Source organism: Coregonus clupeaformis, chromosome 15 (assembly GCF_020615455.1).
Source record: "Coregonus clupeaformis isolate EN_2021a chromosome 15, ASM2061545v1, whole genome shotgun sequence".
Taxonomy (NCBI): Eukaryota; Metazoa; Chordata; class Actinopteri; order Salmoniformes; family Salmonidae; genus Coregonus; species Coregonus clupeaformis.
This window is the reverse complement of record NC_059206.1, coordinates 66,455,279-66,590,782: the sequence shown is the minus strand read 5'-3', so window position 1 is coordinate 66,590,782 and position 135,504 is coordinate 66,455,279. Positions and strand designations below refer to the sequence as shown.

The 135,504-nt window shown below is 42.6% G+C and overlaps 1 protein-coding gene and 1 non-coding gene across 2 annotated transcripts; one reads left to right on the top strand and one right to left on the bottom strand.

The window, feature by feature from the left end:
• Positions 1–12,529: 12,529 nt before the first annotated feature.
• Positions 12,530–12,604, bottom strand: trnaa-ugc. The gene has a single exon. It is a non-coding gene; the product is annotated as a tRNA-Ala (tRNA).
• A 2,936-nt stretch (positions 12,605–15,540) lies between these two features.
• LOC123492616 (leucine zipper protein 2-like) lies at positions 15,541–107,580 on the top strand. The gene is made up of 7 exons (XM_045225337.1): positions 15,541–15,599; positions 35,493–35,555; positions 83,055–83,129; positions 84,240–84,407; positions 89,549–89,656; positions 96,604–96,678; positions 106,743–107,580. The coding sequence occupies exons 3-7, from the start codon at positions 83,067–83,069 to the stop codon at positions 106,845–106,847; spliced, it is 519 nt and encodes a 172-aa protein (XP_045081272.1). The 5' UTR covers positions 15,541–15,599; positions 35,493–35,555; positions 83,055–83,066; the 3' UTR covers positions 106,848–107,580.
• The last annotated feature ends 27,924 nt before the right edge of the window (positions 107,581–135,504 follow it).

Sequence of the window (135,504 nt, the reverse complement as noted above, 5' to 3'; positions counted from 1 at the left end):
TTTTAAATGTTTTATTGAGCCATGCGCGCTCAAGGCCCGAAGAAACGAGTGTGAGTTGAGTTATTTACATCTCCGTAGCTGGGCGAATTTGATGTGAGCATTGGGTAGAAAACATTGTTTGATTGGAGTTGCACTCTGCCCTAGGAGCTCTAGAGTTTGTTTTCTCTAAACCTACTAAGCAGCAAAAGTTGGAAACCAGGGTTAGTAACAAGCACTGTCAAATGAATTTGGTTCGGACGATACTGCACTAAATCACCAGCGTTATTATGAGGCGTGCTAATGTTTTAATGAGCTGTTCTCACTTCAAACATTTCATCATCTTCAGGTTGCCTCATTTGGAATTGATGAAATTAGTGCAACTGATAATCAATTATCAATGCGGTGTTAAAGAGATACATTATTTCAATCAATTAGGAGCTGAATCTTTATCTTCCTTCTCCCTACTGCACTTAAAAACTATAAATTAGTACCCCAGTGGACCACATACAGCGAACAGCTGTGGCACCAGCCATGAAATTACTGCACAATAGGAAATCATTTTGCAATGGGAAACACATACTCATCATAAATGCCTATAACATGTAGAGAATTTGATAATGTAAGCTGTGCTCACTCAAAAAGATCTCAGTAAATTGTAATATTGTGTGGTTCAAAACCTTGTTTGGGTTCACAACCTTGTGTAAATTCATGGCGTAGCGCAGTTTCTCTGGACCCCCCACAAGTTGATTTGCCCTACCCCCTACAATTTTAGGCTATCAGATGATGTGGTGCTAGTATTTGAAGTAGCCTGTAGCTTTGCTTTAATGGGTACAGTGGGGGAAAAAAGTATTTAGTCAGCCACCAATTGTGCAAGTTCTCCACTTAAAAGATGAGAGGCCTGCACTTTTCATCATGTACCACGTCAACTATTTTTTCTCCAGAAGAATCACATTGTAGGATTTTTAATGAATTAATTTTGTAAATTATGGTGGAAAATTAAGTATTTGAGTCACCTACAAACAAGCAAGATTTCTGGCTCTCACAACCTGTAACTTCTTCTTTAAGAGGCTCCTCTGTCCTCCCTCGTTACCTGTATTAATGGCACCTGTTTAACTTGTTATCCCATATAAAACAACCTCAAACAGTCCCTCCCAAACTCCACTATGGCCAAACAAAAGCTGTCAAAGGACACCAAAAATTTAGACCTGCACCAGGCTGGGAACTGAATCTCTGCAATGTAAAGCAGCTTGGTTTGAAAAATCAATGTAGAGCAATTATTAGGAAATGGAAACATACAATACCACTGATAATCTCCCTCGATCTGGGGGCTCCACGCAAGATCTCACCCGTGGGGGTCAAAATGATCACAGAAGGTGAGCAATTCCCAGATCCAACTAGTAATACCTGCAGAGAGCTGACCAAATACAACCTACCATCAGTAACACACTACACGCAAGAGCCAACATGGACGTATCCCCCCTGCTTTAACCCAGTACATGTCGAGGCCCATCTGCAGTTTCTCGAGTGCATTTGGATGATGCAGAGGTTGGGAGAATGTCATATGGTCAATACATTAACTTTTGGCAAAAACTCAGCTTCGTCTGTTTGGAGGACAAAGAATGCTGAGTTGCATCCAACCAAAATATTTTTTGGCAAAAATCACTATGTGTTTGAGCCTAGTTGCATCCAAAAACACCATCCTTTTTAAACATCATGCTTTGGGGCTGTTTTTTTCTGCAAAGGGACCAGGTGACTGATTTAAAAATAATAGCCATGTACCTAGATTTTAGTAAAACCTCCTTCCATCGCAAGGCTTGGTGACGTGGCTGGGTCTTTCCCAGCATACAATATCCCCCCACTCTTATAGAAGCATTTCAAGATCCTGGAGTGGCCCTAGCCAGTCTCCAGATCTCAACCCCATAGAAAATGTTTGGAGAGGATTGAAAGTCTGTGTTGCCCAGCCACAGCCCCAAAACATCACTGCTCTAGAGGAGATCTGCATGAGGAATTTGCCAAAATACCAGCAACAGTGTATAAAACGTTTACCTGTTCATTCCAACAAAATATATAACAAAGTATTTCCACCATAATTTCAAATAAATTCATTAAAATCCTACATGTGATTTTCTGTATTTTTTCTCTCATTTTGTCTGTCGATAGTTACTTACCTATGATAATGGCCTCTCTCATCTTTTTAAGTGGAATTTCTGGTTGTTGGCTACTAAATACTTTTTTTCCCCACTATACACATGTTTATTTGAGTCAGTCATTTTCTCATGTTAAGCCTAACGTTTATGTCTTTTACAAAGCTATAGGCCTACGAAAAGTTTCGCAATGCTGCTATTTAGAATGCAGGGTATCGCGCAATAATGTATTGCTTGTTAAGTAATTAAAGTGGGAATTCAAACATTGCAGATTGTAAAATGATTTTTGGAATGCAAGAGCATACTAATCAGTAACCAATAAAACATGTAAGAATATCAGCTGTCCTGTAGGCCTTTAGCCTACCTTAGCCATCCTCACGCTCTCTCGCAGCTTGGATTGAAAGTTTGTGCTTCGTAAAACCAGTCTATTGATCCCAAATAATACAATCAGTCCACCTTCAAAACAATAGCTTACTAGGGATTGTTTCATTATGCAGACAATGCAGTCTAGCCCAGGGTTTCCCGAACTTCGGTCCTGGAGTCCCCCCTGGGTGCATGTTTTGGTTTTTGCCCTAAGGCCTACACAGCTGATTAAAATAACCAACACATTATCAAGCTTTGATTATTTGAATCAGCTGTGTAGTGCTATGGCAAAAAACCAAAACGTGCACTCAGGACCGAGTTTGGGAAACCCTGGTCTAGCCTACTAGCCTATCTATAGCTATATACAGTATTTAGCTGGTAGTCTATTTATATTACACATTGGAACTCGGACTCCACGCCTGTCGGGCGATCCGTCTCATCACTCGTAGGCTTACCAGTGTTCACAGAACACTCATGAGCACTGCTGGGTCTCTGGCAGTCGTCAGGGGCTTGGTTTTCTGGGAGAGGAGGAGGAGGAGGAGGAGGAGGAGGAGGAAGGCCGGCACCCTCACTAGAGGAACTGTCAATATTCTCAAGGGCAGGAAGATGAGGTGGAGCAAGGCCACTGTGATTTCTGGGCTCGGGCAGTGAGGTCTCTGTCTGGGACTGGGAGGCTGCTAGTGCTGGCTGCGGCATAAGTAGGCCTACTAGCTTCCACCTGCAATGGTGTTTCGTCAGTCGAGGTGGTAGCTTTGCTGATGTGGTTCGAGCTTGATCAGAATTAAAGCTTTTTTTGGTCTTGACTTTTGTTTATCCATCTTAAACAACGACTCCTCTCCCATCCGAGTCTGACCTGATTCACATAACTTTTTTAAAACTTGATAGCCAATTAGGTGAGGAGGGCTGAGGCAGGCTGCTCGGCGCCCGCTGAGAAATAGGCTAACTAGATGCATGAAAACGATATTGTCTTTCTGACTCACCTACTACCATGTAGATTGGACAACACAAACACTTTGCTTGCTACATGTGGAAATTAAAAAGGAGGGTTACTGTCAAAATTATTTATTTACTAAATGAATACAATTTAGACATACAGTGCATTCGAAAGTATTCAGACCCCTTGACTTTTACCAAATGTTGTTACGTTACAGCTTTATTCTAAAATTGATTAAATTCATTTTTTTCCTCATCAATCTACACACAATACCCCATAATGACAAAGCGAAAACAGGTTTCTAGAATTGTTTTGCAGGCGTATAAAAAAAAAATATATATACACCTTATTTACATAAGTATTCAGACCCTTTGCTATGAGACTCGAAATTGAGCTCAGGTGCATCCTGTTTCCATTGATCATCCTTGAGATGTTTCTACAACTTGATTGGACATGTCGATATAAGGTCCCACAGAGCAAAAATCGGAAGCCATGAGGTCGAAGGAATTATCCGTAGAGCTCCGAGACAGGATTGTGTCGAGGCACAGATCTGGGAACGGTACCAAAAAATGTCTGCAGCATTGAAGGTCCACAAGAACACAGTAGCCTCCATCATTCTTCAATGGAAGAAGTTTGGAACCACCAAGACTGGCCACCCGGCCAAACTAAGCAATCGGGGGAGAAGGGCCTTGGTCAGAGTTCCTCTGTGGAGATGGGAGAACCTTCCAGAAGGACAACCATCTCTGCAGCATTCCACCAATCAGGCCTTTATGGTAGAGTTGCCAGACGGAAGCCACTCCTCAGTAAAAGGCACGACAGCCCACTTCGGGAGTTTGCCACAAAAGGCACCTGAAGAACTCTCAGACCATGAGAAACAAGATTCTCTGGTCTGATGAAACCAAGATTGAACTCTTCGGCATGAATGCCAAGCGTCACGTCTGGAGGAAACTTGCCACCATCCCTACAGTGAAGCATGGTGGTGGCAGCATCATGCTGTGAGGATGTTTTTCAGCGGCAGGGACTGGGAGACTAGTCAGGATCGAAGGAAAGATGAAAGGAGTAGAGATCCTAGATGAAGACCTGCTCCAGAGCGCTCAGGACCTCAGACTGGGCGGGTTCACCTTCCAACAGGACAACGACCCTAAGCACACAGCCAAGACAATGCTGGAGTGGCTTCGAGTGGCTTTGGGACAAGTCTCTGAATGTCCTTGAGTGGCCCAGCCAGAGCCCGGACTTGAACCCGATCTAACATCTCTGGAGAGACCTGAAAATAGCTGTGCAGCGACGCTCCCCATCCAACCTGACAGAGCTTGAGAGGATCTGCAGAGAAGAATGAGAGAAACTCCCAAAATACAGGTGTGCCAAGCTTGTAGCGTCATACCCAAGAAGACTTGAGACTGTAATCTCTGCCAAAGGTGCTTCAACAAAGTACTGGATAAAGGGTCTGAATACTTATGTAAATGTGATATTTCCATTTTTATAATTTTAATAAATGTTCAAAAATTTATAAAAACCTGTTTTTGCTTTGTCATTATGGGGTATTGTGTGTAGATTGATGAGGGAATAAAGCAATTTAATCAATTTTAGAAGAAGGCTGTAACATAACAAAATGTGGAAAAAGTCAAGGGGTCTGAATACTTTCCAAATGCACTGTAGATGTGAGATGACGGGCGCATGGTCCCCCAGGATTTCTGCTACTTCAGTGTGTAACTTGCTCTTCATAGTTAAATATTAGGCCCACCTTTCATGAATTCTCAAACAAAATGACAACCAATCATTAATGAATGGTACACTATACAAGACAGTAGCAACAACACTAGACGCCCGAAACCCATAAATGTCTTAGCAAAAAGGTTCTGTGGTGCCTGTCAATAAAACACAGATCCAATTGTATTACCTCTGGATGACTAGTCTACAAAACTGGCATCAGTAAATTTAAATAGTGACGCTGCCTTTAAACTAACTTCAAAAGATAAACAACCTTAGGTAGGTCAAGAAAATAGGTACACAAACTTCAATAGATAAACCACACACAAAAATGGATGATTGAATTTCCCAGTTGGAGGCATGCCATTCCAAAAAGTATTACAACATGATGAAAAAGATTGACCTGGTTATTTCATCGCTATCATAACAAATATGGCATCATACTTGTAACACTAGTTGCAAATGCTGTGCATTGCAATATACAGTTTAATTGTATAATAGCTCTGGAAACACAAAAAGCTCTACAACATTGCTCAGGCTTATTGCTCTGATTTAATCAGTAAGTCGTATGAATGAATTATACTGTAATAACACAATTCAAAATGTCAAATCTTAACAATGTAGCATGCTAAAGTTTTATATTTTATATCCATCATTTCAGTGTGTCGTACCACAACCCAAAGGGAACGTTGTGCTGGGATGTGTTATCGACGTACCCATGGTAGAGGCATGAACTCCAAATGCACCAACATGAACTGTGATGTTATTAGTGTTCAACCGCCTAGCCCTAGTTTACAGTCCCCGGGTGCCTTCAGAGCTGAGGTCATCTGGGCCATGAATTCTCTCCCCCTTCCTCCCTGGGACAATCTCAGACCTCATTGAAGGACAACCTTTCCCTTAGAATCCTTTGTCGCAGAGGTGAACAGAAAGCAGAATCGGAATATCTCCCCCCAACCGCTATCCAGTCTTTTCGATGTAATCCTCTGCCATCTGCATCAGCCGTTTGAGACCCTGACTGCTCGTTAAATACAGGTCACGAGGAATGGCTGCACTACAGAGACATGCCAGCTTGCGATAAAGGGATTGCGATAAACAAAGTTATCACTCTGACACAATGAGCATATGGGCTATTAAATTAATCACACAGTGGAAAATAGGGTCTGTCAACCACCGCGGGCATAAATGCCTCCAATATGAGAAACAGCAACCACACCAACAGTTAACTCACCTATTCTAGATACACACATTTACGATAAATCGTTGTCAAAACCAGCAGTGAATCATAATATTTTACATTGTTTTATATGTGTTTTTGTAAATCTTTAGAAGCGGACTCAAATAGGAGTAATTAATGTGTAATAGAACCATATGGAGGTACTTGTAGCATTAGCAGGAAGTCTGCTTTAAAGGCAGAGAATTGTTTAAAGTTGTTTGACCTTGGGATGTATAGATCTGATTTGAAGATAGAGCAACAACATCAACAACATACAGTAGGATGAAATCCAGTGCAGGCAGGAACAGCTGGCATGGTTGATGATAGTTACTACCTTCATGATAAATGTCACAATTTAGGATGAAATTGACAGTCTGTAAGAAACAGTCTGTAAGAAACAGTCTGTAAGAAATTGACAGTCTGTAAGAAAAACATATGTCCTTAATTTTCTTTCTTTCGCCTACAGATCAAGTTCCTCAAGATGGAGATGGAGAAAAAAGACCAAAATAATCAAGGACCTGCAACAGGGAGGTACTTTTGTTCTCCCCCACCTACTGCCAATGGCTGACTCATTCCTAATTCATGATCACCATGACCTGTAAACGTTATGTTAATGACAATCATATCATATGATATCTATGTTCATCGACATCACATCACTTGAACTAGTAATGGGTTTTGATATCCTTTTTTCTAAATCTATATGATGTTGTCATTTTGGATTGCAAAGGTCACAGGATAGCCATAGGCAACTGAGGGCCTTATACTGTCAGCGTTTAATTATATAAATTGGTGGAGAGGCCTATTATAAGCACTAATACCACTGGATGCGCTGCAGTCAGAGCCTCTGGGCCTTGAACTGGGCTGGTGCCGTGGGACCTTCTAATTGGCTAACCCGGGGGCAGTGGGTAGTTACTGGCTGCAGTGTGGCTGGCACAAAATCCTATAGCTTAAAGGCAAATGCCCCAGGGCAGAGGAGAAGAAAGTAATCAATCACGAATGGAGTCACGACGGTTTGGAAGATGTTCCACCACAGCTGCATAGTAGCTCTGGACCTCTTCATAGGTGCAGCATGATGAGCCCAGGTAAAGAAATGAGAAGCTACCACAATATTCAATAAAACAGTCAGGTGAGAGGTAGAGTTCACACTGCCTGAGGAGGTCAGAGAACATTCTGTGAGATTATTAGCTCTACTCAACCAAAAACGGGAAGTACTGTGCAGGGGTGTGTGAATATAGCCAACGGGTCTGTTCTGACTACACACCAAACTCTCAGAACAAACTCTAGAGGCAAGATAAGCGACCCTTTTAAGTGGCCTTTTATTGTCCCCAGAACAAGGTGCACCTGTGTAATGATCATGCTGTTTAATCAGCTTCTTGATATGCCACACCTGTCAGGTGGATGGATTATCTTGACAAAGGAGAAATGCTCACTAACAGGGATGTAAACAAATGTATGCACACCATTTTGGAGAAATAAGCTTTTTGTGCGTATGGAACATTTCTGGGATCTTTTATTTCAGCTCATGAAACATGGGACCAACACTTTACATGTTGCTTTATATTTTTGTTCAGTATAAATCCTCGATCATGTCTTTATAAATACTTGCAAGGCACAGAATCACACCAATCACTATGCCAACATAAAGTTTCCGGTAGTCTGACCTATGTGGGAGGGAGTCGAATTGTACTTTAATCAGGCTCAGAATAAACATTTGTCTTTGGGAGACTTACCATTGAAAATGTTTTACACGTTCATTGAAGTTGTATTTGGGCAGAACCTCTGAGATTTCTGCTGGCAGTCAGAAGCACTGGAAATGGGCTCTGTGAACACTTTGAAAGTACATTATGCAGGGCCAGCGCTCCCCTATCAGTTGGTGCTGTAGCGTTGACATTTTAAGTCTTGGCTTTTCCTGTGCCAGATCTATCTCTCCAGATTTGAGTGTCTTTGTAGCTTGATACAGAGGGTCATCAGTAGTGGATAGTGGTCCTGAGAACTACTTTGACGGATGTCTTTGACATTTCAAGTCTTGGCTATAATCCTACACCAGATGTATCATGAAAAATATCTCTGGGTGTCTTTTTTCACTAGAATACAGAGGTTTCATCTCTTGCATTCCTACTGAGTAGGTCAGAGAGGTATCCGAGTTATGTTATATCTTATCACACAATATATGTCATTTGTCCAGTCTTATCGCTTTCACTACACTCTCTGCAATGCCACTGAGGTTAGATGGAAGTAGTTTGCTTGGATTTCAGATACATTCTAAATCTCATTGTGACAAACCATTGGCATTGACTTTCTAAAAGGCTTAAATAAATGGATCTCTAAAATAACCGTATAATAACAGAACTTCCTCAGTCTTATTAGGATGTATCTTAACTCTGGGGGAAATTGCTGAAAGACGTTTTTTAAAATCAATTACAGTACAGAGCAGAGATATCCTCCCAGTCTTGTTATAATTAATGAAATGTCATCTGCATAGATAACTGGGTTGTGGCTACTATTTTTTCATTCCCTAATTTTTCGGCAGTACCTAATATACAGTGGGGAAAAAAAGTATTTAGTCAGCCACCAATTGTGCAAGTTCTCCACTTAAAAAGATGAGAGAGGCCTGTAATTTTCATCATAGGTACACGTCAACTATGACAGACAAAATGAGAAAAAGAAATCCAGAAAATCACATTGTAGGATTTTTAATGAATGTATTTGCAAATTATGGTGGAAAAATAAGTATTTGGTCAATAACAAAAGTTTCTCAATACTTTGTTATATACCCTTTGTTGGCAATGACACAGGTCAAATCGTTTTCTGTAAGTCTTCACAAGGTTTTCACACACTGTTGCTGGTATTTTGGCCCATTCCTCCATGCAGATCTCCTCTAGAGCAGTGATGTTTTGGGGCTGTTGCTGGGCAACACAGACTTTCAACTCCCTCCAAAGATTTTCTATGGGGTTGAGATCTCGGAGACTGGCTAGGCCACTCCAGAACTTTGAAATGCTTCTTACGAAGCCACTCCTTCGTTGCCCGGCGGTGTGTTTGGGATCATTGTCATGCTGAAAGACCCAGCCACCGTTTCATCTTCAATGCCTTTGCTGATGGAAGGAGGTTTTCACTCAAAATCTCACGATACATGGCCCCATTCATTCTTTCCTTTACACGGATCAGTCGTCCTGGTCCCTTTGCAGAAAAACAGCCCCCAAAGCATGATGTTTCCACCCCCATGCTTCACAGTAGGTATGGTGTTCTTTGGATGCAACTCAGCATTCTTTGTCCTCCAAACCGACAGTTGAGTTTTACCAAAAAAGTTCTATTTTGGTTTCTATCTGACCATATGACATTCTCCCAATCCTCTTCTGGATAATCCAAATGCACTCTAGCAAACTTCAGACGGGCCTGGACATGTACTGGCTTAAGCAGGAGACACGTCTGGCACTGCGATTTGAGTCCCTGGCGGCGTAGTGTGTTACTGATGGTAGGCTTTGTTACTTTGGTCCCAGCTCTCTGCAGGTCATTCACTAGGGCTCCCCGTGTGGTTCTGGGATTTTTGCTCACCGTTCTTGTGATCATTTTGACCCCCACGGGGTGAGATCTTGCGTGGAGCCCCCAGATCGAGGGAGATTATCAGTGGTCTTGTATGTCTTCCATTTCCTAATAATTGCTCCCACAGTTGATTTCTTCAAACCAAGCTGCTTACCTATTGCAGATTCAGTCTTCCCAGCCTGGTGCAGGTCTACAATTTTGTTTCTGGTGTCCTATGACAGCTCTTTGGTCTTGGCCATAGTGGAGTTTGGAGTGTGACTGTTTGAGGTTGTGGACAGGTGTCTTTTATACTGATAACAAGTTCAAACAGGTGCCATTAATACAGGTAACGAGTGGAGGACAGAGGAGCCTCTTAAAGAAGAAGTTACAGGTCTGTGAGAGCCAGAAATCTTGCTTGTTTGTAGGTGACCAAATACTTATTTTCCACCATAATTTGCAAATAAATTCATAACAAATCCTACAATGTGATTTTCTGGATATTTTTTTCTCAATTTGTCTGTCATAGTTGACGTGTATCTATGATGAAAATTACAGGCCTCTCTCATCTTTTTAAGTGGGAGAACATGCACAATTGGTGGCTGACTAAATACTTTTTTCCCCCACTGTATATATATATATATTTTTTTGAATCAGCAAGGGGCTCAAGATCAATATGCAAATAGGAGAGTAGATAGTGGGCCACCCTGGCTTGCGCTTCTGTCCCTATTACCAGAGGGGGAGCAGGCCTAATTTAACACCTTAGACCTGGAAATGATTGATAGATAACTTGAGTCCATTTGACATTCGAGTTATCCACAAAGCCCAAAGCGGCACTAGGCAATAAGTAAATACTTCCATTCAATGTCATCAGCTGATATAATAAGGCCTCTCCAGTCGAGTCTGGAGTCAATATTAACCTTACACATAGAACATGTAATCAGCATTGAAAGAGAGTACCCTCGCAATGACACACATCTGAATGGGGATGGAATGAACTGTTTACGTCCCCATTCTGTTTGCCAACCATTCTGGATAGAATCTCACTGGGCACATTAATAAGTAATATGGGGCCTTGCAGATGCTGATTCCTATTGAGCCTTGTTTTTCCTCAATATCAGGGACACTTCCTTATTTAAACTCTGTAGGCAGGGCCCCTGTTGATACTGTAGCTAGAAAGGTCTTGGCGTTGAAGGCCATCAGGGCCAGGAGCTTCTCCTCTTATTAATGATTTTTGTGGCAACTATGTATGCCTACACTGTCAGCACACAGAGGTGGTTTCCCAGATGCAGATTACGCATGCACTATAAAGCATCAATAGATTCTCCAATAAATGTGCGTTTTAGTTCAGGATTAGGCTTAATCTGTGTCCGGGAAACCACCCCCTTAGTGTAAAGTGGGACCATTTTATATTTCTCTCAGAGACTGCCTGATTTGTTAAGTGATCTGTTAAGAGTATAATCATGTCTGCCATAAAGACAGGACACTCAGACCTCTGGGTTTCCACTTGATCCGGTGCTCTGATGAGCTCTTTGTAAAGACCTTGACTCCGCCAATTCCCTTACAAGGTTAGAAGCTTTCCTCTCCAATTAGAATCAGACCTTAGCTAAGCTACATGTTTTTCCTTTTTGAATAAAATATTAGCCCATAGAGGTCTTGTTCTTGTTCTTGTTCTTTTTCGACTTTAAAAACGTTTTAAAACTACGACTCGAGTTTGGATCGATTGTTCACTGCAACAGAATTAAAATATGGTGTCGGTGGGTATGATACGGTCATTTGCATTTGCAGATAACTCTTTGTTGCAATAATTTACAAACCATGCTCCTTTCACATCAGTCCTTCCAAGTATCAGTTTCAATCGATCATGTCACCAGAAAATCTTTATGGCTGCATTTCGGTGTAAACTCATCTTCTATAATTTACTTTTAGGGCTAAGGATGTGCATTTTGGGATTAAGGCTAGAGAATGATTGAGCGATCGACACAGACAACATTTCTGCTGTGATATGACAGTCTATAAGAGTGGAGCTTCTGTAGGAGACAGCTGATCCATAAGCTGCTCAAACTCTTTGCAGTGAGTGTGAAGGAGATCACTCTGACTGGTAGAAACAGGTTATGAAAAGTCCTTAGGGTCAATGGAAGTTTAGTATGGTCTGCCAGATGCTTTTATTGGTGACCATTTAGATGAGGGGGTGACACGTGTCTCGTCCAATCATCAGCTAGCGAGCATCTGCACCTGCAACTTTAACAAGTTGGAGAGCGATACCATGAGGCATTTCCGCAGCAATGTTTTGCTGATTAGCCTGGATTCTCTGACCGTCAAACTTTGTCATTGTGCGAATTATAATAAAAGGTCCAAATGAAAGGACCCCAATTGTCAAATCTGATCATAGAATTTGTCATATTGTGTATGAAACCTTAAAGGAATACTTCGGGATTTTGGAAATGAAGCCCTTTATCTACTTCCCCAGAGTCAGAACTCATGGATACAATATTTATGTCTCTGCATCCAGTATGAAGGGTTAGAGATAGTTTTGCGCTCCAGTGCTAACTAGCATTAGTGCACTGACTTGAAGTTTATGGTATCTACTAGCATTGACATTTTAGTCATTTAGCAGACACTCTTATCCAGAGTGACTTACAGTTAAGTGAGTGCATACATTTTTCATACTGGCCCCCGTGGGAATCGAACCCACAACCCTGGCGTTGCAAGCGCCATGCTCTACCAACTGAGCTACACGGGGCCTTTACCATAGACTTCCAGTCATTGCGCTAACACTAGTTAGCAATTGAGCTAACGCTAGTTAGCAACTTCCTTCAAACTACACGCAGAGACATAAAAGTGGTATCCGCGAGTTCATTGCCAAAATCCTGAATTATCCCTTTAATTCACTGAAGAGGTGGTCCTCTATCTACCCCCCATTCACAAAGTTGTCAGAATAGTTTTGACAGACACCCCCCCTAAAGGACTTATTAATGGCATGTCTTAGTTGTGCTTTACAATAGTCATGCTGCATTGCTTGCTTGATGACCAGTACATAACCACACTGAACAGCTTAAAAGGTCAAACAAAAATATGTCTACATTTATTTATACAGGGAAAAAATAATTAAAAATAAACAATAAACTAGCAATTAAAAGAACTTGAGCCCTTCTCAGTAGACATACTGATTTTCAGAGGGTTCCCTGTCCTGGAAAGGGGAGAGAGAGAAATAAAAAGAGAGTAGAAGCCGGGGAAAATACATAGGCATGCCATTCATTCAGTTCTCCCTAAAAAAAATGATTATCATCCCAAGGGACGTCCTTGTTAAATAAACAAAAGGATACATACAAATAAAATAAAATGATATTGCGCCTTAAGTGCAAACAATAAATGTAGACGAAAGCATGATCATAATCAGTAATGTCTCGCACACTTTTTTTAAGTTCTCGCATGGCTCCCAATGTGGCAACACTTGGTGCATAACATATTATGACATTTGCGGTTCACTGGATCTCATTTAGCATAATACACCATGACATATGAGCTCTACTGGATCAACATTTCACTGTGGGTCTGTTCTCGGGCAGGCACACGTCACCTTGTATGACAGCTGCCATTTCTTCCAGCCACAGTGCCCTTTCTTTAGAAAGGAGAGGAGGCGCAAGTGTCTGGACTGGATGCCCGGTCAATTCTAGCTCATTGAATCACATAGTGCTGTCATTCCACCTCATTAACTCTGTGTGTGAGAGAGCGTGTGTGCGTTTCATAGAGAGAAAGAGAAAAGAGGGAGAGAGAGATATAAAAAGAAAAAAAAAAAAAAAGCGATATGCTATTGGTCCTTACCAAATTAAACTTGAGCTGTGCTTGCCTACACTGTAATTACATGCAAATAGGTACCTGCCTATGTAACTACAGTACCATGTACAATCTATATACATAAGTATGTGGACACTCCTTCAAATGAGCGGATTCGGCTATTTCAGCCACACCCGTTGCTGACAGGTGAATAAAATTGAGCACACCACCATGCAATCTCCATAGACAAACATTGGCAGTAGAATGGCCTTACTGAAGAGCTCAGTAATTTTCAACGTCGCACCGTCATAGGATGCCACCTTTCCAACAAGTCAGTTTGTCAAATTTCTGCCCTGCTAGAGCTGCCCCGGTCAACTTTAAGTGCTGTTATTGTGAAGTGGAAATGTCTAGGCGCAACAGCGGCTCAGTCCGAAGAGTTAGGCCACACAAGCTTACAGAACAGGATCGCAGAGTGCTGAAGCGCGTAGCGCGTAAAAATTGTCTGTCCTCGGTTGTAACACTGACTACCGAGTTCCAAACTGCCTCTGGAAGCAACGTCAGCACAAGAACTGTTCGTCAGGCGCTTCATGAAATGGGGCCTAAGATCACCATGTACAATGCCAAGCGTCGGCTGGAGTGGTGTAAAGCTCGCTTCACCATCTGGCAGTCCGACGGACTAATTTGAGTTTGGCAGATGCCAGGAGAATGCTACCTGCCTGAATGCATAGCGGCAACTGTAAAGTTTGGTGGATTAGGAATAATGGTCTGGGACGGTTTTTAATGGTTCGGGCTAGGCCCCTTAGTTCCAGTGAAGGGAAATCTTAATGCTACAGCATACAATAACATTATAGACGATTCTGTGCTTCCAACGTTGTGACAACAGTTTGGGGAAGGCCCTTTCCTGTTTCAGCATGACAATGCCCCTGTGCACGAAGCAAAGTCCATACAGAAATGATTTGTCGAGATCGGTGTGGAAGAACTTGACTGGCCTGCACAGAGCCCTGACCTCAACCCCATCGAACACCTTTGGGATGAATTGGAACGCTGACTGCGAGCCAGGCCTAATCGCCAAACATCAGTGCCCGACCTCACTAATGCTCTTGTGGCTGAATGGAAGCAAATTCACGCAGCAATGTTCCAACATCTAGTAGAAAGCCTTCCCAGAAGAGTGGAGGCTGTTATAACAGCAAAGGGGGACCAACTCCATATTAATGCCCATAATTTTGGAATGAGATGTTCGACGAGCAGGTGTCCACATACTTTTGATAATGTAGTGTACATGCATAGTTATGCATAGGGACAGTTATGATAAAGTGCATGGAACCAAAATTGGAACCATTTTTTTTTTATATTTCTATGACCAACATAGAACGCCTCCAATGTAACAATTCTTAGGAAGAGGGCTATTCCCTGGTACAGAAAACCCTGTGCTTTGTAAGGCCACCTCTCAGATCTTACTGCATGCCAGTCAGTCAGCACCACTGCTCTGTGTTGTGTCCCTGCACATGTTCTAATGCATCTGTGTGAGTGAAGGAACAATTAAGCTACAGATGTACAATAGTGCACCTGTATATGTCTCTCTCATGCTATCAGCAGTTTCTATTGATTCATGTTCATGAGTGATTATTCAATGCTCAGTTGTGTTGCTTGTGTTGAAGAATAGGCTCTGGATTAGCTAATTAAATAATTGATTAACTCATTTACTGTTGTAAATGTGTTCTGGGGTCAATACTTAGGCCTGATTAATCGAAACTGGCTTGTATGATCATCTAATATAATTACATTTGTCACTGCGGATAAAACAGAAAAGCAGTGCAAGCTTCATTACTATATGTTATCAATGATTTTCTCTCATCAACTCTTAACTAATACCACCTTTTTTATTTATTTTTATTTGCAGAACAAGAGCTTGAAAAATAAACTGCTATCTGGCAACAAACTGTGTGATGTCCATGCAGAAGAGGTAAGCCTTTTGAATCACACTGATGAACAGTGGGCATAGGTAAAACATTAATGTCATAATTCATTTGGATTGAATTGGGGCCCAAGTCTTGATTGATTAGACTGGCCCTCACTTTACATGCAGTTGCTCTGCTCATGCATACAGTATATTATTTTTAAAAAACGATCATGAAGGCTGATGAAAACTTTTGGCTTTTAATAATAAAGACAACATTTTTGTTTAATTGTACCAGAAGTGGCTGAATCTCTCCTGCACACAAGCCCCATTAGAACAGCCTACCCAGCAAAAACAACAATCCTGCATAAAGTCGGTGTCTGGATAACTTTGTACCCCGAAACAGTTAACTTTTCAGCAATTGAAAAAACAGTGGTGTAGTCATGTAAGTTTCCAAGATATTATGAAGGACTTTGATTGGTCTTAGAGTCATGAAACTTTGACAGCACATGGAGGGGAATGATTACTTTCAATCTATGTAAAAAGGAAAAAATAGCCAAATATGGACATACAAGGTTTTTCGAAGATACCGACGATAAGCAACACGAGGGTTTATGTTGTGTGCAATTTGGCTTTTCCCTGCTCTAAAGCAGCGCTTTCTTCAGTCATTTGAGGGAGGTGTGTAACACATATATTTTTTTCCTCAGTGACATGTTCACTGAAGACAAACCAAAACCCTTCAGAGCTTGACCGGTACACTTCCTATCATCTTAATCCTGCTGGTCAATGGCCACTTTCAATGGCCACTCAACTGAACGTACACTACATGACCAAAAGTATGTGGACACCTGCTTGATGAACATCTCATTCCAAAATCATGGGCATTAATATGGAGTTGGTCCCCCATTTGCTGCTATAACAACCTCTATTCTTCTGGGAAGGCTTTCCACTGGATGTTGGAACATTGCTGCGGGGACTTGCTTCCATTCAGCCACAAGCGCATTAGTGAGGTCGGGGGCTGATGTTGGGCGATTAGGCCTGGCTTGCAGTCAGCGTTCCAATTCATCCCAAAGGTGTTCGATGGGGCTGAGGTCAGGGCTCTGTGCAGACCAGTCAAATTCTTCCACACTGACCTCGTCAAACCATTTCTGTATGGACCTCGCTTTGTGCACGGGGCATTGTCGTGCTTAAACAGGAAAGGGCCTTCCCCAAACTGTTGCCATAAAGTTGGAAGCACAGAATCGTCTAGAATGTCATTGTATGCTGTAGCGTTAAGATTTCTCTTCACATGTGGCAGGGTTTGAAAACTATTACGGACTACAAAAGGAAACCCAGCCCGAGCTACCCAGTGATGCGACCCTACCAGATGGGCTAAATGCCTTGTATGCTCGCTTCGAGGCAAGCAACACTGAAGCATACATGAGAGCACCATCTGTTCCAGACAACTGTGTGATCATGCTCTCCGTAGCCAATATGAGCAAGACCTTTAAACAGGCCAACATTCAAAAGGCAGATTACCAGGACGTGTACTCAGAGCATGCGCGGACTAACTGGCAAGTGTCTTCACTGACATTTTCAACCTCTCGCTGACCGAGTCTGTAATACCTACATGTTTCAAGCAGACCACCATAGTCCCTGTGCCCAAGAACGCCAAGGTAACCTGCCTAAATGACTACCGCCCGTAGCACTCACGTCTGTATCCATGAAGTGCTTTGAAAAGCTGGTCATGGCTCACATCAACACCATCATCCCGGAAACCCTAGACCCACTCCAATTCGCATACCGCCCCAACAGATCGACAGATGACACATTCGCACTCCACACTGCCCTTTCCCACCTGGACAAAAGGAACACCTATGTGAGAATGCTGTTCATTGACTACAGCTCAACGTTCAACACCATAGCACCCACAAAACATATCACTAAGCTAATTATGCTGGGAATATACACCTCTCTCTGCAACTGGATCCTGGACTTCCTGACGGGCCGCCCCCAGGTGGTAAGGGTAGGCAACAACACATCTGCCACGCTGATCCTCAACACGGGGGCCCCTCAGGGGTGCGTGCTTAGTCCCCTCCTGTACTCCTTGTTCACCCACGACTGCGTGGCCAAGCACGACTCCAACACCATCATTAAGTTTGCTGACGACACAACGGCGGTAGGCCTGATCACCGGCAACTAAGAGACAGCCTATAGGGAGGAAGTCAGAGACCTGGCAGTGTGGTGCCGTTCTACTGCCAATGTTTGGCTATGGAGATTACATGGCTAAGATAAGAATACATAAAGTAAATGGCTCAGTAGAATAGAATAAACATTTTAGCATAAGTATAATACAGGAAGACACAATGAGGGTCTCACCCTCGAGATTGATGGCTCAGCTGTCAACACAGCCAAGTCATTCAAATTCCTGGGGACCATCATCCCCCACAACCTCAAGTCGGAGTACAACATCACAGTAGTGACCAAGAAGGCTCGACACAGGATGTACTGTCTGCGCCAGCTGAGAAAACCCAAACTCTCTCAGACAATTCTGGTTTGGTTCTACACGTCCATCATTGAGTCCATCCTCACCTTTTCTATCACCTTCTTGTTTGGATCGGCGTCTGCCAGCTGCAAGGACAACCTGCAGTGCATCGTCCGGTCTGCGGAGAAGGTTATCGGCTGTCACCTGCCCTCCATCAAGGACCTGCACGCCTACAGGCAGTGATGTAAAGTACTTAAGTAAAAATACTTAAAAGTACTACTTAAGTCGTTTTTGGGTTATCTGTACTATACTTTACTATTTATATTTTTACAACTTCTAGTTTTACTTCACTAAATTCCTAAAGAAAATGTTGAACTTCCTACTCCATACATTTTCCCTGACAAACCACAGTACTCGTTAGCATTTTTTGAATGCTTAGCAGAACAAGAAAATTGTGAAATTCACGCACTTAGCAAGAGAACACGTGGTCATCCCTACTGCCTATGTTCTGGCGGACTCACTAAACACAAATGCATCTTTTGTAAATAATGTCTGAGTGTTGGAGTGTGCCCTGGCTATCCGTACATTTTTTAAACAAGAAAATGGTGCCGTCTGCTTTGCTTAATATAAGGAATTTGAAATGATTTATACTTTTACTTTTTACTTTTGATACTTAAGTATATTTTAGCAATTCAATTTACTTTTGATACTTAAGTATATTTAAAACCAAATACTTTGAGACTTTTACTCAAGTAGTATTTTACTGGATGACTTTCACTTTTACTTGAGTCATTTTCTATTAAGGTATCTATACTTTTACTCAAGTATGACAATTGGGTACTTTTTTCCACCACTGCCTACAGGACAAGGAAGCGTGCAGATAAGATCATCGCTCACCCCGGACACCCCATATTTCAAAGACTCCGATCTGGCAGACGGTTTAGGTCAATCAAGACCAAAACTGCCCGCCACCTGAACAGTTTCTTTCCCCATGCTGTGGCCCTCATCAACCTGCCATCAGGCTCATAGGGATTAACCCTCCCGTTGTCCTAGGGTCAAAATGACCCGCCACTGTGTTGAACCAACTTTCTTTAATTTTTATATTTTTGGGATCATTTGTGAGAAGGAGGCAGTGAGACTTTAAAGAAAGTATCACTGCCTCCTTCTCACAAATGATCCAAAAAATATAAAAATTAAAGAAAGTTGGTTCAACACAGTGGCGGGTCATTTTGACCCTAGGACAACGGGAGGGTTAAGTGATTTTGCATTGGCCCGATTACTGAACCTTGTCATCAATGACCACAAATAGTAATCCGCACTATACTGCATTTGCACTATGTACACCTCCGCACACTGTATATGCACTGTATATATATAGCTTTTATTGACAATTACATTAAGTTTATGCAAAGAGTCAATATTTGCAGTGTTGACCCTTCTTTTTCAAGACCTCTGCAATACGCCCTGGCATGCTGTCAATTAACTTCTGGGCCACATCCTGACTGATGGCAGCCCATTCTTGCATAATCAATGCTTGGAGTTTGTCAGAATTTGTGGGTTTTTGTTTGTCCACCCGCCTCTTGAGGATCGACCACAAGTTCTCAATGGGATAAAGGTCTGGGGAGTTTCCTGGCCATGGACCCAAAATGTCGATGTTTTGTTCCCAGAGCCACTTAGTTATCACTTTTGCCTTATGGCAAGGTGCTCCATCATGCTGGAAAAGGCATGGTTGGGAGAAGTTGCTCTCGGAGTATGTGTTGGTACCATTCTTTATTCATGGCTGTGTTCTTAGGCAAAATTGTGAGTGAGCCCACTCCCTTGGCTGAGAAGCATGAATGGTCTCAGGATGCTTTACTGTTGGCATGACACAGGACTGATGGTAGCGCTCACCTTGTCTTCTCCGGACAAGGTGTTTTCCGGATGCCCCAAACAATCGGAAAGGGGATTCATCAGAGAAAATGACTTTACCCCAGTCCTCAGCAGTCCAATCCCTGTACCTTTTGCAGAATATCAGTCTGTCCCTGATGTTTTTCCTGGAGAGAAGTGGCTTCTTTGCTGCCCTTCTTGACACCAGGCCATCCTCCAAAAGTCTTCGCCTCACTGTGCGTGCAGATGCACTCACACCCGCCTGCTGCCATTCCTGAGCAAGCTCTGCACTGGTGGTGCCCCGATCCCGCAGCTGAATCAACTTTAGGAGACGGTCCTGGCGCTTGCTGGACTTTTTTTGGCGCCTTGACGCCTTCTTCACAACAATTGAACCTCTCTCCTTGAAGTTCTTACTAGCAGCAATATCCTTGCCTGTGAAGCCCTTTTTGTGCAAAGCAATGATGACGGCACGTGTTTCCTTGCAGGTAACCATGGTTAACAGAGGAAGAACAATGATTTCAAGCACCACCCTCCTTTTAAAGCTTCCAGTCTGTTATTCTAACTCAATCAGCATGACAGAGTGATCTCCAGCCTTGTCCTCGTCAACACTCTCACCTGTGTTAACGAGAGAATCACTGACATGATGGCAGCTGGTTCTTTTGTGGCAGGGCTGAAATGCAGTGGAAATGTTTTTTTGGGATTAAGTTCATTTTCATGGCAAAGAGGGACTTTGCAATTAATTGCAATTCATCTGATCACTCTTCATGACATTCTGGAGTATATGCAAATTGCCATCATCAAAACTGAGGCAGCAGACTTTGTGAAAATTTGTATTTGTGTCATTCTCAAAACTTTTGACCACGACTGTACAGTGCACTCGGAAAGTATTCAGACCCCTTGACTTTTCCACATTTTTGTTACGTTATAACCTTATTCTAAAATGGATTAAATGAAACATTTTCCTCATCAATCTACACACAATACCCCATAATGACAAAGCAAAAACTGGTTTTTAGAAAATTTATAAAAATAATAAACAGAAACACCTTATTTACATAAGTATTCAGACACTTTGCTATGATACTCTAAATTGAGCTCAGGTGCATCCTGTTTCCATTGATCATCCTTGAGATGTGTCTACAACTTGATTGGAGTCCACCTGTGGTAAATTCTATTGATTGGACATGATTTGGAAAGGCACACACCTGTCTATATAAGGTCCCACAGTTGACAGTGCATGTCAGAGCAAAAACCAAGCCATGAGGTCGAAGGGAATTGTCCGTAGAACTCAGAGACAGGATTGTGTCGAGGCACAGATCTGGAGAAGGGTACCAAAACATTTTTGCAGCATTAAAGGTCCCCAAGAACACAGTGGCCTCCATCATTATTAAATGGAAGAAGTTTGGAACCACCAAGACTCTTCCTAGAGCTGGCTGCCCGGCCAAACTGAGCTATCGGGGGAGAAGGGCCTTGGTCAGGGAGGTGACCAAGAACCCTATGGTCACTCTGACAGAGCTCCAGAGTTCCTCTGTGGAGATGGGAGAACCTTCCGGAAGGACAACCATCTCTGCAGCACTCCACCAATCAGGCCTTTATGGTAGAGTGGCCAGACGGAAGCCACTCCTCAGTAAAAGGCACATGACAGCCCACTTGGAGTTTGCCAAAAGGCTCCTAAAGATTCTCTGGTCTGATGAAACCAAGATTGAACTCTTTGGCCTGGAATGCCAAGCGTCACGTCTGGAGGAAACCTGGCACCATCCCTCTGGTGAAGCATGGTGGTGGCAGTATCATTCTGTGGGGATGTTTTTCAGCGGCAGGGACTAGTCAGGATCAAGGGAAAGATGAACGGAGCAAAGCACAGAGAGATCCTTGATGAAAACCTACTCCATAGCACTCAGGACCTCAGACTGGGGAGAAGGTTTACCTTCCAACAGGTCAACGACCCTAAGCACTTGAACCCGATCGAACATCTCTGGAGAGACCTGAAAATAGCTGTGCAGCGACGCTCCCCATCCAACCTGACAGAGCTTGAGAGGATCTGCAGAGAAGAATGGGAGAAACTCCCCAAATACAGGTGTGCCAAGCTTGCAGCATCATACCCAAGAAGACTCAAGGCTGTAATCGCTGCCAAAGTTGCTTCAACAAAGTACTGAGTAAAGGGTCTGAATACCTATCCAAATGTGATATTTCCTTTTTTTGTTTTTATAAATTTGCTAAAATTTCTGAAAACCTGTTTTTGCTTTGTAATTATGGGGTATTGTGTGTAGATTGATGAGGGGAAAAATAATGTAATCCATTTTAGAATAAGGCTGTAACGTAACAGAATGTGGAATAAGTCAAGGGGTCTGAATACTTTCCCGAATGCACTGTAGATATATCCCCCTCTGTAAATTGTACATTCCCACTAATCAGCCTTTACTCCAGAGTTTTATTGTTAGTGTTCCGATATTCTATATTTTGTATGATGTCTATTTGGACTTTATTCTGTTTGTATATTGTCTATTGCCGGCAGCACCTTCTCACCATGTGTGAATGTACTTGGCGAATTAAGGTGATTCTGATTCTCTCATTGTTGACCCATAATGGTCAGGATTTCCTCACCTGCATATTGGCATGACCCATTCATAGCTTACTTGTCCCTCTCAAAGCAAGTGAATCCAACCTTGACTTTAGATTTGAATACAGCAGTTAGTGAGCCAAGGCTTGAGTATTTTGTTAGGATAACAAAATGCACCAGTGGATATCGCCTGTGGGTTTTTTTGAATATTAGATTTTCTCCACTTTCTTGATCCAAATTCATTCATTTCAGGCACATTTAACCTTATGATCAGCTCGCACCAAAACAAGCTTAATGAAAATGCAGGTGGGCATTTACTGCCATGAATGTTGCCTTGGAGGCAGCTCTTCATAGTGGTCACTGGCTGGCACAGGCACAGTCATACAATCTGATTTTAAACCTAACCCTAATCTTAACCACACTGCTAACCCTAATGCCTAACCCTAACCTTAAATTAAGACCAACAAGCACATTTTTGTTTTCATAAATCTTTACGATATAGCAAATTTTGACTTTGCAGCTTGCCCATCTAGTAGAAATCTCTCAGTTCTGCCTCCAGGGGAAGATTCATGACAATTTTATTTTATTTTATTTCACCTTTATTTAACCAGGTAAGCCAGTTGAGAACAGGTTCTCATTTACAACTGCGACCTGGCCAAGACAAAGCAAAGTAGTGCAACAAAAACAACACAGAGTTACATATGGGGTAAAAAAAAACATAAAGTCAGAAATACAACAGAAAATATATATACAGTGTGTGCAAATGTAGCAAGTTATGGAGGTAAGGCAATAAATAGGCTATAGTGCAGAATAATTACAATAGTATTAACACTGGAATGCTAGATGTGCAAGAGATTATGTGCAAATAGAGATACTGGGGTGCAAAAGAGCAAATTAAATAACAATATAGGGATGAGGTAGTTGGGTGGGCTAATTTCAGATGGGCTGTGTACAGGTGCAGTGATCGGTAAGGTGCTCTGACAACTGATGCTTAAAGTTATTGAGGGAGATAAGAGTCTCCAGCTTCAGAGATTTTTGCAATTCGTTCCAGTCATTGGCAGCAGAGAACTGGAAGGAATGGCGGCCAAAGGAGGTGTTGGCTTTGGGAATGACCAGTGAGATATACCTGCTGGAGCGCAGACTACGGGTGGGTGCTGCTATGGGACCAATGAGCTAAGATAAGGCGGGATTTGCCTAGCAGTGATTTATAGATGGCCTGGAGCCAGTGGGTTTGACGACGAACATGTAGTGAGGACCAGCCAACAAGAGCGTACAGGTCACAGTGGTGGGTAGTGTATGGGGCTTTGGAGACAAAACGGATGGCACTGTGATAGACTACATCCAATTTGCTGAGTAGAGTGTTGGAGGCTATTTTATAAATGACATCGCCGAAGTCAAGGATCGGTAGGATAGTCAGTTTTACGAGGGCATGTTTGGCAGCATGAGTGAAGGAGGCTTTGTTGCGAAATAGGAAGCCGATTCTAGATTTAACTTTGGATTGGAGATTCTTTATGTGAGTCTGGAAGTTGAGTTTACAGTCTAACCAGACACCTAGATTCTAGATTTAACTTTGGATTGGAGATTCTTTATGTGAGTCTGGAAGTTGAGTTTACAGTCTAACCAGACACCTAGATAACAATAAACGTCAACCTGTGATAGAAAATACAGCTTGCCTTAGTGGATTTGTTCGAAAGTTGCTCAGATATTTATTTAACCTCTATATTTTATGGGAGATCTCAGGGTATATGAGCGTTAAATGGAGGCGGGATGGCTGTCTTGGGATGTCCAACTACTGTGGGAATGGGAATAATAAGATAAAGAATAGTATTGCCAAGGGGTGAGTGAGCTCATGCACTTCGACATGTTACAAAATGGATGAACAACATTGGTTGTTAATAACATCTAAGACCAGTGAAAAGTTAACTGTGCTTGGGTTACCATTTCAGCAGTGCTCAATACAAATGAAACTAATGTTATTTTTCCCTCTAGGAAAATGTGAGAACCCATTTATTTTGATAACAATTCCACTTATTTTTTTGGCACTCACTTGTGACACTCAGTGCCCAGTTTATTCAAGTCGAAACAAACTTGAAGAGCTTAAACAAACTACCAAAACATGAAACGCTAAGGGACAGATCAAAATGTACTGTGGGGGAGGTGCTGGTCCGACTCAAGGTGTCATTAAAAGTGGGCGGTGCACAATTGGCCCAGCGTCGTCCAGGGTAGGGGAGGTAATGGCCGGCAGGGATGTAGCTCAGTTGATAGAGCATGGCGTTTGCAACGCCAGGGTTGTGGGTTTGATTCCCACGGGGGGCCAGTATGAAAAAAAAATATATATATATGTATTCACTAACTGTAAGTCGCTCTGGATAAGAGCGTCTGCTAAATGACGTAAATGTAAATGTAAAAGAATGCACCCCCCCTCACCAGAGCAACAAATATTTTCACACTACCCTCCCCTTGTACAGTAAAATACATTGAACACCCTCTCCCCTCATAGAATTAACTCAAAATAATGTTTACAACCACAAACAGTAGCTGTAGCGACCCTGTGTTTATTACATTTACATTTTACATTTTAGTCATTTAGCAGATGCTCTTATCCAGAGCGACATACAGTTAGTGAGTGCATACATTTTTCATACTGGCCCCCCGTGGGAATCGAACCCACAATTTATAAACATGGATATCGACTTTGCCACTTCAGCATGATTTTGTGGCACAGTTGATGCCACGGAGGGCTACTGGCCAGAAGGTTGAAGGTTCACTGAGCTCGTCTGTGGTGGTCGCTCTTCCTGCCTGTTTCATTACACTATGATCAGAGCCGGCTGCAGACAATGATCAGCTAGGGGGAAATCAGATTTAACATTTTGATGCCATATGTATAATTATATAAAATTATATAAAGTGTATAGGCAACGAATTTTCCACCAACCGGTTTCTGTGCCAATGCACCACACAACCAATAAACAAAGCATACTGACTTTGGGCACTTCAATATCATGGTTTGCGCTTTCAACACCACAATAAACAGACTATGTCATATGTGTAGAGGTGGTCCTCTGTAGCTCAGCTGGTAGAGCACGGCACTTGTAACGCCAAGGTAATGGGTTCGATCCCCGGGACCACCCATACACAAAAAAATAATAATGTATGCACGCATGACTGTAAGTCGCTTTGGATAAAAGCGTCTGCTAAATGGCTTATTATTATTCTCCACAAACAGAAAATACATCGCTCCCTACCTTTTAGGCTTAGCCAGTATTGAAGAGTTGGCTTGACAATCTCCGAATGTCATTCAACTTTATGGTGTTTTGTGTCATGACTTGACCTCATGGGTTGAGGATCAAACATTCCTGCTAGGCAAATGTTTGAACACCCCCTTTCCTGGGGGCCAGTTTTATGACTTAACAGCCGGTCATAAATTGTTTGCAGAAATGTACTCCTTTTGGTCTCTAGTATGGGAAGAAAGAATTTCCCTGTGAGACAAAGGAAGTCTTCCCGCCAAGACTCCAACATCCAAAAGTGGATAGTGAAACAATATTCCTACTTAAAAGAATGTGGGAAATGGTCAGTGGGGATCTAAAGAATAATCATGTCATGTTGTATATTATTTTGTGATGTCATTAAGGATGGTATCAAGTAATAACTTTAACTGTAAAACAAATCAACCTTTAGACCAGCAGACGTGAAGCGTGAGCTAAACGTTACAAAATGGTTGAATTTCTACAAGACCAGAAAGACCAGAAAACGTGAGACGTTAATCCACACGTTTGAAATGGAGAAACTCTGAAACTCTCAACCTCTACACGTGGTGAAGAAGAAGACAATGCACTAGACCTTATCATTTCAGTCTGCAGCTGGCATGTATAGTCGTCTAGAGAACTTTCGCTAAAGACATGAAGTGGGAAGGACAATCCCTCTCCGACAACCGTTGGTACATCTGAAGTAGCCATTCTAACCAGCACTATGACCAGAAACTCTACCAAGGACATTGGGATCTCTGGTGGGCAAACCAGAGTCCTACATCATCAACTCAACTATCGAGGACAGCTACACGTAAATACATGTTGTATTTCTAATCCGAATGAGCGTTATTAGGGTGCATAAGTATTATGATTACTGTGAGCATAGTCTCCAAAGGAACCATGATAGTTTGAATCTCTGTCTCTCCCTTCCACTCTGACCCTCCTTCTACCCAAGCAGTCATGCGATTGTTAGTCCAGTCCACTAGGGACCTATTTTTCATTGTATTACGTTAGTAATCAATAACCTATGTGTGTTTGTATTGTGTTATTATTTAGTTAGTTAGTAAATTAATAATTAAGCCAATTTGTGTATTGCTGATTCATCAATAAGGTTAGGGCTCTTGCAGGTTCAAGGATTATGCGATGTTCAGAATGAGACCGATAAGAGGTAATTATTTGATAAGTGACTGTTATCAATATATAACATATCTTCTAAGAGTATAAATCGGGAGATGGTAACACATTAAACAACTTATTCCGTGATGCCCCAAATTCCTTATGAGTTAATTGTTACATAATTAATTTAATCGAGTGACAATTAAACATAGTTAGGTGATTCGATAAATAACAGTCATACATTAAAGTAAGTCACATCACAACATTTGTAACCAATGTCTTTTTCCATTCATCATCTGGTCGCTGTACAGTTTGGATTGATTGAGTGATTGATTTTATTTGTCAGTTAAAAAAATTCACAAAAGTGACCGGGATTGCACAATAATGTCGGGGACTTATTTCCATTGTGGTCCCTATTTTGTAAATAAATACATATGCAATTACATAGCTACAGACACATTACAGAGATATGCTCAACCTCCAGATGAGTATGAGGGGAGAGTTTAAGTACAATTCTTACAAGCTTGTTTGGCTGGTAGCTTATCTTTGGATGTTTCGGGCTGCTGGTGAACCATGATGTGCAGGCATAATCAAAGTGACACTGGACTAGCGCACTTGCCAGAGTCTTTAGGGTGTCTAAAGCTAGGTTTCCATTCAATTGGCAACAGATTTTCATGTGAATATTCTAAAATCTTCATACAAACAATATGCCATTTCAGAGTTTCCTTTAGGAAAATTTGGCACCGGACAACATGACAGGGAAGATTTTAATTTACTGGACATTTAAGAAATGTAATGGACATCCATATGCATTCAGATGCAACCTGGCGCAGCCAGCGCCATCACTAAACAAGTGATGGCCAAATGAGCCACATTTACGTTTCTGTAAAAACATCCTTTAACAAATTACAAAAACGCAATGTCTTGTGTTTCGATGTGTAGCATATGCAAAACTATAGCCTATTTTTTGGGAGAGGTTTAGGCTACTTTCCTATAACAATAATTGTCCACCTCACAGTTCAGCTGTCAGAGATTTGAGCGCTAAATGTATGAGGGCATTGCATGCAAAGGCCTATAGGCTTAGGTGTTCACTGTATGATATTCATATTTGAATAAATAAATAAATATATATTAGTGCTGTCAAACGATGAGAATAATTAATCGCGCTTAATCACATTAAATTCTGTAGTTAATCGCGATTAATCACAATTGCTCAAATGTTGTGCTAAATAAAGATTGTTCCATTTAAAAAAGCAGTGTATTTTAATGGCATATTCACCATAAACAAGTTAAGCAATACAAAAGTCCTGTAACTTACTAATGCTCCCAGTAGGCCTGCTAATGCTCCCTCATACATTTTCACACACACACACACACACACACACACACACACACACACACACACACACACACACACACACACACACACACACACACACACACACACACACACACACACACACACAGTTAAAGCTTCAGCCATTCTAAATGATTGTTCTCCCAATTACTGATTGGAGGGTTGGCTATAAGAAAAAAATAACTATGGATACAAAGAGCATAAACTTGTCCAACAATGTCATGAATTCCACAGAACATAAACCAGTGGACATACACTTCAGTCGTCCTCCTATTTCTTTTCGCTGAGCCAGTTGCAAAGAATAACAAGCCTGTTGACATTTTCAGATGATAAAGCTGCTCTCTTCTTCTGTACGATATGCCCAGAGAGTGAAAACAACCTCTCACAAGGTACTGATGTGGCAGGCGTTGCCAGGTACCTTCGTGCAATGCAGGCCAGCCTGGTGTGTGCCCCTGCATGCTGTGACCACCACTGTAGTGGACAGTCTTCCATGTTGATGCTGGGCTCTGCTTTGTAACGCTCCACACATTTCTCAATGGACTCCTCCTCTTCATCAGTCAGACTCAGAAGAACTCAACAAAAGGGCAGCTTTCTTCTTTGGTGGCTTTGACTCTGGTGCTTTATCAGGTTGCTGTGCAGGCCTGTCTTCCTTCAGCAAGTTGCTGACCAAAGCCCACACCTCACCCCTCTCAGGTCTGGGAAGGCACTTCAGGTCCTTAAACCTTGGGTCGAGTGCTGTTGTGATCTTCAGCCATGTGAGATTGGTGTTTTCCTTGCGTTTCTTCAGGTATGTTGTAATTGTCAGCTTGAATCTTACCATATAGACAGGGTCATCATCGGAGGTCTCCATCACCCGAAGGAGATGACACAAAGCAGGCAACCCCACTAAGCAGGAAATGTACTTCTCTCTTCCCAGAGGTTCAGTCAAGTACCTGCAGTGAAAGATAATTCAAAATCACTTCAGTCAATTGTGAGAGACTTGTTATACACAGACTCTCTCTCTCTCGCTCTCTCAATTCAATTCAATTCAAGGGGCTTTATTGGCATGGGAAATAAACAATAAAAAGTTAACAGTAAATCTCTCTCTCTCACACACACACACACACACACACACACACACACTTTACACACTCGCTCATGCACACAAAATCGTATTATAACACTAATAGTGAGATAAAAAATATTACCTGCAGGGCTCCAGTAGTGCCTTCAGCTTCTGCAGTTTCTCCAGTTCAGCTGTGGTTGGCATGGTGATGTTCGTTTTTTGTTGGGCCAGAGCATCTCTCAGTGGTTGTTGGTTTCTGTGGACACGTTTGACCATTTCCAGAGTGGAATTCAATCTTGTTGTGACATCTTGTGCGAGTGACTCCTTCTTTAGCGCATTTGCAACTTGCTGTTGTCCGAGCTCTGCAGTTGTCCGAGCTTTCGGCATTTGGCTAGGGCATTGTCGAACCCGCTGTTCTGTAGGGACAAAGTGATGGACCTTTGGAGACTGTGCGCAGTGCAGGGCAGGTGTTCAAAAGGCAGATGTCTTGCAGCTGCAATCATGTTCCGTGCACTGTCTTTGCAAACTGTGGTAACTTTGTTTTCAATGTTCCACTGCTTTGCTAGATCCATGAAATACCCGACACACGTTTCAGCATAGTGCCTCTCTTCTGTCTTCATTACGGTCAGAGTGTGTGAATGCAGTTTTCATCGATGTGGTGCGCAGTAACCCCAAGGTAGTTGTGGTTACTGACCGAAGTCCAGTGGTCTCCTGTGAGAGCATCAGCCATTGCATGTTTCAACTCCTCCGCTTTCGTAGCCCTCTCGCTTTCATACAGCTCGTGTATTCTTTTAACAACGGTGGCGCTCGAGGGTAACTCATACGTTGAGTTGTTCGATGCTCTCCGAATGATCTCTCAAGCCTTCGTCCTCCACAATGTGGACTGGCCTGCAAGCTGTAGCAATCCACTTGGCTATTGCTTGTGTTAGCTTGCTGCTCGTCGACTTGTCCATAGGCCTCCCACGCACACACTCTTCTAGCTTAGCCTGCCGAAGATGTCCTCCATTGCTACTAGTAACATTACTTGAATTCCCGACGTCAACAGTATGTTTCCCTTGTAAATGATAATGAAGACTCAATGTACTTCGGTGCTAAACAAATTCAGTATTGCAATAGATGCAAATTACTTCGGTTTTATCCAGAGAGCCACCTGGGAGTGATTTGAAATGTAATTTGCCATTTAAAAGCCCCTTACTAGCATTCTCCATCATTCAGTCATACAAGTAGCTAGCTAGTAAAGTGGTTGTCAAACTAGCGCATCGTCTGCTAGGGCTTGAATCTGAACTATGGATGGTTCAGGGGGGTCAAACTAAGAAAATGCGTTAATGGCGTCAAAAAATGTACGGCTAAAAAGATGTAAGCATTAACGCGTTATTAACATGTTAACTTTGACAGCCCTAATATCTATCTATATATATATATATATATATATATATATATATATATATATATATATATATATTTTTTTTTTTGTATTTAATTGTATTTATTAGGGATCCCCATTAGCTTCTGCCAAAGCAGCTACTCTTCCTAAAGCACTTACATTACATAAAAAACAAAATATAAAACAGTACATCATTTGACATTATTACACCACTACCTATCTACAATACAAAATGTTTAATACCACCATACAACAATATCACATTGTGTGCGTATGCATGTGTCTATACCCTTGTGTGTGTCTCTTCACAGTCCCCGTTGTTCCATAAGGTGTGTTTTTACCTGTTTTTTAAAATATGATTCTACTGCTTGCATCGGTTACCTGATGTGGAATAGAGTTTCATGTAGTCATGGCTCTATGTAGTACTGTGTGCCTCCCATAGTCTGTTCTGGACTTGGGGACTGTGAAGAGACCTCTGGTGGCATGTCTTGTGGGGTATGCATGGGTGTCCGAGCTGTGTGGCAGTATTCCAAACAGACAGCTCGGTACATTCAGCTTGTCAACACTTCTTACAAAAACAAGCAGTGATGAAGTCAATCTCTCTTCCACTGAGCCAGGAGAGACTGACATACTTGTCATTCATGTTAGCTCTCCGTGTACTTTTAAGGGCCAGCCGTGCTGCCCTGTTCTGAGCCAACTGCAATTTTCCCAAGTCCCTCTTTGTGGCACCTGACCACACTACTGAACAGTAGTCTAGGTGCGACAAAACTTGGGCCTGTAGGACCTGCCTTGTTGATAGTGTTGTTAAGAAGGCAGAACAGCGCTTAATTATGGACATACTTCTCCTCATCTTAGCTACTGTTGTATCAATATGCTTTGACCATTACAGTCTACAATCCAGGGTTACTCCAAGCAGTTTAGTCACCTCAACTTGCTCAATTTCCACATTATTCACTACGAGATGTAGTTGAGGTTTAGGGTTTAGTGAATGATTTGACCCAAATACAATGATTTTAGTTTTGGAAATATTCAGGACTAACTTATTCCCTGCCACCTATTCCCGAAACTAACTGCAACTCTTTGTACCAGTCAAAAGTTTAGACACACCTACTCATTCAAGGGTTTTTCTTAATTTTGACTATTTTCTACATTGTAGAATAATAGTGAAGACATCAAAACTATGAAATAACACATATGGAATCATGTCGTAACCAAAAATCAAAATATATTTTATATTCTTCAAAGTAGCCACCCTTTGTCTTGATGACAACTTTGCACACTCTTGGCATTCTCTCAACCAGCATCATGAGTAGTGCTTTTCCAATAGTCTTGAAGGAGTTCCCACATATGCTGAGCACTTGTTGGCTGCTTTTGGTATTTTGGCATTTTATTAGGATCCCCATTAGCTGCAAAAGCAGCAGCTACTCTTCCTGGGGTCCACACAAAACATGACATAATACATAACATTAATAGACAAGAACAGCTCAAGGACAGAACTACAAACATTTTTTTAAAGGCACATGTAGCCTACATATCAATACATACACACAAACTATCTAGGTCAAATAGGAGAGAGGCATCGTGCTGTGAGGTGTTGCTTTATCTGTTTTTTGAAACCAGGTTTGCTGTTTATTTGAGCAATATGAGATGGAACAGAGTTCCATGCAATAATGGCTCTATATAATACTGTAGGCTTTCTTGAATTTGTTCTGGATTTGGGGACTGTGAAAAGACCCCTGGTGGCATGTCTGGTGGGGTAAGTTTGTGTGTCAGAGCTGTGTGTAAGTTGACTATGCAAACAATTTGGGATTTTCAAAACATGCATTTTTCTTATAAAAATAACTAACCGGTGCCCCTGCACATTGACTCAGTACCGGTACCCCCTGTATACAGCCTCGCTATTGTTATTTTTACTGCTGCTCTTTAATTATTTGTTACTTTTATTTCGTATTTGTTTGTGTGATTTTTTGGGGTATTCTTTCTTAAAACTGCATTGTTGATTAAGGGCTTGTAAGTAAGCATTTCACTGTAATACACCTGTTGTATTCGGCGCATGTGAAAAATAAAATTTGATTTGAAGAAGAAGTGATGCAGTCAGTCTCTCCTCAACTCTTAGCCAAGAGAGACTGGCATGCATAGTATTTATATAAGCCCTCTGATTACAATGAAGAGCAAGACGTGCTGCTCTGTTTTTAGGCCAGCTGCAGCATAACTAGGTCTTTCCTTGCAGCACTGGACCACACGACTGGACAATAATCAAGATTAGACAAAACTAGAGCCTGCAGAACTTGCTTTTTGGAGAGTGGTGTCAAAAAAGCAGAGCATCTCTTTATTACGGACAGACCTCTCCCCATCTTTAGAAACATTGAATCTATATGTTTTGACCATGATAGTTTACAATCTAAGGTAACGCCAAGTAATTTAGTCTCCTCAACTTGTTCTGGGTGGTCCTCTGTAGCTCAATTGGTAGAGCATGGCGCTTGTAACGCCAAGGTAGTGGGTTCGATCCCCGGGGCCACCCATACGTAAAAATGTATGCGCACATGACTGTAAGTCGCTTTGGATAAAAGTGTCTGCTAAATGGCATATTATTATTATTATTATTTGTTCAACAGCCACACCATTCATTACCAGATTCAGCTGAGGTCTAGAACTTAGATTACCTCCTCCTCCATGCTTTACGGTGGGAACTACACATGCAGAGATCATCCGTTCACCCACACCGCGTCTCACATAGACATGGCGGTTGGAACCAAAAATCTCCAATTTGCACTCCAGACCAAAGGACAAATTTCCACCGGTCTAACGTCCATTGCTCGTGTTTCTTGGCCCAAGCAGGTCTCTTCTTCTTATTGGTGTCCTTTAGCAGTGGTTTCTTTGCAGCAATTCGACCATGAAGGCCTGATTCACACAGTCCCCTCTGAACAGTTGATGTTGAGATGTGTCTGTGACTTGAACTCTGTGAAGCATTTATTTGGGCTGCAATTTCTGAGGCTGGTAACTCTAATGAACTTATCCTCTGCAGCAGAAGTAACTCTGGGTCTTCCATTCCTGTGGCAGTCCTCATGAGATCCAGTTTCATCATAGCGCTTGATGGTTTTTGCAACTGTACTTGAAAAAACTTTCAAAGTTCTTGAGATTTTCCGTATTGACTGACCTTCATGTCTTAAAGTAATGATGGACCGTCGTTTCTCTTTGCTTATTTGAGCTGTTCTTGCCATAATATGGACTTAGTCTTTTACGAAATAGGGAAATCTTCTGTATACCCCCCCTACCTTGTCACAACACAACTGATTGGCTCAAATGCATTAAGAAGGAAATAAATCCCACATGAACTTTTAATAAGGCACACCTGTTAAGGAAATCTTTCTGATTGAGAGGGGGTCAAATACTTATTTCCCTAATTAAAATGCAAATCAATTTATAACATTTTTGACATGCATTTTTCTGGATTTTTTTATTTAATCTGTCTCTCACTGTTCAAATAAACCTACCCTTAAAAGTATAGACTGATCATTTCTTTGTCAGTGGGCAAACGTACAAAATCAGCAGGGGATCAAATACTTTTTCCCCCTCACTGTGTATATATATATATATATATATATATATATATATATATATATATATATATACCATATAAAGGAAGAGAAGCTTAGGCCTAACCCCAGAGAGATAGAGAAATGCCAGAGGCATGCTACGACACCGACATGCATTTTTTTTTTATGTCAGATGGCTACTATACAGATATAGACGTACAGAAGGTGGGTAATTTGTAAATATTCTATACAAATATTTTGTATGCAAATAAGCATTATATTGTTAGATTATAGGAGTAACTCTGGTAGGCCTGAAACAGTCTTCCTCACCTCAAGTTCAACTGTCAGAGTCAGTTGGAGCACTGAGGCGCACTGCCTTCATATCATAGGCCTGCAGTAGCTTAAGCTTAATAATAGCCACACCATACCAAACCTTCACAAATGTTTCAAAATGTTATTAGGGTAATATTAAAAGTAAGTCAAGCCATTGTTTATAGGGAAAATACAAGCAGAAGAGCGAAAGTAAACCAGTGAAAAAACGCACTACCCTCCCCTGTGCCCCCCAAAAAACCACAAAACCTTCCCCAAAGCAAAAAAGAAAAGTTTGACAACACTCCCATATTTTGGACCCCCCCTCCCCCCAGTAAATTTCGATCTGTTCCTAACCTAATTTCACTCTCACCTTTGTATGTATTATTTTAAACTTGGGCTTTTTATGTATTCTTTTAAAATTGGGCTTTCTACCTTTCATGTTATCCACCTTTTGTTTAAAGAAGTTACTTCCCCAGGGGGATGAAAACAGCTGTTAAACTCTCATTGGTGCAAAGGCTCCAAGAGGACTGACTGTATCACCAGCATCAGGGAGCCAACCCCCATGTGCTTCCATGAGCTTACTGATGTGCAACCATAGTAATGTCAGGGAGAGCTGGGAACCATGTGTGTTTGTGCATACGTGTGCTGCGGTTAAGATCGGAGACCAGGGAAAGCCATGCATTTTGCAAACTGTCTGAGCTCTGTGTGTGTGTCTGTATGTGTTATTGTGTGTGTGTGTGGCCATCGAGATGAGAGGGGAGGGGAGGGGTGCTACCAGGGAACTGTATGAGTGGGTAGTGGTTGTGTGGAATGGAGTGGAGTGAGAATAGGGCTTTAGACAGTGGGCAAGTAGCCAGTGCATGATTGAATCATTGTGTGGGCTTTGCAGTTCACTGAATGGGAGATTTTACATTTTCTTGCCCTCTGTAGGTCGCTCCTTTGAGCCGGAGCATTGTCCAAGGAACACGCACAAAGGAGTGCTCCGCTGCTGCCGGCAAAATCCTGCTACGTGATCTAAAACCAATTTCACTATTTGAATAAGCTAACATTTATTTTCTTATCTTCTCCTTGCAGTCCAAGAAAATCCAGGCTCAACTGAAAGAGCTGCGGTATGGGAAAAAGGATTTAATTTTCAAGGTAAGCGCAAAGTGAAGGGGGCTGCTTTATTATGGTTCCAGACCAGGAGTAAACAGGTGCTCCAGTCCACCTTAAAAAGATGATCCTATCTGGGGGCACTTGGCTTAATTGAGTCTGCGATTAATAAGTCCCAACTGGAAGGAATAGTCAGTACACAGAGGGCTCACAGGCTTTTGCACCATTGCTTTCCCCTCTTATACTGTAGTCTGTGCAACTGGCATTATTCTATTACCACCCTGGAAGGTTTCCTTTAGTTTCATGATGTGTACAGCGTTGGACAGATAGCTTGCACGTTCCAGATCTGTTTGTGCTGTCTTGTCAATTCCTATGGACATTGACGTGCCACACATTATTTACACTGTTGTCACATGCCAAAGTGAATAAGCCCCTTTCCAAAAAATAAATAGAAATTGTAATGTGTTGCATCTGTTTCCACACTTGCAGCATGAAGGATGTTATAGATACAACAACCAATAAGTACATTATCCAATGCCAAACCTTTTCTGAGATATTGTTTAAATTGAAGTCAGATCTATGCTGCATTGCCACAAATTCCTTGAAGGTAGTATACATAAATCAATATATGGTGTTAAATAAATAATTGAATCCTTATACAATCCATGAAGACCCATTGAGATAAGGGAGACCTGGACAAGACTGCAAGCTCTGGTATGATAAACCAACTACAATAAAATGTAACCCCCAACAAATCTATCACATAAAGTAAACTATATGCTTACACACAACTACACATTATAATCTCATTCTTATTGGAGGAATTGACCTTTTTAAGTGTTGTATTTTTTGTATCTAAGGATTCATGTAATAATCGTTGGCATTTACGGGGACATAGGCTGACCTTTCTGTTCTTGTTTGGAGGGCTGGGTCGAGAAATGTCAGTTGACATTTCTGCCACAGTGCCTCCTAATACCATTTCATAAATGCGAGATTTGATCCCTCAGACCTGTCATTTTTTAAGCTCTGTCAGATGGAATAATGACAGTGGCTAGAAAAGGGCTCAATCCTCCCCACTGAGTTTAATGCTTCCTATAGCAAATTGTCTGAATATATTGTCGAGTTGGTCCTCTCAACCGTTCAATTTCAATCTCAAGGATGCATGGCAGTGATGTGTAAGACCTGACCAAAGGTATTCACTTCAACGGAAAGTAAGAGGTAGACTGACTTGGATGTTTTTTCAGCTTTGCCGGGGTGATGTTGTGGTCAGCTATAGGTCATAATTAATAAAAGTAGTTATTGATGACTTTACCAATAAGTCACTGGATGTGACTGTTATTGAACTGCAGTGATTTTTGTAGTGAACATAACATATAAACCTCTATTTCTTCTCAACAAACATGACCAACCATATGGTCACCTTATAAAATTGAAGATACAAGTGTTGGACATTTTTATGTACAAATATAAAAAATACTTTATTGCTAATACTTCACATGATTCATATATGATAGCATTTTATTCTAACTGATGAGATGACACCATTCCAATTGTGTGGCTCATTTTCATGGTTTGCTTCCAAGAGTAACCCAGCAAACCGCGAACATTCCCAGAACATCAGCTAAGATTTCCATTAAGTTCTAGTTAGGATTTTATCTAACATTAGGATGATAACGTCAGAGAGAAACATTCATCAGGTTTCAAGGTAATGTAATAACACAATGTACCAGTAATGTTTTCCCAGCAAATCAAAATTGGTTCTGTGAAAGTTCCCAGAACATTAAGTTGGTCGCGGCAAATGTTCTCATAATACAAAAACTGTCCATTCGTGGTGATGACTACAGCATGTTTGTATAAAACATTCGCCTGATGTTGCAAGAATGTTTAATCTGCTCTTTAAAGGTTCCCAGAATGTTTCATTAGGTTGTGGGAACAGTCTGGCTAGAACAAAAACTGTCCAGTTGTGCGGATGATTCTACAATGTTTATTTTAGGGTGCAGAAACATTCACCTGATGTTACAAGAACGGGCCACACTTTATTTGGATAGTCTGGATTTTCCATCTGTAGATGCTCTACAGATGGTCATACTATCAACAAACTATCTGTTGATAAGCAACTGCTTGCTAAGGTTACAGTTAGGTTTTTGTTTAAAATAAGTGTTAGGGCAAAGGTTATTAAGGTGAAGGTTAGGGTTAAGTTTAGGGTTAGGATAAGGGTTAAGGTTAGGGCTAGGGATAGTAGATATAGTTAGTTGAAATGTTACTAATAGTCTGTAGAGCATCTCCAGATGGACTATCCAAATAAAGTGTTACCCAAGAAAGTTCCCAGAACACATTTGGTCTGTTCTTTAAAGGTTCCCGGAATGTTTCATTAGGTTGTGGGAACAGTCTGTTGGGAACATTTTGGGGACATCACAAAATATATGTTCCCAAAACATAAAAACTTTCCAGTTGTGCAGATGATTTTACAATGTTTCTTTTAGGGTGCAACAACATTCACCTGCTGTTACAAGGACATTCCCAGAACACATTTCGTCTGTTCTTTAAAGGTTCCCAGAATGTTTCATTAGGTTGTGGGAACAGTCTGGTGGGAACATTGTGGAGACATCACAAAAGATATGTTCCCAAAACACAAAAACCTCCCAGTTGTGCAGGTGATTCTACAATGTTTATTTTAGGGAAGAGAAGCTTTCCAGAACACATTGAAACTGTTCGTAACACTAGAACTGCTAAAGCAGTCATTATGACTGCTCATGAATTACATTTTGTTGCTAATGTTTGGTATACTCAGTGTATAACAACAGATGAAATAAATGAAGTAAAGTATGATGGGGGAAAGGGGGTGAATGGATGAGTTGATGAGTGAGGGGAAGCGAACTATGTATAATTATGTAATCACCAATTGTGAATGAAGAACAGGGTCGGGCCATTCTATTGTATTGATCTGTTCTAATTATAATCTCAAAATGGTATGTACCCTATTTCAGTCCACCGAATACAAACAGTCTTATCAGTCTACTCTAGCCTACTTGGAGTAGGCTAGGCTACAAAGTGAGAGCGTGCGTAATTGTACATGCTGAACGGCTTTCAAAATATGGGGAAATATCCACATCAGGCAGCAGGTGATTGACTGTCGGAGAATGTGGTGATGAAGCTTGTGGAACCTTACATTGGCAAGGGGAGAAATGTCACCATGGACAATTTCTTCACTTCACTGTCATTGGCTGCCACCATGAACAAAGTGAGTTGGGAGCTCCCTCCCTCTGTGCAAAATAAGGCACCTGCACAGCCGTTGTGCAACCGTGCTGAAGAATGACAAGATGACGGGCACACAATAAAGAGAGAACCGGATACTATTACGCACTACAACCAAATAAAGGTACGGTATGTCAAAGTGTGTCAAGCAAGTGAAAGTTACGAAGATTTGTGTAAACTGTTAGGACAAGGGATAACAGCTAAATGAAATCCAACTAATGACATTGCATGAAGACGCACACAATGTTAACACGAGCTGACAATAATGACACTTATATTCATTATAATGCCATTATTGCCTTTGTGATTTTTACTATTTATCAAGGCCACTTGGCCATTATAATGATGTTTAGGCTACTGTTGTTTTCATCATTTGGCCTTCTGAAAGTATTCATACCCCTTGACTAATTCCACATTTTATTGTATTACAGCCTGAATTCAAAATTGATTAAATATATACATTTTTTCACCCATCTACACACAATACCCCATAATGGCAAAGTGAAAACATGTTTTGAGAAATGTTGTCAAATTTATTGAAAATGAAATACAGAAATATCTCATTTACATAAGTATTCACACCCCTTTGCTGAGACACTCAAAATTGAGCTCAGATGCATCCAATTTCCTTTGATCATCCTTGAGACGTTACCACAACTTGTTTGGAGCCAATTCAATTGTTTGGACATGATTTAGAAAGAAACACACCTGTCTATAGAAGGTCCCACAGTTGACAGTGCACGTTAGAGCAGAAACTATACCATGAAGTCCAAGGAACTGTCCGTAGATCTCTGAGATAGAATTGTGATGCGGCATATATCTGGGGAAGGTTCTAAAACCATTTCTAGAGTGTTGAAAGTTTCCAAGAGCACAGTGGGAAATTGAAAAAATATGGAAGTGCCCAGACTCTGCTTAGAGCTGGCCGTCCGACCAAACTGAGCAACCAGGCAAGAAGGACCTTGGTCAGTGAGGTGACCAAGAACCCAATGACCACTCTGACAGAGTTCCTTGGCTGAGATGGGAGAACCTGCCAGAAGGACAACAGTCGCTACAGCACTTCACCAATCTGGGCTTTATGGGAGAGTGGCCAGACGGAAGCCACTCCTGAGAAAAAGGCACATGACAGTTTGCAAAAAGGCACGTGAAAGACCTTGAGAGCATAAGGCAAAATATTCTGTGGTCTGATGAGACAAAAATTGAGCTCTTTGGCCTAAATGCAAAGCACTGTCTGGAGAAAACCAGGCACAGCTCATCACCCGTCTAACACCATCCCTACCGGGAAGCATGGTGGTGGCTAGGGCTGTTGGGGTCATCGTATTACCGCCACACCAGCAGTCATGAGTCATGACCGAAGTAAAATTATACGTGACCGTTGACAATGGTAATCTCCTCTTATGCACTCTGGACATGCTTTGGTAGTACCCAACTCACTAACGATCATCAGGTCACTAATGGCTTGGTACTCGGGGCTCTGTTGTCCCTCTAACCACTCTGACATCAATGCAAATGCAATCGAAAATCACATCAACTCACTTCACTTTGATGAATTTGAAGAAAGAAGTTCAATAACAGGTTGAAACTGAGTGGAAAACATGGTCGTTGGGGATGTTGTTTCAAAGCCTAACACATCGAAATGGACAGCGATTTCTAAGGTGATGATTAATTCAAAACCCTCATGCATATTAGAGCTTATGCATAGCATAGGTTTAAATATAAGCCCAAGCCCGATGATGGTGCCTTTCTACAATATATAGCCTACTTATATTACGCATAGCAGAAAAAAATAATTAAAAAAAAGATTTAAGATGTCTTTGGTACATAATTGGTCTAGCCTAAACTCCAAAATTAAACAAAATCTAGTAATCTCCTTTGAGTGTGGACTGTATTATTAGGCATACTTATGGACTGGTTACCTTATGCTATGCTCCAAACTTTATATCCATGAGTCTGGGTCCTATCCATGAGTAAGGGAGAGAAGGTATAGGCCTAGGCGATGCTGTTGGTTCATTGATTGTGCAGGGCGGCTTACAGAGTTATCCTACAATTATAGTGAATTTGTATTTGATTTTGAATAGCCTAGTAATAGGGCATTTTTTATATTTTCATAATTAATAGGCTGACACATTACCTTTAGCTACAGAATCTCACCACCGTGCATTTCTATCTCCTCCTGTCTCTCCTTCATTCCTTTCCAGAGAGAGGGGTTGTCAACAGTTTCATGAAATATGTTTAGTTGTGAAAACATGTTACTATTGATGTTCCCAAACAGATTTAACTTGGTTTCCCCAATTAAGCACTGGGTAGCTGCAGGAACAGGGTTGGGGAGCCCATGGCATATGTGTGGCTGCATGCTCCTCAAACAGTGGTTGATGTGTGGAGTGAAATAACCTGAGTAGCCTACCCGCATGAATGAAAAACGAACTGGCAGGGAAAGTGGTCTCCATTCGCTATTCGGGTGCATTTTTTCCCTGCCCCTGTTCCTGCCAATTTAATAATGGGCCATTCTAAATTGAACAAATTTGACATATTATTAAAGACAAGATTACATTGAGAATAGTCTGATGGGTGCAAATATGATCACTTGATGAGAGAACAGTGTGTGTGCAGTCTGAGGCAAGGAACAGAGCACAAGCTTTTTTTGTGACTTTCTCAAATCATCAATGGCCTTTAGTCGTATCATGCAGCCCATATATGTTTTGATTTCTACGACATTCTAAGGTTTGTAACATTCACAATTAAAGTTGCCAAATAACTCTAAATCTAGCATATAGGACCCGTTTCAAATTATCACTTTTACGCTCAACATAGCCACTTCATATGCACACTCGCTCCAGGATGGGAAAAATATCCTTTCTATTTTATGCACTTAAGTTCAATTATATTCTTCTTACTATAAAATCATATAATATAAAATAATGGCACGGGACTTCTAAGAAGATCTTGTCTACTAAATTAACAAGCCTCCACCGTGTGGCATGGCGCATAGCCAGATAACATACAGTAGGCCAATTTATATTCTGTGCTTCTGAACTACATTTTCTTCATATCATAATGTTTCTTTAGACCTGCCTAAAATAAATAATGGATTTATTGTGATGGTGTATATTAAATTGATTTATTATACTTTTTTAAATGTAGATGTTCCAAAGGCACGCATCACTGACTTGTATGCAGTTTATATGCATGGAGGAAATACTAAACATGTTTATGTTAATTAACGGTTAATTTACCATGATACTGGCAACTTTTGCATGACTATAACAGGCTGACAAAATGTAATGACAGCCACACCCCTAGTGTTGGCAGCATCATACTATTGGGATGCTTGTCAGCAGCAGGGACTGGGAGACTGGTAAGGACAGAGAGAACAATGAAAGGAGCCAAATACAGGCAAATCCTTGATGAGAACCTGCTTCAGAGTGCAAACCGCATTAGACTGGGGTGAAGATTTACGTTCCAACAGGACAATGACCCCAAGCATACAGCCAAAGCAACGCTGTAATAGCTTCAGAACAAGAATGTGAAAGTCCTTGAGTTGCCCAGCTAAAGCCCAGACTTGAATCCCATTGAAAATCTGTGGAAAAACTTGAAGATTGCTGTTTACCTCCTGAAAAATATGGATTGTTTATGAATTAGAAGGACCAATAAAAAGGGATAACAAACTTAGGTGCTGGATTTTAGGCCGGTAGCAACCACCACTGGGTGTCCGTTCAGAACACGAGGAAGCAGTTGTTCCAGTTCAAGGGTTTAATGAAGATCCACACACACACATACAACACCACTCTCTCTGATCCTAATTGTGGTTCTGTAAAGAAAAGAGGAGAACTTAGGCTATAGCACAGTATGGGAAAAATATGCCTATTTGCATGTCAACAACTAAACAGGCTATGTGTACCCAAACACATGCTAGATGCACAAATAACAATAGAGCAATGTAGAAATATCTACACATTACAAAACATAATAAGCATGAGCGAGCTACAACCGAAAATAGCCTAGCACCACAATCAAACGCTAATAAATGCTAATCGCTAATAAGCATGCTAAGTACTAATGCATTTTGGATGACAATGCTAATGCTAACGCTAGCGGGACTACGCGAGCTAGCTAGCTAGCAAGTTTAACTCGAATGGTACATATTTACAACAGACACTATTTAGCTCCTGTGGTACCTAAATAATGATGCTAATTATGCTGTGAGAACAAGGAATCCGCTGACACTGTCCTCGATTATAATAGTTTATTTACATTGAAGATTTCAGCGCGAATTTACAGACTTCTGCAGACATCTGGAGAACAACCGGCCCAATCTCTAATATGTTGTTACTCCCCTCCTTTTTCCCAACCATGGTATTTATATCCTATGCCCTATGTAACATAATATGCGTGTTTTCCTATAAACCAATCCCAGGAGGCCACCTAACAGACTTCCTCTAACACACCATTTGCAGACATCAACAAAGTCATTAACTGTTTAGACACTACATATTTCCCCCCGTCGAGACTAATTAAGTCTCGAAAACAAAAAGAATAGGATTATGACAAATAACAATTTTTCTTATTGAGTAACTTTAACAATAAACCAAAATGTATGGAGAGTAAACACATTTTCCATTTCCCCCCTTTGATTCATAACAAAATACTAAATATCACAATAATATTTAAAAACGTGAAAAATGATCGGATATTCAAAATGGATATCTATCCATCAATACTCCATCCAGTCCCACTTGTTCATCTCCATCTAGATCAGTAACAGTTAACAACGGCATCTGAGTGTTTTCTCCAGGCATCACAACTCCAACCTATCTCAATATCATAGCCTTCGCAAAAGTCAATAACAAAGTACAAAAGCAAAACATCACACACAGTGCTGTAAGAGCTGCTACTAAAATCTGAACTATCACTGCTCCCACTGGGCCTAACTGATCTTGCAACCAAGCCTTCGCTGACCATCCAGCTCCTTCAGATCTACCAAACGCATCCCTTATATTCTTCAATGCATCTATAACACTAGTGATATTATCGGAACTATCGGGTATCAAAGTATAACAATCATCCCCCGTCAAGTTCATAGCCAAACATAATCCACCTTGTTTTGCTAAAATATAGTCAAGCGCCATGTCATGTTTCAACAGCGTCAGTCTGTGACTTCTTTGAGTATTTGACAGAAGGTTAAACCCTCTTATCGTTTCATTTGCAAAACCCTGCAAAGTATAGGTAATATTATCAATGTGATCTGCCAAAAATGTTACACCATACCATGGGAAAAGTCCAAGTCCCCACTTCTCTCCTAGACTTATCCTCCAATGGTAGGCTTCCACACTATGACATTTCGCCATGTCTCTTTTCACCCTATTTCCAAACCTAGAATCAGATTTATCTGTGTCCGGTGCTTCCCCTCTTTTAATGGTAAAAACCTCATATGGAAGCTTCAACAGACTTTAAATCTTCCATCATAAGCGTCACCTTACGAGTTACAGTAGGGAAAAAAAGTATTTAGTCAGCCACCAATTGTGCAAGTTCTCCCACTTAAAAAGATGAGAGAGGCCTGTAATTTTCATCATAGGTACACGTCAACAATGACAGACAAAATGAGAATTTTTTTCTCCAGAAAATCACATTGTAGGATTTTTTATGAATTTATTTGCAAATTATGGTGGAAAATAAGTATTTGGTCAATAACAAAAGATTCTCAATACTTTGTTATATACCGTTTGTTGGCAATGACACAGGTCAAACGTTTTCTGTAAGTCTTCACAAGGTTTTCACACACTGTTGCTGGTATTTTGGCCCATTCCTCCATGCAGATCTCCTCTAGAGCAGTGATGTTTTGGGGCTGTCGCTGGGCAACATGGACTTTCAACTCCCTCCAAAGATTTTCTATGGGGTTGAGATCTGGAGACTGGCTAGGCCACTCCAGGACCTTGAAATTCTTCTTACGAAGCCACTCCTTCGTTGCCCGGGCGGTGTGTTTGGGATCATTGTCATGCTGAAAGACCCAGCCACGTTTCATCTTCAATGCCCTTGCTGATCGAAGGAGGTTTTTCACTCAAAATCTCACGATACATGGCCCCATTCATTCTTTCCTTTACACGGATCAGTCGTCCTGGTCCCTTTGCAGAAAAACAGCCCCAAAGCATGATGTTTCCACCCCCATGCTTCACAGTAGGTATGGTGTTCTTTGGATGCAACTCAGCATTCTTTGTCCTCCAAACACGACGAGTTGAGTTTTTACCAAAAGTTCTATTTTGGTTTCATCTGACCATATGACATTCTCCCCAATCCTCTTCTGGATCATCCAAATGCACTCTAGCAAACTTCAGACGGGCCTGGACATGTACTGGCTTAAGCAGGGGGACACGTCTGGCACTGCAGGATTTGAGTCCCTGGCGGCGTAGTGTGTTACTGATGGTAGGCTTTGTTACTTTGGTCCCAGCTCTCTGCAGGTCATTCACTAGGTCCCCCCGTGTGGTTCTGGGATTTTTGCTCACCGTTCTTGTGATCATTTTGACCCCACGGGGTGAGATCTTGCGTGAGCCCCAGATCGAGGGAGATTATCAGTGGTCTTGTATGTCTTCCATTTCCTAATAATTGCTCCCACAGTTGATTTCTTCAAACCAAGCTGCTTACCTATTGCAGATTCAGTCTTCCCAGCCTGGTGCAGGTCTACAATTTTGTTTCTGGTGTCCTTTGACAGCTCTTTGGTCTTGGCCATAGTGGAGTTTGGAGTGTGACTGTTTGAGGTTGTGGACAGGTGTCTTTTATACTGATAACAAGTTCAAACAGGTGCCATTAATACAGGTAACGAGTGGAGGACAGAGGAGCCTCTTAAAGAAGTTGTTACAGGTCTGTGAGAGCCAGAAATCTTGCTTGTTTGTAGGTGACTACATACTTATTTTCCACCATAATTTGCAAATAAATTCATAAAAAATCCTACAATGTGATTTTCTGGAGAAAAAAAAATTCTCAATTTGTCTGTCATTGTTGACGTGTACCTATGATGAAAATTACAGGCCTCTCTCATCTTTTTAAGTGGGAGAACTTGCACAATTGGTGGCTGACTAAATACTTTCTTTCCCCACTGTACATAGCCTTTTAACCAATAATTCTTAACCGGAACAAATGTTAATGCTTGCTCTAAATAAGTACACATATATTCTCCCTGATCTTTCCATGTAACATTACGCAAAATAAGTGAGCAATCACTCATAACCCTCTTCCACTTCATATCGTTGTTCAAAATATACTTCCTTTGACTAGGGGGCACAGCTTCTACTTCTGGTCCTGATAACAACACTTCTTCTCCATAATTATCTCTCCACGTGGGAGGAATGTCACCACCCCCACTCCTTCTCTCACATGTACAAGGAAGATGAGCTGTACCACCCATCCTAACCCTAATGACAGTCTTTTCCTCTAAAATTGGTGTTGGAGCGATTGGCTCCATTGTAATCAAATGTGATACATTTATAGCTTTAATAACTGTCAATGTTGAAAGAGTTGAATTGCTTCTCACTGTTGTTGTAATAGGTTGAAGTGTTGATGTCATTGTTGTTGATTCATCTATTTTCCCTAAAGCTTTGAACTCTTTACTTATATTTCCATCTATCACCACTAGTGTCACTACATTAACTCTCAGTCCCAATTCTAATCCCTCACTTTCAAACTGTTGATTATAAAAAATACATTTATAATCACCTTGATCCTCCTGCTGGGAATTGTACACATAGAGACTGCAATCACCCTCAATCTTCGTTCTTCTCTTATCATTCAGCAACGCATACTTTCTCAATGCAACTGCTCCTAACAGATCTAAACTCCTGCCATATCTATCTTTAATTTGCAAAACAGAAGAATCAAATCCATATGCCTTCCATTTAGTTTCTCTCTTCCCTAGCGAGTGGTATTGATCAGATATATCTTCTTGTCTTCCATCAAAATCAAAGAACTCATCCTGTACCTCCATTATAGTATTCTTCACTATTTCAGATGAATCTACATCATTCTCTACTACCATCTGCTCTCCTATTTCAACACTATCCTTTCTACCATTCACAGCACTCTCCATCCTTATCCTAAACTCCTGAGTCACTCTTAGTACATCCTTTAGTTTCAGAAAAGTTGTTGTTGGTGTCTGTGTCACATTACCTAAATTTGTTATTGCTGTCGTAACATTAATCTCTTTCAAAGTTGCTGTTAAAATAGTTGCTTTAGTTGATGTATTAACACTCTTAATTATTTCCAGTGGGAAAGTGACAGATGTCCTCTGTGTATTATTTACTGTTGGAGTGGCTACTGTAATATACTGCTCCTGAACTCTAAATTTCCCTTCACCACTGTTCTCTCTCGTGCACTTACATGGAAGCTGAGCTGACTGTCCTAGAGTTACTTCAACCCTAGTTTTCGTAACGTTTTGGTCTGACTTTTCTCCTAACTGGTCTGGGCCTACTTTGTCTAACCGAATCACCAGCTTCTCCTGTAACAGAGTTGCCCTTGGTGATCTCCGCTGCTTCACATTCCACTGAAATATTCCCTGTTGTCTCTGGGACGTATTGAAAATCAATTTCCCCAAATCTCCTTTCCTTTCCATCCATTGCAGAGTCATCTCTGGCATCATCAGAAGTGTAAACATTATCATCAACGTTGTCCACAACATGGACAATCTCTCCTTCTGGGTTTTCACTCTGGATGTTGTCATGCATCTCTCCTTCTGCCTGTTCTCCCCTATCTCCATCCTGCTCTCTTGAGCCTTCAACATCCTGTCTCTCTGCGCGTGGCACCTCTTCTCCAGGCGCTTTAACACAATGTGACAAATGATACCACGTTGGAGACCGTTTAACCTGGACAGCTGTTCCAGTACTACGAACAACTTCAAATGGTCCTTCACGACGTTCGTTATACCACTTCCTTCTAAATACCTTCATGAACACCTTGTCCCCAGGTTGCACTGTACTCCTTTTTTCACAAATCCCTTGACTTTGTGGGTGATAAACTGCTCCAAGACGTTGCTTAATTTCACTGATTTATCCACAAATTCCTTCCCATTATCTGAGGATATTCGATCGGGTAATCCCCACCTGCTTATGACTTCTTTACACAAGAACTTGGCAACCGATTTAGCATATTTTCGCTTGGTTGGACAGGCCTCCGGCCATCGTGAAAATCTATCTACAACCACCAACATGTATCTTTTCCCATCAACTGGTTTTATCATATCAACAAAGTCGATAACCAACTCACGCATAGGACCTCTCGGTGTAGGAATGTAACCAGGAAGAACAGTCACACCCCTGCAAACATTATTTTTTCAGACAGATTGTGCACCTGCCTATGACATAGTCAACCTGTTCAAGCAAATATGGTGCCCAAAAACCATACTCCTTTATGATCTTTCTCCTAACCTCCCCCCTTGCAACATGAGCTAACCCATGTGCTTCCTGAATCATCAGACCTAATAGGTCTAGAGGCGCTACTATCAACCCCTCATGGTTTCTCCAAAGACCAGTAGCATCTTTGACAGCCCCTCGGTCTAGCCATAACTGTTTTTCGATCATAGAAGCAGCTTCCTGCATCAAAATCACATCCTTAAGCGTAATTTTTTCTTTTAAGTCCACTCCATGAGTGACCAGAAAAACTTTTCCCAATTTTTCCGCTCCTGTGACGGCTTTTGCAGCTTCATCAGCAGCTTTGTTCCCTTGTGTGACTTTTGACACATCTGTTTTATGACCTGCACACTTAGCTATCGCTATCTCTTTAGGCTTCATCATAGCATGCAACAGTTTCATTATTTGCGCATGATGTTGTATCAGAGAACCATCCGTTTTCTTAAACCCTCGACCTTTCCATACTGCCCCAAACAAATGACATACACTATGTGCATATGCTGAATCAGTGTATATCGTCACTCGCTTTCCTTCTGCTAACAAGCACGCTTCTGTTAGCCCCACAAGTTCAGCAAGTTGTGCAGACGCAGGCTGTGGTATTACTTCAGCCTTTTCAACAACAAATCCAGTTCCTTCGGCTTTAACTACTGCATAGCCAGCACACAATTTATCTCCCACACGATAACAAGACCCATCAGTCCAATACTCCAGGTCTGCCTCACGTAATGGAAAGGCTTGCAAATCTGATCTAAGCCTCGAGTATTTCTCTGCTTCTTGGACACAATCATGTGGCTCACCATCCTCTGAAGTTGGCAAATTCTCGGCTGGATTCACCGTATCACATCTCACTAGGGTGACATCTTCCTGCTCTAAGAGCCTATGATAGTCTCTGAGCCTAGGCATAGTCAATGTATATTTCCCATAGTTCAGAAGATTTCTGAGACTATGATGGGTAAGAATCGTTACTGGGTAACCCATCATAACAGATGATGCTTTGTCTCCCGAGTGGCGCAGTGGTCTAAGGCACTGCATCGAAGTGCTAGCTGTGCCACTAGAGATCCAGGTTCGAATCCAGGCTCTGTTGTAGCCGGCCGCGACCGGGAGACCCATGCGACGGCGCACAATTGGCCCAGCGTCGTCCAGGGTAGGGGAGGGAATGGCAGGCAGGGATGTAGCTCAGTTGGTAGAGCATGGTGTTTGCAACGCCAGGGTTGTGGGTTCGATTTCCACGGGGGGCCAGTATTTAAAAAAATAATGAATGCACTCACTAACTGTAAGTCGCTCTGGATAAGAGCGTCTGCTAAATGACTAAAATGTAAATATAATACATTGAATATACTCCCACCATTGCTCTGTAGCACAGTGGTAGCCCTAGTTCTACTTCTGAATAGGCAGTAGAGTAGTAGGAAATAGGCTGAGGATTTGTCCCTGTGCCTGTCGGCTGACAAAGAACTGCACATGCATATCTACCTCCAGTAGAAGTAGACACATATAGCAAAAAGTTCTTAGAGTAGTCTGGTAGTGCAGGTGCCTCCTTTGAAACGTTTGATCGTTTCAAATGCCACATGGCCTTCCTGTGTCCAGGAAAGATTGCTATGGAGTTGACCATTTCCAGTATCCTTAACCATAGCTCTCAAAGGTCCCGTCAAACTAGTATAGTGCTCAACCCAAGCTGAAGAATAACCAGCAATACCAAGAAATGTCATCATCTCTCTGACAGTTCTAGGCTTCGGAGCCTTACGAATAGCTTCCAATTGACTGTCCGAAATGTTTCTATGTCCATGCGTTATTTTCGGACCCAAATAAACTACCTTCTCCTGGCAATATTGCAACTTTTTCTGTGAAACCTTATGCCCCTTTTCTGCCAATACCTGTAGCAATTTAATTGAGTCTCTATGACATGTTTCCTTATCCTGTGAGCAGATAATTATATAATCTACGTACTGAATGACAGTGCTTTGCAATATCTGATCTATCCCTAACAAATCATCCTTCAGTACTTTATTGAAAATATGGGGACTATGCTTGTACCCCTGTGGCAAACGACTGTACTCATAGAATTGTCCCTTATATGTGAACCCAAATAAACCCTGACTTTCTACACTAAGTGGAACACTAAAAAATGCACCACATAAGTCTAACACCGTAAAATGTGTCGCATCAGGAGGAATTTGGGCTAACAAGGTATGCAGGTCTGCACTGCTGGAAAGTCAGTCACTACCTCATTCACTGCTCTCAAATCATGAACCACACGATAAGTTTCATCTAGTTTTTTCACAGGCAACAAAGGCGTGTTACTCTGAGGGTTTTTTGTTGTCCTTAAAACACCTGCTTTCGAAAGTCCTTCAATTTGTGGTTCAATCCCTTGGATTGCTTCATCTTTCAATGGATACTGATCCTTCCAAGGAGGTCTGGCTCCTGATCGAAGTTCAACTTTCACCGGTTGGGCTGATTTCACAAGTCCAATATCGGTACTATGTTGAGACCACAAACATTCTGGAACTTGTTGCAACAGCTCCTCTTTCATAGGGTCTGAATCCATCTTCACACTGCATATAGATTCATGTGTCATCCATACAGCTTGTGGCTCTCCTTGTCCTTGAGCCGAAATCATTATTTTGAGAAATCGCTGATCTTCACTCCTCCAAATCGCCAAATTCTCTTTCATCGGTACGAAAACAGCTTTCTCTGCTTCTGTAATCATTTCTCCTATTTGCTTCTGCTCATAGCCTTCAGAAACCAACAAGGTCACATGTGGCACACTCTTCTCAATCTCCAATTCTTTATCCAGATAATCGTCTGTGTTTATCTTCATAGCTGCTCCTTGTGGTCCTAAAATTATGCAACATGAGCTGAGTTGAACTTTCTTTGGTTGATGACTCAACCATTCCTCTGAGTTCGATTGGGAAGCATTCTTGAAATACTTGAGCGTTCAATGAAATGGATATTCCGGAAGCCTCGCATCTGGCATATTTGCCACAATAAATTTCTCCCATATCTTAGCCTGCTTCAAAAAATCTTCACTGATATTTCCAATCCAGAATACTGTAGAAGAATCCATCTCTGTCATCATCAACAATTGGCAAATCTTTTCCTTTGGCACTTCTACCAGACAGCCGTCTGGTGTACATTTTATTGTACAGTTCAACTTACACAATGCATCTCTTCCCAACAATGCAATAGGTGTATGTTCTGATACCAATTATGGGTATTGTAATTTTCTGATTTTTATAGCAGAGCTCAATTGGTTCCGTAAGAGGAATCAGCTGTTTCACTCCCTCAAATCCGATTGTCCTAATTAGTTGATTGGACATAGGGAGATGTGTAGCATCTTCAGACCGAACACAGGTAAAAGCAGCTCCGCTATCCGCCATCACTTCCAATGGTCGGTTGTTTATTTTCACCTCAATTGTTGGATCTTTTTCCGGTCCTGATGCTACCAGCTGACACCCCCCTTTCGGATCTTCTGGGCACCCCTAGAATCCTCCCTCGGGGCCCCTATAGGGGTTCACCGGTCCTCCAGATGATCTTGACTGGCCCCTGTATCTTCCTCTGAAATTCCATCTGATGTTTCCTCCTGGCCCATTACACTCACGGGCAAAGTGACCAACCTGTCCACAATTATAACACACTTCTGAAGATTGCTGGAAGTATGGCTTAAATCTTCCTCCTCTTCCTCTTCCTAAGTCTTCTCGTCCTCTTCCTCTCCAATTCGGTGTCTGTCCAGAGACTGGCTGTGGATATGAACAACTGGTACCGCTATTGGTGGCTGGTACAATTGCGGTTGGAACTGGTCCGGTTGAAGCTGTGGCAGTGATTGTTGATTTGGTGCACACTGATTCTGCATAACCAAAGCTTGTTTCTTCTCCTTCTTATTCTCCACCAGTTGTATTTGATATAGTTTTCTGAGAGTTTCTTGGTCCTGTTCTTTCTGGTTGCGTTCCTTTTTCCTGTACAGATCCACTTGATGGGCTATATGATCTGTATAGACACCTTTTGTCATGCTTCCACGTCCAACCACCTCTGCCAGTCTGCTCCTTACTGGTGAGGGCAGTCCCATCTGCAGTTTAGCTCTCAAAATTGACTTCTCAATTTGACTCACATCTGGATCATTTCCGGTAATATTTCTCCACACTTGATGAACTCTTGACACATAGGCTCTCGGATTTTCTTGTTGTCCTAGTGGGTCAATCAGAATGTTGTCAGGATGCACATTTGTTGGAAACGTATCTTTCAGTGCTCTCCACAGCCGATTTCTACTTGCAGCCAACAATTCAGGGTCATTCACCGCAGTCCCCACATATCTATCAAGTCCAGCTCTCTGAAAAATGTCTTCCATATCTGGAATCCCAAGGAGATTAGCCAAAAGTCTCTTAATGTCTCCTATGGCAGACTGTGTTCCCACCGTAATTTCTTCCAATTTTGAAATCCAAGGATATGCTCCATCTTGAAGGGTAGGCAGCTTCTCAAATATATCTGACATATCGGTATTCTGCAAAGGCTTATACTCTAGGTTCTGTCCTCGAATTATCACTGGCATCATCTTCTTACTTGTGCTCTCTTTCCTTGGCCTCAATGTATACTTCTTCTCCAATTCTTGGGATCCTTTTCTCAGCAGTTTTTTCTTCTGTATCTTCCGCTTCTTGAGTTGTTCTTCCAGTTCTCTTACTTCTTCTAAATTATTCGCCTTATCCAGGCATGATACGCATCGGTCTATATTTCTTTCTATTTATTTTGTGCCAATCATTGTAGGATAAAATCCTCTTGAATATGAAGCACCTTTAATCTCCAAATCTTTATCGCTGTCTTCATCTTTACTTTCATCAGAACTCGAATATCTTGTATCCTTCTCCTTCAAACATCCATCACCCCTTCTTTCCGCTCTGGCCAACTTCCGTCTGATCACAGGGTCATATCCACCTATGATCTCTTCTGAATCACTCTGATCATCATCATCATCATCATCAAGTTCCATCCTCCTGAACCTCACTCCACCCTTAGTTTCCAGACATCTCGTTTTCTTCTTATTTTTGGAGTTTGTATTAATCTTTATGGTCGTTTCTGCTTGTCCTCTCTCTATTATTCGTTCATCTTCATCTCTGATGCAATAATCACCCTCCTGAATGATAATTGGAAGCTGAGGATAAACGTCCTTAAACTCTACTTCTTTCTCATAAGTTGGGGGTCTTTTTGCCTAATCCGTATGTGAGAAAGGTGTATTGACTTCTGCCACTAGTTTTTCTGTCACCTTCACCTCTTTTACCATTTTTTCTATACCTCTGTTTCTTTTATCGTTGGTATCTTTCATCAGTTTTTGTCCTTCATTTTCAAACAGCTTAAGAACACCCAGCTCTCTTTGTCTCTTTTCTTTACGTTGATCCCTTTTTTCCCTTCTTTTGATCTGCCTTATAAATTGACACAAGGACTTTCATTATGTTGATGACGTCAGGGTTAAGAGTCCCTTCCACTGGCCATGGTTGTTCAATGTCAGGCCAACGTTTATTCAATTTTCCAGATAACCTTGCAATACCATTAACTAGAGGATTACTATTTTCTACTACATCAACAGGAGTAATTACTTTCATAGTTTTGATGTCCTTTTTCCCCATTGTAACAACTCTTTTATATTCCTTTATTGTGAATTATTTTATTATATTAGACTATGTAGCTTATGGTTCCTTCCCCCCCTTTTTAAATTTGTTTTAAAATTTAAATTAATTAATTAATTAATTAATTAATCAATATATTTTGTATTTATTTGTATTTATTTACTTTACCAAATTATTAATTAGTGGCAATCTTACCACATCCGATCAGGAAAAGTAAAGGAAAGTAGTCAACTTCAGAGCAATCCAAAAAAGAAAGACCTGTAATCCAGCAACACTACAGCACTCACAAACCAATTGCTTGATAAGCACCCAATGACCTTAATTTTACAGAATAATGTCAGTGCTGGATTTCCAACACAAGTCTAATCAAACCAACTCATGCACAAAAAACTCCAATATGTAATTCTCAATTACATCAATTTATCAGTCTGTTGCCAAGTCCCTGTCAAATTGTCACAACATGAAATATGCTAGGCACACAAAATATCCTGTATGGGAAGGTAAGTTTTGTAAACAGAACAGTACTGGCCTTAATTTGACTGGATCCGTTGCAGCCCACACTGTCGCATGAGGCACTCGTCAGCACCTTCTCTCTCTCTCTTTCTCCTCCTTATCGTCTCTCATATCACAGAAGAACAAAGGAACAGACAAGAATTTAGTATTTTATACACTCACTTGGTTATTTCAACCATGCAATACTCCTCTAGTCATACTTATTTTCACACTCGCGCTAAGAAATAAGCAAACAGCTTAACTCAGGAATATTATAAATAGCTCAATAACATTTTATTTTATTTATTTTTAATCCGTCAACATATCTCTCATTTATCAATTCAATAGATCTCAATCAAATAGTTTCATCGTTAAGCAACAGCCGATTTAACAAACAGAATACTTTATTTATGTGTAAGTCTCCCCCTTCTTCTCTGTCTGCATGTCACAGCAGCTCAGTGCAGGCAGGAGAGTGGCATATTTGCTCTATGTAACTCTAAACTCATAAAATCCCACACATTTTGGTTCATTCACCAATGCGATTTCAGAGTGAGAAGAGCTCCCAAGCAGCTCTCTCCAAGCTAAACAACAGAAAGTAGACAAACCAGCTGTCCCTCCGTTATTTCCCCAACACAGACAAACAGTAACACGTAACAGAACTCACAAACCAACACAAAACATAGAACACAAATCCTACATTGAAGTTTCTTAACTTCACTTATCCTAATCTGCAGATTTATAGTTATTATCTTATCCATTACAAAACATCTCTATACACTCTTGAAACTCCTCCCTGTAGGCTCATGATCTTCTAACAGTTATTAAACTTTCTCTTTTTATAGAGACTCATAAGATTTTAACCTTAACGTCCTTCCAGGTGGCTCATATATAGTTAACAATTATTAACGTTCTCACCAACGGAGACTCATAAGATTTTAACCTTAACTTACATATTTCTTTACAAAAACAAAACCCCCTGTTCTCAACCAAAACATATATATGTATATATCTCTAACATAAATCTTATCCTAACATGAGTCGACACACAGTTTAAACACAACAGAGACGTCTTTATTTTATTATTATTAATTTTTTCTTCCCACACACACTCAGGCTCTCTTCCACACACACACACACACACACAAACAATTCAAGAGGCTTGTATCCGTTCCTATGGACCTCTAAAGCATGCTACCGTCGTTCCTTATTTCTCATTGTTCCTAAATTTATGCTACCTCGAGTTTGCGGATATCCAATGAGAGGTTACATCGAACATATACCTCGTCAACTATAAATCGAGGGGTAACTTGCAACCGAATGTATCTACCACAAACACCAGTCCCCGGAACTGACCTCAAAAATCAACCTAGTGAGTTTTCAGGATTTTCGGCCCATCCTAATGATCGCCTCATTTTGAGGGCTTGCCATAGATCAACTACGTCCTAATTTGTATACCTTTTTCCTTGGCCTTATTCCTTCATTGTATTCTTTTTTGAATTTTATTCAAGCAAAATATCCCTGTGTCCAGTATTATCAATACCTATAGACACTCCCCCCTGTTTGCGTTGTTACCAGCGCAAACAAATTTAGAAATTTAGAACGGACTCTTATCCCACAGCAAATAACAGCAAAGTGCACACATAAGTCTTTCAAACGGTACATCTCCCCAGCGCACACACCCACATAAGCAAACGAACCGACCAGCGCACAAAATTGTGAGAAATCTCACCTTATGTGCCGGCGTCTTGAGCGGGAGTCACTTCGTAGCTCATGAATGGAACGCTGGAGAGACGCAACACGTCCCAAAGGTCCTCGTCGCCATTCTGTGGTACCTAAATAATTATGCTAATTATGCTGTGAGAACAAGGAATCCTCTGACACTGTCCTCGATTATAATAGTTTATTTACATTGAAGATTTCAGCGCCAATTTACAGACTTCTGCAGACATCTGGAGAACAACCGGCCCAATCTCTAATATATTCTTACTCCCCTCCTTTGTCCCAACCATGGTATTTATATCCTATGCCCTATGTAACATAATATGGGTGTTTTCCAATAAACCAATCCCAGGAGGCCACCTAACATACCATTTGCAAACATCAACAAAGTCATAAACAGTTTAGACACTACACTGCAAACAACAAGACATCAGGATTTTGGTACTTACATTTAGCTGCACCCACATAAAAAATCAGAAAAAAATCAATTTCTTCTAAGGAGGTAGAATAAGCAGGAGAGAAAACAGGTTGGTCATCAAATGGAAACTACAGACTGCCTGAGTCGGGTAATACAGAGAAAAGGCTGCTGATTGGCTAATAAAATTATGATGATTGGCGTGACCTTATTCCAATAGGAAAACCAAAAGAAAGTTGAGGTCTTGGAAAGGAGATGAGCAGGCTGTTTTTACACCGCCGCTCCCCATCTAAATTAACAGAGTTTGAGAAAATCTGCAGGGAAGAATGGGAGAAAATCCCCAAATCCAGATGTGTAAAACTGTAATCGCCGCCATAGGTGCTTCTACACAGTATTGACTCAGGCGTGTGAATACTTATGTAAATTAATATTTTCTTTATTGCAAACATTTCTAAAAACATGTTTTCACTTTGTCATTATGGGTTATTTTGTGTAGACGGGTGATACTTTTTATTTATTTAATACATTTTTAATTCAGGCTATAACACAACAAAATGTGGAATAAGTCAAGGGGTCTTTATGAAAGGCACTGTATGCGTTCTGTTTCATAGTTGTAACAAAGGTACTCTACAAATAAAATTGATTGAACACTTCAATTATTATTATTATTATTTTTTACATGTAGCCTACAGTAACATAAACTAATGAAAATGCTATTGTGTTATAAAAAATATATATACAGTATATGTATTCTAATATTACCCAAGGCCTTCATAAACACAACCAAATGATTATTTTTGCAATAGCATATATGAAATGTATTAATTACACTGTTAGAATGTTGCAGTCAGAATGACTGCTCATTAGCTTGAAGGGGGGTCCCTTAAGTCCCAGCGGTCCTAGTGTTAAAGGTTCCCAGAATGTTTAATAATAATAATATGCCATTTAGCAGACGCTTTTATCCAAAGTGACTTACAGTCATGCGTGCATACATTTTTTGTGTATGGGTGGTCCCGGGGATCGAACCCACTACCTTGGCGTTACAAGCGCCGTGCTCTACCAGCTGAGCTACAGAGGACCACATTAGGTTTCATTAGGTTGTGGTGAAATTGTGGGGACATGACAAGAGAATATTCCCAAAACACATAAACTGTCCAGTTGTGCTGACATTCAGATAATGTTTGTATAAAGGTGCACAAAACATTCCTTTGATGTTGCAAGAACAGCCTTTCTGAGTTCTTTAAAGGTTCCCAGAACATTTTGACATTATAGTAATTTAGCAGACACTCTTATCGAGAGCGACTTACAATTAGTGAGTGCATACATTTTTCATACTGGCCCCCCGTGGGAAACAAACCCACAACCCTTGTGTTGCAAGCAACATGCTGTACCAACTGAGCTACAGGAGGATCATGTAATTAGGTTGTGGGAACAGTGTGGGTACATTACAAGAGATAGGTTCCCAAAACACAAAATATGCACAGTTGTGATGACATTCATACAATGTTTAAGTTAGGTTGCACATGACATTCCCTTAATGTTGTAAGAATGAAATAAGTCTGTTTCTATGACGTTCATAGCATATTTATTTTAGGTCTAACATAATATTCCATTGATGTTCAAGCAATATATATTTGTGACCCGTTTCAAAAAACTACGCCTATGTCGCACATCACTACTTCACAGGAGTGACATTTGAAGTTTTTTTTGTTTTTATTTGCAGAAATGACTTCTGGAACATGTGAACTTTCATATCCCTCAATAACAAACTTGTATGCCATCTGTAAATACGAATAAAATAGTTCAATTACGAGCCTCGTTGGTTTAGTCACGGAAAAATACAGGAACCTTCCCACTAGCCGTGATTGGCTGAGAAAATGGATGGGCTGGTTTTGAAATCAGTGGAATGCCCGGCGGAAGCAGAGAGATGATTCCAAAATGCGGAGAGAGAACACAGGAGGCTGTTGTATAAAACACCTGTCTCCGGATTACATCTTCAAACTAAGTGCAACCATGGCATCCATGACAGAGGGAGAAGGGTTCATCCATGTATACGGGTAAGAGTCTAGCTACATTTTCAGATATTATACGTTTCTAATTTTGTCAGAAAGTCATTTTCATTGAAAGTTAAAGCGTACTGTTAGCTCGCTAGCTAACATTGAACCTATAGTAGTTGGTTAGCTTTAACACCCTGCCGATTCATGCATGGTGCATGGTATTAAGGTATTGGAGTTGGGATTATGGTTCAATGAAGGTACTAACATGGTTCTAGTCTAAACAAAAGGCAAGTAACCCTTTCACTGTACCGTTTACACCTTCGTATCCTTTGCATGTGACAAATAAACTTAGATTTAATATGAAATAGTGTGTGTTTACCAGAGACAGTAATGTGAAGAACAACATGACCTGCACCAAAGTCAGATTAGCACATAGGCCAAGGAATAGATACAGTGTATTTTTACTACTACTCTTTGCAAGTACTTTCACCACTTTTAGTCTTGAAATCTTTGATTGTTTACTACACTACCGTATTCACTCTGTGAATCCTTTAAAAAAATTATGCACTCACTAACTGTAAGTCGCTCTGGATAAGAGCGTCTGCTAAATGACTAAAATGTAAATGTTAAAGAGATGGGTGGGGCTAAGGCTTAAGAGAGTGTGAATGATGCTGAATGGGTGTAGACAAATAAGAGCTCTCCAGTAGGTGTACAAAACATTCACGGGCCATTTTCTCAAAAGTGGGAAAATAAATAAATGGGGTAATTTATTTTATTTTTTTATCTTGTATATATATATATATATATATATATATATATATATATATATATATATATATATATATATATATATATATATATATATATAGTGCATGTTTTTTTTGTATTTTGGGGGGGTTACAAGTTTATCAACTTTCAAAGCAGAATTACTTCCCATTGTTCCTCAACTGCTGTGTATGACATACCATTCTCTAGCTCTGAGTCTCTACTTTTATCCAATGTAAAAAACACAATTTCAAATGTTGCTACGTAGGACCGAATCTAGGTGGTGGGCCACATTTTACCTTGTCTTGGACGTCCTCAGAACATTCCAAGAACATAAAAAAATATGTATATTTAAATTTGACCTAATATTACCACAATATTCTCAGCATGCAAATTAAAACATAAGAAAGCAGATAAGAATACATCCCCATTATGTTTCGGTCCAGATTTAATGGTACTTCTCAGTTGAAGACTGTATTGTATGTGATATAGAGACACTTGGCATATTTAATTTCATTCATAGGACATTTGTAATCATACAGACACCCAACCATATTGTATAAAACACCTGTCTCCGGATTACATCTTCAAACTTACACTTCATATGTTGACAATCTGCACATTATTTCATTCATAGGACATTGGAACAGCATTTAATCATACAAACACAACCATATTTTTTACTCTTCATATGTTGAAAATTTGCACGTGGGATTTGAACCTGCAATGTTTTGTTCCCAACCCATGAAGTGTAAACAATACATGCTAAGAATGCTGTGGTAATATTTTGTAAAACTTAAATATAACATTTTCTAAATGTTCTTGAAATGTTCTGAGGACCTCCAAGACAAGGTAAAATGTATATTGCGTGAACATCAATGGAATATTATGTTAAACCTAAAACAAATATGCTATGAACATTATAAAAACAGACTTATTTCATTCTTACAACATTAATGGAATGTCCTGTGCAACCTAACTTAAACATTGTATGAATGTCATCACAGCTGAGCATATTTATGTCTGTAAATGAAAGGCACTCTACAAATGTAATTTATTATAATTTGTATCATTATCATTATTATTATTATTTGTGTTTTGGGAAACTATCTCTTGTCATGTCCCCACAATGTTAACACAACCGAATGAAACATTCTGGGAACCTTTAAAGAACAGATGCAATGTGTTCTGGGAACATTCTTGTAACATCAGGTGTATGTTTTTTTCACCCTAAAAGCAACATTGTAGAATCATCCCCACAACTGGACAGTTTTTGTGTTTTAGTAACATATCTTTGTGATGTCCCCACAATGTTCCCACCAGACTTTTCCCACTACCTCATGAAACATTCTGGGAACCTTTTAAAGAACATATTAAATGTGTTCTGGGAACGTTGTTGCACCATCAGGCAAATGTTTTATACTAGCATTCTATAATCATCACCACAACTGGAAAGTTTTTGTGTTATGAGAACATTTGCCGCGACCTAACGAATGTTCAGGGAACTTTCACAGAACCAATTTTGGTTTACTGGGAAGGCTCTCCCATTGAAACTCTGCAGGTATCATCAAATGAAAATGGTGTATCCTGAAGATGCCATGTGTTTTCCTGCCTGGATATCTCTGGATATACTGTAACATATTTTAATGCCAGTGACGGCTAGATAAATGTGCACGCTCTTCCAATCCTGGCAGGGAAGCCATGACCTTATAGCTCTCTACAATACACTCAGTGGTGGCACGTAGAAGATGTTCCCTTTTACTTCTTTTATAGACACAATTCAACATGTATGGGTCACTTTGCCCGTATAGTCATCAGAGCGCTCTCGAATGATGACAGCTATTGTAATGGGTCTCCTCTCTACCGTATGTACCCCACCACCTTATTGTATATTCCCCACGGAGGCCTTTCTTTAGTAGTCCATTCTTCCAAAGAGGCACATTCAACACTCAATAGCCATTAACGCATCTCCCTGCACTCATGTTATTCTCCAATCAAAAACATATATTGACATTTTCAAATTGCGTCTGTATACCCCACATAAAAAGGAAGACAGCCTTCATTGCATATACAGCTGAGATGTTTACAGCATGAAAATAACCCCACTTGTTATTTAACTGTAGGCTACATACCATTGCTGAAGGAACCATTACCAGCCTCTCATGTATGGTTGTGGTGATGTGTTTAGAACCCCACTTCTTCCCCGGCTGATTATCGACCAGCAATGTTTGATAATAAGAAGACTGTCCATTTGAAATGAGAGCCTTAGAATTCCTCAATCTTTTCTGTCCAATTACCTCAAAAAGGACTGCTTTGAATCGTTTGTAAGCACTTCAGTATCCACTTTCTCCTCTATCTTCTTCAGAGTAATTTAGTGTAGGGAACAATGATTACCTCTTCCTTTTCAATCGTCATTTGATATAGGGAAATTACATACTATCCTTTATGCCCGTGATTAAAGAACTGCTTCGGAAAGTTTATTACTTTGGTTTCCCTCTCAAACACAGTCGGACAGCTACAAATGGCTTTGTGTGATAGTCTCACTTCCCCATAATGTAGAAATACCTCAGCGGAGTAAATTGATTCCTTGGTTTCTGTGCAAACGGTTTGTTCTGAATCACAGTTCTGTCCATGACTGTGCTCTGCAAGCAGCCCACTGCAATAACAGAACAAAACTACAGCAATGCCTCATTTAAAAGGCTGACTTGTTGCATTGCTACATCTCAGTGATGCCTTCAATGGCACAACAGTTAATGACCTTGCTCGCTCACTGAAACCTGGAGACAACTTGACAATAGTACAGCCACGTAGAGATTTTATTTTCCCCCAAAATTGATTTAGCCAATAGTTTTTCTGTTGACGGATGATGGACAACAGAGATGCTTGCCTGTCAAAAAAACGGCCAAGATGTCCGCCTTTGTACGTTTGAGATGAGTTGAGCTTTTGACGGACAAAAACGGACAATGATGAATGTGTATGTGTTTTTTACATGTCTCTGTGTGGTCTCAGCCAGAGTGTACTTGTTTTTTTACCATGTGAAGAAAAATAAAAAATAGGACTACTTCTTCTTTTTGATCTGATCAATTGGGTGATCTCAGCAGCACTCTGAATTTGAGTATTTCACTTTTACACAATGTTGCTGATGCAACACCCAACATGTAAATGTAATACAAAGGAGGGTGTAAACCAACCTTGTCACATAATCAACACAACACAGGTGCATTTATATTCAAATGAAAACCAGCCACTATGACAGTCAGTTCAAAGCGCCTTTACAATGCCAATGACAGTTGAAACATGAAATCAGGTGTAAGCATCCCTGTATGATCTAGACAAGAGCAGGAAAACACAGGATACATTCAGACACTAGACAACTCAGAAAGGTCACACACTCTTAGAAAAAAAAGGTGCTATCTGGAACCTTAAAGGGTTATTTGGCTGTCCCCATAGGAGAACCCTTTCAAAACCCCTTTTTGGTTCCAGGTAGAACCCTTTTGGGTTCCATGTAGAACCTTTTCCACAGAGAGTTCTACATGGAATCCAAAAGGGTTCTACCTGAAACCAAAAAGGGTTCTACCTGGAACCCTTTTTGGTACCGTACACTCCGAGCCACACGTACAACCAGCCAGGGTACAGCACGGCTAAAAAAGGCAGGTTGCCATGGATATCACCACCAAGTATTGCCATAAGGAGATGGAGAGCTATGGGCAGTGTGTGGCCTCCCACCCGTCTACATGGCAACGGCACTGTCAAGACCTGAAGATGAAGGTGGCACAGTGTACCTCTTCACACCCTGTGATCCAGAAGATCCGGACAGACTGTTCCAAAGAGTTCACAGAGTTTGAACGCTGCTTACTAGAGAACCAGAACTCACCTACCTCCTGTTCAGCACACGTAGCACGCTTCCTCGGCTGTGCCGAGACAGTGGACCTTTCCGGAGTGGCAGTGAACCCGGTTCCTCATCCCTGTTAGGACCCAGCAGTGACCATAATCCATCCCTCTCAGAGAAGATATCTCCTTCCTGCAATACTGACGCCGGACTGCTCTATCAATCATGGATAAATCAATGCCCATGGCATTTTGATAACATCCTGACTTTGTACATGGATAAAGTGGACTCTTGTCCATGGCTACTTTAGGATTTGTCAAGAGAACTCGGAATACTAGACATTAACAATTTACTGGGACTGATTTCTGACTGAGACTGTCAAGAATCAAGATGGGTTCTAAAAATTAAAATTACTTTTTTTTTTTTTTTACAAAAAAAATAATATAAAATACATGTATGCACTCACTAACTGTAAGTCGCTCTGGATAAGAGTGTCTGCTAAATGACTAAAATGTAAAAATGTAAATGAACCCTTTTTTCTAAGAGTGTAGAGAAGAGGAGGGGAAGATAAGAAACAACATGTTCCGCAACAGTATGATGGACATATTAAGCGATGGCGGAAGTAGGGGTGTGGCAGGTGGGGCAGCACCCCCTGGTCTACCGCTGTCGTAGAAATATTTGACTAAAAAGTAGTCAACTTAAAAATATTTCTCAAGAGACTGCAACTTGTGAATTTAGAAATTAGACTTTTATTATTTGCATAACAAAGCCGAGTTTGCTCCATGGAGCAACTGTCTCTCTTTGGCTTAGAGATCTCTTATATACACACACAAATGCACAGTCATGTTTACATAGCATACAATTACTCCCCTTAGGGCAAATGATTAACTTATTTTAGTGCCACTCTACCCTTATCTTTCAACGTCCAGATGTCACATGTGGTTTACTCCAAAAGGCCATGGGCGCTTTTCCATAGGAAGCCTCTTCCCTAATCTCATTATATTAGTAGCAGACCCTTTCCCTAATCTCATTATATTGGTAGCAGACCCTTTCCCTAATCTCATTACACATACATACATTAATTTATGTTTACACACTGTATTGGCTATATTCCTTATTTAAACATACATCTGGATTATAGAATGTCAATCATGTTTACTATATTTTACTTTTGACATTTCCCAACATTTTGCCTTAATGATACATAAAATATTCCTATATAATCCCCCCTTTGGGACATTCCAACAATGTCCCAAATAATACAAAGATACATTTTAAAATGAATGTAAGCATGCGCATTTACTTATTCTTAGCCTTGCCATATGTGGTTTCATTTTACACGCATATATTTAAACCAATATATCTTCCTCTTTACTTGACCCATCCTGATGAGGACCCATAGCCCAGTCAGGTATTGGATACAAGTCTGCAAGGTTTTCCTCTATATTAACCTCCAAGTTTTCCTATTAGGCTTTATAACCATGGCAGGCCCATCCACCCCCAGGAACAACTTCATACAAACATTCAGGATTCCCAAATTCCCAAAATGTCCCATATTCATTTACCTACTGTCATGGCGCTCCCTGAACTGGGTGTATTTCTTTATAAACAATGCTCCCCACTTTTGTTTAGTTATAGCATTTCCCATATATGTGTGAGTATCATATCACATCAACATATGCAACTTTGTCTTAACAATAATATCTAGGACATGTTTAAGAATGGTGTCAATATCTTTAGCTTACATAACCTTTTTCACCCATATCACAAGTATTATAACAATCAAAATAATCAATATCAATATCTAATCAATTAATTGCAATGTCAACATCACTAAGCATTAATATTAATAAGTTATTCAGATCAATCAGTCCACTTATAATTTATAATCATAATCAAATTAATTACCCAAAACAACTTTGGAATGACAATTCTTAGTTAGTCACCTTTGTTCCATCATTCAAAGTTAAAACTCTCACCTTGGCACATTTTGACACTGGCAGAATGTATATTTATATTATAATAATTCTAGCATTAACTTCCTCATAACGAGAATTACAACAGATCAGTATCTTAATGCATTGTCCAAATTACTATAAATGTAGTAGTATATAATACCTCCTTAATCAACATACTACCTCAACTAACAGTCCCTTCCTCTACCGGCACTCAATCTTCTGGCGTCTTCATTATGTTCTTCAGATAGCTTCATAGTTCATCTTGGATTGCCCATGGCAATGTCCCAATTCCAATGTCACACCTGAGCCGCCCCACCTCCACCATCATTCTGTTTTGTCAATTTGCAAACCAGTACACCCTATGAACGTTGCATTTGCATAGACCTCTCTCTTCCTGCTCACTCCACATGGACTCCTGTCACATTCTTGAGAGAAAAGGCACAAAAGAGAAGGCAATTGATTGCTTTGATTTGATGCTGGATTCAGGTCTCCTGGCAGAGGTGTCACGGTTTACTAAGCCAGAACCCAGAAGCAGACCAGGACAAGGTGAGTTGAAACGAAGGTGAGTATTTATTTAACAGATTCCAAAAACGATGTAGAATAATCCAGGGGACAGAGCGGACGGCGGAGATGAGTTGGTGGAGGTGCAGTGGTAGATCCAAGAATGGCTCGGCAGCCGCCGACAACCAGGCAGGGGTTGGGTGAAGGTTCCGGGAGATTGACTGCAGATAGAAACAAAACGGAGGTAAGTACACGGCAAGCCAACAAGGTGCAAAACAACAAAACTAACGCTAGAAACTCCAAGGCTGATACACTGACAAACATACTGTTCATGGCTAACGATCCGGCAGGGAATGGATGTTAGGCCAGAGCCTAAGAAGGGTGATGATCAGGACCAGGTGTGCAGATTGCTGATGGGATGCAGGTGCGGAAATCAAGAGAGCTCCCCGGAGCGTTCCAGAACCCTCGGGAAACTGGAGATCACGAGCGGAAAAACTAGTCCACAGACAGGACCCGACTCAGACTGCCGGGATCGTTACAGTACCCCCTCCGACGTAACGCCACCGGGCGGACTCCCCGGAGCGCCAGGATGGAGGCGGTAGAAGTCACGGATGAGGTCCGCATCCAGGATCTGTCGCCGCGGAATCCAACTCCTCTCTTCAGGACCATACCCCTCCCAGTCCACGAGATACTGGAAACCCCGGCCCCGCCGTCTGGAATCCATAATGCGTCGCACCGTGTAGGCAGGACCACCTCCGATCATCCGAGGAGGAGGAGGAGGAGGCGGAGGAGGCAACAGAGGACTGAGGAAAACAGGCTTGAGGCAGGAGACATGAAAGGTGGGATGGACTCTGAGCGTCCTCGGGAGTTTGAGTCGAACTGCCACCGGATTGATCACCTTCTCCACCACAAACGGACCAATGAACTTCGGTAACAACTTCCTAGACTCAGTCCGTAAAGGAAGATCCCGTGTGGCCAACCAGACCCTATCTCCGATGGTGTAGGTGGGAGCGGGGATCCGGCGACGATTCGCCTGGAGCTGATACCGGTCCGAAACTCTAAGGAGTGCCTTTCTGGCCCGATGCCAGGTCCGGTGACAACGACGTAATATGGGCCTGAACAGAAGGCACTGAGAGCTCCTTCTCCTGAGAAGGGAACAAGGGAGGTTGGTAGCCATACAGGCACTGGAAGGGAGACATCCCAGTGGCAGATGTAGGGGAGAGTATTGTGGGCATACTCAACCCAAGGCAACTGAGAGACCCAGGAGGTGGGGTTGGAAGAGGCCAGGCAGCGTAGCGTGGATTCCATCTTCTGGTTGGCTCTCTCCGCCTGACCATTAGATTGGGGGTGAAAACCAGATGTGAGACTGACTGTAGCTCCAATGGCCAAACAGAAGGACTTCCAGACAGCAGAGGTAAACTGAGGGCCACGGTCGGAAACGATATCACTGGGCAACCCGTGGACCCTGAAAACCTCCCTAACCAGGATCTCGGACGTCTCCGAGGCAGAGGGAAGCTTGGCAATTGGCACAAAGTGGGCGAACTTGCTGAATCTGTCCACGATAGTCAGAACGACCGTGTTCCCCTCAGAAGCGGGCAACCCAGTGACAAAGTCCAGGGCCAGATGCGACCATGGTCGCGGGGAATAGGAAGGGGGTGAAGTAGTCCAGAGCTGGGCCGATTGGTACCCTTATTCTGCGCACACACTGGACAGGCAGCAACATAACCCCGAGTATCCTCGGCCATGGCAGGCCACCAAAAACGTCTGCGAAGAAACGCCATCGTCCGAGCCACGCCAGGGTGACAAGCCATCTTGCTGGCGTGGGACCATTTGAGGACCGCAGGACGAACCGACTCAGGCACAAACAACCGACCGGGTGGACCGTTACCGGGACCGGGCTGCGTCCGAAGAGCCGCCATCACCTCCTCCTCAATCTTCCACCTAACAGCTCCCACGACGCAGTTCCGGGGGAGAATTGTCTCGGTCTTGGACCCACTCTCCTCCGTCTTGGAGAACATCCGAGACAAGGCGTCCGCCTTGCCGTTCTTAGATCCAGGTCGGAACGTCAGGGAAAAAATTGAATCGTCCGAAACACAACGACCACCTGGCCTGGCCGGGAGTTGAGACGTCTAGCCGATTGCACGTAAGCAAGATTCTTGTGGTCAGTCCAGACAATAAACGGTTGCTCCGCCCCCTCCAACCAGTGGCGCCACTCCTCCAAGGCAAGTTTCACCGCGAAGCTCCCGGTTACCCACATCGTAATTCCTCTCCGCAGGCGAAAGGCGACGAGTAGTAGGCGCAGGGATGGAGTTTACTGTCCGTGGAGCATCGCTGCGACAGGATGGCGCCAACTCCCACATCAGACGCGTCCACTTCAACGACGAACTGACGGGCCGTGTCCGGTTGAGAGAGAATCGGTGCGTTGGTGAATCGCCTCTTCAAATCCAGAAACGCTCGATCCGCCTCCGGATTCCACTTGAAGCTCCTGATACTGGAAGTCAAGGCCGTTAACGGAGCGGCCACACGGCTGTAATCCCGGATGAATCTGCGGTAGAAATTCGCAAACCCCAAAAATCTCTGGAGCTGCAATCTCGTACCGGGCTGGGCCCATTCCAGAACCGCTCTAACCTTCTCCTGGTCCATCCTAATCTCTCCCCTGGAGATGATGTACCCGAGAAAGGATGTCGTGTGGGCGTGAAACTCGCACTTCTCGGCCTTCACGAACAGGCGATTCTCCAACAATCGCTGCAGAACCTGCCGGACATGCTGGACGTGGTCGGGAAGGTTCCTTCGAGAAGATCAGAATGTCATCCAGGTAAACAAACACAAAGAGACCGATCATATCTCTCAGGACGTCGTTCACCATACTCTGGAATACCGCTGGAGCATTGGTCAGTCCAAACGGCATCACCTGATACTCGGTGACCCATCGGTGTATTGAAACCCGTCAACCACTCGTCTCCCTCTCTGATCCGGGACCATGTGATACGCATTGCGTAGGGTCTAGCTTGGTGAACACCGTAGCACCCTGTAAGGAGTCGAAGGCAGAACTCATCAAGGGCAGGGGATACTTGTTCTTGACCGTGATGTCATTCAACCCCCCGATAATCAATACACGGTCGAAGAGAGCCATCCTTCTTACCCACAAAGAAGAATCCTCGCCCCCAGGGGGTGATGACGAGGGACGAACGAGACCAGCAGCTAGGGACTCCTTGATGTAGGTCTCCAAAGCCTCACGTTCAGGGCGGGAGATACTGTATAACCTTCCCTTGGGGTAGACAGCTCCAGGGAACAGGTTGATGGCACAATCATATGGTCGGTGGGGAGGGAGTGACAGAGCCTTCTGCTTACTGAACACTTCCCCCAAATCGTGATATGTCTCGGGAACCAGGGACAAATCTGGGGGTTTAGCCTCAATCACCTGACTGGGAACCGAATGGGGACAGGCAGTCTTGAGACAGTTAGCATGACAATCAAGGCTCCAACTCGTTACCTTGCCCGTCACCCAATCGAACGTGGGATTGTGTTCCTTCAGCCAGGGGTATCCAAGGACCAGAGGAACATGGGAAGACGGCAGAATGAAGAATGAAATCATCTCCGAATGATTCCCCGACAACAGCATCTTAACCGGTTCAGTCCTCATCGTGATACGTGCCAGACTACTGCCGTTCAGAGTGGTCGCTTCAATGGCTTCCGGCAATTGCTCCTTGGAAAGCCCCAGCTGTTCCACCAACTCGGCATCAAGAAAGCTTCCATCGGCACCTGAATCGATAAAGCGTTAATCGCTAAGCTCTGATTCCTGTTCACAAGGGTAGCCGGGAAACGGGGTCTGACAGAGGTACTGAGAGGTTGAAACTGGCTCGCTAAAAGTCCTCCCAACTTTAGCGAGCCGGGCAGTTTGACGACCGCCGGGAACAAGTGGAGATGTAATGTCCCGAGCTACCACAGTAGAGGCAGCAGTTGGTCTTACGTCTATGTTGACGCTCCTCCTTGGTTAACTCGTGCCGCCCCACTTGCATGGGTTCAGAATCGGGAGAGAGGACCTCTCCACTAATCCTTTGTGGTGGAGAATGATCGACGTGTTCTGGTCCACCACCCGACCCGACTGGGAACTGAGAAGCTGATCGATTGGACGGACCCCATTGCTTCTCCCTCCTTCGGCTCTCGGACTCGATTATCCACCCGAATAGACAAGGCTACCAAGCTGTCCAGGTCACTAGGCTCCGGATAGGAGATCAACTCATCCTTGAGCTGCTCCGACAGACCCTGGTAAAAGGCCGCTTGCAGAGACTCCTCATTCCACCCACTCTCCACAGCCAACGTCTTGAACTCGATCACGAAGTCGGCCACGCTGCGAGTTCCTTGGTGAAGCGAAAACAGGCGCCTAGCTGCGTCCCTCCCTCGGACGGAATGGTCGAAGAGCTTCCTCATCTCGGCCGTGAACCCCTGGTATGAAGCCATGCAGGGGTCTTGTCGTTCCCAAACGGCTGAAGCCCACTCCAGCGCTCGACCACGCAGCAACTCAATCACAAAGGCTATCCTAGCCTTGTCTGTGGCATAAGAGTAGGGCTGTAGATCGAACACTAACCCACACTGCATAAGGAAAGAACGGCATCTTCCCAGCTCCCCCTCATATTTATCCGGCGTCGGAACCTTGGGCTCACGGAAGGACACAGCTCCAGACGCGGCAGGCGAGATGGGTGAAACCGGTAGTGGATCCTCCACCGGAAACTTGCGCTGGTTCTGGACCTCCGTCAGGCCGGTAGAAAGGTTCCGAACTGCCAACGCGATCTCCTGTAGCTCCGTGCTATGATGGCCCAACATCTTCTCCTGATGGGTAATGGCATGGCGAACAGAGTCCAGGTCCGCTGGGTTCATACTGGCCGGATCGTTCTGTCACGGTTTACTAAGCCAGAACCCAGAAGCAGACCAGGACAAGGTGAGTTGAAACGAAGGTGAGTATTTATTTAACAGATTCCAAAAACGATGTAGAATAATCCAGGGGACAGAGCGGACGGCGGAGATGAGTTGGTGGAGGTGCAGTGGTAGATCCAAGAATGGCTCGGCAGCCGCCGACAACCAGGCAGGGGTTGGGTGAAGGTTCCGGGGAGATTGACTGCAGATAGAAACAAAACGGAGGTAAGTACACGGCAAGCCAACAAGGTGCAAAACAACAAAACTAACGCTAGAAACTCCAAGGCTGATACACTGACAAACATACTGTTCATGGCTAACGATCCGGCAGGGAATGGATGTTAGGCCAGAGCCTAAGAAGGGTGATGATCAGGACCAGGTGTGCAGATTGCTGATGGGATGCAGGTGCGGAAATCAAGAGAGCTCCCCGGAGCGTTCCAGAACCCTCGGGAAACTGGAGATCACGAGCGGAAAAACTAGTCCACAGACAGGACCCGACTCAGACTGCCGGGATCGTTACAAGAGGTGGTGTCGGACAGCAACGTCTTCAACGCCTTTGTTGTTCCTCTTCAGCCGGGTAGAGGGTTTTTGGTTTTTATTGAGGTTTACACTGATCTGGACCGAATTATTTCTGCTATGCATTACGACACCATCCGTAGTAGCCTCAGGAAAGGACAGATCATAACAGTTTAGTTGAGTTCATTTCCAATCCAAAACATTCCTATTAACATTGACTACGTGTCTTATGTTTCATCACTCATTCTTAATACCCATTTCTATCTAATGCCTGATAGATTTTTCTTTGAGGGGTCCCTGTATTCCAAAGGCTATCTGTTTAAACACCCCCTATTTTCACATTCTCCCTTGAATTCTCCCGAACTATATAACCCAATTGTTTTACTTTAACATTCCTATATTTTTGCTCATAATCTATTTGACATTACTCTGGTGTTTCCCTTTTCCTTGTTCCTATTCCAACAATTGCTTACACTTCTCTCTTCATCCTGGTTGATCATAAAATTGTTTATAATTAGAATTTCCTAAACATTACAACAGTTATGATTGAATCCTAGCACACAGTCCTAGTAACTGTGAAGATGTTGAACTACTGTTAACTATTTAAAACGGAGATGTGGTGCATATTAGACTATTCTTTTATTTAATTTTAATGCAATATATTGTACTCATCTATACCAATCATTGTTTGACGGCTCCTTCAATTCCCTTTCTTCTGTATTTGGTATGGCTCTAACATGTACAGGGTTCAGTGCACTTTCCCAAGGAATAACTACTCCAATAACACTTTCCCCTGGAAATCTAACACTAAATACTACATCAAATTGTTTATCTAAGTCTTGGACTGTTCTCCTTATGTCTATGATTCACCTGTCTCTTTCTTTCATTGACTTAAAGTCACACTACCCCATGTGACTTCCCCATACTCTTTGTGCTGGTTCCTCACACACCAATAATATTTTAACCCTTGTATTTTAATAGTGATCCCTTCCTGCATTTTAGTTATGGTTCCTGCCTGTGCAAGAATATACTTTCTAATCCTGTCTATATCCCTTCTATGTCTTGTTCTTCTGCTCTCTACTATTATCAGTACCCCATTCCCCTTATTCTCAGGGAACTAGTCAAGTACAGAGAAATCAATGATGAGGATTTCTGGTGCGTCTTGGAGGTCTTGAAAGTCTCGGTGGTCTCTTAGTCATCAGTTTCCTCACTCTGGTACAATGGTTTAGATGATACCCGATCGCGCTCCCCTCTATCCGTACCGCCGTTGGTGTAACCTGGACAACGATGTATGGTCACTTTAGCTGTTAACCTTCCTCCGTCACTAGGGTCTCCGGATCAGCCAGAGTCCCTCTCAATCTATCGACATCGGTCTGCGAAGAGTATCCTTCAATCAGCCTACCCATAGGGAAGCTCAGAGTTACTGCTGGTACAGGCCCCTCCACATAGGGTCTTTCCAGCTCTTTCTTCTGTAGTCTTTTGCCATCACATAGTCTCCAGGGCGCAGAGAATGCTCAGACTCCTACTTAGTTGGGCAGAGTTATCTTCACCCATGAAAGGAAAATCTTAAGAGCATTGTTAGGTTAAGTGAGACACAGTATGCTACTCATGTCCTCTCATCCGTCAAGAGAAGCCTTGAGATTATGAAGCACACCTGCTTCCAGCTTGTTGTAGTCCACTTATCTCATAGACAGACCAGCTCTACACCATGCCTCCTATCACAAAAACAAAAATGATTTAACCTAACCCATAACACATTATTACTACTGCTCATATCCCCAATACACCTTGCATATTTCCCCACAAAACCATAATAAAACATTAAAACCTCCGTAATCCCAACTTCCCCCCTTGGACACATGCATCACATCGTGATTCATGTGTACAAAAAACAAAACAACAACAATATTGCCTATCAAACCTAAAATAATAACTAACCTTAAAATGACAACCCTTGAGCATATCTTTACTTAACTGTATTCCATAACACTATTCAAGGAATATCTCTCCTTCAGGACTAACCCTCTCACTTCATCCTTGTCCTGTTTGGACTAATTTATATATAGGATTTTTTCCAAATTATAAACTTCTTCACAATTATCCTTATTATATCTAACCCCCTAATTCAGCATGCCTCTATAATTTATAGTGCGGGTGATCAGGTCACACTATAAAGCCAGGACAGATTTCAGAGGTCATTGAAATCATTCAATGAATTGTTTCATCCAATAGTATACTACTCCTAACAACCATCAAGACCTTTCATAAATGTTGTATCCCGAGTGTACAGTAAGTCCTTAGTACAGCTCTTTTCAAAATAAATCACACATATTTACTTATCCCTCAGTAAATAAAACCCAAGTTACATGTGTATGCCCCTTTAAGATATTTCACTTCCATCCCGTCACAAAACCCAAAATAGAAATAAAATCCTATACAGAACAACATTTCATACTAAGTAGTTTGTTTGTGGTTATTCGAACACCATATAGTAAAACAATAAACAAACAAAAAATGGCCAGGCCTTATTTATTTTGGTAGCTCCCTATGACAAAATAAAAATATAACTACTTAATTTTACTAACTAGTTCCACCCTAGCCTACAGACTTTTTTACCATCCCAATGAGATATAAAGAAATCCCCATGTTCCTGGAAGAGAAAGTATACATGTCGTTAACATATAATCAACAATCCAAAGATAGTAATTACACACAAAACATCATACATATATCCCCAGTCCTATCTCATCAACAATCATTAACCCCAGCATCGATTTAAAATTGTTTGATACGTCGTGTCCTACTTTACCCCTAACATAATATTATAGGAGACTCCCATAAATCCTTAAAATAAACTCCCACTTAGAAGACACTAGATAATAACACGTTTTATTAAGTTAACTACACCTTCCACTATAAACCTATAACCCTTTTTTAGTAATTTAAACGTCGCAAACTGTTGCATTGATGTTTTTTTTATTGTTTTTTTAAATATAAATTTATTGTTTCATAATCCAAAACCCATAAAAATATGTCTACTTAATCCGTCAGGCCAACAGCAACAACAACCTCCCAAGGTTCAACGTAAATTATCGTTATCTGAAGTAATAAACCATCGTCATAACTCACTGCTGTTTAAACAAACTATATAATGTCATAATAAAATGATCAATTATCAAATATCGTTCCTTATTCAACTATCGAGACATGTTCTTCATTAGTAAATCGTCTCCACAAAGCAATACTACCCAATAACATATTCTCATTCTCCTAAATAGAAATAAATACTTCTATTAAACAATCCCATTCAACATCAAGTCAACCTGTCTCATCACCCAATTAACTTACTTATTTATTTATTTATTTTTAAACCCTCTACAATATCTATCATACTTTACCACTAATTTTTCTCATAACGGTACCTCAACAGATGACAAATTATTTTACATTTATAGTAAAAACCAATAAAACATTCAATTCACCAATATGCAATTTTAATTACTATGTTATCCTATCCGACATGGATTGGTAGGACAACATCTTTCCTATAATGTTATCAATGAAACCAGTAATTCACATCAATGTAAAATATTTACTTTCTGTAGCTTACTGGATTCGAACCAGGGACCCTCTGCACACATCCACAACATTCACCCTCGAAGCACCGTTACCCGTCGCTCCACAAATGCCACACAAAGCATCTACTTCCAGTTCATAGAGCAAGTGACGTCACCCAACGAAAACCGCACTAGCTCTCACCGCTAACTAGCTAGCAATTTCCTGCCGATAATATTCAACCTTCTACGACTTCCTACAAAATATGCGATCCTTGTACACCTAACTTAACCCATAATGTCCCTTATAGCGCTCTCACGTTTCAGCAAGCCCCAATGGTTAACACCCGCAGACAAAAATTGAAATTCTTCCATTTTTACTAGCAGACCTACTAATAAAACACACTTTCAAACAGCGTTCTCTATCATAGGGTTTAAAAACGAACTTAACAACATTAACTATCCTTAATTGCCGTAGTAACGTCATGTTTGGTTCAGTTGATCTATTACCATATAAGACATTCACTTCTCCATGCGTTGTAAACTATATCCTATTTCTCTTGTAATCAACTAAAATCATAGCCACGCAATTAAACCATCACTCCGCCATTATCAGAATGAATTAACTATCCTTTCTAAGTAAGCTACAAGTAACACCAAACACTTGCTGTAGTTTACCATCATATATTAAAATCATCCATTTATCACGATCCAATTTATTTATAGACATATTCCACCATTGTCACTCGATTAATCTAGCAAAACCTTATTCAATTACTAAAAATTACTACCACACACTCTTCTCTCCATACCCATTAACATTTTTATATGTTAGTCATTTAGCTGATGCTCTTATCCCAAGCGACCCACAATTAGTGAGCTCATACATTTTTATACTAGCCCCCCTTGGGAATCTAACACGCAACCCTGGCGTTGCAAGCACCGTGCTCTACCAACTGAGCTACAGAGGACCACAGATGAGCGTATAGTGCCTTTTTCTGATAATGTTATAATTGTAGCCTATTGCATTACTTTAGTTTAAAATATAAGTTTGTTTATTCAACAAATCTAGAACCCACTATAAATTGGTGCTATTCCCTCAGCATAATAGCCAAAGCTCCTTGCATCCCGTAGTTCACGTAACGAAAATACATTATCATTCTACAATTCACCAACTATTCGCATATATTACTGGTGTCACGCAAACCATAGAATAAAGTAATAACAATTAGAATTTTGTCAAATAAATGTTTTCCATCCAGCTATTCAAACTTGCTTCAAATATTTCTTTCAGCTCGATACAGTCAAGCAAGTACGACTCTCTTTTACCCGGAAACCAATTCATGGCATTAGTCAAGTCTATTCACATCCCAACAATAACTAATAATATATTTACATTCATATTATTAAAATACCTTACTTTCATTCCAGTCTACCTAAACAATTCAAATTATGTCCAAATCTCTTATCCAAATTTCCAGTCCGCTATTCAAATGTACAGTCATGGCCAAAATTGTTGGCACCCCTGAAATTTTTCCAGAAAATGAAGTATTTCTCACAGAAAAGTATTGAAATTACACATGTTTTGCTATGCACATGTTTATTTCCTTTGTGTGTATTGGAATAACACAAAAAAAACAGGAAAAAAGCAAATTTGACATAATTTCACACAAAACTCAAAAAATGGGCCGGACAAAATGATTGGCACCCTTAACTTAATATTTAGTTGCACACCCTTTGGAAAAAATAACTGAAATCAGTCGCTTCCTATAACCATCAATAAGCTTCTTACACCTCTCACCCGGAATTTTGGACCACTCTTCTTTTGCAAACTGCTCCAGGTCTCTCATATTGGATGGGTGCCTTTTCCCAACAGCAATTTTAAGATCTCTCCACAGGTGTTCAATGGGATTAAGATCTGGACTCATTGCTGGCCACTTCAGAACTCTCCAGCGCTTTGTTGCCATCCATTTCTGGGTGCTTTTTGAAGTATGTTTGGGGTCATTGTCCTGCTGGAAGACCCATGATCTCGGACGCAAACCCAGCTTTCTGACACTGGGCCCTACATTGCGACCCAAAATCCTTTGGTAATCCTCAGATTTCATGATGCCTTGCACACAGTCAAGGCACCCAGTGCCAGAGGCAGCAAAACAACCCCAAAACATCTTTGAACCTCCACCATATTTGACTGTAGGTACTGTGTTCTTTTCTTTGAAGGCTTCATTACATTTTCGGTAAACAGTAGAACGATGTGCTTTACCAAAAAGCTCTATCTTGGTCTCATCTGTCCATAAGACGTTCTCCCAGAAGGAATTTGGCTTACTCATGTACATTTTGGCAAACTGTAGTCTTGCTTTTTTATGTCTCTGTGTCAGCAGTGGGGTCCTCCTGGGTCTCCTGCCATAGCGTTTCATTTCATTCAAATTTCGACGTATAGTTCGCGCTGACACTGATGCACCCTGAGCCTGCAGGACAGCTTGAATTTCTTTGGAACTTGTTTGGGGCTGCTTATCCACCATCCGGACTATCCTGCGTTGCAACCTTTCATCAATTTTTCTCTTCCGTCCACGTCCAGGGAGATTAGCTACAGTGCCATGGGTTGCAAACTTCTTGATCATGTTGCGCACTGTGGACAAAGGAACATCTAGATCTCTGGAGATGGACTTGTAACCTTGAGATTGTTGATATTTTTCCACAATTTTGGTTCTCAAGTCCTCAGACAGTTCTCTTTTCCTCTTTCTGTTCTCCATGCTTAGTGTGGCACACACAGAAACACAATGCAAAGACTGAGTCAACTTCTCTCCTTTTTATCTGCTTTCAGGTGTGATTTTTAGATTGCCCACACCTGTTACTTGCCCCAGGTGAGTTTAAAGGAGCATCACATGCTTGGAACAAACTTATTTATCCACAATTTTGAAAGGGTGCCAATAACTTTGTCCGGCCCATTTTTTTAGTTTTGTGTGAAATTATGTCAAATTTGCTTTTTTCCTGTTTTTTTTTGTGTTATTCCAATACACACAAAGGAAATAAACATGTGCATAGCAAAACATGTGTAATTTCAATACTTTTCTGTGAGAAATACTTCATTTTCTGGAAAAATTTCAGGGGTGCCAACAATTTTGGCCATGACTGTATGTACTGTCCTTTCTGACTATAGTCACTCCTCCTTCTTTCCCGTTGAATAAGTGAGTCCTTCAGTCTGAAAAGACGCAGGCTGCTAGATCGTCCAGTCTTATCCTGAATGTTCCTTCAATCTAAACAACCCACAACTATAGTTAAACTATACTTAGAAAACCTAGACTCTGTTCAGCGATGCAGAATCTATGCTGTATTGAAAAGACAAGTTAATCCTCCCTTATTTCAATGATAATGGTCAGTAGTTTTAGTATCTGGCACATACCACACTTTATCAGAAAATAGCTTTGAAGGACACAGATCTCACACGCTCAACGTAAACAATTTAACAATCAACGAGTCAAACCCCACATTCATTGATTTGGAACCAGATCTAACGACCTAACCACATTAATTATATTTTCCCCCTAATATACTAAAATTCCTTGACTATATCACCTCTGCTTCTGAAATAATAGATAGTTTATTATAATGCTTAATTCTACCACATGCCCTATGTACTTTCTCCCATCCCCACGTACGTCTACGTGTTTGGACAAGTCAACACCTATAATTTTATCCAATGACTTGTAATAAATTACACTCCCATAAAATTCATTATATTCTAATATATTCACATCAACCAAACCATTCATGTTTCTAATGATTCTTTATTGCCACAAATCAGTTAATCACAATCTAGTCTCAGCGGAACGAACAACAAATTACCCAAATCCTTCCCCTCAGTCATAGAATCCTCCCAGAATCGTATATGCTGGTCACTATTCACTGATCTTACGAAATTCTATGACAGGCATTGTTGTATGAAACTCCAAGATATCATTTACAAGAAAAGCTTATTATTCCAACGTATATATAATTATCATACACACCTCTATATCTCATCATTCAACTTCAGAATGCAACTAATTTACACCATTATACCACTTTTATTCCATATGTATACAATGTTGCTCTCAAACGCGCTTAATTACTATTTGTATAACCTACAGGAATATTTTATTCTATCAAAGGTCCCAAATTTGGAATGTCAACCCTATCCTAGTTATTATTTTACTGTAGTCAATTTATCATAATACTACATCGCCTCTAAAGTTTCTAAATATAATGTCAGAAACATACCCTAAAAGATTGATCAAAATACCAATGCATAGACGTCATATGATCACACCGGTACACGTGACCTGTTCCTCCAACAGGTTTTATTCTACCCCTCCTGGTAACGTGAATTTTCTACACTCAGTTGGTCAATGAATATCCACGCACCATTTATTCTTCTCTTTCCTAATGTGAGATTGGGCACGCCCTTTCTCCATCAGACAGAAGCTTCAAACGACCTCAAATATATTTACTTTCCTTACAGAAAGGCTATTTACTTGCAGGATTTCTTATTATTCTCACTCACACAGATGAGCAGCCACTTGTGCCCAAATGAATCAGACAGTTGAATGACTCACAGCCACCCAAGCAAACCACTCACCCACACAAGATGAGCAGACCTACTCTATTTAACACTTTCTCTATATTTTGAAGCCCTTGTGACTATTTAACCCGTTCACCTACTCAGGATGACCGGTGTTACTCCAATTTATGGTGTCACCTACGCCGGATGACCTAACTTTTTTACCTGATCGACCCTACCTAACTTTGGCATCACCACAACACAGGATGATGCCCCACCTACCCGAGCAGACCTCCAACAATGAATTCCTCATTAGAGCGGTAACCGTAGGTCCCAAATTTAGCCAGCCACCTGCCCGTTCAGCCCTCTGGAGCGCTAATTTTAGCTCTCCAAAGAGGTATCCACAGGATTTCTATTTATTTATCCCCCTAGGTGTTACACTTCCTCGACACACCTGGACTTCTACTACGCTTTCCTAAGCGACCTGTAAATTCTGCCCTATTTTTTCTGTTACACTTCCTCGACACAGAAAAAGAAGCAGTATTACACAGGATTTCTGCCTACCTAAGCAGCCTATAAACGATATACTTCCGCTACACGTTTATAGCGCTATTCGCAGGACTTAACATGTTATTGTCTGATCGCTCAACCAGATGGACAACCGCCCGTGCCGAAATGACCCAGACAAAGCGTTCAGCCGGATGAATCAAATGAATCAAATGAATCAAATGAATCAAATGAATCAAATCAATTGAACAGACGGTTCAGACAAACAACAGAGTGACATCGACATGTATTCTTAAATTCAAAAGCTCCTAGTCTCTAATGTTCTGGTTCTTAAATTTGGAGAGACCTTACTTGGTATTTCTGCAGCTGATGCCGTGCCCCGGATCGGACCACACAAACGTTTATACTATATAAGTAAGAACTTGGCTTACCTTTTAAAAGCGGCCGCTTTTGTTTGTATGGTCCGTCCAAGCCGTTTCATAACTGCAGATGTACACCGTCTCTGGACCTTTTTTTCAACTCCTGGCAAGCTCGCCAAATATGTCGTAGAAATATTTGACTAAAAAAGTAGTCAACTTAAAAATATTTCTCAAGAGACTGCAACTTGTGAATTTAGAAATTAGACTTTTATTATTTGCATAACAAAGCCGAGCCTGCTCCATGGAGCAACTGTCTCTCTTTGGCTTAGAGATCTCTTATATACACACACAAATGCACAGTCATGTTTACATAGCATACAATTACTCCCCTTAGGGCAAATGATTAACTTATTTTAGTGCCACTCTACCCTTATCTTTCAACGTCCAGATGTCACATGTGGTTTACTCCAAAAGGCCATGGGCGCTTTTCCATAGGAAGCCTCTTCCCTAATCTCATTATATTGGTAGCAGACCCTTTCCCTAATCTCATTACACATACATACATTAATTTATGTTTACACACTGTATTGGCTATATTCCTTATTTAAACATACATCTGGATTATAGAATGTCAATCATGTTTACTATATTTTACTTTTGACATTTCCCAACATTTTGCCTTAATGATACATAAAATATTCCTATACCGCACCTTTGAATTTAAATGGGTTAAATGGAATAGTAACTGAACTGGACAATGACTGTGGGCCAGCCTCTCACATGTAGGCAAATATAAAATGTACTTGTGCAAAATTAAGTATTTCTTGCAAATGTTAATTTTGTCTCGGGTACAGGAGTGGAGAAATGTTTAATCAAATCAAATCACATTTTATTTGTCACATGCGCCGAATACAACAGGTGTAGACCTTACCGTGAAATGCTTACTTACAAGCCCTTAACCAACAATGCAGTTTTAAGAAAATAGAGTTAAGAAAATATTTACTAAATAAACTGAAGTAAAACAATAAAAATAAAAATAGTAACGCAATGAAATAACAATAACGAGGCTATATAGTATGAAAATGTAGGCACTCACTAACTGTAAGTCACTCTGGATAAGAGCGTCTGCTAAATGACTAAAATGTAAATGTATATACAGGGGGTACTGGTACCGAGTCAATGTGCGGGGGTATAGGTTAGTCAAGGTAATTTAGGTAATTTGTACACGTAGGTAGGGGTAAAGTGACTATGCATAGATAATAAACAGCGAGTAGCAGCAGTGTAAAAACAAAGGGGGGTCAATGCAAATAGTCTGGGTGGCCATTTGATTAATTGTTCAGCAGTCTTATGGCTTGGGGGTAAAAGCTGTTAAGGAGCCTTTTGGACCTAGACTTGGCGCTCCGGTACCGCTTGCCATGCGGTAGCAGAGAGAACAGTCTATGACTTTTGTGACTGGAGTCTTTGATAATTTTTTGGGCCTTCCTCTGACACCGCCTAGTATAGAGGTCCTGGATGGCAGGAAGCTTAGCCCCAGTGATATACTGGGCCATACACACTACCCTCTGTAGCGCCTTACGGTCGGATGCTGAGCAGTTGACATACCAGGCGGTGATGCAACCGGTCAGGATGCTCTCGATGGTGCAGCTGTAGAAACTTTTGAGGATCTGGGGACCCAGGCCACATTTTTTCAGTCTCCTGAAGGGGAGGGGAAGTTAGAGGGGAAGATACATCACATAACATTGTGCATCCAAGACTAACTGAAATCTTATCAGAAACACGTTTTCACAGCCTTCATTTCCATAAAAGCAATTCAACTGATGTCCTTTTGCATGGGAATGTTCATTACCCTGTGTTAAGATTTTTTCCCCTGTCCCTAAATGTCCAGCGAAGCCAAGTTGAGTAACAAGTAGCCTCCCAAATGTCTGAAATTATAAGCAGAAACATATCTATGAAATCCTTCACACCTATGAAAAAATATTTCGACATATTAGGACATTTTCGATTAGTCTGATGTAGCATGTATGTGCTAATGTACACCATGCAACAGGCCACAATACACTCCACATCTCCATAATAGCCATAGGTCTTACGTGAAATAACACCCCCACATAAAGTCTCCAACACATATCATCATTTAGACCTGAGCTTTAGCCATGGGTCTTGACACTGTTCATGCCAGAAGACGTTGACCTTGTAATTTGTGAACGTACGCCTGTACAGTATATCATTCAGAGAGCCCTGTAAAAGACGCGCCATAAACTTTCACAATGTGAAGTCCATCACCCGGGCGGTTTTACACACCCTCTCTGTAAATCCCCTCCTATTAAGCATGTCCTCCCTCCCTGATGAGTTCCTCAATATTGTAATGAGCCCTTCTAGAATCGGGAGTCAATTCATTTGAACTCAGTCAATTCACATAATGAATCAGATTCAATTTGTTCATAGGGCGAATAAAAACAAGCCTTTCTGAAATTTCCAATTTATGGATTTAATTTTAATTGAGTTGAGATAGAGTTTACCTCAATCCTGCTCTTGAGCACGCTTGATGGTTTTACCGGCGCCATTGTTTTCATTGACAAGATCAAACCGTTGGTGAAGAGCCATCTTGTTTTAGTCGAGACGGTCTTGAATAAATCTAGGTGGATCCCTTTATTCCCCCTTATCCTCCTATAGTATGTAATCCTAAAGTTTGCACCGTGAAATGTAGTGGTCTACACATTGAGCCGCTTTATAGGATAAGGTGTCTAGCAGTCTATAGCTTGGCTTACAGTTACCACATCATACAGGGATAAGTCGAGGATATGTATTTATTTTGTTAAAAGCAGAAGGGTAAAGGTAATCCTAAAAGCCAGACTGTAGGCTACATTTTCAGTCTGTTGGACTGTTAACTGTTGGAATACTGGAACTTGCAATTGCATAAACACTCAGCCTTTTTCATGGATTGTAAAAAGGTAGTTTTGTGATATATCAGTCGATTAAAGTACCACTCATTATTCCAATTCACTTTATTGCTCAAACAGTTGTGTGTACTGTTTTTATTGTAGGCTTTTGGGGTAATACCTTTGAGAGGAACAGAATCACCTAGATTTCAGCCAAAAGTGAAGCGCCTCTGCCTGAAGTGACCGCATAATCTATATTTAGTTGTCAAGACACGGTAGGTTAGGAAATTGCTGTGTTTGCAAGAGTACAACAGTTCAATTGTTTCAGCTCAAGTATCTTGTCTTTCCACAGGGACAGCAGCTAATGGATCTGGAGCACAAGTTAACCATTGCCAAAGAAGAGTTGGAAAAGGCCGCACTGGACAAGGTGGATATCATTAAACTTTTACTTCATCGTAATCCATAACATTTTAGTCTTTCACTTTGATATTTTCTCGTTTCATGTTTGTATTGTGTTTCTCCTCTTCATTTCTTCTCGGGGATAATGTTCTCGGTCTGACCTATTGAAAAACTATTTTGAGAAGTGCTTTTTACTCCTAAGTTACTAAATGAATAATTGGATGGTGTGAGAGTACGCTTATGCCGTACAGTTTTCTCGGCTCTATTTATATTTATGGATGCTTCGGAGAAGGAGCTTCATTGTGCTATTCTACAGCAGGTGTAGGGATGAATGCATAATTGTGGAATGGCTGGTGACCAAAATGCTCCTGAACAGCTTCTACCCCCAAGTCATAAGACTGCTGAACAGTTAATCGAATGGCTACCCAGACTATTTATATTGACCCCCTTTATTATGTATTTTTTTGTCTTTATTTTTTGCACTGACTCTTTTGCACTGGCTCTATGCACACTCACTAGACTCTACTCACACACTCACACATACTACACTGACACTGACACTCCAAAACACACACACTACATACGCTCACACACACTACATACGCTCACACACACATGCATATTGAAGCCAGGCACTCACACATAGACACACTTTCACACTCTTCACATATGCTGCTGCTACTCTGTTTATTATCTATCCTGTTTGCCTAGTCACTTTTACCCCTACCTACATGTACATACTGTATTACCTCAATTACCTCAACTACCTCGTACCCCTGCACATTGACTCTGTACTGATACTCCTTGTATATAGCCTCGTTATTATTTTATTTTGTTACTATTTCCTTTTTTATTTAGCAAATATATTTCTGACTTTTTAACTGCATTTCTGGGAATGGGCTCATAAGTAAGCATTTCACTGTAAAGTCTACACCTGTTGTATTCGGCGCATGTGACCAATAACATGTGATTTTGATAACGGTTACATTTTATTAGTGGGTGGATATACAATAATTGGTGTGTAATTGAGGGAATTGTCAGATGAATGTAGAAAGGGAAGCCCCAGTGATTGTTATTTACTGTTACATGGATGGATGGTCAAATACTCATATCTGTTTGCTTCTGTTGCTTGGAACAGGAGTCTCAGTTGAAGGCACTGAAGGACACAGTGCACATCTGCTTCTCTGCTGTTCTGCACAACCAGCCCACCAGCAGCCACAGGTTCCCTGCCACCCCCACCCACTTGTTCAGATATTCCTCACTCGTCAACAGCTCCATAGTCACCTTTCAGCAGCCACATGCCAAGGTAATGCACATTCTGACCCCATGCAACTCCCGCCAGTTAAGAGGAACAGCAATGGGCATAAACATTGCAGCAGATTATCAATTTAGATTTTCGGGGGGTGACAACCACAGAGCCAAGTACCGATTTCTCAATTGAATGCCCCCAGTGTCACTCCCTGGAGAGGAGTTGTTCCGAACATAATTACTACTAAAGACAATAGTCGGGCAAATAGGATTGCAGAAATTGTTCAAAATAATAACATGTCCAAATACAGCAGGTTTTTGTGTAATTTATGTTACTCTTCACACTCTATTGCCAGGAAAATAAGACCCAATTATTTTAAATGTAAGGGTGTGCTATCGGCACTTGTTTTCAATAAAAAGTATAATTAAATGTGACACATTCTTTGTTGAATGTCTTTCAAAGTCATCTTCATAGAGCACTTAATAAAAGGCCAAGGACTTAATCCCCTGAGAGCAAACCAAGGGTGACAGTGGTAAGGGAAAAGTTATCTAGTGAAAACAGGATTATAACTATAGAGGACTCAATGACAGTGCTTCTAACCTGGGGAACCTCTATGTGCAGGTTTTCATTCAAAACGGTAACTATGATAGAGTGCACAGGGAAACACCAACAGGCCACAATAACTCAAAGCTGGGTATGTTGTGAGTGATTTATAGATAAGTAAGCATTTATTTTGAGGGGCGCTATTAGCAACTTGCTTACAGGATTGACAGCTGATTTGTTATACTGACACCTGGCTGTCACTCTGATTCGTTGGGTAAGTACTGTCACAAGATATACAGTGAGGGAAAAAAGTATTTGATCCCCTGCTTATTTTGTACGTTTGCCCACTGACAAAGAAATGATCAGTCTATAATTTTAATGGTAGGTTTATTTGAACAGTGAGAGACAGAATAATAACAATAAAATCCAGAAAAATGCATGTCAAAAATGTTATAAATTGATTAGCATTTTAATGAGGGAAATAAGTATTTGACCCCCTTTCAATCAGAAAGATTTCTGGCTCCCAGGTGTCTTTTATACAGGTAACGAGCTGAGATTAGGAGCACACTCTTAAAGGGAGTGCTCCTAATCTCAGCTTGTTACCTGTATAAAAGACACCTGTCCACAGAAGCAATCAATCAATCCGAGTCCAAACTCTCCACCATGACCAAGACTAAAGAGCACTCCAAGGATATCAGGGACAAGATTGTAGACCTACAAGGCTGGAATGGGCTACAAGACCATCGCCAAGCAGCTTGGTGAGAAGGTGACAACAGTTGGTGTGATTATTCGCAAATGGAAGAAACACAAAATAACTGTCAATCTCCCTCGGTCTGGGGCTCCATGCAAGATCTCACCTCGTGGAGTTGCAATGATCATGAGAACGGTGAGGAATCAGCCCAGAACTACACGGGAGGATCTTGTCAATGATCTCAAGGCAGCTGGGACCATAGTCACCAAGAAAACAATTGGTAGCACACTACGCCGTGAAGGACTGAAATCCTGCAGCGCCCGCAAGGTCCCCCTGCTCAAGAAAGCACATACACAGGCCCGTCTGAAGTTTGCCAATGAACATCTGAATGATTCAGAGGAGAACTGGGTGAAAGTGTTGTGGTCAGATGAGACCAAAATGGAGCTCTTTGGCATCAACTCAACTTGCCGTGTTTGGAGGAGGAGGAATGCTGCCTATGACCCCAAGAACACCATCCCCACCGTCAAACATGGAGGTGGAAACATTATGCTTTGGAGGTGTTTTTCTGCTAAGGGGACAGGACAACTTCACCGCATCAAAGGGACGATGGACAGGGCCATGCACCATCAAATCTTGGATGAGAACCTCCTTCCCTCAGCCAGGGCATTGAAAATGGGTCATGGATGGGTATTCCAGCATGACAATGACCCAAAACACACGGCCAAGGCAACAAAGGAGTGGCTCAAGAAGAAGCACATTAAGGTCCTGGAGTGGCCTAGCCAGTCTCCAGACCTTATTCCCATAGAAAATCTGTGGAGGGAGCTGAAGGTTTGAGTTGCCAAACGTCAGGCTCGTAACCTTAATGACTTGGAGAAGATCTGCAAAGAGGAGTGGGACAAAATCCCTCCTGAGATGTGTGCAAACCTGGTGGCCAACTACAAGAAACGTCTGACCTCTGTGATTGCCAACAAGGGTTTTGCCACCAAGTACTAAGTCATGTTTTGCAGAGGGGTCAAATACTTATTTCCCTCATTAAAATGCAAATCAATTAATAACATTTTTGACATGCGTTTTTCTGGATTTTGTTGTTGTTATTCTGTCTCTCACTGTTCAAATAAATCTACCATTAAAATTATAGACTGATCATGTCTTTGTCAGTGGGCAAACCTACAAAATCAGCAGGGGATCAAATACTTTTTTCCCTCACTGTAGGCCTAACATCCTCCACCCACCCAAAAATGGATGATAAGAAAAATAAATATGTATTGTACTGGAGCAGGTTTCTAGATCATTAGTATCTTATCATTAGTAGCTTTCCACAGTAAATACAAAAGTTATTTACCTTATAAAGAGTACAAATTAAGGTTTGTGTCTTACTTACTCTGCCCAAGGATATGTAGCAAAGTTTGTCAGCAGCGTTGCAAAGAGGATGAACCTTTTGAGGGCATTGACTTTTTCAGATGAAACCGAAATTGAGATAAGTTCTTCCATCACATTCATCTGTTCTGAACTACACCCCATTCACTTTATTTATAAGCTGTGCAAAGTCATGTTGGACCTAATCACAGTTTATATCAGTCAACTACTGCGGTCATATCAAAATCAGAATATCGAAGTCAATCACAGCTCTGTTGCGGTTTCTTATCGGCCCTGATCCTAGTGAGCAATCCTGTTTCTCAGAGGCTTTTCTCCCTGATGCAGTCAGAAGTCATTCTGCTTCTCTGTGTGTTGGGTGTCGAGCTAAGAGCCTTGACGTTAGCTATGTGCCACCCAGAGGACATTACAGCTCTTTCTCAGAACGCTCCAATACCCCTCCACACGGAAGCACCACATAAAGCAAGTAATGTAATGGCCACTTTATTTCCAAAGATATAAACCATAGTCAATGTTCACAACGGCAGACGATGACTCCATTACAGCCGATGTGAGTGAAATGTGCTGGGCCTCATCTCATGTTCCAAGCCAAATGAACAAGGGGTTGCAGGGGTTGAGTGTGGGGGGTGAAGGAGGGTAGTGTGTCTGTCAAAAGGAAAGACGACAGAGGGAAAACATACTTGTTCAAATATAGGGATCTGCTTATGCAAATCAAATATGTACTTCTCACTTGATTAGCATACAAATAGCTCCACTCCATCCTGAGCAGTCACTACGGCCATCCGATGCTGTATCCACGGATACTGTCTGCGGCATGAATCAAAGAGGGTTCTCCTCACTGTAAAGATTACCAGTTCTCCCCATCTGTCGTCGCTGTCTGTTCAATGTGAAGGGGCCCACATCTAATATAAATCACTGGCAAAGATGGCCAAAAATGGGGACCACTGACAAACGTAACACCACCCCACATTTCGCTTGTTCATTTCCATGCGGTATTTCCTCCTTTTGCGTGAGGAGAACTGGAATGGACTCAATATGCTAAGGCAGGCTGGGCCTCTTACAAATGTAATCGAATGTATCCCATCAGCCCTTTCATGGGCCAGTTTCCATTGAATATTTGGTTATCTATTAGCTATTTAGTAGAAATGAATAGCTGCTAAACACATTCTGTTGGACATGCTGATATTTGTTAGTATGCCTGACTAGCCCGACAAGGGCCATTATTGTCTGTGATCAAAAGGCAATTATTTAGCACAGAAAGCAATATAATATTACATCATTGAAATTAGAAAAAAAAAGCTTTAAAAGCCTACCATTATTTCCTCTACAGCTTTACAAAATATAACGCTTATGTGTGTATCAGCTACCCTCTCAGCATCATGTTCGGTATTTGAGTTCCTAAACATAATGGGCCTTAATCTCCACTAGACAACCATTACTAGATAAGACTCCAGTCTTTGGCTGCAGACACAATCCCCTGCCGGTGAAAGATTCATTAGTGAGAGGTTGCCGGGATCAGCAAGATCAGGGTGGAAGTCTCATCATATTTAACAGGCCGAGGAAGGAAGCCAAGTCTTGTGGTGGTGATAGCATGCCATTTTCATCCAAGTAATGGGAGATGATGTGTGGAATGTGGATTCTGTGGAATGCTTGGGGCAGTAATTTACTGCCCGAGGAAAAATCTGGATCTTTATTTGCTGGCTCTCTCGCTGCACTTCCCTTTTGACTTGTTGATGGTTTCTCTAGCTGAAATCAGTTGCGGGGGTAAACAGTGAGTTTGTTTTTGACATTTATTTACAGTGTAGAGAAGTATTGCTATGGTCAGAACGCATTGGATCTCTTAAAATATGCAACATTCATTTGAATGAGTTTAAATCTCTCTTTTAACGAAGTCCATGAGATGGACAGGAATAATTAATGCGGATTGAAAGTGCAACACATGCCATGAAACTGCGGAGTGAAGTATTCAGAAAACTATTTTAAATGTTTTGGTTGATTTTGGTAAGATCTCTGCAATTTACATATTTCTGTCTATTTGAAATGTTGTTTTTGTTCATATTTCTGGTAAGATCTCTGCGCTGTGAGAGCTGTTAAGAGAACAGAAAATGAACTCTCCAGGCCAGCCATCCATGCATGACTTTCTAAAGACATGTCCCTTGAGTGCAGGACCGTTGGGAGCAGAAAACCATTTCAGCAGGCACTCATGCCCCATCACTGTTCCATTGAATTGTCCTGGCCCTGATGGATACTGCCAAAAAGCACTGAAATAATACATGATATGTCGATTGAAATAGGTCACTTCAAGAGGCAAATTCAAAATAACTTTTCTAATAAAAAAATCTGTATTTTTCTCTATGGAAAGTAGCCGTGGTAGAAGCAAAAATAAAATCCTCAGGGCTGTCCAGTTCAATGAAAAACAAACCGCTTTAAATGCACCTCAGCACCAAATCTCTTGTCATGGTCTATTTCAACAGAGCTGCACTGTGTGTCATGGCTTATACCAACCTTACCCATACATGTCATGTTCCACCTTCCATTATTTAGAATTTCTAAACAACTCCTTTTTCTCTCCCGCACTTCTTTCTCGCAGGATATCCCGAAAGTTCAGAGAATCATCACAGCCAGTAAATCGCCTGCGAACATTGGAGTAATGAGGAGAAAAAGTAGTCCAGGAGTCAAGGACTGCCAGATGGAAAAGGTGAGCCTTTGGACAAATTAAATGGTAATAGCCTATTTGTGACCCTCAGGCCCCAATCCAGTAGGTTCATCTGTTCATTAAGTTCCTTTTAATCCTTCAGTCATTATGGATCACTGGCAACTTTTACCCCAAAACGTCTTTCTGTTACACCGGCACTGCGGCTAATTTCAGATCACAGGATCTGGGTCAATCAACGACTAATCTGTGAGGCTTGGGGCAGGCTTTCAATGTCATTGGAGAAACTGGAGAAAAATCATGTGTTGTAATGGTTTGTATATTCAAGAAATCAGAATTACACAGCCGGCCACTTGCACGTTTCGCTGAAGATACAAACAAACTCAAGCCACTTTTATTAGACAAATGCGATCTCATGCTCTGCATTGTATGTATGGTTATGATCCTTGGATGAGGAAGCCGAATATGACTGCCCAACTCTATTGGATAGTGCGGCAGGGAAGGGACAGTTCCAGGGAGGAAGGTTCTTCTTGACACGTGGTTATCAATAACCATGACAGAAATTAGGTGGGGGGACGCTGGGGAGAGACAGTGCATGGTCCAGTGGATCCTTCCCCGAGAGAAAATGACCCTCTATGGAGAAACGTGTTGAAAATATATTCCCGTAATGAATCGTGCCAAAAACAATGTTTGCTCCTGTCGTGTTATTGATATCATTTTGGCGGGGCCATAAATGGGGAAATCCTGCAGCAAAGAGACCTGTCCCCCACAGACACCGTCAAGTTCTACTTGTCTTCCACTGCGTGATTGGATGAGATGGAGAGAGGGAGAGAGATTAGAAATGAGTTATGACAGTTTATAACAACTGTTATAATGCGCTATAAGTGTACGTCAAGGCATGATACATACATTTATAAGGCATCGTGTGTGTGTGCGCGCGCGTGTGCCTCATAGAAAGTGTTACCATGTGTTCTCTTACAATGTGCACATTTAGGAATTGATTTACTGCAATCCTTAAATCTCCTTTTTATAGGCAGCTTCACCAACCACCCTTAGCACTTTTAATAGTCCTGTATCATACACAATTAATGAGCTTGGGGATTGCAAAATGGTGTTATGAAACAACCATAATCTCTTTTTAGGATCCTTCTAGCCAGTCAAAGTTTAAGAACATGCATCCCAACATAGTTTTACAGCAAAAGATGCCTAGAGCAATGAACATTTTTGCACATCATGTTTATCCAAACAGACAATTAATTCACCGCATTCTGTGATGTTTTCAGTGAAGCGATGAGTGTTTTCCAGTATTGCTGCAGAGTGCTTAAAGCGCTGCACACAGGAAACGTTGTAAGATGTATTTGTACTCACCTAATCAGCTTCAGTGGACGGTTGTTTTGGTTGGCATAGTCAGTCAGGCTAGTGTTAGAGAAATATCAGCTATTTGAGAATCGAAAAAGACTAGTAGACTAGAATAATAATAACAGGCTTCAGCCAAAACATGCTCTGTAGGTGTTATGTTATTAGGTCTTATTTAAGGTTATTTACTGTGAAGAAATAGGCATATGCAGTATAGTTCCTAGAGGTGTATATATAGGTGAAATGCAATGTCACATAACCTTCTATCCCCTTGTGTCTTTTCTGAGGATTTCATTTGTGACCGACCACCTGGATTCGGTCCTATGTAGCAAAATTTGAAATTGTGTTTTTTACATTGGATAAATGTAGACTCAGAGCTAGAAAATTGTATATCATACACTACAGTTGAGGAAAAATGGGAAAGTAAATTTGCTTTGAAAGTTAAGAAACTTGTAACCCCACTTTTGAGAAAATGGCCCTTGAATGTTTTGGTACACCTACTGGAGAGCTCTTCTTTGTCTACACCCATTCAGCATCATCCACACCCTCTTAAGCCTTAGCCCCACCCATCTCTTTAAGGATTCACATGTGAGGTCATGTGCTAAACAACCAAAGATTTCAAGACTAAAGGCTGGTTATACTATGTCTATCGACATGCCTGCTGGTCCAAAATAGAATAACTGGTGTATTTTAACACCATCCTTTAAAAAATATTTTAGGATATGTCAATCTAGCAAACCAGGCAACTAAAAGCAACTTTCTAAACATTGTTTCGGTTCGTTTGTAGCTTGCTAGCTAGCTAGCTAGCTAACGTTAAGTTAGCTGGCTAGCCAGTTCAAATAATGACCATATCATAGCTGATAAGGTCTTAACTTGAGCACATTTTTATTCATTATTACAGGATATAAATTATTTACAAGTTAATGGCGAGCTAATTACAGAAAGTAACTAAATAAAAGCAGGGCATTCTAATGGAGAATTTTTTAACTTGGACACTGTCTTCTTGGGCTAACGTCATATCCTAATTTGACTTTGGTGCAGGTCACATTGTTCTTACCGTCTCCGGTAAACACACTATATCAAATAAAATCTACGTTTATTTGTCACATGCACAGGATACAGAAGGTGTAAACGGTACAGTGAAATGGTTACTTGCATAGTGGAGTCTTTTGTTTAGACATGTAGCTAGCTACCTAGCTAGCTAAACAATGAACCATAATCCCAACTCATAACGTTACTACCATGCATGAATCTGCAGGTAACTACATTTAACCAACTAGGTTCAATGTTAGCTAGCTAGCTAACATTAGGCTATAACTAGCAATGCAAATTGCTTTCTGAGATACTAATAATATTGCTACACAGATCATACACATAACGTTAGCTAGCGAGCCAGCCAGCTAATGTTAGCTAGCTAGCTAACAGTACGCTTTAACTTACAATGAAAACGACTTTCTGACAAAATTAGAAACATATAATATCTGAAAATATAGCTAGCTAGACTATCTTACCCGTAAACATGGATGAACGCTTCTCCCTCTCTGTCACGGATGCCATGGTTGCCCTTAGTTTGAAGATGTAATCCGGATGTAATCAAACTCTGCTTCCACTGGGCATTCCACTGATTTCAAAACTTGGTCAACTTCTTCATTGCAGTTCTTCGTGATGTCTTTCAAAAAAGCAGTGTTAGAAAGGATTACCTACACATATTGAGCAGCTCATGTTATAGAAAGAAGCATGCTACATGGCAGACCAATCCGAACTCATCTCTTGGCATGTCCAGCCCATCCATTATCTCAGCCAATCATGGCTAGCAGAAAGGTTGCTGTCTTTTTCCGTGGCTAAACCAACTAGGCTCGTAATTTAACAATTTCATATTTACAGATGGCATACAAGTTTGTTATTATGGCACATGAAAGTTCACATGTTCCAGAAGGCATTTCTGCCCAAAAACGCATGTTGATAAAAAAAGAAATGTTTACGTTCAAATGCCTCTCCTTTGAAGTAGTGACGTGTGCGACATATGCCTAGTTTCCGGACACGAGTCACATTTATGGGCTAAATGCAGTGCTGGCTCTAGCCACTAAGCTAAGGAAAGGAGTGAAGGAAAAGCAGCCAACAAGTGCTCAGCATATGTGGGAACTCCTTCAAGACTGTTGGAAAAGCATTCCAGGTGAAGCTGGTTGAGAGAATGCCAAGAGTGTGCAAAGCTGTCATCAAGGCAAAGGGTGGCTACTTTGAAGAATATAAAATATATTTGGATTTGTTTAACACTTTTTTGGTTACTACATGATTCCATATGTGTTATTTAATTGTTTTGATGTCTTCACTATTATTCTAAAATGTAGAAAATAGTAAAAATAAAGAAAAACCATTGAATGAGTAGGTGTGTCCAAACTTTTGACTGGTACTGTATATATATTTTTATTTATTATTTTCTCCTAACCTTACCACCCCTCCCCTAATTGGAGTAAACTAATGGACAACAACACTTAGGCTTCTACTTCCATCTTATACATACTATATACATTTTTACGGACACAATGTATTTTACAATAGTTATATTTTGTTTGTTTTTAATCCCATCCTTCAGTTACCCTCAACCCCTCCCATCTACAGTATCTCTGAAGACCATCCAGTTTGATTTCTATTTGCCATATATTTTTAACTGTGCTGTTTCACAAAAGTTCTGAACCTATATACATTTTACGGACAAAAGTTATATAGTAGGATATAGTGTATTTGTCATTTTAGGGAACTATCCTGTTAACAAATGTGTGATGAACATGAATTAATATATTTGATGATATGATTAGAAAGAAGGAAGGGTATTCTCTTTATTTAATCATTAAATGTCTGTACCTTTCTATTGAAATTGAAATAATTTTTACATTCTGAACCCAGATTGACATTTCAGAGCCATAAGGCTGTATCTGCAAATGCACCCCCCTAAAAAAACGGAATTACAAATGTCTTAAGATTTTGATACTCTGTGTTAGGAAATAAGAATTCACTTGAAAACAGTTTTGAGATCTGGGATGTGAAAACTTTGATGCTCAATATCTCAGAACTATGCTTTGGGCAGATAGAACCTTATAGTCCTAAGCAATGTTCCCTCTAAGCTGCGCGCGTGCGCGGATGTGCAGCTCCTCGGGACTGCCGCGCAGAAGAAATATCAGCCCGCGCAGAGAAGCACAAGATTAAAGTTCACTCAACTTTCTAGAGTTTTCCCCGTTGGTTAACACTATTCAACATTTACCTTTACTGTGGGAATTGTGATCGAATCATTGCAATATTAGCCACTTTCAATGCAACATACCGAAACAAAACGAACTATGCAAGACTTAGAATGCAAAACTAACTATGCATGAGATTTTATTGTAGGCAGAGCACATCGGATTAGGATTATATTGCATTGACAGGCACAACTCAGGCCCATACTCTGCACAGACCGGTGCACCATAACCAATCAGAGTTGCAGTAGTCCTATATGCAAATAGACCACTGCCATATATGGATTTGTTCCATTCACTTTGAACTGGACTGTTTTACAGCATGAGCGGTCGCGATTATTATGCGCTTGTTTTGAGATCAAAGCGAGAGCTGCATGTAGCCACGTGTGCACATTTGTTCATATTCTTTGCTAGTTAGTGAGTTATTAGCCCTGTTATAGCTAGTAGTCAGCAATGTGGGCATGATTGTGTCTTACAAGAGCACAAAACGTATACATTTCTAGCCATCTTTGAAAAGTGAGTCAGGTAAAGAGCTGTCAGGTAAAGAACAGTGTTGGCCTCCCGAGTGGCGCAGCGGTCTAAGGCACTGCATCGCAGTGCTTGAGGCGTCACTACAGACCCCGAAAACAGGGGTAAAATACAAATAAAAAAAATGGGCAGTGTTGTGTTTTGAGACAGGCTTGAACAAGCTAAGTAGCGACTAAGCAGAGGGTAGTCTAATAATGATATGGGAATAATAATTCATTTTATTTTGTAAAGTGCATCTATCAACACAACAAAATGTTCAGTCACCTCCTTGTGGATAAACAGGTTAATGTCAAGCCCTGCATGTTTGTTTCAAAAGTCTCATGGAACACCACACATTGGCTGCTACTGTAGGCTGAATGAAAGAACTGCTATTTCCATGTTAAAACGTTATGTGATGCATTTTCTCCATCGTTTTTTATGGTAGGCCACTCTGGAAGGCCTACATTATGATCAAATAGCCAAAGTAGCCTACTTGGCCACTGTTAAAACAGTAACTTAAAGCAGGTACATCGTCAGTGATCACAGTAAACTCGCGCCGGAAGTTGCACAGAATTTTCACAACGTTCAACTTTGCACTCAGCAGACCTGAAATTTGGTCAGTGACGGAAAAAAGTTGAGGGAACATTGGTCCCAAGTTCTCGAAGGTGCAATTTTGACATTTGGTAGTGCATCAGCAGTTTTCCTCTTGTTATGTCAGTCACTCAATTAGCCCATGTCAACTAACATTTTATAGATTGCTAGGTAAGTTAGTCTAGCCAGGTATCTAAACCTTCTAGTAATCATGGCCAAATTACTGACTGGGCATGCAAGGCATGCATACTCAGATACATGTAGCATATTAACCTGGCATAAGTCATGGCACATTTGTAAAACTGCAGGAAATTAGCTTAAAACTGCAACGTTTTCTCTCCACCCCTTTGCAAAATGTGTAGAATTGCAGGAAATTCGTTTTTAAAACAGCAACGTTTTCTCTCCACCCCATGGCAAAAATGAGTAGAATCGCAGAAAATGTGCTCTAAAACTGCAACATTATCTCTACGCCCCATGGTAAAATGTGTAGAATTGCAGGACTTTAACATTAAAGCTGCAATTTTTTGTCTCCGCCACCAAGAGGTGGTCCACTAAAATGTTTTGCCAGCAAGGTCAGGAGGCTCCGAACCAAATCTCGCTTATGGCCCCCAAAATGCCAGAGCCCTGGCTAAATGTTGCTGAAGGCCACAGTCCTCACTCTCCATCCACAGAGCCCATAACATTTGTGTTTGTAAACTGAGGAGTGACTCTTTGCAAATGTAACTGCCACTGAGCTATATGAATTCTGTGGTAACCATCCACGAAAGCAAAGACGATGGGGCATTCACAACATAATTCAAATACTATTTGCCAGGACCCACACTGGAGGGTAGAAACAGAGATTGAGGTGTATGTCTTTATATTATTTCTGGTAGTTTAGCCACAGTACAGCACTGCAGGTATAACGAGTAAAGTAGTTCTGTTCAAAGGGAAATGTTGGATTCTACTTTCGTCCAACAATGAAAGGATGCAAGTTGTGAGAGACCTGATCCCGCCTCTGTTCAAGTTCTGTCTTTGAAATATTCACGCTGGCGCTAAGGATGTCCTTGTATTACTTTTACGCATGAATGCATGGACACACACAGTGAAAATTGTTTTAATCTATAGTATAATAGTTATTTTCATCTCATGCATTTTCATTAGACCAGCTTGTTTGTTCAGGCCTTATGAAGTTAGGATGAAAATGATCTCTTTAGCTAACTCTGGCACATTTACATAGATTTACACTGACATTTTGATTAATGTGCACTGTCCCTGTCAAATAAATAAATACATTTAAGTTTGTGTTTCTTTGTCTCACAACAGATTGGCGGGGATTGCTTCCAAAACCAGACGGAGACAGAATCCTCTCCCGACAGTAAAAAGCTGCTGGAACAGCAGGTTAGCATTTAAATGTGTATGTACATAACATAATACCCATTCTACAAGGTGCCTCTTGCATTTTTCCCCATGTGAATTTCCTAATTTATCTTAAACCACATGTAACAATGTGGGCTGCGTGGGATATTATGGTGAAATTAATACATTGCAAATGCCACCACAATCTACTGAACTGTGATATTGATTGTATTGCGCTCTGCCAAAAAAATCCAAGCCTGGCTCGCTCAATCATAAGGAAAGTGTCACACCTTTTTGGGGATGTGGCAGATGGTACAGCGACACAGATCCCATTGCAATGTAGTGTAACACTGTGTAACTGAGCCGCTGCCATGCATTTTAAGTGGGATTTCTACATCTCTGTCATGCTTAAATAGGATCAGCTACCATCGATTCTATAACCATTTTCAGGGGCAATAGCTATACCTATACCTTACCTACAGTATGATCTCTGTAATACCACCCACATTCAAACTAGTGTTAATTCTTAAAATCATTCTTAACCCTATGCGTCTTTTACCAGGGTCCCTCTGGTAAAATAGATTATATTACAATAGAGACTAACCTGGGACGAGAAAAGCTTAAATAGAATGAACGTGACAATATTATTAGGTCATGGGCAAGCTTTGGAGAAGCGAAGGCCCAGTGCTTTCTCCCTCCTGTGGTCATTGTCAGATTGACTGATTATAAGGGAGAGGTGCTCACAAAGGATCTGATCCCTTACTGATAGGGCCATGTGGCAGCCAACCACCCGGAGCATGTGATACTAAACAGCCTGACTGAGGGAGCGAAAGAGACCTTAAGTCAACCTAAATTCCACTGCCATGTTGGGTAGTCACCATTCAAAAACACTGAGAATAACAAAAAATGTTTTCTTTTTTTTCATGGTGTGTTTTGCTTGATTTTAGTTTATTTGTCACCAAATGTGACAGGATAAATGTAGCCTAAAGATGTAGAATCTTAATTTGGCTGAGATGGCTCTGTGATGGCTGAGATGGCGCTGCAGTGGATAACTGCCGTCTTACGGGCCCCTGACCTATTTTGTGTGTTTTTTTATGCTGATCTTAACTTTATTTGCCATAATTTCCTATGACCGAAAACATCAGAACAGCAATCACTAACATCAATTTGGAGGAAGATTTCAAATTCAATAAGTCAGCAGCTCTAGACGTTATGCTTACCCCGGACCAGGCCCTGATCCCCGGGTCTTGAAAGAGGAAGCGGCGGCAAAAGAGATGTAAGCGAAGCGGCGTCATGATTAGACTACGTCGGCGAGCATCTAGACTGCCATGCCCTCTGTTTTGTTGGCCAACGTACAATCACGAGAGAACAAACTGGACGAGCTCCATTCAAGACTATCCTATGTTTCTCGGAGTCGTGTCTGAACAAGGACATGGATTATATACATGCACATCCAGAGGTGGCGCTTCTTGTGGCCAGTGATTTTAATGCAGGGAAACTGAAATCCGTCTTACTTCATTTTTAACAGCATGTCACCTGTGCAACTAGAGGCAACAAAACTCTAAATCACCTTTACTCCACACACTGAAACGCACTAAAGGCACTCCCTCGCCCTCCCTTTGGCAAATCTGACCATAAAGCTATCCTCCTGATTCCTGCTTACAAGCAAAAACTCTAACAGGAAGTACCAGTGGCACGCTCAATACGGAAGTGGTCTGATGAAGAGGATGCTAAGCTACAGGACTGTTTCGCTAGTACGGACTGGAATATGTTCCCGGGATTCATCCAATAACATTGAGGAGTTTACCCCATCAGTCACCGGCTTCATTAATAAGTGCATCGACAAAGTCGTCCCCACAGTGACCATACGTACATACAGTGGGGGAAAAAAGTATTTAGTCAGCCACCAATTGTGCAAGTTCTCCCACTTAAAAAGATGAGAGAGGCCTGTAATTTTCATCATAGGTACACGTCAACTATGACAGACAAAATGAGAAAAAAAATCCAGAAAATCACATTGTAGGATTTTTTTATGAATTTATTTGCAAATTATGGTGGAAAATAAGTATTTGGTCAATAACAAAAGTTTCTCAATACTTTGTTATATACCCTTTGTTGGCAATGACACAGGTCAAACGTTTTCTGTAAGTCTTCACAAGGTTTTCACACACTGTTGCTGGTATTTTGACCCATTCCTCCATGCAGATCTCCTCTAGAGCAGTGATGTTTTGGGGCTGTCGCTGGGCAACACAGACTTTCAACTCCCTCCAAAGATTTTCTATGGGGTTGAGATCTGGAGACTGGCTAGGCCACTCCAGGACCTTGAAATGCTTCTTACGAAGCCACTCCTTCGTTGCCCGGGCGGTGTGTTTGGGATCATTGTCATGCTGAAAGACCCAGCCACGTTTCATCTTCAATACCCTTGTTGATGGAAGGAGGTTTTCACTCAAAATCTCACGATACATGGCCCCATTCATTCTTTCCTTTACACGGATCAGTCGTCCTGGTCCCTTTGCAGAAAAAACAGCCCCAAAGCATGATGTTTCCACCCCCCATGCTTCACAGTAGGTATGGTGTTCTTTGGATGCAACTCAGCATTCTTTGTCCTCCAAACACGACGAGTTGAGTTTTTACCAAAAGTTATATTTTGGTTTTATCTGACCATATGACATTCTCCCAATCCTCTTCTGGATCATCCAAATGCACTCTAGCAAACTTCAGACGGGCCTGGACATGTACTGGCTTAAGCAGGGGGGACACGTCTAGCACTGCAGGATTTGAGTCCCTGGCGGCGTAGTGTGTTACTGATGGTAGGCTTTGTTACTTTGGTCCCAGCTCTCTGCAGGTCATTCACTAGGTCCCCCCGTGTGGTTCTGGGATTTTGCTCACCGTTCTTGTGATCATTTTGACCCCACGGGGTGAGATCTTGCGTGGAGCCCCAGATCGAGGGAGATTATCAGTGGTCTTGTATGTCTTCCATTTCCTAATAATTGCTCCCACAGTTGATTTCTTCAAACCAAGCTGCTTACCTATTGCAGATTCAGTCTTCCCAGCCTGGTGCAGGTCTACAATTTTGTTTCTGGTGTCCTTTGACAGCTCTTTGGTCTTGGCCATAGTGGAGTTTGGAGTGTGACTGTTTGAGGTTGTGGACAGGTGTCTTTTATACTGATAACAAGTTCAAACAGGTGCCATTAATACAGGTAACGAGTGGAGGACAGAGGAGCCTCTTAAAGAAGAAGTTACAGGTCTGTGAGAGCCAGAAATCTTGCTTGTTTGTAGGTGACCAAATACTTATTTTCCACCATAATTTGCAAATAAATTCATTAAAAATCCTACAATGTGATTTTCTGGATTTTTTTTCTAAATTTGTCTGTCATAGTTGACGTGTACCTATGATGAAAATTACAGGCCTCTCTCATCTTTTTAAGTGGGAGAACATGCACAATTGGTGGCTGACTAAATACTTTTTTTCCCCACTGTATCCCAACCAAAAGCCATGGATTACAGGCAACATCCTCACTGAGCTGAAGGCTAGAGCTGCCACTTTCAAGGAGCGGGACACTAATCCGGACGCTTATAAGAAATCCTACTACGATCTCAGACGAGTCATCAAACAGGCAAATTGTAAATACAGGACTAAGATCGAATTCTACTACGCCGGATCTGATGCTCGTCGGATGTGGCAGGGCTTGCAAACTATCACAGATTACAAAAACAAACCCAGCCACGAGGTGCCCAGTGACACGAGCCTACCAGACGAGTGAAATGCCTTCTATGCTCGCTTTGAGGTAAGCAACACTGAACCATGCATGAGAGCAACAGCAGTTCCGGATGACTCTCTGATCTCGCTCGCCTTAGCCAATGTGTGTTAAACAGGTTAACATTCACAAGGCCGTGGGACCAGACAGATTACCAGGAAGCATACTCAGAGCATACGCTGACCAGCTGGCGGGTGTCTTCACTGAAATGTTCAACATCTCCCTGACCCATTCTGTAATACCTACAGTACATGTTTCAAGCAGACCACCATAGTCCCTGTGCCCAAGAACGGCAAGGTAACTTGTCTAAATGACTATCGCCCGTAGCACACACATATGTAGCCATGAAATGCTTTGAAAGCTGGTCATGGCTCACATCAACACCATCATCCCACTCCAATTTGCATACCGCCCCAACAGATCCACAGATGACGCAATCTCTATTGCACTCCACACTGCCCTTTCCAACCTTAACAAGAGGAACAGCTATGTGAGAATGCTGTTCAATGACTACGGCTCAGCGTTCAACACTATAGTGCCCTCCAAGCTCATCACTAAGCTCAGGACCCTGGGACAAAACACAGCCCTCTACAACTGTATCCTGGACTTCCTGACGGGCCACCCCCAGGTGGTGAGTGTAGGCAACAACACATCCACCACGCTGACCCTTAACATGGGGGCCCGTCAGGGGTGCGTGCTTAGTCCCCTCCTGTACTCCCTGTTCACCCACGACTGTGTGGATGCACACGTCTCCAACACCATCATTATGTTTGCTGACAACATTATGTTGGTAGGCCTGATCATCAACAACGATGAGACTGCCAATAGAGCGGAGGTCAGTGACCTGGCCGTGTGGTGCCAGGACAACAACCTCTCCCTCAACGTCAGCAAGACAAAGGAGCTGATCGTGGACTACAGAAAAAGGAGGGCCGAGCAGGCCCCCATCCACATCGACAAGGCTGTAGTGGAGCTGGTTGAGAGCTTCAAGTTCCTCGATGTCCACATCACTAAGGAATTAACTTGGTCCACACACACCAACAGAGTCGTAAAGAAGGCATGACAACGCCTCTTCCCCCTCACGAGGCTGAAAATATTTGTCATCGGCCCTCAGATCCTCAAAAGGTTCTACAGTGCATCATTGAGAGCATCTTGACTGGCAACTGCTTGGCATGTGACCGCAAGGCGCTACAGAGGGTAGTGCGTACGGCCCAGTACACCACTGGGACCAAGCTCCCTGCCATCCAGGACCTCTATACCAGGCAGTGTCAGAAAAAAGCCCTAAAAATTGTCAAAGACTCCAGCCATCCAAGTCAAAGACTTATCTCTGCTACTGCACAGCAAGCGGTACCGGTGCACCAAGTCTGGAACGAACAGGACCCTGAGCAGCTTCTACCCACAAGCCATAAGGCTACTAAATAGTTAACCAAATACAGTGAGGGAAAAAATGTATTTGATCCCCCTGCTGATTTTGTATGTTTGCCCACTGACAAAGACATGATCAGTCTATATATTTGAACAGTGAGAGACAAAATAACAACAAAAAAATCCAGAACAATGCATGTCAAAAATTTTATAAATTGATTTGCATTTTAATGAGGGAAATAAGTATTTGACCCCCTCTCAATCAGAAAGATTTCTGGCTACCAGGTGTCTTTTATACAGGTAACGAGCTGGGATTAGGAGCAAAGGGAGTGCTCCTAATCTCAACTTGTTACCTGTATAAAAGACACCTGTCCACAGAAGCAATCAATCAGATTCCAAACTCTCCACCATGGCCAAGACCAAAGAGCTCTCCAAGGATGTCAGGGACAAGATTGTAGACCTACACAAGGCTGGAATGGGCTACAAGACCATCGCCAAGCAGCTTGGTGAGAAGGTGACAACAGTTGGTGCGATTATTCGCAAATGGAAGAAACACAAAATAACTGTCAATCTCCCTCGGCCTGGGGCTCCATGCAAGATCTCACCTCGTGGAGTTGCAATGATCATGAGCACGGTGAGGAATCAGCCCAGAACTACACGGGAGGATCTTGTCAATGATCTCAAGGCAGCTGGGACCATAGTCACCAAGAAAACAATTGGTAACACACTATGCCGTGATGGACTGAAATCCTGCAGCGCCCGCAAGGTCCCCCTGCTCAAGAAAGCACATATACAGGCCCGTCTGAAATTTGCCAATGAACATCTGAATGTTTCAGAGGATAACTGGGTGAAAGTGTTGTGGTCAGATGAGACCAAAATCGAGCTCTTTGGCATCAACTCAACTCGCCGTGTTTGGAGGAGGAGGAATGCTGCCTATGACCCCAAGAACACCATCCCCACCGTCAAACATGGAGGTGGAAACATTATGCTTTGGGGTTGTTTTTCTGCTAAGGGGACAGGACAACTTCATCGCATCAAAGGGACGATGAACGGGGCCATGTACCGTCAAATCTTGGGTGAGAACCTCCTTCCCTCAGCCAGGGCATTGAAAATGAGTCGTGGATGGGTATTCCAGCATGACAATGACCCAAAACACACGGCCAAGGCAACAAAGGAGTGGCTCAAGAAGAGGCACATTAAGGTCCTGGAGTGGCCTAGCCAGTCTCCAGACCTTAATCCCATAGAAAATCTGTGGAGGGAGCTGAAGGTTCGAGTTGCCAAACATCAGCCTCGAAACCTTAATGACTTAGAAGATCTGCAAAGAGGAGTGGGACAAAATCCCTCCTGAGATGTGTGCAAACCTGGTGGCCAACTACAAGAAACGTCTGACCTCTGTGATTGCCAACAAGGGTTTTGCCACCAAGTACTAAGTCATGTTTTGCAGAGGGGTCAAATACTTATTTCCCTCAATAAAATGCAAATCAATTAATAACATTTTTGACATGCGTTCTTCTGGATTTTTTTGTTGTTATTCTGACTCTCACTGTTCAAATAAACCTACCATTAAAATTATAGACTGATCATGTCTTTGTCAGTGGGCAAATATACAAAATCAGCAGGGGATCAAATACTTTTTTCCCCCACTGTAGCTACCCAGACTATCTACAGTGACCCTCTTTGCTCTTTTGACTCATCACACACGCTGCTGCTACTGTTTATTATCTATCCTGTTGCATAGTCACTTACCCCTACCTATATGTACATATCTACCTCAATTACCTCTACCCTGCACATCGACTCGGTACTGGTATGCTATGTATATAGCCAAGTTATCATTACTCATTGTGTATTTATTCCTTGTGTTATTATTTTTATATATTTTTCTCTCGCATTGTTGGGAAGGGCCCTTAAGTAAGCATTTCACTGTTAGTCTACACCTGTTGTTTACAAAGCATGTGACAAATACAATTTTATTTGATTTAATATGAGCCAGTTTGCTACAAAAGGAAAATAATCCTGCAGCAGCAGGAAATGTGAATTATTGTGTGGATTATAATTAATTGACATTTTTGTAGGGGTTGATACATGTTTCTGAAGGGAAAATCAAGTCTGAAATTTGAAAGTGGAAATTACAAACTTCAGAAGCCTTTTAAACTTCAAATACACTACAAGTTTTACATTTCCTGCATTGCAGGAAAGTTCTCCTGCAACAGGGTAATCAAATTAAGATCCTACATCTGCACAGGTATCTGTTGTTTGTTTGTATTGGCTTTACTTCAGGCAATAAAAGGCTTGGCCACTGACAGAGAGAGTGATGCAGAACTCGGCAAGCCTCAAGGCATCCAGCAATGTGACATTGGTTAACACTAATCAAATGCTAGCTGACTTTATTTCATCCCAAGTCATAATCTCATCTCTAAAGAGCTGCTGCCTATGCGGTCTGACAAAATCAACATTTTATTAGTTCCTCAAAGTAAATAAGGAATACTTTTATGACTGCTGAATACCAACTATCAATCACTTAGATCATGTATTTTCAGGTAGAGATACCTCACAAAGCAACTGCTCTCAATCCCTCTCGATCGTGCATTCTTCTCTCTTCTCTCCGTGCTCACACAGAGCGGACAAGTAGGCGCGCAATAGATTATGGTCTTGTAGTTAATTACCACGTTTTCTGCACTAAAACTATGTAGAATATTAGCCTGTTGGAAACTACAACCCCCTACTACATTGCACAGTTCGGGCTTGATCTACAGGGCCTTGCAAAAGTATTCATCCCCCTTGGCGTTTTTCCTATTTTGTTGCATTACAATCTGTAATTTAAATGGATTTGGATTTGGATTTCATGTAATGGACATACACAAAATAGTCCAAATTGGTGAAGTGAAATGAAAAAAATTACTTCTAATGGAAAAGTGGTGCATGAATATGTATTCACCCCCTTTGCTATGAAGCCCCTAAATAAGATCTGGTGCAACCAATTACCTTCAGAAGTCACATAATAATTAACTAAAGTCCACCTGTGTGCAATCTCAGTGTCACATGATCTGTCACATGATCTCAGTATATATACACCTGTTCTGAAAGGCTCCAGAGTCTGCAACACCACTAAGCAAGGGGCACCACCAAGCAAGCGGCACCATGAAGACCAAGGAGCTCTCCAAACAGGTCAGGGACAAAATTTGTGGAGAAGTACAGATCAGGTTTGGGTTATAAAAAGATATCAGAAACTTTGAACATCCCACAGAGCACCATTAAATTATATAAAAATGGAAAGAATATGGCACCACAACAAACCTGCCAAGAGAGGGTCGCACACCAAAACTCACGGACCAGGCAAGGAGGGCATTAATTAGAGAGGCAACAAAGAGACCAAAGATAACACTGAAGGAGCTGCAAAGCTCCACATTGGAGATTGGAGTATCTGTCCATAGGACCACTTTAAGCCGTACAATCCACAGAGCTGGGCTTTACGGAAGAGTGACCAGAAAGAAAGCCATTGCTTAAAGAAAAAAATAAGCAAACACGTTTGGTGTTCGCCAAAAGGCATGTGGGAGACTCCCCAAACATATGGAAGAAGGTACTCTGGTCAGATGAGACTAAAATTGAGCTTTTTGGCCATCAAGAAAAACGCTATGTCTGGCGCAAACCCAACACCTCTCATCACCCCGAGAACACCATGGTGGTGGCAGCATCATGCTGTGGGGACGTTTTTCATCGGCAGGGACTGGGAAACTGGTCAGAATTGAAGGAATGATGGATGGCGCTAAATACAGGGAAATTCTTGAGGGAAACCTGTTTCAGTCTTCCGGAGATTAGAGACTGGGACGGAGGTACACCTTCCAGCAGGACAATGACCCTAAGCATACTGCTAAAGCAACACTCGAGTGGTTTAAGGGGAAACATTTAAATGTCTTGGAATGGCCTAGTCAAAGCCCAGACCTCAATCCAATTGGTGTGACTTAAAGATTGCTGTACACCAGCGGAATCCATCCAACTTGAAGGAACTGGAGCAGTTTTGCCTTGAAGAATGGGCAAAAATCCCAGTGGCTAGATGTGCCAAGCTTATAGAGACATACCCCAAGAGACTTGCAGCTGTAATTGCTGAAAAAGGTGGCTCTACAAAGTATTGACTTTGGGGGGGTGAATAGTTATGCACGCTCAAGTTTTCTGTTTCTGTTTTTGTTTCACCACAAAAAATATTTTGCATCTTCAAAGTGGTATGCATGTTGTGTAAATGAAATGATACAAAGCCCCCAAAAATCATTTTTAATTCCAGGTTGTAAGGCAACAAAATAGGAAAAATACCAAGGGGGGTGAACACTTTGCAAGCCACTGTAATTCATCTCTAGAGAAACTGCGCATTCAGCTCAGAAAAAAACCAGAACGAAATGGAATTCAAATAATTGATCTGATGTTGGTCAATTAGTTGTTTAAAAAACGAAAAATAACATACATTTTGGTTAATTCTCAGCACTAGTTATTATATCAATATTTGCGCATAAAAGGGTTTGCACCATCGTTTCTCACATAATTCATTATACTGACACAGAAAGATCCCACCATGTCGAACTAACAAATTATCTGTCGGCATTTATAAAATTGTACCGAAACTGTGGATGGAAACGCATAAAAACCGTGGATGGAAACATAGTTATAATCACACAATATTTTACATACAGCAGCTTTTTAAAGGACCAGAGTTAGGTCAGCTTCAAGTTTTCTATTTTGCCATGGAAAAAATATTGCGATACTGGTATCGTCCCAGCCCTAAGTGGGTGTGCAGTGTATATTTCCAGTAAAAGGGATAGGCTAATCAACATGAGTGTGAAGTAAGATTGCTGTATTGTTAAAGTAATGCTGCTGTATTGTTAGTACTGCTGTCATCAATCCAGTATTGTTTCTGCACAGTAGCCCATTGTTTCAGTGATACTCTGGCACTGTTGTTTATGAGCTATACATTCTTGTCTTTTGTATTGTCAACAGCAAAGGACCGCAGCGCAGATTGTAAAATCGAATGCAAAGCCCTCCGATGACAGGGAGGAAGTGGAGGGAGGCAGCAAAAAGACAAAACTACACAAAAACAACTGAATGGATGGGATATCAATGGAGATGCAAAACACCTGCGTTACCTGGAGATCTTTTTCAGAGCACATACTTGTGCCCACACACATGCACACGCACTCACGCACACACACACTGTTTGCAAAAGAGATACAGGAATTGTTGGATGAAAACAAACTTCTCAACCGTGAAATTTTGAACTTTCTCGATTGAAAATCTGCATAATAAAATGGCATGCATTCTAGACTTCTAGACTTATTTTAAAGGTAGCAATGGCACTGGTAACTTGTTTTATGATTTTTCATTGGGTTTTATTTCAGAGCGAGGACACTACTTTCTACAGTAAATGTGTGTTATTTCTAAATAAATCCCTTTGCACTGGTGAGGTCATGATATTCTGTAATATAAGTACTCCCATTAACAAAAACTGCTGTAACACCAAACTTACAAATATGGTTTGTCACTCATTGTAGCAAGGTTAATTTACTCTCTCCTCCATATTTTGAAGTATATAGGCTCTCAAGTTGGCTGGCCAACTTCTTTCAACATTTAATATTTCAGAGCTCTTTCTGCCTTTAACATGCTAGAGGTGAAGAGCCAAAGACTCACAATGAGTCGTCTCCCTGAGAATGTGCCATGCACTGAGTAGTTACCCCTAGCTACATTTATCTGTGTTATTTGACCTTTCTGTGTTCTTTCAATAAACTGTGATTTTCAGTAAATGTGTGAAGAATAAATTGATATTTGTGGAGAAAACAAATCGACTGGTCTATTTTTAACCTATAGAAGGAATTTTGACCGTATGCCACATTAGTAAACATTTATCACACCCTTGTAAGTACAGTGTAATTGCAGCATAGGTAGCCTGAAGTGTAAGGGGAGAATCAAACAATATATTTCAGTTCGCTTGCCAATCTAATATGTGTTAAACAAATTACATGTGATAATGACAGAAAATTCACTAGCCACGACAGTAGCTACTATATAATTTTTTTTAGGCCAAGGGTATTTCTAATGTTATGGCATAAGGTCAATGAAATGTTAAGTAGGACCTGAAGAAAATACTGCAACTGATATTTCTTTGTGTTTTGTGTGAGGTTAAAACAAAACACACTTTAGCCATTAAAGCAAATAGTTACTCTTTTGTTGCTGAACACCAAAATGACATTTGTTTTAAACGCGATTTATTCAAGTTATGTTCACTCCAACATTGACAGTTGCATACTAATTCATTATGGAAGAAATCTCAAAGGAGGACAGATAATAATTATTCCAGACTTTATAAAGGAGCAGAGTTAAAAAGAAAAGTAAAGCAATCAAGTATTTAATCAGTCTTGGGGTGATTTTTTTTAGCAAGGCTATGTTTGGCTGCTTAATATAACCGGAATGTAATGATTCATAAAAATACTGCTTATAATATGCTAATACCTCTACCATTATAAGGCTACCATCATCACCTTTTTTAGCAAATAGGAAACCATTTAAATATAATTTGGGGGGGCTCATTTAAAAACAAAGTGAACCGATTGTGGGGAGTCTCTTGTTGACATGATACAACAGCAGTCATGGATCTGTTATGAATGTATGTGTGTCACTTTAAAGGAAGTAGAATGATACACAACAGATGTGTTATGAATGTCAAAAAGTGCTTTGCTATCATTTAAAATTACACACCTTTATAAAGCAACCTATATATTTCAATAGCGGTGTCATGAACCACTGTGTAATTTAGGGGTGGGTCCCGAAGAAATTTTAAATCGTCTTACAGTTGATGAGGACTGTCAATTTAAGGTAATAAAGAAAATATATTCATAATTCAAATAGCAATGACATTAACCATTATGATACATAAGTATGTAAGTATGTGTTACAGGCTTTTTATTTTATTTTTCGAAGTTGGTTCCGTTTGGGTATGGCACGCGCACTAATTGGAATTATCCTCGTTGGTCAGGATGTGGTTCACCTGTCGTCTCGTTAGTGAGGTGTTTAATCTGTGATGGCCCAGCTGATATTTAAGACCTGCTGGGCCAGTGCATAAACTGGCAAAAGAGATGTTGGGAGAGCTACAACTTTGCGTTGGCGCTTCCACTTTAGGTTATTGAACAAAGCTTTTATTTCTGTGTTTTCTCCTGCTTGTGTTTGTTTCATGTTTATTTTTACTCCCTAACCCAGGGTTTCCCAAACTCGGTCCTGCAAGTTTTGGTTTTTGCACTAGCACTACACAGCTGATTCAAATAATCAAAGCTTGATGATGAGTTGGTTATTTGAATCAGCTGTGTAGTGCTAGGGCAAAAAACTAAACGTGCACCCAGGGAGGGCACCAGGACCGAGTTTGGGAAACCCTGCCCTAACCTAAATTATTGTGGGATTTTCTTTTAGTTTGTCTGTTCTCAGGCAAATCCAGTAGGCGTCCATGGTGTCTTTTAAGACCCAACTGGAGTTGCTTGGTCAGCACTCAGTAGGCACCCCCATGGATGCCTTTCAGAACCCATTTTAAAACCCCACCTGTTTCATTTTGGTTGTCAGTAACTTATTTGTTAGTTCCCTTTTTCTGCTTTAGGGAACGCAACAGTATGTATGTAAGTAAGTATATAGTTAGTTAGTTGTAAGTAATTGTGATACTGGACACAGTAGGCCTACTGTATCACATGCATAGCTTTTTTAAATACTTGTTTTATCCCTTTCCTGTGACATTTGGGACAGTCAGCAGGTGTACAACTCTTTTTGGCCCTCTAATCCTTCTTTGTGGCAAGTTATAGCATATCCTACTGGTCTAGTGGATAGCTTTCCAACAAAGCAACAAGGGTCCCTCCCCATGATTTGGCTGGACAAGGATGGATTCCACGAGTGCTTATGGGCAGAGGCAGTGCTGATGTAACTATGTAGCTACTAAGGAAACAAGAGTTGCTACCCATACGTCATACAATGAGATGTTAAACAAAAGTAGCACATTCAGATTTTTTCTTTTGGGTCACCCAATACCTATGTTCTAACGTGGTAGTTACATAACAGATTGTTACATACTGTACCATAGTACATGTAATTCCTGTTTCCAGCATGCACAATAACAGTGATTTGCAAAAAAGCTCCCCATCGGGATTGAACATTGAGTGATCTAGTGCCCCGTTCTGGTTCTAACATGCATCTTTTGTCCTGATCTTGTCCACATTCTGATTGTGCCCACATTTTCAGACAGGTGTAGGCAATTAAAAGACTCATTGTGGTCTGATTGTGATCAGGTTTTGACCACCTCCAGAGGTAGTCAGGCACACATTGTGTCTTACAAGTGTAGACGGATCTGGACAGTGAAACCATTTAAAATCATCATTATTCCACCTTCTAAAATCATTGGCAGGTGATTTATGGCATCAATATGTGTCTTCAAATAAATAAATAAATACTATTTTGAAAGAATAGCTGTCAAATAATTTGCATACAGGGAGGGAACAGGAAATGTGGTCACAATGCAGACAAGTCGACAGATATGAGACACATGTGTAGACATATTTCTGAAATGTGGGCAAGATCAGGACAAAGGACGTATAAACAAGGCTTAGCAATGTCATTTTAGGTGGTTGCTTAGACACAATTGTAAAAATAAAAGTTTTTCATGCATATGATACAGTAAATGCAATGCACTACAAATGCTCATACAAAAGTGTAATTACACAAACTGCAAACAGGTATGACTGTTGTGCATACTATGTAATAATGTGCACCTACCTACACTAATTACACTATAACTACTTCTGTAATTAAATACATTTGTATTAAGGACACTTTGTAAGGTTCTGTATTTATTTTCTTAGTCAACCTTGTGTTCTTGAACGTAGCCCTGTTTCTTTGTGTTCTTGAATGTAGCCCTGTCTTTCATTTTTGTTCATTGATTTCACCTGTGTTAGTTACTCACCTGGTCTCATCAGCTCCTTATTTAATTCAGTTCATTCTGTTTGTGCCTTGTGAGGTATTGTTAGTTTTGACTCTACTAAGCCTTTCCTAGCTCGTTTGTGAGAACCAGTTATAGCCTTCAGTCCAAGTTTTTGATTCACCTGCCTGTTTGCCTACCTGTGTATGACCATTGCCTGCCTGTAACCACGATTCCTGCCTTCTGCGAAAGCAAAATAAACACCTGCCGCGCTCTGCGCGTGAATCTACACCTTTTTCTCCCTGAGTATTCATTACACACTTTATGGTGCCACTTCAAGATAAGAGTCCCCACAATGTATGTAGCAGTATTGTGGGCACTTCTATCTGGCAGACAGCCAACTGTTAAATTGATAAACACTGTTCAAGAATTTTTCGACCAATTGGGAAGTTTTCAAGTTCCTTACACAATAGAAAAGTGAAGGGATGACCACATTACATATTGAAGGTCAGCGGTATTATCCATGTGAATAGCACTCGGTACACTAGACACAAAACCTAATTAAACATTCACATTAATTACACAGCTTCCCCCAGCTCTTTTTTTATACTTCAGCTGTCAGTTGATACTCAAACGAGGCATGCATGAGCGATTGAAAGATTATTAAACAGAGTGTGCAGGAGAGTGTGTCGAGATTGCCCACTTCATCCACAGTTTTTTAAACTAAGCTTAATGCACTGAGAGGGCAAATGATTCAATTGGGGGGATGGTTAGGTGGGTGTACCATACATTCACTATCAACTCCCAATTGTTCACATTAACAGCAGTTCAAATTTTATGTGTGTGGATTTGTGTTGTGCATTGCCCTAGGCATGGCAAAACAAAGATTGTGAAAGGCAATGAAGCATGTTGAACTTTTCCCTTCACTTTGTCAATTTGTATTGCTTTGATTTCTCTCCATGTGTTTTGCTAGAGAGGAATAATTATAGAACTTTGTGAACCATACTGTAGTTTAGTCAAGAACATTTGACAGTTTTACAAAAACTACAGCTTACTAATTCACACATTTTCATTACATTTTCAAAAAAATCTGAATGAACTCGTCAGTATCCTCACAGGGATTTAAATGGTGGTGTCGTGTTTGTACCCTTTTATACAACGGGTAAATCTAATCCTGAATGCTGATTGGTTAAAACCACATTCCATCCGGTGTCTATTCCACAAATTACCATCGGCTAAATCTATGACATTAAAATGCCTATTTACTCTATTCCATCTGACTGCACAATCCACTGTCTCATCAGCCCAGCCAGGCAATTTATAAACTTGATCTCCACTATAAAAAGCATCTAGACTTTTAGACTAACATTTAGTTTTCAACAGCAGAGATTTGTATAAACCTTGCTGTCTGTCTCTCCGACATTTGCAACATTGTTTCAATATTCAAATTCGATCTCCAGCTATGCCATAGTAATGAACGTGTCGGGACGAGACAGACAGGCAGGCAACGTTTCTCAGCCAGTCTAAATCATGAATCAGCTGGCATCATTTTATGGATGTGTCCAAATATATGTCACTAGAAAACAGCTTAAATAAATGCAAATGCAGCTACTGTTGTTATTCTGGCTGCACTGTTTGACGTGACTGTAAGTTAGCCATAGTTGGCTAGCTAGCAAGCAAGGGATAAGAACGTTGCCAGCCAGTATACATAAAACAAATAAAGACTGAGTCTGAGCTGTATTTTGATGTGGCCATGTAATCCTTGCTTCAATGACACACAACAATAGATCAATACATGCACTATAATAGGTGTCTACATTCACTAAAGTAGTTCTGGTAGCATTCAGACATTACACTTCCTCACCTTTTAGTTGAATGCTGTATATAACTAAAATGTTATCACATTCAACAAAATATAACCCCCAATATTTATTTTCAACATACAATGTTAAACCTTCATTAACCAAAACATTTCAACGTTCTCACAGTTCACGTTACCACTCTCTTTTATAGGTTGAGTCTCTGAGGTGGATTTCTTTGTCTCTCAGGATAACTTTTGTGAAATCCTTGTGGATTGCTCAGTTCCACAGTGGGCCTGTTCTTGTGGCAATTTTCCCGGGTTGCCACTTGTCAGCTTGACAGTCTCATGCTCATGCAAGAACGTCCTGTCCCACACGGAATGGTTGGTTTGTCATTCATTTGTTTGAACTGTTTCTATTAGACTTCCCTCCAAACGTCAGGTTTCAGAAGGTCCATGCGAGTTCTCAGGTTCCTGTTTAAGAACATCATCGCCGGCGTTTGGTTTGTTGTTGTATGCACTGCATTCCTGTATACAAAAAAGAAAATTGTCTATTTTGTGTTGCAGCAGAATGTCTTCTTTGTCCATTGCTTTAATTTACTTTTTTTAACGTTTGTACAAACCTCTTTGCCAAGCCAGATGTGAAGTGTTTGATGCCCTTCTTTTTTATGAACGTTTGAAACTCCTCAGACAAATGATCGTCCATTGTCGCTGCAGATTTGCTCAGGTAGTCCATTTCTGGATATTATTGTCCTCAGTACAGAGATAGTATTTTCAAAAGTGGTTGTCTTCATCTGAACGACTTCAGGCCACTTGGAATGTGCATCGACTGCGATCAGGAACATAGGCTGCAGTCCAAACACATTCATTTTACCCCCACAGCCCTCGCGCTAGCCACTTTCCCTCGGGGGAATCCCAGTCGAAACCGAATGCAGTCTTAAGTGGAGGTCCAATTCACAAATGTTGCCCCCTCTGCCCTCGATTTAGCTTGAGGGAGCGAGTGAAGAACTTTGATCACTTGTGAGATTGATATGACCCACAATTCAATGCAAACTGTAGTCACGTGTCAAACTACAGTGGCCGCGAATTGTCTAATTTTATCAATAAGGCTGCATTTTCGGCAGGTGAGAAGAAATTATGATGCTAGCTTGCTAAAATATATATATAGATGACATTGATTTTAGCATTGGCAAATGGGAATGACTCTCAAATTGGCTTAGTCTCGTAGTGAGGAGCCTATAAAACGTAGATAGCTTCATAAACATATTTTGGGAATTCTTAAATGTATTGGAATAAATGACCAAACTATAAAACTAGCTAGCCAGCTATGGGTAACTGCAGCTAGCTACCTGACAGGAGTGCTAGCTAACTAAGTTAGCTTGCTAGTTACATTAATGGCTTTAGGTTGGTTGTTTTTAAGCTCAACTTTTCCATCAAGGACGTTGCCTCTCCGATCATCACTCTCCCTCACTTGGGCAAGGGACATTAAAGTTGCACTCGGATGTGACAATGTAAAACGTAATTCAAGGGCTGAGGGTTTAGGGCCGAAGGCTGTCTACTTTGCGTTTGGACTGCAGCCATAGAGTTGATGTGCACCCATTGTCATGGTGACGAGGACCACTCCCACGGGTGTAGTGGTGCTTGTGGTGGTGCGTTTTGGATCTTCTGGTCAGGTCCTCGATCTGTTTATCGATACCGGGCCACCACATATAACTCCTGGCGAGGCTCTTAATTTTCACTGTGCCTAAATGTTCCTCATGTGGTGCCTCTAACACTGTGGTGCCTTTGAACTGAATGTCATATGTATGCGCTCCCAAGAAGAGGGACAATCTCTGTAGGCGTGCTGCAGTCATCACTGGTACTCCTTTACTTGGATAGAAAATTGACACTAAAGGCTGGTGGTCAGTCACCAATTTGAACATTTGGCCGTACAGGTAGTGGTTGAACTTCTTTACTCCCCATACTAGGCTAAGGGCCTCTCGGTCAATTTGAGCATAGTTGCGTTGTGACATTGCTAATGATCGCGAAGAAAACGCGATCGGTATCTCACTGACGTCTTTTAGCTTGTGTGACAACACTGCACCGATTCTGTAAGGTGAAGTTGAAGTATCACACGTTAATTTGATGGGTAGGGATGGGTCAAAGTGAGGGAGCACTTCGTCTGATGTTATCAGTTTCTTAGCCTCTTGAAATGCTCGTTCACAGCCCTCAGAACACTTCCAGTGTGACACGTTCAGTGGTTGTAGCAACGTGGATAGGTTTGGTATGAATTTGTGATAACATTTCACCAGCCCTAAGTAGGATTGTAACTGGGACACGTTCTGACTTGTGTATGCCATCTTTGTCGATCACAGCCACAGTATGAGATTTCCTCCTTGAAAAACTAATACTTTTCTTTGTTTGCTCTAAGTCCATACCAAGGTTATTATAGTAAACTAAAATATAATAAATGTCACGGTTTCGGCCGAGGCTGCCTCTCTCCCTTGTTCGGGCAGGCTTCGGCGTTCGTTGTCTCCGGAATACTAGCTGCCACCGTTGTATGTTTCATGTTCGTTGGCTTTTGTCTGTTTGTTGTGACACCTGTTCTCGTTTAGCCTAATTAGTGTCCTATAAGTTTCTCGTTGTGTTTGTCTAGTGTTGTGTGTTATTGATTTTGGTCTGTCGTGTGTTGGGCTTATTTTCGCCCTTTCGCTCGGTTGAGCTTTCCTCCACTGCGTTGGAGTGTTACGCACCTGTTAGTGCGCTTTTGTTTATTCGCCTTCGTGCGTAATTGTTGCCTTCGGGCAAGTCGTGTCATATTTTCCTGTTTGGAGATTGACTAAAGTCTGTTGGACTATCCTTCGGTGTTCTGCGTTTGATTCCACCACTACACCCACCTACAGCACGCGTGACAGAATAACACACCATAAATGGAATCAGCAGGAGCCGCAGCAGCCCAGACGACGCTGGAGGACCAGGTCCGGGAACAACGGGACCAGATCCTGCAGATGGGGACCGCACTGCAGGAGGTGATCACCACCATCCGAGGCTGGGGAACGCCTCCACCGCCACCCTCCCTGCCAGCACCATCGGCCAGTCCGCCCATTCCCGCACCGGAACCCCGAGGAGTCCGACTCTCGCTCCCGAGGGCCTACGATGGGACCGCGGCCGGGTGTCAGGGATTCCTTCTCCAGGTGGAGCTGTACCTGGCCACCGTGCACCCGGCGCCCTCGGGACATGAGAACGTGTCCGCCCTGATCTCCTGCCTTTCCGGGAAGGCATTGGAATGGGCCAACGCGGAGTGGAGGAGGATCGACGCTGACACCATCACGTACGACGAGTTCTCCCGCCGCTTCAGGGCGGTGTTTGACCATCCCCCGGAGGGGAAAGCGGCGGGGGAGCGTCTGGTCTTCCTCCGGCAGGGGAGGAGGAGTGCCCAGGAGTTCGCCCTCGAATTCCGTACTCTAGCGGCAGATGCAGGGTGGAATGATCGGGCTCTCGTCGATCACTACAGATGTAGTCTACGAGAGGACGTCCGTCGGGGAGCTGGCCTGTAGGGACACCAGCCTCTCGTTCGACCAGTTGGTCGACATGTCCATCAGGCTGGATAACCTGCTAGCTACCCGCGGGCGTCCCGAGGGGGTCCGTCCATTTCACCCTCCAGCGCCTCCGAGCCGTGCCCCATGGAGCTCGGGGCGCTGGCGCTAGAGAGAGGAGGGGTCGGCTTACTAGGGGGGTCCATCTCCTGCACCAACTGTGGTCGGGGAGGACACACCACGGCTAGGTGCTGGGGATGGCCTCCTAGGGGAGAGGACGACAGGTCCCGCACTGGGGATTCCTTCCAGGTGAGTAGGCGCCCCACTCACCCAGAGCTCTCTGTTGCACATTTCTGTATACCTGTGAGTTTTCCACAGGTAGCACCTCATTCCCAGCATAAGGCGCTGGTAGATTCAGGCGCGGCTGGGAATTTTGTTGATAAGAAGTTTTGTTTAGCCTTAGGGATTCCCCTTCTTCCTGTTGATGTCCCTTTCCCGTTCATGCCCTAGATAGCCGTCCGTTGGGTGCGGGCTTGATCAGGGAGGTCACTGCGCCACTTAGGATGTGTGCGCAGGGGGGTCATCAGGAGATGATTCAGCTATTTCTGATTGACTCGCCTGCGTATCCGGTGGTGCTGGGCATGCCCTGGTTGAGTACCCATAACCCATTTATTTCGTGGCAGGAGAGGGCTCTGATGGAGTGGTCTGCCCAGTGTGTGGGTCGATGTTTGGGAGTTTCCGTAGGGGTTACCTCGGTGGAGAGTCCAAACCAGGTGCCCGCATTGCACGTTCCCCCTGAGTATGGGGATTTGGCCATCGCGTTTAGTAAGTCGAGGGCGACGCGGTTGCCACCCCATAGGCAGGGAGATTGTGCGATAGACCTCCAGGCAGGAGCTGCGCTCCCACGGAGCCATGTGTATCCTCTGTCTCAGGAGGAGAAGAAAGCTATGGAGACTTACATAGACGAATCTCTGAGACAAGGATACATACGGCCTTCCACTTCCCCTGCGTCCTCGAGTTTCTTTTTTGTGAAGAAGAAGGATGGGGGTTTACGCCCGTGCATCGATTACCGTGGTCTCAATCAGATCACGGTGAAGTACAGTTATCCACTCCCGCTGATTGCGACCATGATTGAGTCCTTGCATGGGGCACGTTTCTTCACTAAATTAGATCTCAGGAGCGGGTACAACTTGGTGCGCATCAGGGAGGGCGATGAATGGAAGACAGCCTTTAGTACCACCTCGGGCCATTACGAGTATCTTGTCATGCCATACGGGTTGATGAACGCTCCGTCAGTTTTCCAATCATTCGTGGATGAGATCTTCAGGGACATGCAGGGGCAGGGGGTCGTTGTGTACATAGATGACATTCTCGTGTACTCGCCTACCCGGTTCGAGCATGTGGCCCTGGTGCGCAGAGTGTTGCGGAGGCTGGTGGAGCACGACCTGTATGTTAAGGCAGAGAAGTGTCTGTTTTTCCAGGAGTCGGTCTCCTTTTTGGGGTATCAGTTGTCTGCGTCAGGGGTGAAGATGGAGGTAGACCGGGTGTCAGCCGTGCGTAATTGGCAAACACCAACCACTGTGAAGGAGGTGCAGCAGTTTTTGGGGTTTTGCGAATTACTACCGGAGGTTTATCCGGGGTTTTGGACAGGTGGCAGCTCCCATCACGTCTCTCTTGAAGGGGGTCCGGTGCGTCTGCAGTGGTCTGCCGAGGCGGACAGGGCGTTTGGGAGGCTGAAGGACCTGTTTACCTCGGCTCCAGTGCTGGCACATCCGGATCCCTCTTTACCATTTCAGGTAGAGGTGGACGCGTCTGAGGCCGGTATAGGAGCCGTGCTTTCACAACGGTCAGGCGCGCCACCTAAACTCCGCCCCTGTGCCTTTTATTCCAAGAAGCTCAGTCCGGCGGAGCGAAACTATGACGTAGGGGACAGGGAGCTGTTAGCCGTGGTACAGGCCCTAAAGGTGTGGAGGCACTGGCTTGAGGGGGCTCAACACCCTTTCCTCATTTTGACGGACCACCGTAACCTGGAGTACATCCGGGCAGCGAGGAGGCTAAACCCTCGGCAGGCTAGATGGAATATGTTTTTGACCCGGTTTACATTTAAGATCACGTACATCCCTGGGTCACAGAACGGTAAGGCAGATGCGCTGTCTCGGCGGTATGACACAGAGGAGAGGTCCGTGGAGTCCACTCCCATACTGCCGGAGTCGTGTCTGGTGGCACTGGTAGTGTGGGAGGTCGATGCTGAGCTCGAGCGGGCGTTACGCACCGACCCTAGTCCACCACAATGCCCGGAGGGTCGGAAGTACGTTCCGCTCGAGGTTCGGGATCGATTGATCTATTGGGCTCACACGTCACCCTCCTCTGGACACCCGGGTATCGGCCGGACAGTGCACTGTCTTAGTGCCAAGTACTGGTGGCCCACGTTGGCAAGGGATGTGAGGGTTTATGTTTCCTCCTGCTCGGTGTGCGCCCAGTGTAAGGCGCCTAGACATCTGCCTAGGGGTAAGTTACTACCCCTGCCCGTTCCACAACGACCATGGTCCCACCTCTCGGTGGATTTCCTTACCGACCTTCCTCCTTCACAGGGGAATACCACTATACTGGTCGTTGTGGACCGGTTTTCTAAGGCCTGTCGTTTGCTCCCCATGCCGGGCCTTCCTACCGCCCTGCAAACTGCCGAAGCCCTATTCACCCATGTGTTCCGGCACTTACGGGGTACCCGAGGATATTGTGTCTGATCGAGGTCCCCAATTTACCTCCAGAGTCTGGAGAGCTTTTATGGAGCGGTTGGGGGTCTCGGTGAGCCTCACCTCGGGTTACCACCCGGAGAGTAATGGGCAGGTGGAACGTGTGAACCAGGATGTGGGTAGGTTTCTTAGAACATACTGCCAGGACCGGCCGGAGGAGTGGGCAGAGTGCGTTCCCTGGGCCGAAATGGCCCAGAATTCCCTACGCCATTCCTCCACTAACCTAACCCCTTTCCAATGTGTGTTAGGTTACCAGCCGGTTCTGGCACCTTGGCAGCAGAGCCAGATCGAGGCTCCTGCGGTGGATGAGTGGGCGCGGCGCTCGGAGGAGACATGGAACGCTGAACACGTCCACCTGCAGCGGGCCCTCCGACGTCATAAGGCGAGCGCCGATCTCCACCGCAGTGAGGGACCGGTGTACGCACCTGGTGATCGAGTCTGGCTCTCTACCAGAAACCTGCCCCTCCGCCTGCCCTGTCGGAAACTGGGTCGGCGGTTTGTAGGGCCATTTAAAGTCCTGGGAAGGTTGAACGAAGTGTGTTACAAATTACAACTACCTGTTGAATATAAAAGTATTAACCCCTCGTTCCATGTGTCCCTTCTCAGGCCGGTGGTAGCTGGCCCACTCCAAGAAAGTGAGATCAGGGAGACTCCTCCGCCCCCCATTGGACATCGAGGGGGCACCGGCGTACTCCGTGAGGTCCATCTTGGATTCGAGACGTCGGATCGGGGGTCTCCAATATCTAGTGGAGTGGGAGGGGTACGGTCCGGAGGAGCGGTGCTGGGTGCCGAGGAGAGACATTTTGGACCCGTCTCTCCTGACGGAATTCCATCGTGGGCACCCGACGCACCCTGCTCCGCGTCCTCCGGGTCGTCCCGAGGCCGGAGTCGGCGCACGTCTGGAGCCGCGCGTCAAGGGGGGGTACTGTCACGGTTTCGGCCGAGGCTGCCTCTCTCCCTTGTTCGGGCAGGCTTCGGCGTTCGTTGTCTCGGAATACTAGCTGCCACCGTTGTATGTTTCATGTTCGTTGGCTTTTGTCTGTTTGTTGTGACACCTGTTCTCGTTTAGCCTAATTAGTGTCCTATAAGTTTCTCGTTGTGTTTGTCTAGTGTTGTGTGTTATTGATTTTGGTCTGTCGTGTGTTGGGCTTATTTTCGCCCTTTCGCTCGGTTGAGCTTTCCTCCACTGCGTTGGAGTGTTACGCACCTGTTAGTGCGCTTTTGTTTATTCGCCTTCGTGCGTAATTGTTGCCTTCGGGCAAGTCGTGTCATATTTTCCTGTTTGGAGATTGACTAAAGTCTGTTGGACTATCCTTGTCACGATCGTCTTCAAAAGGAGCAGACCAATACGCAGCGTGTTGAGCGAACATGATGACTTTATTATACTAAAGTGCAAAACAATAAACGATTCATGAAGTCCACAGTTACAATGACCGTAAAGGAACAAAAACCCACAAACACAAGGTGAAAACACACAGTTTAAATATGGCTCCCAATCAGAGATAACGAGCCGACAGCTGACACTCGTTACCACTGATTGGGAGTCACACGACCAAACAAGGAAACAACCACATAGACAACCCAACCAAACAGAACACAACGAAACGAACACACCCTGGCTCAACATACAAAGTCCCGGAGCCAGAGCGTGACAGTACCCCCCCCTAAAGGCGCGGACTGCGACCGCGCCTCAAAACCCCAAACAGGGGAGGGCTGGGTGGGCATTACTCCTCGGAGGCGGCTCCGGCTCGGGCTTGACCACCAACCTTCTTCAATCCCCCGTAGCGCCCCCGGTCCGATCTGACCCAGCTGGTAGGATCTGGACTGACGACGCGCACCCTGGCTTGGCATGTGAGGCAGGAACGGACCGGACCTGGCTGACGATACGCACCCTAGGCTTGATGCGTGAGCCGGAACGGGCCTCACCAGGCTGACGACTCGCATCCCTGGCTTGGTGCGAGTAGCAGGAGTGGGCTGGATCAGGCTGACGGCTCGCACCCTTGGCTTGGTGCGAGTAGCAGGACGAGCTGAACCAGGCTGACGACTCGCACCCTTGGCTTGGTGCGAGTAGCAGGAACGGGCTGGACCAGGCCGACGACTCGTACCCCTGGCTTGGTGCGAGTAGCAGGAACGGGCTGGACCAGGCTGACGACTCGCACCCTTGGCTTGGTGCGGTAGCAGGGACGAGCTGAACCAGGCTGACGACTCGCACCCTTGGCTTGGTGCGAGTAGCAGGAACGGGCTGGACCAGGCCGACGACTCGTACCCTGGCTTGGTGCGAGTAGCAGGAACGGGCTGGACCAGGCTGACGACTCGCACCCTTGGCTTGGTGCGAGTAGCAGGAACAGGCTGGACCAGGCTGACGACGCACACCGTAGGCTTTGTGCGTAGAGCAGGAACAGGCCGGGCTGGGCTGGTGACGCACACCGTAGGTTTTGTGCGTGGAGCAGGAACAGGCCGGGCTGGGCTGGCGACGCACACCGTAGGTTTTGTGCGTGGAGCAGGAACAGGCCGGGCTGGGCTGGCGACGCACCCCGTAGGCTTTGTGCGTAGAGCAGGAACAGGCCGGGCTGGGCTGGCGACGCACCCCGTAGGCTTTGTGCGTAGAGCAGGAACAGGCCGGGCTGGGCTGGCGACGCACACCGTAGGTTTTGTGCGTGGAGCAGGAACAGGCCGGGCTGGGCTGGCGACGCACCCCGTAGGCTTTGTGCGAGGAGCAGGAACCGGCCGGGCAGGGCTGGCGACGCACACCGTAGGCTTAGTGCGAGGAGCAGGAACCGGCCGGGCAGGGCTGCTGACGCACACCGTAGGTTTGGTGCGAGAGGTAGGAACAGGCCGGGCTGGGCCGGCGACGCACACCGTAGACCTGGTACGTGGAGCAGGAACAGGCCGGTCCGTACTGGGAACACACACCACTGGCCTTAACCGGGGATCAGGAACGGGCCGGACCGGACTGGTAACACACCTCAGTCTCTCACGCCGTGCCTCAACTACTTCCCTCCCTCTACTCGCCAATGGCTCCCGTAATCCGGTAGCCTTCTCTCCACGTCGCCCTGTGGCAGCCTCCTGCTGCCCAGCCGCCCAAGCCATGTGCCCCCCCCCAAAAACGTTTTGGGGTTGCCTCTCGTCCTTCCGACGATGGCCCTGCTGACGCCGTTGCTCCTCTCTTGCCTGGGTCTCCCCCTTCATAGCCCTCCGGTACCGGACGGCCTCCTCCTCGGTGATCTGCCCCCAACCGAGGAGGACATCCACCAGAGTCACCTCCTGCGTGTGTTCCTGGACACGCTGCTTGGTCGTTGTATGGTGGGTTTTTCTGTCACGATCGTCTTCAAAAGGAGCAGACCAATACGCAGCGTGTTGAGCGAACATGATGACTTTATTATACTAAAGTGCAAAACAATAAACGATTCATGAAGTCCACAGTTACAATGACCGTAAAGGAACAAAAACCCACAAACACAAGGTGAAAACACACAGTTTAAATATGGCTCCCAATCAGAGATAACGAGCCGACAGCTGACACTCGTTACCACTGATTGGGAGTCACACGACCAAACAAGGAAACAACCACATAGACAACCCAACCAAACAGAACACAACGAAACGAACACACCCTGGCTCAACATACAAAGTCCCGGAGCCAGAGCGTGACAATCCTTCGGTGTTCTGCGTTTGATTCCACCACTACACCCACCTACAGCACGCGTGACAATAAAAATGTTGTTGTATTGTTTTACTAAAATAAAAACGAATAATGGATAAACAATTTAAACTGAAATAAAAGAATTAAGAAAAACATAATATATTATGTTACACTTTTTATAATAATTGTTATACTTTGGGCAAAAACCGAATAGGGTTTTTGGAGCAGTTTTTTAAATGGGATTTTCGAGCTTCTGATTCTGGCGGGTAAATGCTGCCAGTAGATGACAATATTTAAAATAGACCTAGCTTGTGCATCACTATGACTGGCTATCACCAGAGAGGAAGAGGCGATAAGCAGACCATTTTGCATGGAGGTGGAGAGAGTGTCAAATTACGTGAGGCTTATTTGACCAAATAGAGTAATGTTTAGGTTGTTAAAAATGTACTGATATATGTGGACGCATGTGGCATTCAGTAACTTTGAGAAAAACAACTTAATTGTGCCTGTGGTTCACACGCATATCTGCCCTCTCATTGGTTAGAATGGTCCCACCTGATGTCATCTCCTCCCGCCTGCCTTACATCTTTGAGGACATGTATTGTCAATATATATTGTCAATATAATAGATTATCTTTGCTATTGCTAGCGAACAACAGGGAAGAAATCCGAGGCAGAGACAGTAGAGAAAGCGAGACACCCCTTAATTTATTTCTGGTCAGGGTTTCTGGTCTTTCTGGTCTGCGAAGTCTAAGCAGAGGAATGCAGTCCACAGCTAAGGTAAGGCCACGCAACAAACAACGGTTGCGTGCCACGTCATCATCTGTATCATCGACTGACACATTTCTATAACGTGATGTGGTTAGCTGATACTTAAAATATCTATCCAGGCATTGTAAGATCTGTCGGGCGTCAGCATAGTTTAAGCTAGGGTTCCCCAACTGGCAGACCGTGGTTTTATTTGGCACCCAAAGTTTATTTTTTTTCATTGTTGGACAGACTGTAAAAACACCAGGAAATCAGCTCCAAGTGATTTTAATTTAAGAAATCTGTTCCCAAGTATCCCCACGTATAAAAGAGAGACAAGTGATCATATACAAATGTAAGCAAGGTTTGAAATGATTATGTTTTAGTCAAACGTACTGTTGAAGTCGGAAGTTTGCATACACCTTAGCCAAATACATTTCAACTCGGTTTTTCACAATTCCTGACTGTGATGCGTGTGATAGAAGGAGTCAGGCGCAGGAGAGTAATACGCATCCAAAGAGTTTATTCCGTCGATAAACAGTTGTGCAAGCATGCGACAACAACACTCAAGCACAGGGGAAAATACTACCCTGGCAACAACAAGGTAAGGGTAGCTCAACCGAGCTACACATAGCTCACAACAAACAATCACCCACACAGACAAGGAAGCAGAGGGAACACTTATACAATGACTAATTGGGGATAAGGACCAGGTGTGTGTGATTAATTAGACAAGACAAGTGGAGTGATGATAAATGGATCGGCAGCAGCTAGTAAGCCTGTGACGACAAACGCCGAAACCTGCCCGAACAAGGAGGGGAGGCAGCCTCGGCGGAAGTCATGACACTGACATTTAATCCTAGTAAAAAATCCCTTTCTTAGGTCAGTAAGGATCACCACTTTATTTTAAGAATGTGAAATCTCAGAATAATTGTAAAGATGATTTATTTCAGCTTTTCTTTCTTTCTTCACATTCCCAGTGGGTCAGAAGTTTACATACACTCAATTCATATTTGGTAGCATTGCCTTTAAATTGTTTAACTTTGGTCAAACGTTTAGGGTAGCCTTCCAGAAGCTTCCCACAATAAGTTGGGTGAATTTTGACCCATTCCTCCTGACAGAGCTGGTGTAACTGAGTCAGGTTTGTAGGCCTCCTTGCTCTCACACACGCTTTTTCAGTTCTGCCCACACATTTTCTATAGGATTGAGGTCAGGGCTTTGTGATGGCCACTCCAATACCTTCACTTTGTTGTCCTTAAGCCATTTTGCCACGACTTTGGAAGTATGCTTGGAGTCATTGTCCATTTGGAAGACCCATTTGCGACCACGTTTTAACTTCCTGACTGATGTCTTCAATATATTCACATAATTTTCCTTCCTCATGATGCAATCTATTTTGTGAAGTGCACCAGTCCCTCCTGCGGCAAAGCACCCCCACAGCATGATGCTGCCACCCCCGTGCTTCATGGTTGGGATGGTGTTCTTTGGCTTGCAAACCTCCCCAGTTTTTCCTGCAAACATAACGATGGTCATTATGGCCAAACAGTTATATTTTAGTTTCATCAGACAAGAGGACATTTCTCCAGAAAGTACGATCTTTGTCCCCATGTGCAGTTGCAAACCGTTGTCTGGCTTTTTTATGGCGGTTTTGGAGCAGTGGCTTCTTCCTTGCTGAGCAGCCTTTCAGGTTATGTCGATATAGGACTCGTTTTACTGTGGATATAGATACTTTTGTACCTGTTTCCTCCAGCATCTTCACAAGGTCCTTTGCTGTTGTTCTGGGATTGATTTGAACTTTTCTCACCAAAGTACGTTCATCTCTAGGAGACAGAACGCGTCTCCTTCCTCAGCGGTATGATGGCTGCGTGGTCCCATGGTGTTTATACTTGCGTACTATTGTTTGTACAGATGAATATGGTACCTTCAGGCATTTGGAAATTGCTCCCAAGGATGAACCAGACTTGTGGAGGTCTACAACATTTATTCTGAGGTTTTGGCTAATTTCTTTTGATTTTCCCATGATGTCAAGCAAAGAGGCACTGAGTTTGAAGGTAGGCCTTGAAATACATCCACAGGTACACCTCCAATTGACTCAAATGATGTCAATTAGCCTATCAGAAGCTTCTAAAGCCATGACATCATTTACCAGAATTTTCAAAGCTGTTTAAAGGCACAGTCAACTTAGTGTATGTAAACTTCTGACCCACTGGAATTGTGATACAGTGAAATATAAGTGAAATAATCTGTCTGTAAACAATTGTTGCAGAAAATACTTGTGTCATGCACAAAGTAGATGTCCTAACCGACTTGCCAAAACTATAGTTTGTTAACAAGAAATTTGTGGAGTGGTGGAAAAACTAGTTTTAATGACTCCAACCTAAGTGTATGTAAACTTCCGACTTCAACTGTATCTGTTTGGGCTTCTTGCGGTCAATTTGCAATCTACAAATTATTTGTAACTATGTTCCGGCCCCCCGACCATCCGCTCAAGAAAAAATTGGCCCGCGGCTGAATCTAGTTGATGATCCCTGGTCTAAGCTCTGGAACACTGCCTAAAATTGATTTATAATTTAAACCAAACCAAACCTATGACCTTATTACTGCCCCCCAGTGGCATGAAGTGACATCCCAAAAAAACACAAACTATGGGCCTACAACACATAAATGGCTCCTAGCCTCCCATGCATACGCTACCTTCTGCCCCACAGGTGGCACCTTAATTGGGGAGGATGAGCTCCTGGTAATGGCTGGAGCGGAATAAGTGGAATGGTATCAAACACATGGTCCATGTGTTTGATGCCATTTCATTCGCTCCATTCCAGCCATTATTCTGAGCCGTCCTCCCCTCAGCAGCCTCCACTGTTCTGTCCCTAACACTAAAACTAAAACTATAAAATATAAAAATGAAATATCATTTATTTTATGAAACTGAAACAAAATAAAACTGGTAAATCAAATCTGAAAACTAACTGAAACTGAACTGAATTTCAAATAAAATCACAAAACTATAATAACCTTGGTCCATACTCACGTAGCCTTGTGAGCACCCTCTGTAGGTTGTTCAGGTGATCTCCGTCATCTGTTCCTGTAACTATTATGTCTTCGAGGTAGTATTGGGTACCTGGTATTCCCTGAAGCACTTGGTCCATTACTGTTTGTCAGATGGCTGGAACTGAGGCTATCCCGAAAACAAGATGGTTGTACTAGAATAAGCCTTTGTGTGTTAATTGTCAAAACTACTTTGACGATTCCTCAATTTCCATTTGTAAGTAAGCTTGCGCTAGCGATATAGAAATTAAAATATATACAGGTTAAAAGTAATGACTAAATGTTCCACCCTTAAATATAGTTGTGAAATGTTCTTGTTTTAAGTGATTAGTACTTTCTTAGTAGGGACTAATTATTATACTCTGAAACTGTGTGAGATGTGTTAGAATCTACTACCTGGTAATGTGTGAGTGTAGGACCAGTAAAGATTATGACATTGTGCTACTATTTAGCAATGTGAGTAAGAGTTAGGCCAGACAACCAAGGGCAAGGAGAACTGTCTACAGGCAACTGAGAAACCAAAATAACTGAGGAATTTAGGGAGGAGAGAAACTGTTAGGCTTTGAAGAGTGCATGTGTGTGTGTGTGTGTGTGTGTGTGTGTGTGTGAACTGATGGTCAGGAGAGTAATTATAAAGTGGATAATTACAACCTGCCTACAGAGGGGAGGGATTTTCATATGACGTGTGCGTATAAAAATATTGTACGACCATTTTGTGGCAGAATTCTCAATGAATAAATCTCTGACTATGCAGGCTGGGACTCTGTCCGTTTCTTAAATCCAAAAGACTTACAACCTTTTGGGAGACGCACAGAGACACTGAAATAGTTAGTTAATAATTCACATAACAGCTAGGTCTATCTTAGTGAAGCATCCCGCTCCTGACAGGGAAGCAAATATGTCCTCAATGCGAGACAGTAGATACTGAACAGTGTGGAGTATGGGTTTGACTGTCACTTTAAAGTTCCCACAGATGAGTACGTTTCCAGCTTTCCCTTTCTTCAAAACTGTAACAATGGGCATAGCCCACTCACTCCAGTCCACCTTGGACAGGATCCCTGAATACTTTAAGTTCTGCAGCTCCGCCTCCACTTTAGGTCGGATTGCATATGACACAGGACAGGCCTTGTGGAATTTTGGAGTAGCCTTTTCATCTATCTCAATCCTGGCCTTCATTCCTCATGTGTTCTGATTCCCTTTTCAAAAACTTCCTGCAAATTTGTGAGCAGTTGGATAGTCTCTTAGCAGTGGCGCTGCTGCTGCTGCCTAGTGATGACACATTCAGTGCAGTGCTTTGATAGTGTGCCAGTCCAGTTGAATTTTTCATTCATGTCCAAGCAGTGCTGGTCCTCCATTTTGTAGTACATACAGGTCTAGCTGCTGTGTTTTGCCTTTGTGAAATGGACATTTATTTTGCCCAAATGAGAAACCTTTTCCACAGTGTGTGTTTTGAGCATCACTGTTGTCTTCTGTAATGGTATTTTTGCAAAGAGTCTGTTGTAATCTGTCGCTGTCGCTCTCTGGAGTAATCCATATTATTTTGCGGTCTGTTTCTGTAATGCTATGCAGTTCAAGGCATGACAGAACATCTTTCTATGAGTTTGTGTCGTTTCCAGTTGAGTCTGACTCACTCTGTCACTTTGTGTACATTTGTAGTTTTGCGTTTCTCTCTATGCTTTTTGTTTGCTTTACACACTCTCTCATGCTTGTGGCATTCTATACAGTCTTTCTCTTTAAACCAGTGGTCACCAACCAAGATCACTTTGAGTCAAAATGCAGGCCGAGATCTACCGCTCAGATTTTTTATTAAACATGTCTTAAAAAACGTAAACCTATGCAACATTAACCTATTAAAACCAGTTTTGTAACAATGAGGTTTGTGCAGTAGGCTATAGGTTCAATACATTATCACTGCATATTGGTTATTCTTGAAATGCCCTGCCAATGTTGTTCTTCTCAGACCATTTAAAAATTATATTTCAAAACGTGAGGTATAAGATCTCACTGACAATAGATCATTTGTTGTATTACCTGTATACAACTTTTTATTTATTTTATCTGATGGTCAGTCTCAGTAGATGGTGGATGGAGGGGAGGGGGAGAGAGAGGGGCGGAGAGGCTGCCTCTCAATGTCCTTCAGCTCTTCCTCCCTCCGCTAACTGACCAAAAAGGGGATACCGTCTTCCAGCTGATGGCGAAACTCGAGTCACACTTCATAATTTCTGACTCATGCACCAATTCACGTTGTTATTCATATGACGAGAGAACGTGAAATAGGCTACTCCTCAATAGACAACGCAAGTTTATCGATACACTTTGTAGCGCAGGAGGATAGGGAGAGGGCGTTTTATGGCTTATAAGTGTTGACATTGTGTCTCTAGTCATGTTTGTAGTCATGTCAACTTTGCTGTGGGCTCGTGGAAGCTGCAGACATGGTGCTCTACGCTATCTGATTGGCCAGCGGTAGGCCTATAGGTGCACTTGATTTGCTCTCCGGGCCCGCCGGGTAGGCGGATGTTGTACCTTCAGACACATGAAATGGTTCAAAATGGGGGAACTTCGACTACCCGGGGCACAGGGCAGCTGAATCAAGTGCAAAACAAATACACAAATAGAAACGCTTTTTACAGGAATGTTTGGCGACCAACTAGGAAAGCTTTGAAATCAGAGGCAACGAGTGTCAGCTGTTGCTGGTTGTCTCTGATTGGGAACCATATTTAGACAGGTTGTGTTCCCACAGTGTTTGTGGGATCTTGTTCCAATTAGGTTTGTGTTTGAACCGAGGACGTCACGTTATCGTTTGTTGTTTTGTTCGTGTGATTACTCATATAATAAAAATATGTTCACCTTCCACGCTGCGCCTTGGTCCTCTGTTCCCGACGATCGTGACAGGGAGAGCTTTGTATGCGTCTCTGTGTGTGGAGTAAAGGTGTTCTAGAGTTTTTTTTTCCTCTGGTTGCACATTTAACATGCTGGTAGAAATTAGGTAGAACGGATTTAAGTTTCCCTGCATTAAAGTCCCCGGCCACTAGGAGCGCTGCATCTGGATGAGCGTTTTCCTGTTGATTTATGGCCTTATACAGCTCATTCAGTGCAATCTTAATGCCAGCATTGGTTTGTGGTGGTAAATAGACAGCTATGAAAAATATAGATGAAAACTCTCTTGGTAAATAGTGTGGTCTACAGCTTATCATAAGATACTCTACCTCAGGTGAGCAAAACCTGAATTAATGAATTATGAATTGTGAAATAATGAATTTATTTGCAAATGATGGTGGAAAATAAGTATTTGGTCAATAACAAAAGTTTCTCAATACTTTGTTATATACCCTTTGTTGGCAATGACACAGGTCAAACGTTTTCTGTAAGTCTTCACAAGGTTTTCACACACTGTTGCTGGTATTTTGGCCCATTCCTCCATGCAGATCTCCTCTAGAGCAGTGATGTTTTGGGGCTGTTGCTGGGCAACACAGACTTTCAACTCCCTCCAAAGATTTTCTATGGGGTTGAGATCTGGAGACTGGCTAGGCCACTCCAGGACCTTCAAATGCTTCTTACGAAGCCACTCCTTCGTTGCCCGGGCGGTGTGTTTGGGATCATTGTCATGCTGAAAGACCCAGCCACGTTTCATCTTCAATGCCCTTGCTGATGGAAGGAGGTTTTCACTCGAAATCTCACGATACATGGCCCCATTCATTCTTTCCTTTACACGGATCAGTCGTCCTGGTCCCTTTGCAGAAAAACAGCCCCAAAGCATGATGTTTCCACCCCCATGCTTCACAGTAGGTATGGTGTTCTTTGGATGCAACTCAGCATTCTTTGTCCTCCAAACACGACGGAGTTGAGTTTTTACCAAAATGTTCTATTTTGGTTTCATCTGACCATATGACATTCTCCCAATCCTCTTCTGGATCATCCAAATGCACTCTAGCAAACTTCAGACGGGCCTGGACATGTACTGGCTTAAGCAGGGGGACACGTCTGGCACTGCAGGATTTGAGTCCCTGGCGGCGTAGTGTGTTACTGATGGTAGGCTTTGTTACTTTGGTCCCAGCTCTCTGCAGGTCATTCACTAGGTCCCCCCCGTGTGGTTCTGGGATTTTTGCTCACCGTTCTTGTAATCATTTTGACCCCACGGGGTGAGATCTTGCGTGGAGCCCCAGATCGAGGGAGATTATCAGTGGTCTTGTATGTCTTCCATTTCCTAATAATTGCTCCCACAGTTGATTTCTTCAAACCAAGCTGCTTACCTATTGCAGATTCAGTCTTCCCAGCCTGGTGCAGGTCTACAATTTTGTTTCTGGTGTCCTTTGACAGCTCTTTGGTCTTGGCCATAGTGGAGTTTGGAGTGTGACTGTTGGAGGTTGTGGAAAGGTGTCTTTTATACGGATAACAAGTTCAAACAGGTGCCATTAATACAGGTAACGAATGGAGGACAGAGGAGCCTCTTAAAGAAGAAGTTACAGGTCTGTGAGTGTCACGATCGTCTTCTTGTGAGATATTGGACCAAGGCGCAGCGTGTGCAAAATACATCTCTTTATTTTGGAAGAGAGAAAACACGAAACCGAACACTATCCAAAACTACAAAACAACAAACGACCGTGAAGCTAAATAACGTAAGTGCACAGACAAGCAACAAACGTTCAACATAGACAATTACCCACACACACATGATGCCCATGGCTGCCTTAAATATGGCTCCCAATTAGAGACAATAAACCACAGCTGTCTCCAATTGAGAACCAATCCAGGCAGCCATCAACATACAAACACCTAGACAAGACATTACCCCATTAAACCTACAAACACCTAGACAAACCAAAACACATACTTCACCATGTCACACCCTGACCTAACTAAAACATTAATGAAAACAAAGATAACTAAGGCCAGGGTGTGACATAACCCCCCCCTTAAGGTGCGAACTCCGGGCGCACCAGCATAAAGTCTAGGAGAGGGTCTGGGTGGGCGTCTGTCCACGGTGGCGGCTCTGGCACTGGTCGTGGTCCCCACCCCCACCATAGTCACTACCCGCTTTCGTAGCCTCCTCCAAATGACCACCCTCCAACTTAACCCCACTGGATTAAGGGGCAGCACCGGACTAAGAGGCAGCACCGGACTAAGGGGCAGCACCGGACTAAGGGGCAGCACCAGGATAAGGGGCAGCACCAGGATAAGGAGCAGCACCAGGATAAGGGGCAGCACCAGGATAAGGGGCAGCACCGGGCTAAGGGGCAGCACCGGACTAAGGGGCAGCACTGGACTGAATGGCGGATCCTGGCTGGCTGGCTCTGGCGGATCCTGGCTGGCTGGCGGAACCTGGCTGGACGGCTCTGGCGGATCCCGGCTGGACGGCTCTGGCGGATCCTGGCTGGACGGCTCTGGCGGATCCTGGCTGGACGGCTCTGGCGGATCCTGGCTGGACGGCTCTGGCGGATCCTGGCTGGACGGCTCATGGCTGGCTGACGGATCTGGCTGCTCATGGCTGGCTGACGGATCTGGCTGCTCGCGGCTGGCTGACGGATCTGGCTGCTCATGGCTGGCTGAAGGATCTGGCTGCTCATGGCTGGCTGACGGATCTGGCTGCTCATGGCTGGCTGACGGATCTGGCTGCTCATGGCAGGCTGACGGATCTGGCTGCTCATGGCTGGCTGACGGATCTGGCGGCTCATGGCTGGCTGACGGATCTGGCTGCTCATGGCTGGCTGACGGATCTGGCTGCTCATGGCTGGCGGAAGGCTCTGGCTGATCCTGTCTGGCGGAAGGCTCTGGCTGCTCCTGTCTGGCGGAAGGCTTCGGCTGCTCCTGTCTGGCGGAAGGCTCTAGCGGCTCCTGTCTGGCGGAAGGCTTTAGCGGCTCCGGTCTGGCGGAAGGCTTTTGCGGCTCCGGTCTGGCAGATGGCTCTGAAGGCTCATGGCAGACGGGCGGCTTAGCAGGCTCAGTACAGACGGGCAGTTCATGCAGCGCTTGGCAGACGGACAGTTCAGACGGGCGTTGGGCAGACGGGCAGTTCAGGCGCCCGTTGGGCAGACGGGCAGACTCTGGCCGGCCGAGACGCACTATAGGCCTGGTGCGTGGTGCCGGAACTGGAGGTACCGGGCTGAGGACACGCATCTCAGGGCTAGTGCGGGGAGAAGGAACAGGGCATGCTGGACCCTGGGGACGCACATAAGGCCTAGTGCGTGGTGCCGGAACTGGTGGTCCCGGGCTGAGGACACGCATCTCAGGGCTAGTGCGGGGAGCAGGAACAGGGCATGCTGGACCCTGGGGACGCACATAAGGCCTAGTGCGTGGTGCCGGAACTGGTGGTCCCGGGCTGAGGACACGCATCTCAGGGCTAGTGCGGGAGCAGGAACAAGCCGGGCTGGGCTGGCGACGCGCACCGTAGGCTTGATGCGAGAAGCAGGAACAGGCCGGGCTGGGCTGGCGACGCACACCTTAGGCTTAGTACGTGGAGCAGGAACCGGCCGGGCTGGACTGGCGACGCACACCGTGGGCTTGATGCGTGGAGTAGGAACAGGTCGGGCTGGGCTGGCCCCGCACACCGTAGGCTTTGTACGTGGAACAGGAACCGACCGGCTGGACTGGCGACGCACACCGTGGGCTTGATGCGTGGGAGTAGGAACAGGCCGGTCCGTACTGGGAACACACACCACTGGCCTTAACCGGGGATCAGGAACGGGCCGGACCGGACTGGTAACACACCTCAGTCTCTTACGCCGTGCCTCCACTGCTTCCCTCCCTCTACTCGCCAATGGCTCCCGTAATCCGGTAGCCTTCTCTCCACGTCTCTCTCTGTGGCAGCCTCCTGCTGCCCAGCCGCCCAAGCCATGTGCCCCCCCCAAAAAATTTTTGGGGGTTGCCTCTCGTCCCTCCGACGATGGCCCTGCTGACGCCGTTGCTCCTCTCTCAGTCGCCTCTCCACTGTTTCACTCCATGGCCGTCGATCCATCCCATCCAGGATTTCCTCCCAAGTCCAAGACCCTTTACCTTCCAAAATCTCCTCCCATGTCCAGACCCTTGGCTCCTGGACACGCCGCTTGGTCCTTTGATGGTGGGTAATTCTGTCACGATCGTCTTCTTGTGAGATATTGGACCAAGGCGCAGCGTGTGCAAAATACATCTCTTTATTTTGGAAGAGAGAAAACACGAAACCGAACACTATCCAAAACTACAAAACAACAAACGACCGTGAAGCTAAATAACGTAAGTGCACAGACAAGCAACAAACGTTCAACATAGACAATTACCCACACACACATGATGCCCATGGCTGCCTTAAATATGGCTCCCAATTAGAGACAATAAACCACAGCTGTCTCCAATTGAGAACCAATCCAGGCAGCCATCAACATACAAACACCTAGACAAGACATTACCCCATTAAACCTACAAACACCTAGACAAACCAAAACACATACTTCACCATGTCACACCCTGACCTAACTAAAACATTAATGAAAACAAAGATAACTAAGGCCAGGGTGTGACAGTGAGAGCCAGAAATCTTGCTTGTTTGTAGGTGACCAAATACTTATTTTCCACCATAATTTGCAAATAAATTCATTAAAAATCCTACAATGTGATTTTCTGTAAAAAAAAATCTCAATTTGTCTGTCATATTTGACGTGTACCTATGATGAAAATTACAGGCCTCTCTCATCTTTTTAAGTGGGAGAACTTGCACAATTGGTGGCTGACTAAATACTTTTTTCCCCCACTGTATATATATACAAAATATGTACATGGCTAACTTTAAGTAATAGGGGCAACAAGAGTAAATTAAGGAACAAAAGTATATACAAAGGGCATGCGTAAAGTGATGTGAAAACTAATGCCGCGTGTGTAAAAGGCCGTAAAGGCAATAGAGCATAAATAACATGGATTATGATCCCACACAAACAGTTCACATATTAACGCACATATCGGAACACCAACCTCAGGGACAAACTTGTGTACTCTGTAGACAATCAATCAATCAATCAATCAATCAATTTTATTTTATATAGCCCTTCTTACATCAGCTAATATCTCGAAGTGCTGTACAGAAACCCAGCCTAAAACCCCAAACAGCTAGTAATGCAGGTGTAGAAGCACGGTGGCTAGGAAAAACTCCCTAGAAAGGCGAAAACCTAGGAAGAAACCTAGAGAGGAACCAGGCTATGAGGGGTGGCCAGTCCTCTTCTGGCTGTGCCGGGTGAAGATTATAACAGAACCATGCCAAGATGTTCAAAAATGTTCATAAGTGACAAGCATGGTCAAATAATAATCAGGAATAAATCTCAGTTGGCTTGACATATCCACACAAAAAAATATTGATGGCATCCCACCTCCTATAGGACATGTCCTTGCGCTCGTTGTTCTCGCTGCGCACAATCCCTTAAACTCAAACAGTTCCCCCATCCAAAAACCAACAAACCCATCACACTGAAGAACCTCACCACCTGTGCCTCTGAGGGTGTCATCTACACTATCCAGTGCCGTGCCCGAAACTGTACATAGGGAAAACCACACACACAGATAGCCCAGATAGCATATGAACACACCATTGCAATTTCTTTTAGAATTGCAGGAAATGAACTGTAACATTTTCTCTCAGCATCATGGCAAAATGTGTAGAATAGCAGGAAATGAGCTTCAGGCCATCTAACTCAGTCATTTCAACGGTGGCGCGCACAGCAACAGGGAGCCAGGAAGTAATGCAATTAACCAACCCCCCCCTTTTAAGTGAGAAATATAATTGCAACTTTGTCAATATGACGACTGTATTCTCAAAATTGTGACTATTCTCTAAATTAAATGTCAACTTTTTTCGAAACATTTCGACTTTATTCTCAAAGTATTTCGAGTTTTTGAAGTACTATCCATCATTGTTTAGATTTTCTCTCTTCACTAGGCCCTAATACTCTTCTGTAGCTAAATTACTAAAATGTAAATGTATAAAAAGGGTTGGCACTGAAAACATTGACCCCCTGTCTGCTGGTAATGCTTTTTTACAGTCCCATTTCCACTGGTACTTAAGAATTGTTTCCCACACCACATGATAATGAACAGTCAATTTCACTGTGTGGGTGACACAAAAAAAAGTTGTAGTATTGTATGTGACCAAAAGTATTGAGCTGCATTTCATATTCCTTATAGAGCAAGAAACTTAGTTTGTCTAAAAATAAAAGCAATCAACACTTCAGTAAGCAGTTTTCCTTTTTCCGCAAAATTATTGCTGTGTGGCACGTCTAACTCATAAGTAGCCTACAATGTAACTGAAGAAACATTTCATAACATGAAACAAATTTCCTGTTAATATTTCATTATTGT

What these genes read in the sequence shown, in the direction of transcription:
- LOC123492616 (XM_045225337.1), top strand. Translation starts at nt 83,067, where the DNA reads ATGGATCTGGAGCACAAGTTAACCATTGCCAAAGAAGAGTTGGAAAAG. An exon ending in AAAAGGCCGCACTGGACAAG is followed by an intron (nt 83,130 to 84,239) that starts GTGGATATCATT and finishes TGCTTGGAACAG; the next exon opens with GAGTCTCAGTTGAAGGCACT. An exon ending in AAAAGCTGCTGGAACAGCAG is followed by an intron (nt 96,679 to 106,742) that starts GTTAGCATTTAA and finishes TATTGTCAACAG; the next exon opens with CAAAGGACCGCAGCGCAGAT.